This window comes from Malurus melanocephalus, unplaced genomic scaffold, assembly GCF_030028575.1.
Source record: "Malurus melanocephalus ecotype Western Australia unplaced genomic scaffold, MMel_1.1 scaffold_24, whole genome shotgun sequence".
Taxonomy (NCBI): domain Eukaryota; kingdom Metazoa; phylum Chordata; class Aves; order Passeriformes; family Maluridae; genus Malurus; species Malurus melanocephalus.
The window spans coordinates 3,254,004-3,398,182 of NW_026623256.1; the positions used below are offsets into that span (position 1 = coordinate 3,254,004).

The 144,179-nt window shown below is 38.3% G+C and overlaps 1 protein-coding gene across 1 annotated transcript; it reads right to left on the reverse strand.

The window, feature by feature from the left end:
• Nucleotides 1-15,350: 15,350 nt before the first annotated feature.
• CFAP20DC (CFAP20 domain containing) lies at nucleotides 15,351-76,538 on the reverse strand. Its single transcript, XM_057390367.1, has 18 exons — nucleotides 76,302-76,538; nucleotides 74,919-75,134; nucleotides 71,686-71,773; nucleotides 69,902-69,991; nucleotides 69,319-69,412; nucleotides 67,336-67,408; nucleotides 58,441-58,555; nucleotides 56,457-56,613; nucleotides 54,639-54,797; nucleotides 49,103-49,239; nucleotides 47,932-48,106; nucleotides 47,257-47,403; nucleotides 42,831-43,162; nucleotides 40,661-41,074; nucleotides 35,590-35,796; nucleotides 30,226-30,287; nucleotides 20,434-20,525; nucleotides 15,351-15,635 (listed from the first exon to the last, which is right to left on the reverse strand). Exons 3-18 carry the CDS (start codon nucleotides 71,719-71,721, stop codon nucleotides 15,523-15,525), a joined length of 2,403 nt encoding a protein of 800 aa, XP_057246350.1. The 5' UTR covers nucleotides 71,722-71,773; nucleotides 74,919-75,134; nucleotides 76,302-76,538; the 3' UTR covers nucleotides 15,351-15,522.
• Nucleotides 76,539-144,179: the final 67,641 nt, after the last annotated feature.

Consider the following 144,179-nt stretch of genomic DNA (forward strand, 5'->3'; position numbering starts at 1 on the left):
GCTGGGGAGCATCGGGACAGTGGAGCATCGGTGCCAAAAAGTGGCTGCAGGACTGTCCATCCCAGGASATGAACGTTCAGCCCTGGAGGCGGCTCCCCCCAAAGATCCCTTGTCAGGCTCTGCCGTGCCCAGCACACGTTGCTTTCCCGGAGTGTACTCACTGGAAAAAACTCAACAAATTCTCTCAGGAAAGGTTTGGCCCCTGATGAGCGCTGCGGGCCTATTTTTCCGATTGCTGCTAGCTACCGAGCTACTGCAGATATTAAGTGTAGCACCCCTGAAAGGAAACAACCTGTAACTCCTGTGTTTGTCTTATTAAACACCGCCGCACTCCCCGCACTCCGCTGGCGAGAGCTGTCCCCTGTGCTGCTGCGGGGATTATTCACCCTCCACTGAACCATCCTGCTCCTGTTCTCACCTCTCCACGCCCACTTTTGCAGAGYAATCAGCGCTTTCACCGGCCAAAGAGTGAATCATGCCAGCAAATTGATGACACATCCCAAAGGTTTTCACGGGTGGCGGAGCATCCGGGTGAGGCGCCGGCAGGGTTCCCTTGTGCCGGATGGGGAAGGATTGCGTGAGGACGAGGTTTTATAGAGGGATGATATAACAATATGGGATAGAAAGGTGAGGAAGCAGTTCTCGGAAGCAGGCGGGTGTCCTTTGGCCGGGAGGGGGTTGGGTTCCCCGGCAGGTCCCTGTGCCGGYTCCTTGGGGGTGCTGTTGTGCAGCGCATCCCGCCGAGCCCCGCGCACCGCCCGCCGCCGGCTCTGCTGCGGGAGAGAAAAACAAACAGGGCAAATCATCGCCGCTTTTACTGTCAAACGAGAAATTAGCTCGTGCAGTGCTAAGCCCCTGGTCTGTGGGCCCAGCGCAGCCAATCTGCTTTTATTGTTTTGCAGGACTCCTCTGCAACCGAACAATGACAAATACCAGGAATTAGCGCAGCGTAATTACTCCGTATTAGCTGAATTCACAGTATAGACACAGATCATAAACAGCCATTGATTATTCCTAATTTCACATTTTTACCATTCTGAATTGCAGCAATTATGCCTGTCCGAGGGAATTAGCTTCTCATTCAACCCTGCAGGTTCCCAGTCGCTGCCCTTCCTTTCAGAGACCCTTTTAGAGCTGAAAAAAAGACATTCAACGCAAATCCCTCCCTAGTCTACCAAAAAAAAGCCTTTCCCTTCCCCCCTCTCCTGAGTCCTTAAATCCCTCTGACTTTGCAGTCCAAAGGTTGCCCCTTTGGCTGTCAGCTACCTCAAGATGCAGGGCTGGGCTGCTGYAGRGGCATCRGTAGCCCCAGCTCTTGGTGTCAGTAACTAAGTGAGAAAGATGCCTGTGAGAAGGGGCCTGAACAGCACCAAGGCTCCTATTTCCACTTAGTCCAAGCAAGCAGCGGTTCTGTTTAAGCATTGTCTATTTTGAAATATGGTTGCAGGCCAGGACATGATTTCCAAAAGCTAATTTGCACCTYCAGTGAAATCGTGCTGGGGGCCTCTGTCTCCAGCTGGGTGAYGCCTGCGCCCTTCCCAGACAAGATCTGTGAGAGAGGCTGGTAGACCTCAGCATTTCCATGCTACAGACTGCGAGCGGTATTAAAAAAAATGTAGATATAAATTATTAATATTTGCATGGGAAATTTCTAACCCTATTAGTATCATATCGTTAAATTTGTTTCTTGCGCACAGCAGTGATTTCATTACRAAGGGTAGCAGAGCGTAATGCCAGCTCTGCGGGGCTGGTTCGGTCAATTAATGGTGAGAGGGGAAAGAATCCGTTGTTTATCGACGGCAGAGCCTTTGGGACTTTTTTTTGCTTTGCCCTGGCTGTATCCTGAGGGATGGGGGGTGGCTGCACTCAGAGATGTGCTGGGGTGTTGAGCTGGAGATGGGGGRCTCAGTCTGGAGGAAAGGAGATTCAGGGAGATTCTTACTGCTCTCTACAACTCCTGAAAGGAGGCTGTAGCCACGTGGGGGTTGGTCTCTTCTCCCAAATAAAAAGTGACAGGATGAGAGGAAGGGGACTCAAGCTGCACCAGAGGAGATTTAGATTGGATATGAGGAACAATTTCTTCAYCACAAGGGTTGTCAAGCACTGGAACAAACTGCCCAGGGAAGTGGCTGAGTCACCATCCCTGGAGGGGTTTAAAAATGTGTGGATGAGGTTCTTGGGTCGTGGTTTAGYGGTGAACTGGGCAGTGTTGGACGAACAGTTCGACCCGATGATCTTAGAGGTTTTGAGGTTTTTTTCCAACCTAAAGAACCCTATGATTATGAAGTTCTATAAAGGGATGAGGGTCTGAAAAGCCTCTGGTCCAAGGCACTTCCTGCTGCTGGCATTGGACAGGGAGTTATTTATTCCAGGCAGTGGCTGTGGCCATCGAGCAGCAGCAGCAGTTTTTTATTGCATCCATTCTAGGACACTGAAGAAAGATTATGCATGCTTGCACCATGCCAGCTTTTTATTAGATTGCAGGCAGGGGTTAAACTGATCCTTGTCAGCACAAATATAATGCCCAGGGTGATGGGAGCAGCATAAATTGAGGACAAGAGGTGGCTGCTTTTACCGCTGCTCTCAAGAATGCTCTGCTGTTTTACTGCATCGTTTGCTCTTTAATTGGGACATTTCCCTCTGGCCAGGGGATGTCTTTCCTTTTTTTGCCAATGAGGTGCAATAAATAAATGGGCTGAGACACAGAGTCTGAGGGGAGGTGAAGTGCAGAGGGCACATGAGTGACTGTACCAGAGCTCTTTGAATCTCCCCAGTTTGCCACAGTGGCCCCTATTCTGGGACATCTTCCCCAAGCTGGGGACATGGGCAGGGGCTGTAGTGGTGGCAGGGGGTCTGCAGGAGYACAAATCACACTTCATCTTTTTGTCACCTCCATTTTTTCCAGGTTACTCATGTCAAGAGGTGATGGACCTTGGTGCTGGGTCAATGGGGTTTTTATCTGTGGCCATCTCCGGTATGTCTGTGCCATCGAAAAGCGAATATTCAAAGGAGCACAGGGCAGTCSTGCACTCAGGGCTGGCCAGACCTGCTCATCCATTACAGCAGAGCAGGATATGGGGGTCTGGCACATGGCCACCCCAGCTTGGGGCTGCAGGGCATCTGGGGGTAAATAAGGTCCTCATTCAGCTGTCCTGTCATTATTTACCCACAATAGTACATTAATGAAGTGTCTTCCACACCCTCTCCCCACCCTCCCTGTGCTGGCAGCAGAGGAAATCCTGCTTTTGTGCTGCTAATGGACCTCATGGATCCAGTAAAAATGTCTTTTTAAAAGTGCAATAGAAATTCAAACCCTCCACTGAGAACAAAGCCAGTGGGGCTTTTTGCATCTCCTGTTTTTATTGTATTCTGTAACATTTGTAAAGTAGATCACTTTTATCGAGGGAGTCTATCTACTCTCCCAAGCTGTAATTCCTAGACTTCTTAAAGAAGATTTCTGCTCACAAAGGAAATAAAAGATAGAAATATGATGCTCTCTGACATTTGAACACACTACTGAGAATCTGAATTAAAAGGAAAAAAACTCAGAAAGTATCATTTATACAGCAATCAACTTTAAAAAGTCACCATCTGCTAAGAGTTACCACCCGGTGTAGCTGTGTCTTTATYGCCAGACAGAGAATAGGAAATAACTCAGGGAACTCTCTGCACCTGCTGGGTTTTTCCTGGCGCYGTGCACGCTCCGAGCCGCGGTGGCCGGGGAGCTGTGGGGTGCCTATTGCAGCTCTCCTTCTACTCCAGCTCACTACAGCATATAAATCTGAATACAGGGGCCTTTAGCAGGGATGATTTGGGGTTGTTCAAGTTAGAGCTTAGTATCAGCTTTTCAAAATGTCCAGAGGGCARGAGGAATGACCACAGCTGGATCAAGGGACCTGGAGGGGGTTTATATTTAGAAATCTGACTTCTTTTCTTGCTTGCTGCTCACCTTCTTGCTGTCCCCCACCCCAATGACATTTCCTGGTTTCTCATAACCCTTTCTAGTTTTGTCTTCCTATTTCATTGTAATTGATGATAACATTACCAAATTCTTTGCCCTGTACAACCTGTCTAGTGCTTGCCTTGCAGTTTTTGCTTCATTTTGGTCTTCCACTACTCATTGTCTCCTAAAAAGGTCGTGAACTTTTTGATATAAAAATTTTATGTCTTTCACCAAGACCACTCATTGTACAGGTGATTCTTAGCACAATTTAATCCTCTGTGCTGCCACTGCTCARCGTCACTCACTTTGTCTTGGTGATGGTGATGGTTTCCCTCTGACCTCTCCATGCACACGACTCAACTATTGGAATCACAACTGCTTGCACCACTTCAAGTCTTTGGGGTTTTTTTTTAAGGAACTGGGAACTGAACTACATTCGTGACATGCATCAGATGAAAAAGCATGGAAAAACTTGTGCAAGTTATTTCTGCTTTGGCTGCCTTGAGTTTCATAGAACAGCACCCAGTGCTGGGAAGCTGCCATGGCTTTTTCCCACCATGCTTCCCGTCACTGTCCAACATTTATCTGCTTGGTTCAGGGGCTAAGAAATAAGCCACAAGAAATTAATTAAGAAAAAAAAGTGTCCTTGCAAGTTTCCCTTGTGTCACTAAGCCCCATCAATGCCAGGGCTGCTGAGGGGGATCATCATTTTTGGAGCTGATGCACCAACACAGGAATTGCATTCCTCTCCCCTTTTAGGACTTTTAAGCCTCTCATCCCATCTCTCAGGAGGCCMCTCTATCCTGTCTCCTTTCCAAGGTCCTGTCCTGTTGCTGAGGCAGAGTAAGGGATTAYAGAAAGTCATGTTCCTTTGTGCCTGGTGGGGAAAAATGCTTTTGTCCTCACCCTCARTTATCCATTGCTGTGTGTGTTTGTAGCTTTATGCTGGGCTTTGGGAATGAGAGTGCCTGCAGCCCTTGTTGACTTGCTTTAAGGGTTTTAATTGCATTTAATCACAAAGGTCTAATTAAAGTTTGGAGGCTTTATTTGAGGGCAGTTAATAGATAAATTAGTTAAATTAATTGTGGTTTGTTGTATACAGAGATACCCTTGGTTTGGCAGAAGGGCAGCCAACACATGCTCTGATGACAAAYATTTCCAGCCTGGCCTGTGGGTCTGGAGTGCCCAAACCCCCAGGGCTTCATGGTCAGTGCTGCAGGATGTGGGGGACTATGAGTGTCTTCTGATGGCTTCCTATCATCATCTTAATCATCACTGATAAAACCTCAATTATTGCAAAATTAAATTACTCTTCAAAAGCTGGATAGGAAACTGGTGAGAAGCACATAAACCTGTACAGAGGCAATTGCCAAGTGCCAAAATGGTCTGATCAAGGTTAAGTTTTACATTTTTAAGCTTCTTTTAGGTGGAGGATAAACCTCAGGAAGATTCAGAAAGCAGTGTGAYGCTGCCTGAAGGACACTAAATAACATCTCTATATTTCCCTGTAAATCGGCTGCCTTGGGAACCCACACTACCATTTCATTGGTGACCTGCCTTGGATTTATCACCAGGAAAAATCAACATGCACTCAATTGTCTATAATCCTTYCTCAGATGGAGGGGCTTGAATAAGATGGGATTTTGTTGCTTTGTTGAGATGAAATGTAATTACCTTATGGGCTTTGCATGGTGTGTTAAATTCTGCCAGTATTAAAGTGAGATACAAACTATAGAACTCTGCTGGTTGCTGAAGATTTATGGAATAAAAGGTATAATTTCACACTTCACTGCATTTTATTTTGAAGTTGGATGTTGACGTGCTTTTCACTTGTTTAGATGGGCTTGTTTAGCCTTTACTCTTGGTTGAGACAAGCAGGCTGAGGGGTTTGATGAGCAAGAGGCTGGAGTTGCYTTCCTCACTTTGGAAAGGAGAGCATGAAGCCCTGTGCTGGAGCCCTGACACAGCGTCCCTTCCAGTGACWGTGCACCAACAGCTCAAGCATTACRGTTTTAGAGGGTAAAAAGTCTTTCTTATGTCTGCTGTGTTCCAGTATTTTATGTTTTCCTTTGCTGTACACGAGAGGATGTTCAGCAGTGACACAAAGCCAGTTTGGTCCTGGAGCGAATGGCTGATGCTACCAAAGGAAATGGTAAAATTTGCAAAAGTGCAAATTCCTCCAGAGTTTTTCAAGCCAGGCTGGTGAAACATGAGGGCCATTTGTGAAACATATCACAGATATTCCATCATGATTGAGTCAGTACATGATGCTCTTCTCACATCAATAAATGGCACTTCTGGAGCATCCAAAAACTCACTGCTGGTGAGAGYCCTTACAGCTGTGTTTGACTCAACAGAACTGATCACAGATCCAATGAATCCCTTTAATGAACACAAGTAGGAGCTGAGCCAAGCTGGGTGAAAACTCCCTGCACTTCTGTCTCTRCTTCCTTGAAAACTGAGTGGCTTTAGTACCCGTCAATTTTTACACAGGGCAGCATGGCAACCAATAATTTTTAGGAATGATTCCACATGCCATCTGATACCACTGGTTAATTGCCTGAAAAACTCTAYAAAGAATTTTTTCGTGCAGCTCCATAAGAAGAATCCCTCTATTTTTTTCCTCTTTTGTTCCCACCTCCAACAGCCCCAGAGGATCCATCCAGGAGCTGCATGGAGCAGTGGTGCAGTTCATGAGGTGAAGAGTCAGGGTGAAGGCAAGAGTAGGAGCCTTCGGGCTGTCAGGGGTCCCTCACCACATCTCTGCCATCCTTGGAAGGGGAAAGTRTTAATCCAGACTAAAGGCACTCACATTTCTCCAGCCCATGAAACCCAAGCAGTTTATGGTGCCTGCACTGTGGTGAGCTCTGTTCTGAGCGCCTCAGCGGTTCTTTCCCAAATAGCAGAAGGTTGAAGGCTGTCCATCTGCTGGTCAATAGCTGCTGCCCTGGCACACCAGAGATGTGTTCTGGGGAACAGAAAAGCCCTGTTTGCCCCAAGGCTGCAGGACACACAACATGAGGAGCACTGATTTCAGACCAAACCCTGGGCTCCTCAGCGCCTTTGTCCTTTGAGTGACTCTCCCAGATCCCGTGCTAATCCACTCTTCCAGGACGAGCCCCTATTTCAAGAAAGACTCTGCTCGTGGACAGGATTGACTAAAAATAGTCCAGATCCAAGCAGTTGTTGGTGAGTTTCCAGCGAGCCTCAGCTGTAAAGCTCCCACATGAGGCGACCGTTCCTGGAAGAGCCGTCTCATAACGCGGCCGGAGSAGAGTTACAGGAAAGGCCCCCCTTTTCCTGGCTCTGTGTCCACAGCAGCTTTAGGTGACAGTACGGAGCTCCCTGGCCCTGCAAAAGCCTTTGTAGGGCATTTGGGACTTTCTGCTGCCATTTGTCAGCTGCCACCAGGCCACCAACACCTCTCTGGTGCTGCACATGTGGCCGAGCAGATCCCAGAGCACCCCAGGGCTGTCCTGCACTCACCCCTGAGGACAGGGACACACATCTAGAGAGACTTTCTCCTGGTAGTAACTGCTGGATCTGCTGGAGAAGAGAAGTCCCTGACTGCATCCAGCCCTGAGTTAAACTGAACTGAAGCTGCTTTAGAGTCAGGAGAAGGGCTCCTGTGGAACAGGCYCTGCAGCCCTGTGAGCCCCATGATTCTGCACTGCCTCATTAGGGTGTTTGCTGTCTCGTTACAGGTTATAAATGACTATTATTAGTATAATTTTCATTTTCCCCCTACTAATTCCCTGAACTCATCAGCCTTTCCTGGTAATAAAACACCTCCCTTGTGCCCTGTTTCACCTGCTTTAATATTTCTTCATGGGAGTTGTTATCTCCTAGAAAACATTGCAGTGCACTGGAAAACTCTGGGATAGAGCTCTGTGGAGTGTGCACACACAGCTCACAGCCCCCTCCCAGCCAGCCCACACACAATGTGCTGATGTTGTGCTTCACAGCAGCATCTTGATTTTAACTATTTAATCAGGGCTCACAACTGCTTTTTTTGAGAACCTGCATCTATAATTATTTTCTTCATGAAGTAATTTTGGTTTCACAGGTAAACACCAATCTCAGCAATTTCCACTTTTAATATACAATCTGATTTAGGACTGAACATCCTCTGCCTGCTAAATAGGTATTTATTACAGCCAAGCTTGCCTGGCACCCTTCCTCACCACCCAGGTTTCCCCCCCTCCATACAATAATTATAGTTCTGGGGGGAAAAAATATGTTACAACACATGCCTGAGGGGGGCCTGAGCACTTTAACACGGTTTAATTACAACATTAGCAGTGTGGGTGAGGCRTACAAGTAAACAAGTCATAAATCAGCTCATAAAATGAGCAAAATAACCCCCTTCTACCCACACTGACTGCAGATTGCACTGAACAAATGGTGTYCTGGGTGTTGCATTTGGGATACATAGGAGGTTTGCAGATATGGGTGCCATCAGGCTGGTTACAGCCACAGATGTCCCCAAGTTCTGGGTGTCACCTCCTGTCCCCAGGACTGACTGACCCTTGTGGGGATGGGGTGTTGCTGTTCCCTCACCCCACAAGTCTGGAGCTTTTCCCCCAGACCAAGGGGCTCCTGYCTGCTGGGCCGGGGGCTGTTCCACTCCTCAACCCACTGCAAACCGTGTCACCTCCCCAGCCCGGATTCCCTGTGGAAGCAGAGATGCTCTGCAACACCTGGACCGGTTTTTCAAGAGGAACTTGGAGAATTTCCATGGTGATGTGGCAGCAGGTGGCACCCTGTTCTCAGGAGGGGATTGGCATCAGGTGCTCATCCAGAACCACTGTGGCCAATAAACCCTGAGTTAAGAAGGATTTACAGGACAGTGTGAGAGCTCTTAAGAGCTCTTAGAATGTGCTCAGTGATCCAGCTACAAAAATGTGCCAATGTGGTTGATAAAAGATTTTAACTGCTTTAAAATACAGTTACAGGCTATTGCATAAAGGAGAAACAGCATCTTAACTATTCACAGGCATTGAATGTGCTTTGCTTTATCATGTGTTACGGTGATTTATGCAAGATATAAAATACAATTGTCAAAAATGTGGAAGAAAAATTCAAAGCCAAAAGCACAGCCATTCGTTCTTATAACATCTGGTAACGTGTTAATGCAGGGGAAGAGAAACATCAGCTCTGCAAATGGAAAGGGAACATTCAGCAAACTAAACTCTTCATTGGGAAAGAAATTCCATCGAATAATAATTATCCATTAGCTTTACAATAACCTACAAGTTAATAGCTGTTTTCCCAGCATATCATGTTTCTCCAGAGAAAAAAAATCTATCACTAAGTAAATTTGTATTTCTTATGCTCTTTATTTTCATGATTGGGTCAAAGTAAAACCTTGCTGAAGACAAAAAAAAAGTGCCTTAGATGAATAAAGGGTTATAATTCAGTCAAGGTTTCATAATGGCACTGCATACCCACTGCAGTGGAAAGGGAGCCTTGAGACTGAATTAGTGCCTGAAAATTTTGTGCAAAATCCTTCATTGTTACAGGGCCTTGCCAGCTCATATTTATGTGGTTTATAAGGTGTCACGTAGTTGTACATTTTAATCTCCTGGCACTGAGTTTTATTGCTGAGAGGACTGCAGAGCTGGGGGTGTCAGAGGAGCTGGAAGGGAAAGCAAATTCATGAATTAGCACCCTTATCCTGATCTCACTGAGGGGCTCTGGATGCACTGCAGCYCTTTAGGGCCCTTCAAATGTCTGTGGCCAAGGTTTTCTGGGCTCTGGGGTGCACATGGATGGGATGTGAGCCTGCAGAGCCCGAGGAGGGGAACAGCACATCCAGGGAGTGGGGCTGGGCAGCAGCTCCCCTGGGCCACCAGCCACACCAGAGCTGGTGCATTCCCTGCCACAGCAGCAGCAGCAGYGCTGGGGCTCAGCACCAGGACTCTGCCTGGGATTCAGTGCACAATTCTGGCTGTAAATCTGACTGCAGATATCTCATTCCCATTTAAACAAYGCATCATTAACCTGTAACAGTGGCAAAGTGTTCCCATGATTACCTTCAATGTGATGAGTTCACAAAGTGGTACCAAGCTCCCTGTTTCACTTGGAGGAAGGAATGAATACCTTAAATACCTTCTATCTTGATGCTCTGGGGGATCTGTGTGGCACTGCAGAGGAGCAGCAGTTCCCTGGGGATGGCAGGAGCCTTTCATGGGTGTCCAGACTCTCCCACATGGTCCCTGTCTGTCCCTGCTTTCCTCTGCTCAATCCCAGCACCGTGATGGGTAGCCCCACACAAGGATGTGCCTGCAGACARTTGGAATCACTCAGTTTTACCCTTCCAACATTCCACAGCATCACCACAATGGTATTTCTCCTCAGAGGTCCCTCTCAAGCTCCAGTGAGAAAACAGCAGCCTAAAGTAGAGAAAATTCTTTTATGGGATGTTTCCTGAGCTTTACGTATTCATTAGAAAATTACTCAGTGCAGTAATAAATGTATCCAGAGCTTTGATATTTTGCACATCAGGTGGTAAAACAGTAGCTGTGAATAGATTGCCTGTATGAAGGTTTCTGCCTTGAGTGCTGCAGCAGCAGATGGCCTAATAAATACGCAGTGCTCTGAAACAACATCAGTAATTTCTGTGACCTCAGGTTTTTTGGTCTCCCACGCAGATAAAATGCACAATCATCCAATAATAAACTTCTTCATTGAAAAGCCCCTAAGCAGTGTAATGYAAACATCTTTTGAAGTACACCAGCTGTTTGTACTGGGAGCCTAGCTGGGTTTCTTCATGAAAAGTATTTTAGTGTGGCTCTGTGGGTCAGTGCAGAGGACCCAGAGCTGSCATGGCCTGAACCTCTTCTCTGGCAGTGGCCAGGGGATGATACYTGTGAGGAATGGGATGAGGACACTGTGTCAGTCCCCAGGAGTGCTCCAGCCACACTGCAAAAATAAAACAACTTTTTATTTTATGGGTCTTGCTAGCATTTTTCTTTTGCTGTTTTGTAACCATGTATCTTTCAAACCTGTCTGTTCTTCAAAACTCCCGGTGAAAGAACATGGTAACAAATGAAAACCCTGAGATCTGCTGGAGATGCCGCAGCTGCAGGGATGGATCACCAAATGCAGAATGTTTTGCCCCCAYGCTGGACCATCATGCCCGATGGTCAGGAGCCAACAGCAGCTGCTCAGGGGTTGACATCTCCTCTCTCTTCCAGTGCTGAGGGATTTCTGAGCAGGGATCTTGAAGGACATCAGTGCAGGGGMTGTGTAAGCAGAGGATCCTATCTGGGCCACATTTTGACAGAACTAGAACAGCAACGACCTTCATTACAAGCATCATTCTGTTGCCCTTAGAACGAGGAAAAGGTGAAACTGCTGGGAGCCGTGCTCAGCTGGACCACCTGGTGTTTGCACTGGCCTTGTGCTCACCTCCAAAAGTTTCTCAGCTCCTCAGCATCCCCAGCCCCAGTCCAGTCTCACCTGCAGACTGGATGGCACAAACTTGGAAAGGGATTAAAAGCATCACAAGGCTGTTGATTTACCACTGATTTACCACAGGAACCCTCATAATCATTCYTACCATGTAGTTTAATGCCCACAGATTATTTGCCTGCTTGAAAACTGTCAAACTTGGAAACAGAGCTGCTTTTAGAGTGGTGTGAAAAGAGCAAAATCCTGCTCAGGTCTTTGCATCCTGGGCTGCTGCAGGTGAGCCCTTGGGAGCTCACGGCTGTTCCTGGGTTTCATCCAGGACTTTTGCATTTGTGCTGGTGACGATGCCTGCAGCAGGATCCCCAAACATCACAGTCAGAAACACAGCACAGCTGCTAATGAGCAAGTTAAACACCAGATAAGAAGAAATTACAAATATTGTTGTTACACTTACATATTCCCATGGGTATTGTGAAGCYGAGCTTTTATCAGGGAACTTAATTTAAATAGTTTTTTTCCAAGGTGCCAAAAAAGGTGGCAGATAAGGGTGCCAAGTTTCTATAGTAACCATGAGAAAAGTGGTGATTATCAGCAATACCACATAGGAAAGACAGACCGGATTGTCTTTTCATTTTATACATAGCCCGTTGCTTAAAAAAATTAAGCCCTTTTCTGAAAAARAAAGAAATACCATGGAAAAGGAAATTGAATATGAAATGCATTATGCAAAATTATTTTCAAAGATTTTCCAGCCTGTGTATTCTTGCCACTTGACTCAGTGTTTAGAGGATGTGCCTCTGAACAGAACGCKTTATGGCTGAAGAATATGTGAATAATAAAGCATGACTTTTCATATTTTCTCATCAGRTAACCACGGCAGCAGAGGAGAAAAATCAATATTGATTTCTTACTGTAAGCTCCTCAGGACAGAGCGTGTTCTTTGTTTGGCATAATGAGGCTCAGAGGTACAGACAACACTTGGGTACAGCACTGCAGGATTATGAAGTCCTAGAGCTGCTTGGAGGAGTCCACGTGGGTCATCAAGGTACCAAGTTTTCAGTGACCTGCAACTCTGTGCTGCTGCTCTCCACAGACATTTGAAGGCTCTAAGCTGGTAATTTGYCTGGACTTTGGAGAAAATCCTGGCAGATGGACCAAAGACAAAAAGAATGAGAAATGGGGAGAATCGTTCCAGCAACACAGAAACACACTGCTCTGGGCTGTGGTTTAAAGCAGTAAAAAGTGCTCTAAAGATTTTTTTTTCCTTCTGAACTATGTGAAAGCTGCTTGTGTTTTTTAGCCAGTAGAAACAAAACAGAGATGTTATTTACATCTCACATGTGTAAAGAACACAGAAAGGCCTGAGCAACCAATTGATTGACTTGTGATCTGCTGACTCCAGCAGCTCTACCAAGCTAACTTCAATTCCTCTATTTTTAATGTAGATCCAAGAAACATTAATGAAGCCTTACTAAAATTTACTGSATTTCAAAAGTTCTGTTCCCAAAAATCCTAACTGATGCCGGGTTTGTAGAAATAAATCCCTGCAGTTTCGTTAACCTGAAACTCTATGCCCAGCCACAGGTCTTTTTACCTGTTGGAAAGCATCCTCTAGTGAGAACTGTGAGATTCTTGTGGGCTCAAACATTGCACATGACTGCTAAGAGCAAATCTCTGTGTTCCTCATCACTTGCCATAACTGCTGGCTTTGACAAATTGGCTCAACAAAAAGCCTGCTGCATGTCAGCAGTGCTTTAGTTCAAGGTTCACAGGAGGATGATTAAGAAAAACATTGTGAGCAAAACCCAGAGCCCTTGTGAGCCYCTCGTGCAGCTCAAGCCAGAGGTGTTGTTCACAGCACCACAGCAATCAATCCCCACGGATGCTGAAGACATAAAGCTGCTAACTAGAACACAAAGGGCAAGGATCCCAAACTGCTGATTTTTAAATGCAGGTTRCAGCTGCTTACCTATAAAATACTACTGCTCTAATGACAAGAAAACAGATTGTATTTGTGTTTGACTRTGAACTGGGAACAACAGACTCACCCTGAACCTACTGTCACTACTCACCTGACTCCTTATTTCATTAAAGAGTGTGGAGCCTCCAAGGACTCCCTTTTGCCCAGGCTTTGGATGCCTACTGGTGCACTTTTGTAAGTGACAGGTCAGTGAYTGTCTGCCATGAAGGAAGGGCAAGCACATCTACCCAGACAGMCGCTGGCAGACAATCCCTCTGACACCAGTTTGCAGCCAGTGTTTTGTTGGGTTCTTTTCTCCCATGAGAGGCTATCTCAGAAAAATCAGGGACCCAGTCTGGACTCACACTGGTGCCCTGGAACACTCCTCAGAGACATGTAGCTATGAAAAGAAAATTAACAATGTTTTAAATACTCTTACCACAGATGGAGTGTAGTCCTGCTCACTGAATGATGCTAAAATGCCTAGATATGCACAAGCATGTACCAGTCAGTGTTTGATTTCTGAAAGTCAAAATTATGATTTCATTGACGTTTTAAACTGATTGTGGCATTAGCAAGAACAGGTACAAATCTTACTGGCTAAGACGGGGTAAGTAAATTATCTCGGTGCAGTATCTGTCTTCCCGTGGATTTCAGTGCTCCTCTTCCTTGAATCAATTTGTGATGATATGTTTGTACCTGCCATAGAGCCAAATACACAATCTGATCTTATGCCAAGCCACTATTAAGAACTGCATTTTCAATTGATTCTAGGATATTCATTCACTGGGATCCACAATTACACAGAATTTACAGGCATATAATTTTAAATCACTTGCAGTGAGCTTACTAAGCTCACTTTATGACATTCAAATACATTATTCTTAAAAATTCACTGAGTAGTCAGCTCGAAAATAATTACTGTGGGATAGCACTGGATATAATCAAGTAGAAATGCAGAGTAAGAATCACCAGAAATGTCTATAGATCACTTTTGCCATGTGACTTTCTCATTCAGCTGTCTCCAGGAAAATGTCATGTACTGAACTGGTGGGCTCCAGAGATGTTCCACTGACTCAACTCCATTACAACACAACTCCTTGCATTCTCGTGTTTCATGGACAATCCTTGCTTGACACCTTTTCTCCTACAGCTGGCAGCTGATGCTGTAAGGTTTATTTACCCTTTGGGCAAGTGTCCTGCTGGTTGGGGGATGCTCTTGGCAAGCAGCATTGCTCTGGGGCTGGGAAAGTCAGGCACAGCTCGATCCAAGTAGCAGCCAGAAACATCAGKGTCAGGTTAACTGGATTTTAGAGCAAAGTACAGTACACAGCATCCATGCACAGCAATAAATCCATGAATAAATGAAACAAATAAAATACATGCGCAGTATTTGATTAATTTCATATAATGATTTCATTTTCAAATATTACATATGGTCTGATTTTTGTCTATAGTCTTTCTCTGTGATCAGTAGAGGTATTTTACAGACCATAAACCCAAAATGCACAGTGATGCAGATGATTTAAATCTCTGAGTTGTAACTTTAGGACTCTCACTGAAAACTGCACCGAAACCCAATCAGGGTCTGTTTTAACAGATGGGTTAAATGAATCGCATTATTTTATTGCATGGTGTAATTGAAAAACTCCTACAAACATGTTCCCTCTGAGCACACCCAGCCACACGAATCACATGCACACCTCCTTGCCTTACCTGAAACAAGGCTCCAGTTTTGAGTGTTGTGCCAATTCCTCACTGCTCTTCAGCTCTGTGTGGTCACAGCAGTGAAGGTGATGGCAGCTGATACCCTCAGCATCTCACACCCATTAGAAATGCACAGTAAGCAAGTAATTTTTTTTTTTTTTAATTTGAGTAAAACCATAATTTACAGATAAACACCACCAACCTTCTTGATTTAGCTTCATTAGTTTTTATATGAAARTGTGAATATTGGAAATAAATTACATTAACAAATAACTGTCTTGGACAAAAGGAACTTCTATGCTGTGTGATTTTCCACTACATCACAATTTAATACAAAACTATAAAAATAAGACAGTTTGCCAAAATCATTAATTTGGTCCCAAAACTATTGTTTAATTTAAGTTTTAAGTTATATAATAAATTAAATGGCTCAGTCAGATTTTGCAAGAAGTTTGAAGATACTATGAATTAAAAATGATATCCTCTGATGTTCTGACTATGCTAATTCATAGTATTTCCCAGATTTTGGGTCAAAGTAACAGTTCCGATAGGAATTGCACAAAAGAGTAAAATATTCCTCATCTTCTTCAGAACTGAGGTGATCCTCACCTGTGTGAAGTGGAAAAAGTAAGCACAAATTACTCTTATTCCCTCAAACAATACCATGGAAATATCTTTCTGTCAGATGTGAGATTTTTTCTTTCACAAAGTGAAAGAAATGTGACTTCTGAATTGTTGCCTTCAAGATAACAGCAATTCACATTTTTATTGTATTTCTGAAGACTTGTACTTAACCGAGGTGAAATGAGGTCAGCTGGAGTTTGCTTAACAACTGGACTTCTCAAAATCCAATGGAGCAGTTCACCAAAATTACCTTTACTAATGGTGGATCAGAGTATTCCTAAGTGGTATTTTCCTCMATAACCTTCTTAATAACAATAACCTTCTAATAACTTGAACAAAGRCAGTCAGTGTGTACATAAGGCCTGTAAGAATGAAAGAATTTGAATGTCTGGTGTCCAATATGCCACCTAAATATCCAGGATAGGTAAATCTTTACAAAAGAACTTTTAGTGTCAGAAAGGAAAAGAGATTCTTCCAGACAATAAAAATTTTAAATCTAGYTTGTCTAAAGTGATAAAAAAGGCAAGAAAGTTTTCAGGTAACAGAAATGAATCTTTAGTCTAAAATACACTGATAAAGCTCTACAGACTTACAGATGCTTTATATATTGCAGCTTCTTTTCTGATCCTGTCTTTCACATAAACTAAATCTAAATCATATGATCTATAGCTTTTTGATAGGAGATAAATCACAGTTGAATGCAATCTGTATCTTGAATTTCATTATAAATGTTCATCCCATCCTCAGCCTGCTAATACCAACTGAGTGCTTTGTATGCCCTAATGCTTCCAGAAAAGCAATGACCTGTTTTGCAAATAGCAATGGTTTCACAGTGCTCAGAATCTATTTACAGCCAAGATCACACAACAAAATATAGGYTACATTATCTGGAGACCAGAAAGTAGGTTGGTGCATTTGTTGCATACAGAAGTGTGCACTTTTCCAAGAGATTTCATTTTTGTTTCCTCAGTCGTATGTAACAAATACCATCAGAAAGAAACTGTCTTTTGCTGCAACCAAAGATAAGAAGGCAAAGCCAAATTGTTTTCCTCCCTGCTGTGGGTGCTTCATCAGGCCTAGGAAGCTAAATGAGGTTAACTGGGATATTTTGTTCGGACAGCTCTTGGGAGAAGTTGTGCASTGCAGAAAGAAGGTGAATAACAGAATGTCTTTTTCTCCACTTCAGATCACAGTASCCAAGCAAATGGTGTTCATGCTTCACTCCCTCACACAACGTTACAATTTCACCTGAAACCATGCTGTTATTTCCACTACATCCTTCCTTTTATTATTTAGCTTTTCCATGCCTATGCTTTACTTCAAAGTTATTCTCTTTTCTCCCCGAAGCTTAAATCTTCCCTCCCTCTTCAGCTTGGAACTGGCCACTCAATACACTCCCTGGTTTGAGGTAGGAACAAGAAATTCTTCAGACTCTTCAAGGGTATACCTCTTTCCCCGTCTGCCTTGAATTCATACCAAATCAGAATTATATTGCATCCAGGACAAGCTGGATTTAAACCTTTATATAAATATTTTCCTGCATGTATTTTCATGTGACCAAAAGGAGAACTTAGATTTCTAGATCTATCTTTTTTTTTTTATTATTTTTTTTTTATTTTAAAGTCAGGCTTCTTTCTTTTAGGATCTCAGACCCCTGAATGCATTATAAGGCATTTCTAGGYGTTGCAACAAATTTCCAGTGGCAGCATGGAGTTCTGTTCAATTCTGAGCAGACATTTGAAAACCTCACTGCTGTTCTTCCTAAATAGAATTGCTACTTAAATTAAGTGATATTCTTCTRAAAGACTCCAATAATGTGAAATAGTTGTGTTAGAAAGTGTCTTTTTTTGTTTCAAGTGGTACATTCTGTGCAASCTGACCATATGTAGAAATGAAGTGCCCACTGCCAAATTAACTGATAAACAGGTCCCTTTCAAAGAAAATTTCCATAGCTGCTCATGCTGCCACCACCCACACTTTTGGAGTTGAAGCTGCTCAGAATTGCATGGAAAAAGCCCCTTGGCAGTTTAATTTGCATCTCATGGTGAAAGCAAAATCAAAGCTTTTGTTCTTAAACCACAAAAAATTTAAACAATATTTTAGGTGAGAAAATGACTTGATTTTAAATGAACACTGTGGTCTGTGATATGCATTACAGAGGAATGAGAATTTTTTTGTTGAGCTGAAAGAAGACTGAAGGYAGCTAGTACCTGTAAATACCTGTTACATTAAATGAAATGCTGCCCCACTGAAATCAGGGGTGCTATTGTTTTTCTGGAAAAAGAATTGATCAAGATGTCTAAGATAAGAAAGATAACAAAGAACAGGGCAGGCATGTGGCAGGTTTTTCTGAACTCTGAAATAAATGTACAAATAACTGTTTTTATTTGGATTATGTCAACAGTGTTTACAYAGTCACCACGGTCTGGAGAAACTAAAATATATTGTGAAAGCTGTTGAATGGAAGAGTACTTCTCCTTGCATCTCACCATTTAACCAATGGATGCTGCAACTGTTAAGAAAGGAATTACAGACTGAAAAGCTTTCTTGGAAAGGAATCACTTTTGCCCTAAAGTTGTACCTCAACTTAAAAGATTTTTTTWAAATTTAAGAATTAACAAATCTTTATTAATTTACTAATGCTACACAATTTTTCTTAAAGGATACTTTCAGATAAAATTCATGTATTGAATACATTAGGACTCRTTGCAGATTTTCAGTACTGATAATGGGCTTTTGTCATCCTGTGATACCTGGAACACTGGAAAACTCTGCAGACAGAGAAAATAATCTTGGAACAATTCCAACATGAGAATTAAGTAATTTTCTAATGTGATATTRAAAAATCTAAAAAAAGGCGAGGGTGAGCAGGGCATCAGAAGTTTCTGGAATGGATTTGAGCATTCAGTTTATTGTTCAGATGTGGTACAGAGCTGTCAGTAATGAAGCAGCTCTTTTGTCACACAAATAAATGATCYTGAGTGAAGTGATTTAGGAAAAGGAAAATTTCCCCAAAGTCTTCGAGACATATCACAATTTATTTAGCACCTCTTTCAAAAATGACACTTCAAACCATCTAGTTACCATGGTCTATCAGGATTTTTTTTAAACCATGGTACCTAGGAAAACACCCAGCTTCTAATGTTTAATGAGGATGATCTAATCTGACAGCCTTTCTCACACAGCACTGCAGCTCCTCTGCTTTCACAGAGAGGGGAGTCCTGTAGTTCAGAAAAAATCCAAACTTGGGGAGGGAAGGTCATGGAATGGCTTCTCTCTTATTTCCTGGAGAAACAATCACTTCATTACAGCAGAGTTTTTTGAATTACCTGGAGATAAAAAAATTTCTGTATGAAGTTATCAAAATTACAAACATCCTACATGTACATATGCCAAAACTTGACTGAATGAAGGTGCAAAAATAAAAAGCTGAAACAAAAAGCTATGGAATACAGACAATTTCTCTTCTCCAAATGTGCAATCACAGGCAYATRATGTAAAATATTTCAKCTTAAAGGAAAATGAGTTTAGGAGYGATTCACAAAACAGTTTGGAAATTCCAGTGTGAATGACAGGAGAAATAGAAATTCCCAAATATACTTAATTTTTAAAGCTTTTTAAAGATAATGACACAATTTTTTTAATTTACAAAAAATATAGGTTTACTGCAACAATCCTTAGATCTCATAATACTAACACAAAAAATTCTCTGAGACCTTTCATGAATTTTTATCCAATGTGCCTATAGCCCAAGGATTACTGCCCAATTCTCTTTGGCTTATTTAGGACCCTTAACATAACATATTACCCAATTCTTCAAAGCAAGGTCCCTTCCTGACAGCAAAATTGTATTTTGCTGTCACAAACAATTACAAATCTACGTCTATGAAAATATTCCCAATTTGAGGGGCATAATTTATTTTAGACAGTAAATCACTGCGACATCTTTACCCTTTGGACAGCTAAAATACRGGGCTCAGATTTATGAGGGCTCCCAATGAATTCCTGAGAGTTGAAGAAAAATGGAAATGTCGACCCTGGAAGTGTCCTGGGGCAGGTTGGACAGGGCCTTGAGCAGCCTGGTGGAGTGGGAGGTGTCCCTGTCCATGGCAGGGGTGTTTTTTTTTTTTGGAACTGGACTCAAAGGTCCCTTTCAGCCCAAACTATTCTATGATACTCTATGGTGATGACTCTACCCTGTTTTCTAAGATAACTGATAAGAAAAAAGGGYATTTGAGGTAAACAAGGTATTTTCTTTATTCTGTTGTTGACTTTTCCAGTTTCAGTTAAGTTCTAAGCCATTCTCTAAGCAAACACCATTAATAAGCAAAAGCCTGCAAGTCTGGTGACAACAGTCCTCAGGAAATCACACTAAGATTTCATTTAAAGCTAAACCTGCAGTTTTTCTTCATAAGAGAAGTATCTCTTACGCAAGTATAATCGTGCCTCTGAATAAGAATGTTTAGTCTYTGTGTTCTTAGGTAGGTTTGCCATCCCTATTAGCATAAATCTCTTATTTTTAACAAATAAGATGTATTTTTTCATGAGTTAACTTGGATAGAGCCAGAACATTAGGAAACTGCTACTGCATGTTATTCTTCTAGCAGAGACAAATAACACTGCATGGAAAACTCTGCTACCTTGAGCTGAGAATAATAAACAAGGGAACTTGAAACCAAAAAGTAGTAGGAAAACTATGAGAAGGCAGTTTCAGCACTACAGAAAGAACATTTAGAAAGGTCTTTTTACCCAGGTTCTTTTCACTGACTTCATAAATTCCTACCTTGAGTACTCTGTTCTGTTGAAGATTTAGTGTACTCTTCCAGATGCTGGTTTCCAGGAATGATGGGGGGATTGAACACCTTCAACCAGTCCCTGAAAAATACAAACCAAAATATYATTCATAAAAGCAGTTTGTGTTCCTGTTTGTTATAATTCTTTTGATTATTTAAAAAGTCAAAAAGAATTGCAGGTCATCCAGTGTTCAGAAAAAAATCAAGCTGGATTTTATTATTCTAAAAATACACTTTACAGTTAATATAATTATTAAATATTAAGGCTTCCTTCCTTAGCCCTTTCACCTGTTCTGTTCACATTAAAATCTGTGGTTTAAGTCAGGTTTTCTTTTCAGATTTCAGCAGGTGTGGCTCTCTCAGCACAGGGTGTGCAGCTCATTTTGATAGAACCAGATCCATCCTTTTTGACCAACCTACACTGCAAGGCAAGAGGTATGGAAGAGGATAAATTCCCCGATGTTTGCTTCATGCTGATGGGAGCAGTGCATCTCTRAAGAGTAAATTTAACTTGGTTTGGGGTTGCTTCAACTCATGTCTGGCTGTTCCAACAGGTGGTTCCAACAGCTGGCACAGAAGCATGATACATGTGGAGTTGTACTAGAGATGAGGAAGATTAGCCAGACCTGTCAAGGTAACTTCAACATCCATGGCTTTGTCTAAAAGAGATAAATTTTTCCAAAGYTTGACAAATTTCTTTACATTCCAGGCTGTAATTGTCTCAACTTGACTGTCCAACACAAAGGAAACAGGTGATGCACTTCTGTTTTCTGAAAAGCGTTCATGATCTTATGAAGAAGTTGCTTCTATCAGAGAAATCTGGCAAGGCCCAGTTTTGTGTTACAATTGCTAAAATATGCAATTCCTTTTTTTCTTTTTTTTTATTAGTAGTTTTTCTGCTATTTCTGGACTTGTTATTGATTCTGCATCATCTCCTGTTGGCATGTGTGCATAATCTGGGTTGAATCTGGGGACAGCCACCTATCTGTTTGCAGTCAAAATGGAAAAAACTAATTTTCCGCCTCAGGAAACAGAACTGTTGGTGTAGAAATCCAGTAAGTAGTATAACAGATTTAAAGGAAGCAATATTGAATTTTTCATCATGTCAAAATGCAAAAAACATAATTTAAAAATTTCTTACACCATCATATTATTTTCACATATATGGCCAACTTCACAGCCAATCCTTCTCCTTTTCTGCTGTTCAGCTAAAGTCGGTCGCAGTTGGTACAATCCACACACCCAAATGTTTGCCTAAAATTCTCATTTTTAGCTGTCATTGCTCACCATATCTGCATTCCCTGAGTGCAGCCAAAAGCTCTTTGTTTTCACCAAAGCTTCCAAAGTTTTTAGGAATAACAACTAAATGCACGCTGATACCCGGTAGAATGGTAGAACATATTTTTCCTTCCTGTCCCTTGCATGTGTGGTTTGATCTGCCTCAAAATCAGCCACCATAAACACCAGARTCTGACCATGATGTGGTCTGATAGCAGAAAGCAGCAGCATGTGCCTGATTCTCCACAATCATCCTGAAAAATGTGTTAGACCTTGACAAAAGGTCAAGGCCCGGCATGGAGACCACGTGCAATATTCTGAGAAACACAGATTGTCACCTCTGTTCCTGTTTATTGTGGTTTTCTTCTGAGGATGTAAAGAATATATCTTTTTTTGGAGAACTTAATAAAGAAGMTAGTTTATCTCATTAAAACAGAAAAGCTAATCACACATTCTGACTAATTAAAGAAACTCTATTTATGCTATCAATGCCTCCAGCTGTAATCAATACAATCAATGTGCAATAAACTATCTAGAGCTTCCTGATAACAGTGTGGAATGCCAAATATTGTCTTTTGACATTGTGAGCTGCATTGTAGGAAGGCTCAGAATGGGTTCCACGCACACTCAACAGCAGCATGTACCTTTAGTGCTTGCACCGAAATTCTTTATTATTTTGATAGCTATTTTTCACACTAAAATATAATACAAAGCTCATATAATCTTGTTATACTTTTCTTAAAAAATATTACTTAAAAATTCTTAAAAAAATACCTTCAGATAATAATGRTCATATAGTGAAATATCACACAACAGCTGAACTGTGATGGAAAGGAARAGAACCTTTTAGACTTATGAAGATAATTTTCAGTTCTATGACAGTATGTTAAATTTTGCAGAAAAAAAGCCTCCATCAGCAAAGWCTGTTGAGAAAATTAGTGATGCTTTATTAGGTAGCACTTATCAATGACAATGTATAAAAATCACTACCATCAACAGAAATCCTTAGAATAAGAAGCTTTTTATTTAAATCTTAATCAACACCTTTGATACTTTGATTTTTTTACAAATACTTTTGCAGACTGGAGACTGAGAAAATGCCAAATCACTTAGTATAAAGATTTTTAATATTGCTGTGAATTTAGGTAACATACCTTAATGCATTTCTTTTGGATCACATTTAATTTGTACTGCTTAAATCAATGGGATCATTTAATCCACTTTATTAACAAAATTGAAATGCTTAAAAGTTTAGTATGGTTTTGTCCAACAATCTATACCAAAATTAAAAGGAATATTTGTTCAGCCTTGTCATATGCTTCAAAAGTGCAAGGCAAGGGCAYCATTATGCCAAATCAGGGAATCAAAGACCAGCATCAGTTTTGTATCATTAAGAACACATCAGATTGACAGTCTATTAAACACCTGAGGGGTACAACCACTAAAACCACAAAAGCTGGTATTTAACTGCATCTACTCATTGAATTTTTATGAACTCGAGAGCAGAAAGGACTTGTGCYTGAATGAAGTAAGAGGAGCACATTTACTGAACTGGTTTTTTACAGTGSATTATTTGACTAACTGTAGAGGGACAGAAAATGTTAATGTATGAAACAAGAGKGCAAAAATATTTTTACAAAAAAAGGAGCAATTATTGATATCTTGTGCAGCTATCAACTTAAATTTCAGTGCACACTTTTGTTGTATTAGAAATGTTTAATTCCACATGAAGCAAATCCTGCTGCAAATGCTCAAAGTGCATAAGTGACAGCTCACATCTAAAGTATACCCYAGTTCTGCTAAAATAAAGGCTTATTTTTCTCTTGTTTTTAATTTTAATTGTATCTATTTAAGAAAGTTTAGTAGAGACTACATCAGTTCTTAGATAAATTAATAAAAGGTCACCTGGCTTTATAAAACCCCTTACTTATTCCCCAGTACATCTCTTTTGAAGCATGAATTACTGGCTAGGCTCCTCTAGACTAAAATATCTGAATTTTCAATTATTCCCATGTCTGGTCAGCTTCAGGCACACACAACTTCATTAACTTAAGACAAATTACCTACACACACCTATTTTGTTTCTGCTTTGTCATATATTAATGCTGTATACGTAATGGGGCGTTTGGGTTTATTTTTTAATAGAAGTAATTCCACAGAAGTAAACTCTTCAATAATAGCTTCAGGAGTCAAGTGAGGAATTTTGTAGGMCATTAATAATGGGATTTGTTTGATTTACATACAAAATCCAAATATTATTTGAAAATATGTTTAAACTAACTTCAGGTCCTGCCACTACATATGACTGTAATAATTATGAAATCAACTGAACTTTATATTGTCTATTATTGTATCTAAAATGCTTTAAACAATTCAAATACTTGAAAATTTGTAAGTTTTTACCTCAAAATGTCATAAACTAAGACAAATTCAGTATTAATTTATATGTCACTAACTGTTCAGTGCTACTCAGTTCCAGGGGGAGAAACCAGCCCTTTTAAAAAGGAAAAAACGAGTGAGTTCACAGAAGCAGAAGAAGATATACTACCAAAAGAGTACAGGGTGTATTTATACATAAAAATCAAGGATTTTTGAATGCATACTTTAACAAAAATCTTGAAAAATAACATAAATACCTATCTCCATATGACTTTGCATGGATTGAATGTTCTATTTTGAAAAGCGTTTAAGGGCAATCTGGCAATACATTGATAATTTAAAAAAAAAAGCAAGCCATGAGCTACATTGTGTTTTTCTCCAGGAGTGCTACTGTAGTTTCAAGATATCATTAAATCAGCACAAACCAACACTTATCATTTCCTGCACATTTTTCACAGTGAGCTGCATTCTGACTATGAGTAATCTGTTAATCTGTTCTTTGCCTCACAATCCATCAAAATGACAGATTCATTCCATCCCTAATACATAATATCTTCATTTACTGTATGCCTTACTGGAAYTTTCTTTTTTTCCTAGCACTAAGATTGAGAAAATCACAAGCATATTTAGAAAATGCTTTTTCCCTTCCTCCAAACCACTTCAGCAAGTCCATTTTTGCCAAACGCTGCACTTCTAATGGAGGCAGGGATCTCCTTGAAAGCTAAATTTAATTGTCCATGAGTTAGTAACTAAACATGAGATCACAGAAAGTAAAATTGCAACTGTGCAGGGAACACCTGAATCTGCTCTGAGTCTTAAATCTCTAAATGAACTGTCTTAGGGGTGCTAGATTGGATTCAAGGATAACAAAGGAAATGTGAATTCTACTTATTAAACAACATTATTTAGATAATGTTAGCTGCTGGCCTGTGKCAGGATCAAAGGAATCTGTCATCCACAAACACTGGAGATCCCCTGGAAAAAGCCACAATGCTAAAGGGCCATAGGAACAGGTCAGCTGAGTATGGAAGGAGAGATTGTAACAGTCTGGGAACAGGGATCTCATCCTTTYAATCTGACATACCAGAATGAGCTAAAGTATTTTACTGCCTATTCTCCACTTTCAAATATAAGCAAGGCCAAACAACTTTGTTTGAATGGCCAGTGAATATCCAGAAAAGTGTGCAACTGGTAAAATTATTCTCAGTAAGTCCTGAAGCAAAGAAAAAAAAAAAAGGAAAAAAAGAAGAAAAAAGAAAAAAAACAGAGATCGATTGCCTTATATTACTATAGATGTAAGAGAGAGTTATTTGCCCTGTTTTATATTCAAACCCTTAGTGTACATGCTGTCATGTTTCCATGTTCTCAGATTCCCATACAAGAGAAAGCCATTTTTGGATTATTTTAACAAGCTTTTATGTGTTAGCCACTTGGTTCTCCACAATGTTTCTGCAGCTAAGCTTTTCCCATCATGATTAAAAAATGTAACCTGTTCAATTAGATAATTCCTGTGCCATTTGCTTCTTTTGTCATGTTCTTTTTCAGGCACATTATTGCCTGACAAATGCAGCAGAACTTCGCTAATTCAGATTAACGACTGGGAGATCTCCTACAAATTACTCTATTTTGTGGGTAAGTAACTGAACAAGTAGAATAAAAACTAAAGTACATTTTGTGATGCATGGCTCTTGTTCACTTACTTTGACAACTGTTGTGTAATTTTATACTACTTCATTACGTAATATTGTCTGTTTTGCAGRAGTAATGGGGTTTTACGACCTTGATCTTGTAATGAATCATAAGAATAAATACATTTCTYTGTTTGAAAAACTCAGTCTTTACATGTGCTTCTTAGCTAAGTTATTTTGCTATTCAAACCTTTGCTTGGAAATGCAGGAGACAAAGACCTCTTGTGCCTGAATTTCACACACTGCATGAGGGAGGAGTTCTGSTGCAGTGCAAATAAAAGTTATAGCTACAATCCTCCTTTTACTGCACCGTTTCGTAGGTGAGTCTAATTTTACAGAATTTCTTGATGATAGAATAACACAAGCACTAGCTATTGGAATATTTAGTTTTCATCTGGGATGGATAAGAATACTTGAATGGTAGTCTCAAAACCAAAGATACTTCTAATATTTGAGAGTTTACAATTGATGTAAATATATCATAATATATCTGGAATCAGTGATATTATGCAAATTATGCTAATTTCAGGTGCCATGATAAGGGCAATATATATGGTAACAATAGGTTCTAAAAAAATACTTTTCTAGAAGAATATTCAAAGAAAGAGAAAGAAGTAATTTATTTCCTAAAACCAATAGAGTGGTCAGAATGCACAGAAAGAGGTGTTCATTATATTCACATATAATTTATATTTATAAMTAACACACCTAAATTTTACCACTAATCAAGTTCAAATATAATTAAGAATGCATTTAGTTAAAGGTACATGTTTATGCATTTYGTGATTTATTATCTGAAGTGCTATGCATACATACCATTAAAAAAATAAGAAAACCACATTGTTTGATAAAGTAGAATGTGAGGATTTGGGTTCTGCTTTCTTATCCTTAAGGTAAAACCAACAACTTCTTTGAAAAAGTTATTTTCCTCCTCAAACATGCCACTTTCCACATCAATGAAATATTTTGCAGTGACAAATCTCAAATGCATAACATKTACCAAAAAAGGGATGAAAAGACTTTTTTATTTTCTTTGGGTCAATTTTGTTGTTTATTTTTTTTTTTTTGGTGTTTTTTGGATTGTAGAGGAAAGAATAATGATGGCATCCCAATCAGTCATATATAAAAAATGTAGGCTACAATGACAAGACAACCTGCTTTAGTCAGCTCATACCAAGCCCAGGTGAGGAGAGGTCAGCRGCTTTTAATCATTTGTCAGAGGCTGCGGGCCCTTATCAACCAATTTTAGACAAAAGAAACTGAAAACGAAACATCTGGGTAAAAACTAATTGAAAATTTYGCTGTGCTCGTTTGGCGTGAAATTGTTTAAGTAAAGTACACTTCTTGTGAAAGGATACTCAATTAAATGCTGAAATATTTGTGCTCTATTTTAGTGCAGTTTCTGGGAAAAACTGTTTGAACAAGAGGAACAAATTTTATTTGCTAAACTGGGAAGAGTTGAGCRGGATGCAATGTTTAAAAAGATAGGGTTTTCTAATAAGTTGAAATCTTTCTCTAAGGCAGAAAAATCAGCTTTTATTAGAAAYAAATTTTCTGGAGAGAATATGTAAAAGTTTTTAAAAGTCTATTAATAAATTAGGTTCAAGGGATCTTTTTCAGAGAGCAGCTCTGCATTTTGCAGTTCAGTATGGCTGAAATTCTAGATCACTTACTGTCTTCCAGCATTTCATTTAGTAAAACTTCCAAGCCTTCTATGACACACAAATAGTTTGGAGGACAAACTGACTGAGGAGATGCTGGTTGCACAGCAAATTGTAGTCCTTGAACTGGAGGAAGAATCAACATAGAYAGTTCCAGCTTCTATTTGGAGAGAAGAAAGCAATTCCCGAGTTCTGCCAGGACCACCAGCACATCCATCAGTGGGAATTGCACGGCAGGGCTGGAACACTGCACATCATCTCCCTCCTCTGGCTCTGCAGTCTCTGCACTCAGCTGCCTCCTCTCATTAACTGCTTCTCTGCCTTGCAGAGCACACCAGGTGGGGGATTTGTATGGCAGCAGCAATATTCTTGGCAGACTTATGACCTTTACCCAGTGGAACCAATGGACAATGAGTCGAGTTGAGTTTTTTTATTGACTGGATTTCCATTATGGTCATAGGCTTTCTTTCCTGACTTATCCTTTTATCTTATAATGGACAGAACCTATGTTTACTGGACAATAGCTTCCACAATGGTCTCTTTTCATTTTTCAGAAAATATGACTACTACACTTAAAAAAAATTACTCAAGACCTGTTATTTAGCACTCTTTAAAACAGTTTGTTCATCCAGTAAATGCACCATGAAATGGTCTTCATACCATAGCATTTACACCCACAGACCTAATAGGGGTATATCAATTTTTCAAATATTCTATGTGTTCCCTACAAAGCTGTAGTAGGATTACAAAGTTTTAGACATTTTCTAGTTGCTTATAGAGGTTTTGTTAAAATTGTCTTTAWAAATAATTTAGGAACTAATTTATAGAATTACCACTAATTTTACTTCCCTCTTATTTAAGTACACATCCTCTGTCCATTACAGAGTTTTCCATTATAAATGAAAGGTAACAATGTAAATAATGGTATTCAAGTCACATCCTCTCCAGTTTTTATATCATGATGCAAACTGACCTCATAATTTTGTCATCTTCTGTATTTACAGCCCAATAATGCTTTTCTGGCAGTTCGCAAGGGCTACTGAATTTATGATGCACTTGCAAGTCAGGTATTTTATGAATACCACCTGCATTTCTCGAAAATGATTTCTAGAGAAATTTAAGTCTACWGTGAGTACTGGATTAAAATAGCATAAGAGCCAAATCATAAATTATACTATTTTGTTTTAAATTTTATTATATGGAAATACAAGTTTTCATTGTTGGTTATATTAATTTGATATGATGAAATGCTTTGTTTTTACAGATAATGGTATTTATTTGTTTTCTTCAGTATATAAAATGTACCAAGTACCAAATTGCTTTAGCACTTGCATAAAAATAACTTAATAAAACCTGACTTAACCAAYGTATGGGCAAAAAGAAGACAAACAATGTAGCTTGCACTAAAATATAGGCAATTCTAATGTCATCAGAAATATAAAATTAATTTTGGAATAAAGAGTCCAAAGTTCTGTCTCAAGGTACCTCCTGTTGTACTCTGTGGACTACAGTAAGTTGTCTCTATCCACTTCATCAATTCAACAACTGCTAAGATCCTTCTGACAACCATCACCCCAGGCAGAGAGATCTTCTAGACAAACATAATTACCTTGATTAACATGTGAAAGGTAACAGGAATCCAGAATTACACTTTAACTCCAGTAATGCATTGTGTGCACTAGGAAACACATGGCCGTGTGCTGCAATAACTGATGCATCTGGGTGAAGTTGCACAGAAAGTTTCATATTGTTCACTTCATAAAATGCAATCAGAAGATTTTGAATCCATAAAAATGTGGATGGCAAGTGAGACAAGTGGCTGAAAACATCTGTGTGAGGAGAAACACATATTATCCTGCACAACTGAGTGGCATGAAACATTTCAGACTRCTGGTAAAATATAAAGAAGTTGTCTCTGAAATGGCCTCTCCTCCTACCCCTTCCCCACAATAGATACATCATCCAGTTAAAATTAGGACAAGCAAAATCCACATTAATGACACAAGTGAAAGTGAAATAGGACTGCTTTTAAAAGTTAGTACACCCCTTGTTCAGGCAGTTAAAAAATTGACAAAGTGATGTTAAGGTTTCACAGGTACAAGGCAGGCCTGAAACTGGACAATTAATCTTGATTGTCTCAATACTCTCAATTTGATTAATTTTCCCTAGCYACCTTCTCCCCTTGTCATCCCACCYTACATTAAAGTCACAGGGATTTTGCTGCTGATTCCAAACAAAACAGATCAAGCTAAAAACCTGAYAGACAAAATACACTGTAGACAGGATCCTTTTGCACTATCCCACGGTGCTGTAACCCCCTCTCCTAACTGGGCTATCTATTGAAAAAAACCCTTTCTTAATAAGGAACATTAAAATCTTTTGGAACCAATTGATTCCCTGACACCTACAGTCACACACAGAATTCTAGTTCTAAGCCTTCAAAGCAGAGGGGGAGAGAGGGAGAAAGAAATAGATGAGAGTGTATGTATGTGAGATGAGGACGATTTGCTGAATCACACATCAAAGCAGATGTAGGAGCAAGGCCTGTGTCAGACACTTTAAATACACAGTGGTACATCCAAAACATGCAGAATTCAGTTCTGTGCTCCCGGACAGCTCAGACATTCTGTAGACAATGACTAAAAYGAGCAATAAAGCCCTCTGAGAGGAGGCTGCAATCGAAAAGAGATTGAAGATTAAATCAGAAAGTGTCACATTTAATATTCAGAATACTCTAACTGAATCCTTACTGCCTGGGCTATAAATGGAATCTTACTGTGGGTTGGAATGAGAAAGTGGGCTCATTTCTTTCTGATAGTGATGCTCCTGACTGAYGGGCTATGGAAAACAAAAAATAATAGATTGTTTAGAAGAATGTCAGAGGTCTGGTATGAGCACATACATTTGCAGCTTCTGATATTAGAATTTTACAGTGTTTTTTCTTATCCGTGAAATTAAAAACAGATATTCAGGTCCTAACTGTGCAAAAGTACAACTTTAAAGATGATTCTTGTCTGGGTGGAAATACATATGAATTAAGGAGTCGATCACACAGTCATTTTTCTGCTGCCTGTGAGAGTGTTGGGACAGACCAGGAACTTCAGAGATGGAGGAAGGTAAAGTCTTATCTGACAGAAGAATCTGGACTGAACATGCATAGGCAGCATGATGAAGGAGCTCTTAGCAAGATCTGCACAGAGCCACCCAATTTAAGAGTGGAAAACACCAAGGAAGAGCTAAGAGGGCTGGCAGACCAGGTTTTTCTCTCCTCAGAAACACCATTAACAGTAATTTTAGCAGTCCCAAATGAAGGTTACTGAAGTACCAATGATTCTCCATGGCACTGCAGCTTTGAAGCCTGGATTAAGTTGTTCATGAGTAGCTAACAGTGGACTGCATGAATATTCATACAAAATATGGTAATTTTCCACAGCCTTCAAACCTTACCTACCCATTCTAAGTAGAAGCCCCAAAAGTTTCAAACGATATTTGGTTTATGGCATCAAAAAATTATTGGCAAGAAAGATCAATATTCATAAACGGATCTAAAAATTCAAGAACTCTAAAATCCACAAATACATTTTCTCCCAGAATATTTGCAGTTCTCCCAAAAGAGACTCCCCCTGCCATTAACACACACCACAAAAGAAGTTCTAAACAAAGCACTGAAGGAATTGCAAAAGAAGCAAAAATGTCAGCGTACATTAACAATAGTTGTACAATTTAGTACATGAAATGCTAAAATAATAGTAAATGTTATGAAAAGAGTTTTTTTTTTTTTTTTAAAAAAAAATCAATATAGAAATGAGTATGTTCTCATGGTTTCAGAAAATGGGAAGGGATGCTGTAAAATATATGTTCAGCATGAATGACATCCTAATTACTACCAAACATGACTCACTGCKTGGTGGTGGATTGTGCATTCCCAGATGATAGCTAGTGGAAGACTGAGGACAAGACAGAGAGTGAATTAGTCAGTCTATGAACCAGAATATCTGTCTAAATAATTTTTAGTCTCATTTCATAGTAAAGAATAATCTGCCTCAGTTTCGCAATTGGATTTGATGTGAGCAGATCCCTCCAGGGGTTGTCAGACTCAGCTCACAGTTGGAATAATTCTGGGTTTAAATAGCACTCCTCTTGTCTGTCAGACTTCACTTCTGCCAGACCATTTTTGTGTTAAGCGGCTTTGTTTTCTGAAAACTCATAAAGGAGGCCAGACGACCTTTCACAAATTAGGTATGAACCTGGAAGGACTCTTTCAAATATTTTTCAGGTCAAGATTTCTGCGACTTAATTTATATTTAGGAAGGTGCTTGTGGAACAAGTAATCTTTTGTCTCTCTGGGTATTCCTTATTCAAAAGACACATCTTAGTGGTGGRCATCAGTTGGATTCTGCTAATGCTGCATTATACTACTATTGTACCACTGCAAACTTCCAGGATTATCATGGAGCAATCTAGGAGAATCTTCCTCCTCATTTGCATTTCTGATTGGGAAACAGGGACCATATGCAGTAAGATATCCTGAATTCTCTTATAGATGATCTTTCTCCAGAATGTTTATGTTGTATCTGAATTGGTGTCTGAAGTGTAGGAAGAACTATCCAAGAAGCTGAATGGGCCAATTCTCTGACAGGACAAGAAAGTCTTRCAGGATCTCTAGAATAAAGCAAGGCATTTAAGCAGAAATGTTTTGTAAGCTTTGCAAATTTTCTTGGATAATGTGTATATGTGTGGGTATAAACTTCACATTAAACTCTGCAGTATACAGAACTGTGCCTTTCATAGTGCTGCAAAGCYAGCCAGGATTTTCATAGGCCTTAAGATTTAAGAAAACATTCAAGTAAGACATGGTCAAATAAAATTTTTWAAAATATTTAGCTCTACATACACATATTATTGAGTTAAAACTGTGCCRCACACACATTTTACAAGGGTTTACAGCTCTCCTTCAAAGTAAACCCATTTTAAAGTAGAAGTTTTTCATATTTACAACTGAAGCTATAGTGGGTAATGTATAATATTCAAAGTGATTTTATTCTTTTTTGACTGTCATAGTTTACAGTAGCTGCTAAACCACTTACATTTCAACATTTTCTCCTGACAGCATATATTCACTTCTTGGTAAACTATCACAGAATATAAAACTACAGTTTTAGTRTATCTGTTTTATAGTTTTTTGAGGACATCTGTTCTTACTGCAATTCAGTAATATGATTGATCTATGTGCCTTTATATTCACAAGGGTTTCTCAGATTCATTAAAGTCAGTAACATGACACTTTTCAATGACTCTGGAAATCAGGCTAAAAATGGTAAGTGATGAAAAAACTAAACTCACTTAGAATGTGGCTTATATACAAAATATTACTTTGATACATAAATTCACTATCTAAAATCATTATACCCTACCCTGCCTTGCAGAACATCAAAGGTATTTCAAAATCAAAGATACACAAAAAGCTGCCTTCTGGTGGTGCTGTTGCCATAGATTCCAACTAAAGGACACAAACATATAAAATGAAGAAAAATGTGGAAGAAAATACTCCTTATTTATCTTTGAAAAACATAAGAGAAAGCAATTGATACCACTGATTTAAAGAATCAGAAAAATACAACCTGGAAACACATGTAAGCATGAAAGTTTAATCATGACAAGAATTTTAAGCTGTTGTTAATTTCTCAAATTCCAATATAAGAACTATTTCTATTTCTTTCCTATATATACTGCACTGCTAAAATAATTTGCCTATGCAGCTGGAAGATGGCTACAGATCTATATCTATATGTATGTCTCTCTATAAACTTTTCTGCAGTTTGTACTTTTTGGAAGGATTGAGCATTTGAAAATTCTCTTGACTCAAATCAAATGATGGTGGTACTAAAGATCAGGGACATAAAAAATCTGCTTTTATTCTACACATATATTTTTTTCATAATAAATATAGATGAGGAATAAACATAAATATAAGATACACTTCTTTATAAAAACTGAAAGCTGAAGAAATGATGAGTTTACTKGTGTTGGGATGAAGGGATTGAGARGAGCCCTGTGGAGAAGGACTTGGGAGTATTGGTGGGTGAAAAGCTGGACATGACCTGTCAGACCAGAATGCTGATTGTGTCCTGGGCTGCATCCAAAGGAAGYGTTGGCAGCAGGATGAGGGAGGGAATTCTGCCCCTCTGCTCTACCCTTGTGAGACCTCACYCGGGGTGCTCTGTCCAGCTCTGGCCTCCTGTTGGGACAGGACAAAGGGCAGCAGTTTTAAACTAAAAGAGGGTAGATTTAGACTGGATGTAAGAAAGATTCTTTTTACAATGASGGTGKTGAGGCAGKGGAACAKGTTGCCCAGAGAAGCTGTGACTGCCCTTCCCTGCAAGTGTTCAAGGTGAGGTTGGATGGGGACCTGAGCAACCTGGTCTAGTGGAAGATGTCCTTGCCARRTGGTAGGAGGGATGGATTAGATGACCTTTAAAGGTCCCTTCCAAACCAAACTATTCTATAATTCTATCATTTTAGGTCTTACAGAAGAAAATGGATGACTGGTCTTTTTCATTTCAGCATTGCTACTCTCAAGTCCTCTGAAAAGCAGCCTTTTACACTTGAATTATGTAGAGAAAGATGGCCATAAAGAGCTGCTATGAAAAACTACAACTATATTAATATACAATTTATATTAATAACCTATTCTATCTAAACTTTTTTTTTAGATTGAAGCTACAGAAGTTGATCAAGGCAGTAAGATCAAAGAATTGTCTTTGCAATCACATTGTGCTTCACTGAATACTGCAGCAGTATATTCTGCTTTAAAAGTTCATTTTGTTTTAGTCATGTAATTTGTATTAACCAAACCCGACATGTCTAAATATTCTTATCAATTTCCTTATAATTAAACTACTAAAAAATAAATGAGTTGGCTATTCTCTGTATTTAATTGAGTTCCATTTTTCTGGTCTTGCAGATTTCTACCATGTTTGAGCCTATTTAATGAGTACAGAGAAAACACATTGGAAATATCATTAAATCAGCAAAATGTGTACTGGAGATGTATTGCAAACAGTTAACAACAATTAATGTTTCTCTGATGCCCTGCAAAATATTACTCTGTAARCCAAGTTCTTATTTGTACAATTACCCACTTACAAATACATCTCTTCTCATTTGAAACCTTCATGTAACAGGGTACTCCAAATTTCCAGCACTGTGTTGATCATTCACTGGAAGGTTGCTGCTACAGCCTCTGTTTTGGGCCCTGAAGATCCTTGAAGGTAATTTGCACCTAACATTTTAGAGCGTTTATTCTGCAATAGTTTCTATTTGGGGCAACACAGTGGTGTTTATTTTTCTAACATTGGATATGCCTCAGAGTTGTGCTGTGTGCTTTACTTAAGCCACCTTCATTGTTTATTATTGCTTCAACTGTAATAAAAATAACAACTATACTGCTGATATATAAATGGAGTATGAGGTTATCTAGTATTACAGCAGCTCCTGCAAGTACCTTTATATAGTTCCTGAAATGTTATTCTGTGCTTTCATACATTTAATACTTTTTGGTGGACTGTAACAAATAGTCTACTTCTTACAGTGGTACTGTCACATACTGCAGCTGTGTGTGATTTTGTACCACTTTGTACAGGATAAATAATGATCCAAGGTGTAAAATACATAATGATCACATACTAAGTGCTCAGAACTACTGCAGCTTTTTGCTGCTTTCTCCTGCTTCAGTTCTTTAAACATTTAGCTTTTCAGTAATGAGACTYTATCATTGTAAGAAGCAATTATTTTCCATTACTCACACTGTAATGCAGCTGCTGACTGGTATATCTGGGTTTCATTCATTTTAGAACTATTTTTAAGTACCATATCACACACCTGCAGGTTGTCAGCCACTATTGTGACAAACTGTACAGCCTACATGATTATTCAGGATTCTAGGAATGAATATATATAATAGATTTGCTCTTTTTTCATGGTGGTACTAGAGAACCTGCTGCAAGTGCATGTGTCTTGGTTACTTATTTTACTTGATAAGTTCTAAGAGCCTTTGGTAATGATATCTTAAATTTCCACACTACTCAARCAAAATTTAATATTCAAGACCCCTGAGAAAATACCGTGGGTTTAGACTTACAGGTGGGGAACAGGAGTTCCAGGTTTCTGTGTTATCATCACTGCTTGTGCTTATGCTGACATTGCAGCTATCGATCTGTGACGTGCTCAGCCCATGGGAGACCCCAGCATCCCGTAATTCTTCATTTTGTTGTATCTTCATGCTGGCCAGCATCTGTAGTTCAAATGAACTCAGTCTATTTGACTGGTACTTTTTCCTGTCATACTCCTGTGAAATAAAATGGAAAAGTCAACAATATAGACAGGATCACAGAACAGAATAGATGAAAGAAACCCACAGAGACCTTGGAGAATCTCTCAGAGAAACTTCAAGATGCTACAATACTGAAAAGAGAAACAAAATAATTGCTAGAAAAAAATCAGTTAACAGATTTCTGTTCAGCTATGAAGATCAAGCATATTTACACATAATTACAGGAAGGAARAACACCACAAACACTGTAATGAACTGCAGTTTTGATCCAGGGTGTTAGAAGTTGCTGTTCCACTGCAATTAAAAACAGAAGATAAAAGCAGGCTTTAACAAGTTCAAAAATCCATCAGCTATTAAATGCAAATCTTGAATTAAAACCAATCCCACAGTTATCACAACATGTATCATGGTATCATCAACACCATCAGCATAACATTTAGTAACTGGTCAAGCACAGCATAAAATTTCCSAGGAAAGCCACATCAACAGTAAATTTCAAGTTATTCAGGCAATTTGCTAGTGTATGAATTTTCAAGTAATTGTCAATGTCTTTTCACTTTTCTTCAGATCCACTGGTTTAATTGTTAATGCAACCCTAATTGTTATATTGAACTTGATCCACAGGCCAAAAGCTTCCTACACATACCAACCATTTTGCAGCTGTACCTAGGCCTCACACAAAACCTCAAGATAAGAAAAAAKTCACCCAACCTGCTGTGGGCCTCATCTTTGTTTAAAGAACTCCTTCTTTAAAAGCTTTCCCTTTTTTAAAGAGTCCAATTAGACTGGTTTTTCACAAAGGAATAGGTCTAATAGTTGAGGCATCCAGTTTTGGTTCTAATAGAACCTACAAAGCTTCTCTGCTTGAAAAGTGAATGCAAGCAGTGACCAGGACTTGAGAGGACTTAGACCACTGGAATATTGGCCAGTGGGCTGTGAGACTGTATGTAACAGTATCCCAAAGAGGGACAGTGCTTTGATTCTAGTGGAGAGAACGGAGCTTTTAGACAGAAGTGTATAATTTTCCTGGTGGAAGGGAGGATCTCTCAGTCTGCTTTGCTGTGAGATGGTATCGGGTAACTGAAGTCCTCAAGAACACACACAAGTCAGCAGTACAAGTGATATGAATACTGACAGCTTTTCCTGCTATGAAATACAGAGTACAATATTTTAGYGTGTCTTCTAGGGGTACAAAAGTCACCTTACCAGCAGAATTCATGCTGAAATTATGATTACATCTCCTTTTCTTTCTTCCTATGCAATACGAAGTGCAAGAAGATGGCAGAAAATACGAAGTATAAGATGACAGAAGCAGTTTGYACAGTGACCATTCCTTTTTTACCCCTGGCTTATAAGGTCCTGAATATTGTGATTACTACTACAATTTTTAATCCTAAAAYAATATGAGATGTTTTCTCTAGACTCTTTCTGAATGCCTGTTACTAGTTCAGTGACTGTCAGTCATTTATTCACCTCACCCAAAGCTTGCCTTGTTACACCTGGGGAACCAGCTTTGCTCTAATGTATCAATATTCTACCAGATCTGCAGCTGCTCTAACTCTTATTGATCTTCCTGAACATGCTGATTTCCTGTTAATTTTCCTATATATAAACCTTCTGCAGTTATTTGATTATTGTAAGAGAAGCTTTGGCTCATCTTTCTTCTCTCACGTAATTGGCATGCAGTCATTAAACTAACAGCACAAACTGGTGCTCTGCAGAATAAAAGCACKAACTACTGAAAGAACTTCTTTCTCATTCTCCTTTTAATAAAAGCAAAAAAATTGCCCAAACTTGCCGTCTTTTCCTTTACATCTATGAAGAAAGATTTTTGCATAGATTTTTGGAATTATTACAGCATAATACTAGACATCTGCTGTTTCCCTACCCCCTCCCCAGCTTATTTCAAATTGTCATTGTTTTATTTTCCTGCAATTTCACTCTGAAAATATCATACTCAGGAGGAAGAAGAGATGCTATGACCATTTTCTGGGTTAAACATCCTCTACAATAAATGAAGGAAAAATATTTGGGCTATTTATTCTTCAGCTTTAGAAGACAACTACCAAAAAGCCTCTTCACAAATTTCATTTTGTCTTTGTCGGTTTTCAAAGAGAGAATTTGAAAATTGAATTTGAAATTAAGTTAACTTTGTAATTTAGGAGATTCTTTTGATGTAAGAAGTAATTTTGCAATACTTGTAAATTTGTCTAAAATTAATATTTCATTTAGTAATTAAAAGCTTATCTTGTCTATTTGCATATCCTTCCCTTACAATAAAGTATTTTTATTAAGCACTTAAAACTTTTGCTAGATTGACAAAACCTGTTGTTTAAAGGAGTTTTTTTCATGTATAATGACATTTTCATTCTTCTAGGTTCAAATGATTTATTCAGGATTGTTTGAATGTAGTTATACGTGTGGAAAACTTTAATTACCAGCTATCTACATGCCTGCAATATTACCCAGAGGGCTATACTTCTTTCTTAATTAAAAATATTTGAACTTAATAATAGAGAACTCTATTAAAACATGAATAAAACATTGCAGGAAACCAGGTCCTTAAAGCATATTAAGCAGCTGGCAAATCAACTGCAGGATGAGTTGGTTAAGCAGTTTTTCTTTACTAGTCCTCTGTATGAGTACAAAAAGAAGTGTCAAAGATCTCCAAGGAAGGGCTTCTGGAAAATTTTAAGACTTSATGAAATCAAGTATAAGACCTAAAACTGCCAGAGACTTTAATCTTATGTTTTGTAGCAATAAAACAAAGTCTGTAGCTAATGATGAGTTTCTATACATTAATAACAGGATTTGTTATTGAGAAAAATACTTACAAACAACAAATCACATGTGCAATACATTTACAGCTACAAGTGCAGTATGGTAATAACATTATTGTCTAAGTTAGTAATCAACTATTGCAATCCACTGAGAGAACCTGCATTTAGCTGTGTTCTACGGGACAAAGTTGATGACTGCAGTAAACAACAATAATACCTTTYAGGAAGGTAATAAATGTATAATTTAATTTATTACAGACAAATAGATTGCAATTATGATAAGTAATAAACATATTTGAATTTTAAGTGGAACAATTTTCTAAAACTTGAAAAGATCAGGAAACAAGGAATACATTTAATCCCAAAGATGTAAATCTTTACTGGAAAACAGGAAAGTTAAATTCCTATAGACTATATTAGGAGGAAAAGGGAATAAASRRATTTTATCRTRCATRTTCACTGCATATTAACATYTCTAAGAAAAAGAGAATCAGATTAKCAACATCAGCTGGGGCTTTTCCTWTCAATGAAAATTACAGAAACATTATCTTCTTTCCAAGGAGAAATGAACCCATGCATTGCTTTCTTCCACATTTTCTACATCACKGATGGCAATTCTAATGTCTTTTCCAGATCATAAATACATAGAATATATGCTACTATTTGCAGGATTTTCTCTGCTGTTTAATACTTTTTCTTTTCATAGTCTTTAAAAAYATCAGCCACTGATATTTCCCATTATCATAAAATCTCAGCATTGTTTCTGATTTTCACTTGTACTATGGTATTTCATTCCCCTTGCTTCCCCCTAATCTACTTCCTTCCCAAAGGAAAGCAGTCTTCACTGAAAACAATGTTCTGTTTTTATCAGGAAAAGTAAAGGGTCCTTACCAATTTGATAAGATACTTGCAGAACATAGGAAAAGAATTCCAGAATGCCCAGTCTGAGATACAACCTGATAAACCCCAGCCCCTGCACCAATACCAAAAGAGACTCTTTCAAAATAAGCACTGAAGCATCAGTGGCATGGCAGGATGAACATTTTACCATCAAGGACACACGTTTTCCTAGACTCTAGTTTTTAATCTGGTGCCCAGTTTGGATTGCTCTCAGCCTGGATTTCCATACCCACAGTCTCTGCAGGGCTGTCCATCCTCAGCAGCTAAAGCAGCCCCAGGCAGGCAGGTAGAGCCATTCAGCAAGATGGCCCTGCCCCAGCAGCAGCAGCCTTGTCCCATGGAAGTCATCATTCCTGCTCCCTTTTCACAGAGCCTGTCAAATCAGGTAACTAAAATTGATTGTATCAACGGGTCACAGAAATGCTACAGATAAAATTCCCAAAGCAGAAGTCTCCTGATGGGAACAGTGACTGCAGTATCCTACAGCAGATGAGACAAGCAATGATAGATGTCCATTTTCTTAATGTAATTGATCAYACTCCAAGACATTAATGTAGAAAAATATTCCCAAACAATGCATAACTACTTCATAGAGCCCCACAGGAAGAGAAGTGTCTATTCTTTTGATCCCAGAGATGTGCAAAACCTGGTGACCAAAGATGTTATAAGAAATTCAAGATATATTCAAGATATTACAAAACAAACTCCACACTTACARTAAGAATCATGCAGTAGTTCAATTCAACATCCCTGGGTAAAAATATTTTTTAAAAAATCACAAAACAGCAATCCTGGGAATGATACCATAAAACTCCTCGACCTGTAAAAGAGATACCTGCAAGGCAGCATGATAGACAGCCATCAAGAAGGAAGAGGCACAGGTAAGAATATTAATTAAAAATATTATTAATTGTTTTTTATAACAAACAGAAGAATAAAAAGCAGCAGGAAAGAGGCAATGCATTCAAAACAAAACAAAACAAACAAACAAAAGACTGTGATTTCTATTTGGAGTATTATTCTGTGTGCCACAAAACCCTACAAAATCCACTTTCAACAGACTGAGCACAGTAAATGCTGTTACGATGAAGCCAGAATACATCTGAATGAAAGATGAACTATTAATCACTTCATGCAAATAWCTCACATAGCTTCTCTATACAATCTAGTAATTTAATTTCAAAGTAAAAATCACTTACACAAGTCTGTGCTGTCAGACACGAATTTTCTTTTGAGACTTTCTTTGGAGATGTTTTACTGACAAATCTTTCTAATTGATCTGAAACTCCTTCACATCTTTCAGTTTCTTCAGATACATTTCTAATTACTCTAAAGTATTTAGATTTACTTTGAATTGGAGAAAGAGAAAGGATTGGCTTTAAACTTCTCTGAAAGCTAATAGATTCTGCTTTCCTCATGGTGGAACTCTGTGATTTTGATAACTCAGTCTCTTCGAAGTTATGTTTGCTGTGTTCCTTATTCTTCCAGTATTCATTTCTCTGTGACATCTTATTTAATGGGATCTCTTTAAAAACTGCTGAATCAGATGTTCCTTGTCTACTGTGGCTGTTCTCAACACTCTCAGTGCCCTGGATGAGTTCACTGTTGTCATCCTAAATTTAGGAAACAAAGCAAGAGTGGTTGGTTCCGTCTCATCATCACACAATTCAGTTTTACATAACCAACACTTCAAAATMTCTCTTTAATCTCTGCTTCCTGTTTCTAAATTTACAAGGATTCTGAAAAACAGCTGTTTTTCCTGGCAAATATACTGACTGTACCATAAACATATTATTACATCTCAAGGTCATTACTCTTTCCAAAATGTCAGGAAAAGTTTTGAGTGCTGGTAACCTCCCAAACCTGTGTCTCACCTGACAATCATAATTTCAATAGAAATTATTACAACTGTTAAGCCAAAACTAATCAAAGAGTCCATGACAGTGATGTCTCTCCATTGAATTATTAATATTCCACATTTTCACACTGCATCTTCAAACTTAAATGTAGAATAAATAACTCCTGCTGAGATCTCTTTGCTCTGCTCTGGCAATCATATGGTACTGAAAATCATAGGCATTACCATTTGAATACAATTTAAGAATTTTAGAGGCTAATTTATTAACCTTACATCCATGCTTCTAATGTCTCTGCAAAATACCCCATSAATCAAGGGCATGATGCTCACTCATACCCCATCTCAACAACAATCAGCAGGACTGAACAGATGGAAAGAGAAATAATGGGGAAGTGCATCTAGTGTTTGCCTCAATGTTCTCATTTTCAAGGAAGAAAGGATGAGAGGAGCCTCATCTCCATCTCATGCTGCTGCTCCTGTGCCATATGTTCCCACACAGGACGGAAGGCAGGATCACCTGCAGTGTGCCTCTCACAGCTGAGGTGCAAACGTGCTGCACATCAAAGTGATCCAGATTGCTGCTGATTTCAGTGAGTCCAGGATTACACACCATGAAATGTACATTCACGAAGATAATCCCTCAGTTTTATTAATGGTACACATTTTYGAAATTTATAGTTTCATTCCCTCAGTTATTTTGTCGATCAGTTAAATTCAGTCCATCTTGCTACTATGCAACTCAGTTACATTTTATTTCTCTGCTGTGAGTTACAGATTCAAATCTGTAATCTGTAAGAAACAGATTTTATAGCTAAAAATGAAATATACTAGAATGTTCATAAAGGTAGGAACTTTAGCAGTTACTGTAATGACCATGAAATTATTGCATGCATTGACAAGTCAGCAAATTTCTGTTTAGTATCAGCTGATACTAGATAGATATACTAAAAAATGTTTCYTTTCTTTCATTAATTTAATTGCTGAGATTTCCACACTGCAAGAATTAAAGYTGGTGATGCTCAGACAGGATATAAAGCAGAAATACCAATAATCAAGTGACATTCAAAAGCTGGAATTTTGTAATTCACTTTCAACAATGTCAATGAGCAAAAYCAGTCTCCATTTACAGTTTTAAAAAGCACAATGAAATCTTATTTACTGAACTCTTGAGCAACCATTAAGGACTTGGATGTCACTCAAATCTACGGTGCAGGCTTTCCTAAAATCTTTTTTGTAGTAATGATGCACAGTTCTGGCATTTTTCTGTTAGCACAGGGGCTGACAGAGTTAGGTTTCTTTTGTCAACTTGTTACACAGGGTACACCTGCACTGAGTCCTGTATCCAGTTAGACACAGCAAACTGACAAAGACAAATCTGGTATAGATTTCCCCATAGGTATTTGGGGAAAAGATGATTTATCCTGTCTGTCTGGCTTGAAGACAGAATCTCATCTTAGGAGTTTTAGGATGAAGACTGTTTTATCAAGAGTTACATGTACAAAGTGGCTTACCTCCTCACTGCTGTCAATTCCTTCAAAACTATCTTCAGTTTCGGCTCCCTCATGCTCTCCGTTAATGTCTGCCTCCAAATCCAAAGGRAAAACACAACTTTCAGGTGACATATTTGGAGACTTTCCGTGAGGAGCTGATCGAGGTCTTGATGAAAATGTGAAAACCTCTTCTTTATTCCTGTGATGATCAGCTGTTTGCCTGCTGTGATGTTCAACAGAGGCACTCAGGGCTGAGGGTAAATTACAGTAGGCCGAATCTCCAGCATCTTCAAAGTGCTCCTCCCCATCCAACTGAATACTCTCAGTGAACCTCTGTGGAGACACCCAATTATCTGAAACATACAATTTCAATGCCAAATATGTAAATTGTGAGCTACTCTGATCATTCTTATTTTCTCAGAAAATTGTACAGCAGAGTAAGGTTTTCTAGTACAGAATCATTTTGCTTATCAAAGAAGAGTAAGAGTGATGAGGACACAATGAAAAAGATCAGGTTGCTTTCAAAGTGCAGCAAAGTTAATCAAAACACTTCTAATCTGAGTATACAGGCTTTGGTACATGACATACAAGCCTGCAATTTGCAAACCTCAAATTAGTTAGCTTTCAAGATTTGAAACCTGGAACTGAATTTTATTCTAGGAAAACATGATTYTATTAAATATGGCCATTGATCTTTTTCTACAGGCATTTTTTTGTGTCTGACATTTTAAAAATAATCACACATTGGTGGAAAGTTCATAACATTACAATCTGCTCCTTCTTTTATTGCTGAAATTCCACACTTTTACATTCAGAACTTGTGGTTTAAATCTCTAACTACTTTTCTGGTAAAAAAGTGCGACATGAAAAATGTATAAAGATACCTGTTTCACTGAGTTTCCCTGAATATAGCCACAACTAATCTGACAATTTTAAAACAAACAATAAACTACAGAAATGTGTTTAARGATTGAGTGCACCAGATACACATGAAAAGACTATTTTTATATTCTTAWTGTTAACTTATATTTTACTGTTTGGAATGATGGTATAGAAAAAAATGTCAATTTGATTGATTAAAACCAATCTCAAATAGCATCTAAGAAAAGGAGAATTGCTCAAGTATGCAATACTCCCTTATCTTCATTAAAGGTAGTGTGGTGTGGATTATTCACTAGATATTGAAACTTTCCAGCTCCATAAAACAAAGCTACCATCAACCATATTAAAAAAACCTCAACAAAAAATACTAAAAATGCAATAATAAAGTAGCATTGCAATAATAAAATGCTTGCCATCACAGAAGACAGTGCGTTCAGTGTGATATTTTGTGCTTTAATGTGGTATTTTAGTTTTGCTAGAATTACCACTTCAGGCACATTCAGCAGTTTGGGTGGGTAGGAGGAAGGCTGAATCACCATAAAKGAAGGCAAAAGAAAGAAAAATGAGATGCCAGGAGAAACAGCTGTCTTCTTACTGGGTTCTTGTGATTTTCCCAGTTAATATCAAGGAACCAGTGAAACGTAGGGACTTGACATACCTTGTATGATCATGGCTTGCATCTTCTTGTTCTAGAAAAGACCATTTTTCAATCTCTACAAGAAGACCATCTTCAAATACCTTCAAAACTTACCTAAATAACTCTTCATATTTTTTCTTATTCGGCATTTTGCAGTCTTCTGACCAGTCTGCTACCCACCCACAATTCTAGTCTAATCTAAACCTACATTTTACTAGGTTTCACTGGCGGTGTCTTGACTAAGACCGGAATACATAACATGCACTCTGTTAGTATTCAGAAGGTCTTTTCCCCATCATGAAATTAGATTTGACATGTCTCATGCTGCCTTCGTGGTTTACAAATATGCACTAATAGCTCAGACCACTGTAAAGAGCCCTCYAGGGTATGGTTACACACTTAGTGTACAACCCACTTCAGGAGAATTCACTAATTCTTATACACAAAGGACTGGCAGTGAGTAAAGAGGAGTGGCTTAATTTTTTGGCCTACTGATTTTAAAAACAACCCACTTCCCACACTGCAGTCTCACCTGTTCTATTCTCATTCTAGAARAACTTCCAATGCAGTAGTTACTGTTTAATTTGCAGAGGGCATTACAGGTACAATTTTGTAGTGAACTCTGAAGGAAACAAGGTGATGAATCTCTTGCTTTTCCAATAATTTTTGATTGAAGTATCAAAACATGGAAAGGAAATCTTAATAACAGTTTTTGTCAAGTGTTTTGAGAACGTGAGGCAATTAGAGCCTTAAACTCCTGACTTCTAGTCCTGGCTCTGCCTCAGATATCCAAAAATTTCTTACACTTTATTCACAATTGTAATGTCTTGCCCAGACCAAACGGAGTTCAGAAATATAAATAACTACTTTAAAAGACTTAGTATCTATATAATACAAGCCTGAATATTCTGCCTTTTCAGTCTAAGCCTCCCTGTAAAGAACTACACTCATTTCCATAGATGTTAAAGAAATATACTTGATTTAGGAGTAAGTCAAACCCAAATATTCCTTGCATAGCACTGTACTTAATGAAATATGCAGGGGGAAGACAGAAAAGTCTGTAAGCCTTGAAGATGACATTTTATGCTGGTTACAGAGTTCAGCAACTTCTGTAACCTGTAGTCAGTGCAGCACTTTTTTAATAGCCCACAAGTGAATCATACAGGGAGTTATGGAATAAGAAAAATCTCATTATCTCTCCAACAAAAGCTATATTAGAATTTCTTTTTAACTCATAATTTCCATGTCAATTGTAATGAATAATTTGGAGTACATTCTTAGCAAAATATGCAAACTACTATGTAATCACAATATTGCAGCAAACAACATAAATGCAAGAATGATCACCTTAACATCTAATTAGCTCATCTACACAGTCAGACTTATGCTAAAGCTTCTAATTGCAGCCTAACATTTAAATGAAGGTTTCAGCACTGAATAAATAAGATTGGCATAAACAAYGTTGACTCATTTCTTCTCTCATGTCAAGTTTATCCCACTTTGGAAGAAGTCCAGAACACAGCCTAGAAAAGGACTTTCCTTGATGAGGAAGTTGCTTATAGGAAGTTCCCCAAAACAAATAAACCCAGTACCAGTGGATAAACAAATCATTAAGTAATTTACATACAGTTAGATAACTTCATGTATTGCAAAGAAACTGGAATCTTCAGTCTGTCAATAAGTGACAAGCAATGATAATATGGGGAGAAAAGTTGGTAGAATTGTACCTTACAAACTCACATCGTGCATTTATCTGCCTGTACACACCATTAAGACTACAAAAAAAACCAGTTTTCACTCTTCCCAAATAGCAAAAGAGCAGAGTTTATACATAGCTCTCCTCCTCAGTTCTCTGTCTCTGAATTTACAAGAAGGCATTTAGGTAGGGCACTCTACTGCCCTAAGGCTTTCATATCACTTATATTTACATTAAATGACAAGTATTGATTAATTTTTCTAAAATTCTAGMACTAGATAGAGGCCCTGGTATTCTAGATGAACAATAACTTAAGACCGTGATTCCAGGCCCAGAGTTTTCAAAATCCAGGTAYGTAGGAAGGAACTGAAAAATTCTCCAGAAAATTTCTCTACTTGCCTGAACATCTCGCAACTCTKTCAGTCAAATTATGAAACCCATAATAGCAATTATGGATTACTGACATTACCTTATATATAATCACTTCTAAACATCCCCTAAGAATAAACACAATGGAAATCACTCCCAATATGAAGAAAAATCTTGTTGGTCAATTTTGAGCACATTTGAGTAGTCCAACCACTTTTCAATTTGGTGGCTATGCCTTTTAATAGAAAGTAACACTACTTTTTCATCGRGACAAAAGCTGGTTTTGCCACATTACCACATTACTTCCTGGACACACACARAGCAAGTTGATTGACACTGTATGACAAAAAATATTCACACCTTTTGGCAGACARGTGTGAAAAGGAAAAAAACCAAAATGTAAGCTGTCTTCCCATGAATAGGAAAATAAATAAGTCACCGCTGAACTTTATAAACAAAACATCCCCTCCCACCCTGATAATACATAGGTACTGTAGTTAATATTCTAAACTCTAATGTCGGACAAGTAAAATTTCTTGTACATTTCATATTTGGAGACTTCAGTGCTAAATTTACTAGGGATTTAAAGAATAAATTATTTTTAGTTCTTTTCCTTTAATCATGAGAGTATGGAATTTTTCTTTTTATATTCATTCACTGCTCTGGTACTCTGCTTAATCCTGCAAATCTTTATCAATGCTCAAAAGCAATTCTGTTGCAGGGTGCTTGATTTCCATAATCCCYCACAACACAGACATTTATTTTTTATTTGAACTGCTTTTGGGTCCTTTGAAATTTACAACAGATAGTCCCTCACACCACATAGAACTGAAATGTAAAATAACACAAAATGAGTACCATACCACTGGTTATCTCCCATGTGGGTTTAGCTGCATTTTTTAGAGATAATCTTCTAGGACTGTTCTTGTCTGGTGATGGCACTTGTGGTGAGGTGAGCTGAAAATCTGCTTCTCCACTCACAGATGTTTTCTGAATCTGAATTTCAGGGYCTGGAATGCAATGCAGAAATGAAATGCCTGTGAAGACTCATATTGTGTGCAYATGGAGCACAGTACTGGGATACAAACAGCTTCCAAACAGCACAGGAATCTTGTAGGGCAGCAGGAACATGGCAGCCACAAGGAATTAAAAATTTAACACTAGGTATGGAAGAAGGGCAAACCATAGTAATTATAAAAAACAGGCTTACAAAAGTCTGCAAAACAAYCAAGAACCACTGCAGCAGCCCAGTTATTTTCACAGCATGAGGAAAGAGGAGCATTTGTATAAAYTGTGGCTACTGCCAGCAGGTGCTGATCCCTGGCTCAATCACTCACAATACAAAYAGCTGCAGAGGGAATGASTATTTATTCACCCCTATACAGGAGWATAAATCATGATTTAATGAATATGTTTTCAGTAATTAAATAGGTAGATAAAGGATTAGAAAAACAAAGATTTAAATCTTAGATTAGGCACAATCATACAAAAGTTTTGGCAGTTGAGAACTCTACATATTCTTTGCTTTATGATCTTACCATTTCGACATACATTTGCAGTTGTTTGGAGAGTATTTCTCTTGCCTCCTTGAGCTGAAGTATCATTGCAAGGCCAGARTGATAGCTCCAGTTTCTCAGGATCTGGTGCGGATTCAGTTGGCATTACTGAATTTTGCAGCTGGCATGATGTTTTGCTACTTGAGGTCTTTGTTACCTTGAAAGACATAATTTCTTAGTSAAACACAAAAATGTAACAGCTTTCAAAATACTCAAAGGTAAACACACGTTTTGAATTACACTTCTTTTTTTAAAATATATATTTCAAAATAATTTTTAAACATTATCTTTTCAGGAAACTCCATGGTAGGCTCTATTCAGTGTGGTATCTTCAATCTTTACAGTCAAGTAGCAGGCAGTTTTGATTTTTTTCACTGAGTGAATGGAACAAGGCAAAGAAAMGGAAAAAAAATARAATTTACTATCAGAATAAAAAGTCKAAAACTTGTAGYTATTCTAGACCTCAAGAGTCYTTATTTCTGTGACTGCATCACATGAGCTACTGTAAGGCTGACTATCAGAGCATACTGAAATGTAATCTCTGCTCTTCATTGTAGCTCTCATCACAAGGAAAAATATTTACACATGCACACACATACACACACCTGGATATTTCAGCAGTCTAGAACAAAAAATTCAGAAAAATAAGAATGATAAGAAATCACAGATTAGTTTCAGTAGAAAGAGACATCTTTAGGTTTGATGCTGGAATTAGATCAGTCTGTTTCAGTCAAGTTTTGTCATCTTTGGAAGTTTTGAAATCCCCCAATCTCTCCATGACCATGTTGCTGTACTGAAACACTTCACTCCTATATTCAGGCAGAGCTTCCCTGCACCAGGGCCCGCTGCTCTTGGCCTTTCAGGGCACTTAGAAGAGGCCTGGCTTCTCTACAGCCCTGCATTCATTGAAAATGGCAACCAGACTCCCCCTTAACCTTCTCTCCTGCGGGCTCAACACACCCACGCTCTGCTGGAGCCACTAAAGCATTTTCCTTGCCCTCCACTGGATGTTAGAGGATCTGTCTCTGGAGGTCCACCACCTCCCCCAGTTCCTGGAAGCAGCCTCTGAAATAAACCTTCAGTGTAACTCCTGTCTTTGTCAATCCCTTCCTTTGCAATAGTGCCAACAGTTTTGGAATTTAACCCTTCTTACCTTTCCAGACACCTTTGCATTGGCTCTTCTGTTTGAAGATGGAGGTGGCCCAAGGATCTTTGACCCAAATGCGATATGTGATACATCTTGAGTTTTACTGCTCAATATGTTGCCTTGGCCTCTATTAACCAAACTACCTAAGTTAAGAAAAATAATTGTTAAAAAAAATACAGTAGTTACAAACAATAAAAGGTAGGGGTTTTTTAATCAACTAAAAGAAAATAATTTTGACTACTAAACATATGTAAAAATTAAGTCCCTTTAAATTGCAATCCCTAGAAATATAGGAATAGCAAATGCGTATTTTATAAAAGTGTGTCAGCACATCAGCAAGAAACTTTTGGTCTATTGCAGAGACATACTTTTAATCATCTTGCTTTAAAGATTTATTTAAAAGTGGGTTATTTATAAACAAAAAAAATGGGTTTGCAGGATTTCTTTAGAACTTCAATGAAAACCTAACTTCTGACAGGAAGAAAAAAGAACTCTAATTAATAAATAACGGAATAAATAAATAATAACACAAAAAGACTGAGGCAAGACTGTCAAGGTATCAGTCATAGCTCAGAGAACTATTTACATGTAGTTTGCTTTTTGAAATTACTGAATCTTCTGTATTACCAGGGCTGAGCCCTAATAATGMAAACACACTCTATTGCTGCTAAAATGTTCTACCCTTTTCATGATTTTTTTTTCTGTTTAAACTGTAGATTTATTCTTATAAATGTTTTAAAGCACAGAAATTGCCAGTCTTCAAGACGAACAAAATGTAAACATGGAATTCAGGTGAATGTTCTGAAAAAAATTTAAAAGGAAGGACAATAAAATGGTTACACATTAATTTGGCCATCATGGTTGCAGAGCTGCATGTACTATCTATTTTCCTCTTTTATAAATCTCCAAGACTGTCAGTGAATTCTCCTTTCCAGAGCTGATAAAAATGGTATCTTTACATTAAATTATATTTAATACTTACARTGTCCAAAGGTATTTTCTTGCTACAACTTCAGTGTTAAATTGCTATCTCACTTTGGAGATTTGACACCTTAATAAAGCAATAAAGTAGAAACAAAACATTTTGTCGATTCCCCCAAGCATTTTTTCATAACCTCATTTCAAGATCAGCTTTATTTACAGTGTCATCAAGGAAATGAAAAATAGATCATGCATTAGCCACCAGTATCATCATTTACTGTACTAATAAGCACAGAAGAAGCTAGTTGCTGCCTCCCTTTTTCCTGATGTGACATTTAGTCACTGCTAACAGCTGCCATTTCACAAGATCAGATGACCTGTCTTAGTTTAACATCAGTTTCTTTTTGCTGGCTACCTTGGGATGTTGTTAGCTCCAATTAGAAAAGACGCTTTCCATTAAAATCTTTCTTAATGACCACATTAAGTGACTGCAATTAATTACCTACATCTACACATAACAGTGTGTTGATGACATAATGAAATAATATGTGYAATTAAAATTGGATGATACTAAAAATAATTTGTGCTTTTGATTATGAAATAAACAAAAAGTTTAGTGGATTAAAAGAACATTTTCCAATTAAAATGTACTTAAACATACCAAAGCCTCCAATTTCCAGTAGGCCAACTGAAATTTGAAAAACATGTCAGGAGAAACACATGCTGCACTCATAAAATGGGATTAAAAAAAAAGATTAAACCTTAAACTGAAGACATTTCATCTTCATGCAGGTGAGGGATGTTATCATTAATTACTTTACTATATATTCCTAAGGGCTATATATCTTCCTAGTCCAGATGGTAAAACCTGAGTCTTGTTTTAAACGAACATTCAYTTCTTCTGCTTAGATGCATCATTCACAGTATTGTACTCATCTAAATTTTACAGTCCCTCATATTTTGACAATGCAGCCAAGAAGTATTTATTTTTGAATACAGTCACTGAGAAATTGGATTGCAGAGTTTCCACTGCTATTTCAAAGGCAAATTTATAATCCAACTTTACAACAGAATTTTGGCTTGACTACTTGTAGGGCAGTAATACTCTAAAAGTATTATTTTCCCTTTAATATTATAAAAATTGTACTTTCTTTAAAAAAAAAAAAGCTGAATGCAATTTAAATAAGTAAATACATGAAAGGTCTTACTCTGAACCAAAATTCAAACCCCCTAGTATTAATTTCAGCTGCTGTAAGAGACTGTCTTTGCTAATGTGGTATATTGAGAGAGAGCAAAAGCTGACCACTTGAAAAAGCACCAGCATTGGCAGCTCAGTGCGGATGATGAAATGTTTATGATTTGTTTTTTTCATATTCTGGGAAAAGCARAAGAAAAGAAGTTTAGAAAGTATTTAAAAAAAAAAACTTTTGATATTATCAAGGTTGTTTTCAAAGTTTCGTTTTCTTTGGAGCTTCATGAGATGGTATATTCTTAAACTTAACAAGCAGTTATCATTCTCTGCAATCTTGTGTCTTTGGTCAGYACTTTGCATGTGTATTTCTGGAGTATTTAAACAGAAATGGTGGAAACGATTATTCACTGAATTCAAATACTAAAGATAAGAATACTCAAAGCTGAGAAATTTTGTAAACCAAATGGAATAAAAATCTATCTTCCTTACCTACAGCACCACTTCTAACATTGCCTACACTGATGAAGATGTGCTGGARATGGATTCTTTATCTAATTTGCTTTCTCAGACCCACTTTGAAAGTACTTCAGTCCTACTTCCATCTCAAAAGATGTTCTACCACCCTGTTGTAGTATGATCATATGACTCATAAAAAGTGGTAGAGAGGAAGGGGAAAATAAAATACTTTAGGAAGAATTGCAACCATTATATGGGTTAAACCAACGCTTCAGATTTGTGGCTTATTCAGAAGCCAATAATAAAGGAACAAAAGAGTAGAGGAAAGAGGGTACCTAAAAAGAGAGATTTCACCTGCCTCTTTTTCTGAGTTCTAGCAATAAGGATTTTAGGTACTTCTCCAGATTAAGCTGAAAATAACAGTAAAACCAACATTTTAAGATGTGTGAAATTATCAGTTCACCATGAAGGACATGAATCAGAGCATCTCATTTTAAAATCCATTATAACTTATTTTTAAGAAGTGCTTGCACATATTTCAGGATGTTTACTATTGAAAATGGATTTACAGAATAATTTTTTTTTTTAAAAAAGGAGTACAGATCAATTATGTGTATCTGCAACTGAAATTACAAAACCAGTAATATCCTGGGCATAAGGAAATTACATTTTTTATATGCTCAGGATTCTAATCAATGAAATTTAGTGAGATATTAGTGAAAAATATCTGTTTCTTCTACATTGATTTATTTTCTCATTGGAATCATAGCTGATGTCCTCAAAACTCAAAAAACCGATTAAACTACCCCCAATTTTCTTCAACTACAAAAAAAAATTTGTCAATAGCTGAAGATTTCATTTCATTCTTTACACAGTTCTGTSAAGACCACTACTGTTTATGAATAATTTTACAACTGCAGATTTTCAATAATGAACATAAATAATCTATGTCTCTCTCTACTGCTGTTCTTTAATGATGATCTATCTCTCAACAAAATTGTTTTAAAGAGATAATCAGTATTTTGAATCAAGGCAATAAGGACTGTAAATATGTCTGCCTTRGTGAAATCCTGCTGTCGACTTCACTGCAGGTAGGAAGCAATACACAGTTTTAAAGAAAAACAGCAGCTTTAGTAAAAAGCTTTCAGCTGCCTGACCAAGTCTATTTAAGTGATTCCACATCTTGGCATCTGTATCCACAATTCAGTTTCTACTGATTCTTGGCTTAAAGATCTTATTCAAACAGACATGACAACTTAAACATAAAAACACAGGGAGTGCTAGTCTAGAACTGTCCAATCATCCCCCTAATATTCAGTTTCAAAGGCGAAACCCAAATGCTTCAGAAATAGAACAAGATAATTCAGTATGGATTTTTGGAATCATCTGCGTTCTTAGAGTAAGACTGGAAAAACTTGGAAGCACAAGATTAAATTTTCTCTTCACATKTTTACTGCTGCTAAATACATTACCCTTACTCATACAAATTGCCAATTGATTTTGGAATCATACCAATTTATTTACAAGCTTCTTTTAGCAGTAGATTCCATGTTTTAATCATATTCTGTGTAACATGGCATTTTCTGAGTTTTTAATTTTGAATTGCATCATCACATCAAATCATGTCTTGTTTTTGTGCCATGAGATAAGAAAAGCAGCTTTTATTGAACTTCCCTTGTATCACTGGTTACTTTAWAAATGCCTTTATATCAATTTTTAATGTTTTCAGCATATCTCAAGTGCAAGTTTTTCATTCATGCTGCTTYTCCCTGAATCACTTATTGGTAAGATATTTTCTGATATGGTTTAACTGATAATATAGAAAGTATTTCAGATTATAATGCAAAAATGATTTCAAGGTTTGATACCTTTTTRATTTCATAGGATATAGAATTTCCTGCTACTTAGTTTTTTAAAACATATTAAAATCTGAAATTCTACTGASCTCTATCTGTGGTGATGATAACCTTCCTTCTTTGAGTCATTTAATTTTGATACTTTAAAGCTTATCTGTAGTTATCATTCCTCCCCAATGTRCTATCCTTTCCATTTAGCAAAGCTAGATTTTACATGATGTCATGTTACACATTTACCCTGTACAGTGGTCCCTAGACCATAACTTTTCATCACAGTGGCCACAAGAAATAAAACCAGTAAACTGAAAACCTTGCTTTGAAAACTGTGATTTTTCCTGCATATTACCTGCTGTTTTTCAGGAAAAAGTAAATAYGGGATTGCCTATCTCACAAGCTTAAAACTCTCTGAAGTTTTACTCTTTATTAAACTAGAATCTGTATCATAACAGAATTTTGCTCCCCTGCTATTCACTTCTTTGTTGAAATTATTCATAACTATAATAAACAATACAGAGACTAGAACAAAAAACTTTTGAGGTCTCCTGCTGTTAGCCTTCATCTGTAACAATAATTTTAAATTTAATCCTCTCTTTGCTTTCTCTTAGCTTTTATCCAAGTCAATAGCTTGTATCGTAGCACRCAACTGCCCAGCTTCTTTAATAAATCCTTTCTATGCAATGCTCACAAAGTCTAAATTACATGGTTTATTATTTTGTAGCTTACAGGAACATTCAAATAGCTCCAAGACACCAGTAAGACAAGATTTTTCTCTTCAGAGTATAAACTCAGGACACTCATGGTCGTATTTTCAGAAGAGTTTCAGTGAACAYACTTCAAAAAGAAGTGTAACAACTTCACTGTAAAATGCTTCAATGTACATTCATAYGACATCTCAAATATTGTTATAAATCTCATGCTTGAATTGGAATTGTTCAGGCTGTACACWGATCTCAAACTATAGAACAGACATGTGTTTATGTGCTGTGCAGGAGTTGTCATGTTTCATTTTGAGACACTGGAAATGGACATGTCTGAACATGGACATCTACAAAACAATCAATTGTTTGTACACATACTGTATAGACCATATTCGCAGTATTTTAATACAACAGAATACCTGTTTCTTTTGCTGTATTTTCCCTACATTTTATTTCTGGCTTGTGAATTTTAGTTASATTCAGCAATTGTGTAACTTGTGGCACATCAGAATTGAGCTGRCAGTTTTGAGGAATAACATCTGCGGGCTCACATGGCCTAGATGGAACAACGCGAGTACCTAGAATCAAAAAACACGGGCTTTACTTCACTCATGACACTATGGAATTACATTTGATTTATATGATTTGGTAGATTACATACATTTTAGTTCATATGGCTATAGAAATGGAATAGATGGTGGTAATAACAAAAATGTGCTACAATTGGTCACAAGTTGTGCCAGAGGAGATTTAGATCAGATACTAGGAACAATTTCTTCATCATAGGGGTTGTCAAGCACTGGAACAGGCTGCCCAGAGAAGCAGTGAAGTCACCATTCCTGGCARTATTTAAAATCTGTGTGGATGTGGTTCTTRGGGTTAGTGGTGGCCTTGGGAGTGCTKGGTTAATAGCTGGACTCAATGACCTTAAAGGTCCTTTCCAACCTAAACAATTCCAYGTTTCTATRAATTGCCTAGATAAGGAAAATCATAAGCAYACCAAAAGTACTAATGCCCACCAGCTGTGTAATAATCATAGAATTGTTAATGAAGTAATTAAAAATGTAATATTTTACTACGCATATAGTTTATTAAAGCTGTTGACTCATTATGTTAACTATGTTTTAGAATTCTGGAACTCATTTAGAATATTTAAGCACATTTCAGGAACTGTTTAGAATGGAAGGRAGAAAACAATGCACCAATGGAATTAAATTAAATGAATGCCAGTGAGACCTCTAACTACAGATTCCTGCAGAGAATTTACCATATTCTCTCTGTAGATATYTTTTAATTAATTTTCTTTTTCCAATCATACCAACAAAAAAATCAGAGGAGCAATCACAACGTTTACTTGCTCTCCCCCATTGGTTTAGTGTTTCCAAATGGAAGATATATTTTGTTACACTTGCAATACTGCTAACTATCTGAAACCAGAATCCTTTTTTCAGGTATGTTTCTTAAAAGCCACAACATGAAAATGGGAATGAAATTGAAGCTGAGCTATTCCTAGGGTGCCTTTAAAATAAGAAAGTGCCAGCTGTGCTTTTGAAATTTCTCCTCTATTACTGCAAATACCAGTGAGGAATGAAGTTCTCTCCCTTGGAAAATCATGATTCAGGATTATGATGTGAGTCTGGAGACTGTTAAACTTGGACCAATATCCTGATCTATTACAAAAAAACCTCTCATTTTTCGCCTCACCACCAATATTACTTTCCCAATAAACAAGAATACATTAGGATAAATGGACATAAGATCTGAGGTGTTTATGATAGTTTCTCTCATCGCTCTGCTTCATATAATGTGTTGTTACAGTTTTGTCTATTTGAAAAAGAAATTGTTCCTCAGCTGCTAATGTCCAAAATTAAGAAAACAAACAGCAAATGTTGCTGCTTTAAGCATTTCTCTTTCCTTTCAGATACTCTGTTCTTGGTCAAAACTTGATTTCTATCACCATAAGACACCCTCATTAAAACACGAACTCTACTTGATAAATCCTTCCAGAATTTCTTCAATAAAATACTTCTAAGGAATTCAGTGTTTAAAACACAGGAGTACACACATATTTAATTAGTTGCCTTAGGTCCAACACCAGCAGTCTTAATATCCTGTACTACCACTTTAATTTTCATGAAATCATGTAATCATTCAAATTGCCAATCTGATGAATAAGAAGCTTTTGATTTTGTAATATGAACAGCTATGATTGAGACTACATAGTAATTAAAACACACCATCTCCCTCAGCTGTATCTTGCGGCTTGGATTTTAAAGTGAAGATCTTTCTTAGCTTACAGTTAGCTGAAATAATAATTCCATCCAAAGACCGGAACACAGCTCCTCTGAATATTTCACTGGTAAATGCTACCAAGTCAATACACATATTGCACCACTAGAAAAAAAGAAACAATACTCCTTAGTAAACCCCATGAACTGAGGCTAACACACCTTCGATATAAATAAACACAATGGTCTTGAGGAGAAATGCAGCAATTTTAATTCAATTTGCAATATATTGGTAGTATATTTGATATGACTTCTCATGYGTAAAATCCARCTGGCCAATGGTTGAAATTTTAAGRGAGAAAAATACTAAAACATAATGATTGTACATGCCTCATTTCATTATGRAGTTAAGGCAGAAATTTAGATTCTRACTGCCAAATACCAAATATTTGTGAGAAAACATGTAGGTGCATACATTACTGTTCAGCCCTTAAATCTGAAATTTTGGAAGGAGAGTAATACTTGTTTTGAAGACACCAAGCAATGGACTGAAAAAAATCAGTATTTAATTATAACTTATGTTTCTACTGCTGAGATCGAAAAATGTAATAATTTGTAGGAATACAATACAGAAAGCTAGCATGCGAAAATGGAAACTGTTCTGCTGATGGAATAAACAACGTATTATATCCTTATTCACAACCCATCATGCTGRTAATAATGATCAGCTTGTGTATACAGTAAGTTGAACTATCAGAGCCATGTATAGGATTATCTAATCACTTAAAGCAGCATGCTCCCTCCTTTAAGCAAAAGCAATTGATTAAAAAAGCAGATAGCCATTTAAGGGAGACAGATGTGTATGCAGACACAGTAAGAAATATAGATCTACTCTTTAAGGGTGGTCAAGCATTAAGGTTATTAAAATATTTTGTCATTATAACTGATCAGAGCATTTAAACAGATCTCTGATTCATGCTTTATTATCTAAATTAAAATACCTAACTGAAGTTCRTCTTCTGATTGAATTTAACTTGGTGTACATTAATGCAGACTTTAATCCTGAAATACTTGCACTAGTCTGACACCAACCAACTGAAATTACATTGAAGACAAAGAATTTAATTTCAGTGGACTTTGAATTAACAGCAACTTCAGGGATATGATCCGATACATATTCTTTTAAAAAAATCTAACCATTTCCCACAAAGCAGAAAACTCCTCAGTCTTTAATTATCACAGTGGCTTTCACTCAACCTATCTCAAAAAAAGTTATAAYTTCAGAGGTTTTCGTAAAATATTCTATCTAATGTTAAATTCACAGCTGCTTTGTATATTGTTATTTAGTTCTCCTGGTGCTAATGTGTATTTTAAAATATTTGAAATCTAACTATTCTCATATCAAATTTATTTTCTAAAGCAGTATCTGAGACTCCAGTCCTTACATGGTTATATGGTAACCATCAGGCTTTGTATCCTGTCAGCTATTACCATATGTTGTGTCATGGGAGAGGGGAACAATGGTTATTGTTTTGTTTTCAGCAGTTTAACATATAGATTGTTCTATATATGCCAGAATTTGGAAGAACCWGAAGAATGTGAAAGCAGCCATCAGCTACAGTCTACCTGCAGCTGCAGTGAATGTCAGCAAAGGTCACTACAGGAGAAGGGACATGAGAASAGGAGCACTATCATGAAGAAGTATCGGGGGCACAGAGAATTTCATAGAGGCTGGATCAACAGGAGAGATAAAGAAACATCACAAACAGAAATAATTTCTGAAAACGGGAATGAATTCCTAATATAAGAAGAAGGATAGATGAAGTGCAGCATTAAATATTTCTGCTGCCTTCTGGTAAAGGGGACATACAAATTGGTAGGAACTGAGTTCTAAACCAAACAATGATTACAAAAAGTCTATAATATACACAAAACATTTCTGATTAGAAAACATGCTCAATCTCAGTCCAAGGAATATTCCCAAGGTACCTACTATTTTGCGCTTGATCATAAACAGAGGAACTTTTGCATGCAGAGGGGTTACTGACAACTCCTTGTGGACCGTTGACAAATACAATCTTCTTTTAATATTGCCTAAATCAGTTATCCTATAAAAGAAAAGGCAGGAGAAAATGGAACAGATCTTTGTCAATTCAATAATCCAGTATCTTTGGGAAATCACAAAGAAACTATTCATGTGCAGAACCTTTATGTCTGTGATAGCAAATGTGGAATTTAAAAATTACTTCTTTTACAAGATGAGTAATGAGATTTCTTTCTCCAATTCAAACYTGGTGGCTATATCCCTGCATATATAAAATCACTTTACATGCTAATTTTATTTCAAAAGTCTATACTCTTTGCTAGATTTCCACAGCCCTTATGACTACGCACAAATTCAATTTGTATGAACTGAGAACCCAGTAGCCTTTAATAATCACACATGTTTTGGCCCCCTTAAGCTTGTATTATCTTGGGGCCTGCTAACTAGAAAAACATTATTTGCTTTCTTTTCCTAAAAATGCCTCTGTCACTTCATATAGATTCTTTTCAGCTTAAAGGTAAACACAATATATTGTCTGTCTGTTTTACTTCATGAGGACATACCTTCAAATGTGAATTATAATGCAGAACTTTATTGCTCATTATTCAGGTCATCTCACAATGACACCAAGGACACTGAATTTCAACATTTCTAATAAATTCAGACCAYAGCCATGGTCACAAAAAAATAATTTAAGTTTCCTTTAAGCTGATAAAGAGGGTAATTTTTATGTTCTGTTTTTTTTGATCTTGTGAGCAGCTGTACTGGTTTGGCTGGAACCCAGTCAAATATSTTCAGAGTAGCCTGAAGAGTGCTAWGGTTTGGTTTTGTGCTGGAAGAAGTGTTGGTAACTCAGGGATGTTTTCGTTGCTGCTGGGCATTGCTGAYACAGAGTCGAGGCCTCTTCTGCTCCTCACCTCAYCCCATCAGCCAKGAGGAGCTGGGAGGGGACACAGTCAGGACAGCTGATCCCARCTGGCCCAAGGGATGTCTCAGACAACACGGTTTCATTGTCAGCAGTAGGAACTGTGAGGAAGGAGAAGGAATGGGGGAAGTTCAGAGTTACGCTGTCTTCCCACATAGCCAATACACAGGATGAAGCCCTGAGCTCCTGGAGATGGCTGAACAGCTGCAGGCCCATKGGAAGGAGCTGATGCTTTATTGAGATTTGCATGAGCAGCTTTTGCTCTCCSTATTAAACKGCCTTTATCTCAGCACATGAGTTTTGCACTTTTACCCTTGGGTATTCTCTTCCCCATTCCCCGTCCCTCTGCTGTGGCTCAGTTGCATCCTGGGGTTAAATCACAACAGCAGAACAACCTTGACATTCCCCAACAGTTCTACCTAAACACTGCAGAGCACCAATATTACTTTAAAGGCTGCAATCTGGGACAACATGCTTAATGTATGGGGAAGCAATGATTAATTTACCTATTATTTTTGAACAGGACTATTTCTAACAGATGGGTATTTCTCTGTAATTAGCAGCCCCTCTGAGAAGATGACAAATAATTATAATAAACAACTTTTTCTCACTACTTAGTGTTGCTAAAAGTAATTACTCATAATCATTCAAATGCTGGGTTTTACTTTAAAATGGTGAGAGTGCCCTGTGGATTTTAAAAAAATATTACTGAAACCACTTTTTCACTAGCTAAYGACTATTTATAGCTTAACTAATGAAATTTCATCACCCCAAATTTGCAGACAAACACCCTAAAATATTCATWGGTCAGCTTAGAAGGGCATTAACTCTGGGGAAAATTACATACTTTAGCTATTTTTTAACAATTTAAAAGTTTAACCAAGGACAGTATAAAATATACTGCAAGTATGCAAAYATGAAGATTCTACCAGTACAGGCAACGAAAACACATAAGCCACTTGTTTCCCCATTGTCATTAAGACTATCATCCAAAGCAAACTGTTCACCAGCTTTCCAGAATTTGCTGATTCTTTCCTCTCCCTTGCAGATAACCAGATCTTTAATCTATTCATCCTTACAACATGGGTGGGCAAATCCAAACAAAGTGGAAGAGTATAATATGTGCTTCATTTTGAAAGACTGGCAATTCCTCTTATAAATCAATTGAAAAGTTTGAATTTCACTACTGTATCAAGAAAAAAAAATGTTATATCCTCACTGCTGCTATTGTTTGACATCAAAGATTCCAGGATGAGCTGCACATACATTTATGAATGGAAAAATTACACCAAGTCCTTGGAAAGTGATTTCATCAGAAGACCCCCAGGKGTCTTACAGTGTTGGTATGTGGGCTTGATCTTACTTTTGAAAAAATTTAAGCGAGATGTGAAATACTTCCCTTAAGATCACCAGCAAGCTGGCCACGTAACTAAGCCTTTGTCCCAGATCAAGGCTTAGTTTCACCCATCACATTGCTTCTGATATAGTCTTCGGTGGAAAACCTATGGATGTGGTTTCAGAAACTCTTCACTCTAGATCTTAGATGCTCAGAAGTGCTAAGAAATTGATGCACCAAAGAACTGCAAWGTATTGAAGCTTGAAGCTCCTTGGATTTTTTGGCTACAGGTAGAGTTGATCAACTGTGCCGAGCAACCAGGCAGTTGCAGTAACCTGAGTGCTGATAAACAAACATATTATCCCTGCTGAACCACAAACTGCATATTTCTCTATAGAGAATGTTATTTTAAATGAYGCTATAAGAGAGCAGTAGAAGCCTAGAATTAAGTCATGCATATCTCCAAACAATTGGCAATAGAAACATAAGTTGACTCTATAATATCAGTTCAATATGTTGAAATTTTAGTATTTATTTCTTATATGAATAGGTTTATCTCTCTCCCTCATGAAAATAATAGGTACCTTAGTTATAGGAAGGCCATTGGTAAATGTAAAACTCAGTTACATTCCAAAGTTCCAAAGGAACACATTCATTTAGAGAAAAATACATTTTTATATATATGAAAAATACATTTATATATATATATATTATCTTTATGTATAAAGATACATTTATATCAGACTCTGTCATGTAAGTCTTCTGGTGAAACACAACTTTTTTTCCCAGTTATCCGAAAGAACCTATGCTAAATCTACAATGGCAAGAAACATCTGCAGCACACATCTTGATTTTTAAAGATGCATTAAGAAAATCTATATAGGAGTTAATGTATTTTTATTATGTCTGTGCKTGAGTATTTATATCTAAGGGTCAGACATGTGATAGAAAAGTAATGAGACCATGTTGAGAAAAATGAGGTAGTCAACAAGAAAATCAACCTCATTTATAATAATATTCCTGTGATCAGCAGGTGCATAACTCTTCCAGCTATGGTCATTAACTGCATTCATTTCACACTTAACATCTACATTTGCAAACCATTTGAAAGTAAAATTACCTTCCAATTCAATTTTCAATTTTATTTTACATCTTCAACTTTGATTGACTATTCTCCTCACAACGGTAGCTATAGTGAGATTGSAAGCAAATGGTAGCAACTACCCAAGAGTACAGATCAACTCATCTGCTCAGATTACCTATTCACTTTCCTTCTGTATGGATAATAATTGATAACCATTTGTTAATGTTCAATTCAAGGCTAAAAATGAACTTAGAAAAAATGATACTGAAAAAAAAAGAAACTTAGAAAAAAGGAACTGTTGAAGGGATGCTTCATTTGTCAGGTTCACTTGGTCTTCAAATGAAAGTATTTTTCTCTTTATAAATGACTTAACCTGGAAGTTTACAAAACACAAAAGCAGGTATTTCATTGACATTGCTAAGCTAAGAGCAACTCCCAKGCAATTTAATACTAAGAGAAATCTCTTTATATTGTGGTCAAAATCCAGAGAGAATTCTCTGCTAATGSTTTACTATCAGTACATTAATATATTAGAATTCAACAACTGTAGTGCCATTTTCTCCACAAAAAGCATGACTCCTAAACATTCCTAAACATAACATCATCATCATCACGTTCCATTTTAAAGACAGAAAAACTAGGGAATTGTGAGCTAATTTGCCATGCTTTCAGATTCTCAAGTTTTCTTAGTCAGGAGCACCTTGTACTTCACGTATATTCTATTTTATGYACTACTTGTAAAGTGGTCTTGTAGGAGACAATAACTAACTGAAGAGGCTGTCTGATAATCTGAAATCCATGCCCTCATAGAAACGGATGTAGTTACACTGAAAATCACTCGAATCTCTACAAAATAAGAGATCTGGAAGACTGATATGTCACCCAGACCTAGAGAACAAGTTGTGTTGTGTACTGGAATTTCCTGTTGATAGTGTTTTTCTGGAGAGCATTATGAAAAAGCCCTACAAGTTACTTCTATAATGCAGTTATTTATGCCTGCAACAAGTTATGTTGGCTTTTTTTTTTAAAGTTTATTGGCTGTTATTTTTTCTGCTTTGTTATTCTTTCCAGATGAAGGAAAGTCTATGTTTGCACCTGCTAATGTAACAGTTCTCTTACGGCCATATTTCTCATCGAAAAACCATTTATTCTAATTACTAAGAATTGCTATGAAGTCTGACCTTTAAAAAGAAAAAATTAACTTTCTTGCTAACAGAATTTACTTTATTTGGCACATGAAAATCCTGGTTAACAAACCTTACCAACCAGATATAAACAGGATTCAGTTTACTCCATGTTACTTACATTGATCCACCAACCAAAACATACATAACTAGTACTTTTCTTCCATCTAAAAGTTCTAGAAGATATGATGACTRGGAGAGATATTAGAATTTTTTAACTTTGAAATGTATGAGTTAAAATCTGCTTTGTAAATTATGGAATTTAAAATACCCTAATGCTTCTAGGAATGTTTCTGTACTTGACTCTTGCTTTACAAAGAAATCATGGAACATGGCTCATGCTACTAAAAACCAGAATTGGAAATAATCTCTCAGCTAAATCTATTCAATAAAGTTTATTTCCAGTCTCTATCTCAAATCTTACAGTAATTTCAAATATACATGATAGAATCAGCATCTATGTCCTGTTTTGAATTTTAAGTGGTTGGTCTAAGTTTTGCAAGACTAACCAAGATTCATATTGTTCTGTATCTGAAAACATGCTGGGTGTTTAGGTTTAACATGAATATTTTATAATATCTCTGTCAGTAAAGCTAAAATGATGACTGATTATGATAGCATGTAATTGAAACTATTATGGTATCTATGAATAAATTAGCTATGCCTGTAAAACCTATTATGTTGTAGTTATTAAAAATCTCAAAGCAATAAAATTGTATTTATAGAAACAACTGTTTGAAAACAGGTAATATGGTACCAAAATATATATTCTACTGTACTGTTCACAGGCCTTGTAATAAGATTTCTTATCAACAAGCACACCTACTTCAGGAATAAAGAGATTTTTTAGCCCCTTTTCCCCTACAGATTCCTCTATACATAACTAGCTTCAACAGAAAACTTCTTAAACCTTCTTAGAGGTTTGTGTTTCAGAGTTTGAAACTCTCACAGAGTTTGCATTAATTCAGAATATAAGAAGAGCTTATGTCTTCTGGAGCTGGTGAAGGCTAGTGGCAAGCAAAGCTGATTTGATTATGAACAGTGGGATAGTAACTGAGCAAACCTGTGGATCCATGGCTTGCTAGCTGAGCAAAGGTTGAAACATCAGGAAGAATTAAGAAATTAAGAGACAYAGGTAGCATTAGAGTGAATGAACAATCATGCTGTGATCTTCAGCTGGAAAGATGATCCATAAAGTACTGAGTGATTCTAGAAATGGCAACACAGCAGAGCCCCATTGYAGTTAATACCAAGCACCAAGTCTGGCCTTCAGAGCAGGACTCGACAGAAGTTTTCACTAACAATGGGCATGTTTGCTCTGCTGGTTTTCATGTCAGAGGCAAGGGGATCTTGAAAGAGAACTCAGACCTCCCCAGCTTAGAAACATGTGATTTACAGCTGTTTACCAGGTGAAGATTTAAACAAGTAGTTTGGAGCATTGTGAGCTCAGAGAGGCCTTCAATGAGAGAGGCAGCATGACTTCAGAGCTGCAGCAATCGATYGGTGAATATCACACCTGAACTGGGGAAAAAAAGGTTGAGCAAACTACAAGGACTCACACAAGACCACAAAATATTTCAGTACATAACTACGTAACTAGAAATTGAGCATCTCACCCTTGTTCTCCTGTCAGACCACTCTACCTTTTTTTTTCCTTGAGGCTATGGCACAATTTCAAGATCTGTTTCCACACATCAACAGCTCTACTCATTTGCTGTAAAACTCACTGTAACAAGGTGTACTAATTGCATGTGATACCAAACACTGAGAAAAACCATATCAGAAACAGAGTATGACCATGACTGGCATTACAGCTCTTTAAGAAAAAATGGTTGAGTTCTTGTCAAAATGCCAAGCAGAAGTACTACATGTAGGTATACTGGGAATTAAAGCAAAAACGACAACACAAGCCAGATGTTGTTTTCTTTTACATGCAAATATTTTTTCGAACATTGAGTTACCTTTGCTTTTTCAGAAAAGTAGCAAAATCCATAATGCTGAAGATTTAACCACTGGCTACTGCATTTGCAGCAGACAGCTATATTCAGCATTACTAACAGCTTTGCTATTATTTGCTGCAAAGAAGCTGAATAATATACATGCTCTCTCCCTCAGTTGTGATTTTATTATGCTTCATCAGATTTTTCATCCACAATGTATTTCACACATTTTTATGCAGATCAATACATTGATTGTTAATGTGGGGATATTAATCTAATCATGCCACATAAAAAAGTATCTAAAATTCCACTTAAATTTCCTCCAAAGAAAAGATAAAACAGCTAATACAGACAGTAGTTTGCACATTTCAGTATTTATGACAGGAATCTTGCATGACTGGTTGATAGCAGCAAGTTAGAAGGTTTAGCTCAGCTGATGCCAGCAATGATGGATCACCTTGAAGAAATTCTTGTTTGCTGACCAGATCAATCACTGAGCAGAATGCAAAACAGGATGAGGCTCAAACTAAATTCCTATTTCCATCTCTCTGCAGAATGGGACAGCAAGAAATGTAACATAAAGCATCATGCCCAGCTATTACAAAACTTGTCAGTGTTTTTTACACAAAGTAAATTTCCTGGCTTGGTATGCTATCAATTTTCACTAGAAGCTGCTCAAAGATTCAGCACTAAGTAGTCAGGTTTTGCAAGAAACCATCTTTGAACATTAAACTTCAGGAGACAAGAACACAATCAACATTCTGTCCGCAAACAAGCAAGAGATTTCTTTCAAAACATCTGAAATGAAGGGAATTGAATGGCAGTCACATGAAACAAGAAGGACTTGTCTTTATTATTTACTGGATTATCTTAAGTGTGCTAGGATAAAATAATGCATTGTCTATTCTGCAAGTCTTGAAGGACTTTATGATTACAGCAGTAAGTTACAGTTGATTTCAAATACAAAATTTAGTATTAAAACTATTTTAAAAGAAGTTTTCTTAATTTTTTCATATAGTTGCACTAAGTGGGGAACAACTGAGGTTGTACTTTTAATACAAACACCTTCATTCAGAGAAACTGGGGCTACAGAGGAAATATATAGTCAATATGGTTTAGATTATACATATTATACAGYGATATAGTATATGTTACATAAAATATATACATAGCAAATTCAAAATACATGTATTTGAATCTATACAAGTACATAAGAATATTATAAGAACTTAGATTTACTTTTATAAGACGGACATAGTAATGATCTGAACAGGCAGTAGAGATAAAAGATGAAGAATATGTGAAGTCTAAATATAAGCTGGAAAGAAAAAAAGGCCAAGTAAGGGTGGGAGAGGCGATAGAAAATGTTTTTATCAAAAAAAGTAAGCAATGAGAAAAATAAAATTAGTAGAAGTGGAAAAGCGGTTCTTGTTAAGAAGGTGGCAAGTACCCAAAAGAATCAAACTCAGTATGGCATTACAGAAAAATCTGAATTCCTGTACCTGTCATTAAGTCTCTGCCCCTGCCTAAAGAATGTCCATGAGAAGCAAATCTTGGTTTTCATTTGGTASCTGGTATTTGGTCTCTGTTTACTACATGACACATCCTGTTTGTTTTGTCCCTTTACATGCAAACTTACAAAAAGACAAACAAAAATAAAATCCTTCTTTGACTTTACACAGTTTAAGTATATATAATTTAACTTATCTTTTCTTGCAAGGCATCTAATGGCCTAATATTTCTTTTGTTAATCCAAGTCTCACATTCCACTGGCTACAAAACTGAGTGAGTTGTGCTGGTTACACACAAACAGATGGTGTCACTAGGGGAGAAATGTTGTCCAAAGCCTGACAACTGCCCAAGTTTAAAACTCTATCAAATAATTTCACACCTAACCAACAAAAAAAGTCTGTTTCTGCTGTATTTCTCTTTACAGTGTGGAAATAATTATACCAATCAAGCACTCCATTTGTTGTTCAAAGTTTTTTAGCATTTGTTTGGTTGGGTTTTTCTCCCCCAATTATCAGAATATGTATTTCTTTTTGCCCTGGGCCAAAGGGCCCCCTCTTATGACTTATTCATAAATCTCTTATGAATTTTCAGGCAGTCCTCATGTGCCAGTATTTTCATAAGTTTGATAAATTTGTGTCCCATTTCTTCAGATTTTTTACCATCTTCATTCAGGATTTTTAGTTTGTTCTGTCTTCAAAGGAATGTCAGTATTTAAAACATCCAAGAAATAATGATCTCATTAGCTTAATTACTTTTTATTGACTTGACAAGTCACTATGCTTTAATGCAAAATATGCCATCACGATTAATGACTGCAATCAAGRATTCACTTTAAGTATTCAAGAAAATTTTATGCATCTTACAGCAACTCAGTGGAGAAGTCTTTTCCCAATGGCACAAAAATCTGAAGTGTCAGAAATTGCTGGATCAGTCCCACTAGAAASAGGAAAAAAAAATCAAATAYATGTGCTGTGTGCATGCAGATGCACGTTTCACTATACAGCATTTCAATTTTGTACCATACTGCTGTGTTCCTGCAACACTATTTCCCAAGGTTCACACAACATATGAACACGAGAAAAACCTGAAGAAATCCAATTCAAACTGCAATAAAAGTGTTGTTTYAAAAGTCCCATCTGTGGCTTTGATGGAATTCTCATGAAAGCAAGAGGAAAYTTTTTTTTAAGCTTACAATTTTTGTGTTCCAAGAGCATGAAGACAACAAATATCCCATAAGAATTATAAAACAAAGTAATACTTTCCTATCAAGATTATCTTACAGTCATATTAAACTTGCATTCATGTTGGTGACAATGTACACTTTTTTAAACAACTTAAACTCGTAAGAATGCAATTCAGATTATGACAACATTGCTCAGTGAAGGCTTCGGATTTTTAGAACAATAGCTAAGGAGCTTGACTGAGGGAACAAACAAAAAATTCAGGTAGCTCTCTATCAAGGGAAAACAGTACAAAGCTCTCTGAATTGAACCATATGTTGTTTTCTTAGATATTCCATCAGGGAGGATACAGGCTGCTTTTCACTGATTTCACAAGACTCAGTGGCAACATTGGCTGCTCTTCCAAAGAAAGACAAATCAGAACTTTCTTCTTTTGAGGACCAAATTACACCTTAAAACTTCAAATTAGATTTGCATATATAGTATCTTTTATTTTGGAAGAGTATACAAAGTTACAGTGCAAGTGGGAGATCACATACTTGATAAATTAAATATTTGAGGTACATACACCTCAAGAGAGGAAGATACCAAGGCAGAAGGAAACAGAATGGTAACAGATGGAAATCTGACTGCAGTATTGCAGCACCAGCGAAAGTAAATTTAAAAGCAAACTATTTTTAGCAGTGATTACCCACAACATTTATTCTTAATCCACATTTTCATGTTTAGCAACAGTTAGCAATTTTTTTCTTTCAATTGTTTACTGTTATTTGCTATAGTAGTTTATTGTACCATTGAAAAGAAATTAGTTTGATTTCTCAAAAATATACATTAGATTAGTATTTATTTTAATGAAGATAATAGCCAATTTCTTTTATGGAAATCAAATTAATCTTCAATGCCTTACTGCATGATAGCCCAAACAATTTTTTTTTTGGTGTTTATTGGAAAAAAGTATGTCTTATTGTACACCGTGCATGAGAAGTATACTGAAGATTCCCATTCCATTTGTTTAAAACCACCATATTATGTTTTCTTCAAAAACAAGCAGATAATTCTAAAGCAGCTCAACTCATTCCTCCAAGCCTTGTAAGGTGCAACACTCTGTCATGGAGTTTAAAGCATAAGAGGATTCCTGTACTGCAGACTGCTTGGATTCTGATTTATTGAGGTGCAATGGACAACCTGGGAAACCACTCCATACTACCCATAAAAGACTGATTACATACACATAGCTGAAATTTGGGTATAACTTTCTTGTACTGTCAGTGCCTATTTGATACACAAAAGTAAAAATTATTTAAAACTTAAAATGAGAAAGGGGACAGGAACCTATYTCAATTCATTAATGCTAGTAGAATTACTGATTTTAGTAAGTGCTGAATGGAGTCAGAGGTTATTTACCAGAGATTGGTCTATAGCAGGATCAGGTACAGAAATGAACCTGGCAGCACCAAAACATGCAAGACCTTCCTTACAGCACATACTCTACTATGGCTTTTCTGTAGGTTTCACCTTTTGTAACCAACTTGCTAAATAGTTAATGAAAAACCCACTTTTTCTATGCTGAATTATGCCTTAGCGAGAAAAATGTAAGTTTTACATTCCAGTATGACTGATGTAATAATCAGAACAACATCACAGACATTTAAKTCCTTGACTCACAAGTTTGTCTAGTTTCCTTTGGTAGCTTCATTTTGTTGATTAGACTGCTTCCTTGAAGTACAAAAACAAAGCCTTTTAGTTCATTGTCATATTCCTACAAAAAAAAGAACAACAAATAAACATACCCTGATAGAATTCTCATCCTGACAACCAACCATGCTATTAATATGAAAAGCTATTTTTTTTAAAATCAGAAAATACAGATGGCACTGCATGTATGACTGATTCAAATTTGATGGCAATAATATAATCCATACAAATACATCCTTTACTTAAGTATTTTATGAACTAATAATGCTGACAAACAGGACTCAGGACTTATGGAGCAAAGCTCAATTCATAAGTTACCAGAGTACCAAAGTTACTTCCTAAATATTTAAACTGTAAAATTACACTGTGACCAACTCAGTCTGCGAGCAGGCACATAGAACTAATTTAAGTAGTCATTTAGTCTGTCATAATGACAGAACTGCAAGTGAYAACTCCACTGTCAGGTCAAAGCCCTCATTACTTCTAATTTTAAGCTTCATTCACATTTTTCTGGTTTTTACTTTAGGTTTTATACATTTCTTTAAAAACTTACTTTTGATATAGCTGATGGACTGCCAAAAATCTTCCATTTTGCTCCTGGGTTTTTGCCTTGAGCACTGAATATTTCAACAAACTGACCACCCTATGATAAAATGGTTTAAGGATGGTSAAATGAGAGCACAAGAATCCCCGTCTGTATCATGCTGTTACCACAGTTACTATTACTGATCAGTCAGACAGCAGAATATCAATAACAGCTTCTAGACTACTATAACATAGAAATTCATGCAGTCAATACTTGGCTTTACTAGAGGATCGAAAGATAAAATTGAAGGAATACCATGGCATATTTAAAATTATTTTATTTATAATGTCCTTCCTAAAACGCAAAATAATTATAAATATTCTAAAACCATGCAGGAGATTACTAATTTAGATTTAGATATGATTTATTTCTATAATTCACCAAATGAAGTGAGTTTTAAAACATACTGCTAAAAAATAAAAGGTGTTGCATATTGGATGTTTTGTATGATTTCCAATTGAAATGAAGTTTACATCACTTGCCTACATATGTGAATGACTCTGCCTACATATTTCCCAGTAACTTTTCTACTAGTTACCAAATTCCAGCCTGACTGGAACAAAGAAAAATTTACTATCTTTTCTGCACCAGCTTAAGTGGACTGGTAGTAGATCTGCTCCAGCCAGTATCATCATGAAAGGGGCTGAAGCCTTCAGAGGCATAAGAGAATTATTATTGGAAAAAGATTATTATGTCAGAAAACTCCTGCCACAGAGCATGTGCCCTATTAGACATCAAGGAATTTACACAYAGGCTCTTGGGGAGGTTGCTTTTATCCCTTCTGCTTAGGGAATTACTAGCTTCTATACTTTTCCCGTTTGATGTTGTGTTTTTTTGTGACATCTGAGGTACTCAGCCTACAATTTGCTAAGCATTTTTCAGTAGCATGGTTGACCTAATCAATCATTACAACTCTGCCATTCCCTATTCATTTCTAGYTGCCTGCACTCTCTAATTCTCTTTATGCTCAGCTGCCCAAGCAATTGCACGCAAGTCAGAATGAGCAAGAGAGGCAAGCAAAAGAAATGCTCCTCAGATTAGTTTTTCAGAGAACATCAACTCTGCACTGTATGTGAATTAGATATTTTCCTCTGCCCACACACACCTGGCAGCTCCAGCCACATGGCTGATCCCRGGGACTGGACTTAGTTCTAAGAAGATTCAGAATGGCATTCCATAAACGGCACTCAAAATGTTTTTTAAACTTTTAATGAACAATCAGAAATACCAGTTTTGGGTACAGAAGTAGCATATCTGGGACCAGCGGTGAWAAAGTAGTTGGAGTGGGTTGTTCTCTTGGGATAGGAGAGAAAKTGAGGCAGAGAAAGGGAGGCAAACYCTGATGAAAAGRGAAGCCAGGAAAGAGTAAAAGGGATAATGAAGTTCCTAACGATGCGACTGCTGYTGTCACAACCTTGTGGTGTACTGAGAGAATAAACAGACCTCCTTTTCTGACTACACCTTAGAGTTGGGACTCCTTCTATAACTGTGCAGAAGCAGACGTGCCTTCTCTGGCTTGCAAGGGTAAGGAACAAAAGTCATTGGCAAACCCATATCGGTGCCCATTCTAGACCCGACAGCATCAGCAGCTACCCACTACTTCATAACTCTTCTATAAAAATACTGAATAATGAAACATTTCAAAACACTCTTGTAGCTGGACTTTTTGCCTCTCAGAATAAGATATTTTAATTAAGCTCTCTCAGAGGTGAAATGAAAATGGGTGAAATAAAAAATAATTTCTGTTTTACCTGATAGTGATTTTTGAACATTTTTCCAGCTTTCATAAGCAGAAAATAATTTTAGCTCCTCAATCAGTAAACACACTTGCAAGCTATGCTGAAAAACAAATAAATAAATTTATATAGGATTTAATGTTAAAAGAATCATATAATGACACTCCAGCCATATTTTAAAATMGGTGAATACTATTATAAAGTACTTTTCTGAGTACAAATGTGTATCAACTGCATCAGAGTGCTACTGCAAAAGAATTAAGACCAAAATAGTATTAWTATTGACACTGTCTTGRAAAATCTTCTCTTTGTGCACCAAGYATTCAKGGCTGCYTTTCTGTGTATTTCAAGTCCTTATTTTGAATCAATGAAGACTTTCTCATTCCTTAAGAATGCTGAAAAATCATCTTCAATATATATTTTTTTATTATTCTTTGTTATCAAATGCCACTGGAAAACATTAGAATCCATTAAATAGGAGCTTAACATTCAGTACAGAAAAAGAGAAACWTGGAACAGCTGCAATAGAAACCTCTCCATCTAGAGGTATTTGGCAGAGATGTCTGAGCCAAGTTATCTTCTTTCACATTCAGCATTCTTCTTTGAGGATGATTACTGTAASACTCAAACCAAGCACTCCAGTTATTCATGGGCTGCTCAAGTCACTGTGAATTAAGAGATGTCTGCAGTTATAGAATCAGGACAGTGGAAAGGGAAGGGACTACACTGGAAGCCTCCCGAGTTCCTCTTTGATCATGCTGAGTGTCTGCAGGCTCACCTGAAGTCAACAAAACGTGAAGAGACCCTGAACATGAAAAGAAGTTGTGACTCTCCAAAGACAGGGAGAATCAGCCACAGGAAATGCACCTTCACTAAGAACTGAAAGTGCTCCTCAACTCACAAAAAAACCTTTCACAAGGCTCTGCCTTGCTTTCACTTTATATACTTTCTTCTGTTCRTGTTCAGTTCAGGCAGAAACAACTTAACTAAATTATTTGTAATTACTTGATATTTTTTGAGACTGCAACCAGTTTTGTATCACAGAGAAACCATATGCTGAGCAGGTGATTATTAACACTGCTTCTCATAATGAAYAGTTCAGCTGTCACCACCAGGAAGTAACAAAATTTTAAAAAAATTATAAAAACATATATGACTCCAAATGAACTAGAAATTCAGTGACAATATGGAGGAGTTAACGAAGAATGAATCCATTTAAAGGATCAGAACAACATTCTATTTGAAAAGGTAAATAATAATTCATTTATGAAAACATGATAAAATCTATTGATATTTATCCACAATAATTTTACTCAGCAACAATTACATCCTAAAATTGACTGTAAATAAAATAAAAAAAATGGAAAAAACCCCACCAGATATTATAAAGTTATCCCATGCTGTTGCCAAAAATATTAGTTAATTTTAAACTTTTTGATTACAAGGAAAATTAAATTTAGCAACCACAGCATTTGTAACAGGCCTATCAAAACTTGTAATTAATATTTTGATTAAAGTTAACTAAAACTGTTACTGCACTGCTAAAAAACCATTTGCATTATTCTATGTTTCAGACTGTTTTCTTTATGAATTTTTCACTTGTTGGCATACTTTTTTTGAAATTACTACATTAATAATTGAACTATTTAATTAGACATTTTATAAATATCTTTTAAAGAATACACTTCTAAAACAAATGTGTTTCTTCCTCCTCTCTCTATATTCACTAAAGATCTTTTATTTCTGAAATCACTGTTCACTCTTCTGTCTGCAGCTCTCTCTCTGTTGTTATCTACAGCCTTCAAACAAGCCAGAACTACTCAAAATTGCATAATTCATGTCTTAGTGAGAAGCAGTGGCACCATGAAACTAATCTCYGTGACCTACTGTTTTGATTCCCTTTGCCAGAGCAAAATGTGAAGGACCTGAAGCGAATGAGAGGCAGGAGCCAAGTCCTCCTGCAGGACATATTTATGACGAGTGTATCCCTGTAACTCACACTCTGAGGCAGTTTTTATTTATTATTAATTTTAAGTGAAGGAGATGCAAAGGAAAACACTGCTTTTTCCCTGAGGCAAAGCATTTTCACTTACTTTTGCTTTAAAATTCAGTACCAGATTTGCCAAGCATCAAGCACCTAGCACAGCCCTCACACGTTTCATAGTTCTCTTATGCGTTATTACATCTCAGGGAAAAACATTAGGGCTAAAAAACGTGAGGAATTGATCTAAGAGTCACTGTATAAAAAGCTTTAAGTTCTAAGACTGAAAAGAATGACTCATCTGTTTCAGGGACTACTACTAACATTCTGGCTTAAAACATATCCTCGATGCAGTTGTGTTTTAACCTGCATACATATGGGCAAGTGAGGTTGTTTGCTAATTTGCAGAACACGCTTTATGCAGACTTAAAAAACTGRTAACTGTTGTAGGGATCAAATTCATAACCAGGTGGTTCTTCCTAACTTCAGGGAAAGGTGAACTAGACCCGAAGTTTATAAACATTTGTGTTTGGACAAGCCATTCATACTACACAGYTCACCACTGTAAACACATCCGTGAAACCAACAAAATTTCAGTTTGTTTTTCATAAAGGCAGAAAAAATACTGCAAGTGACATTGCAATACATCTTTGCTCATATATTGCTTAATTATAACTTATCAAATTTCATTACTACAAATGAAGACTAGAAATTACCTTTGCTATTAAGATTGGTAGCTACTAAAACCATTAAGTGAATGACATATTTGTCATGTAATTACTGAGGCAATGTTAAAGAGTGCTTTCATTATACATCAAGTATTATTGTCTCTTCTTATAGCAGGCTATTCCTAAAAGAGAGAACGGTCTGGAAAATTGATAGTTGCAGTATTTTTCCCCTTTTCATCTTTACTCTTCCCAGTCTCTCCAGAAATTCTGAAAATCAAGACTACTTAAAATGCAGAGGGACTATTCTAAAAAAATCAACAGCAATTAGAAATGCAAGTCCTCATTTTTTGGCATAGTTATTAAATAAATAGGTATTTTATGATATCTTTGTAGAATGCCATAAACGAGTAGTTTTCTTATTTTTCAGTCACAGATGAAGCTTATTTTTTTTTATTGCCCTGAACCATGTACTTTAGTATGTCTGTCCAACTGGAAATAYAGGCTTAAAGTGTCAGTCAATGGCAAACAAGAATGCAATTTCTAAAGTTAAGCAACAATGGCAGATATTTATCTTTGAATAGATTCCTATCAGGATTTACCTTGTGATGCCTTGGTTTGTGCGGTGACTTTGATTATTAGTTTCACCATGTTTCTTACATCAATAATAAAGTAGCAGTGTCCAAAGTGCCCCTTATTCCTTCCATTCACACAAGCCACTGAGGACTCTGCARAAATACCTTCATCCTGTGACAGCTTCTTATGTATATTTCAATAATATTTGGTGTTTAGGTAGCCCCGGATTCCAGCAACTGGTCCTTTGAAAGTAACAAGCAAAAAGACAATTTCACAAACAGCAAATGCAAACAGACCTTCATGCTTTCTTGATCTAATTAGTATTAAGCACTGTTCTAAATCCAGGAGAGASAGGGATGGACAGACTCACACAGTCCTAAAACCCTTCATAGTCATGGTTAGTCCCTTCTCTTAAAAGGCATTATTTACATAAGTATATGAATACATGTTTCTGATCAACATCCCAGCATTGAAAAAGCTGTATTTATTTAAGATTTTTTATTCCAAAGTCAAAACTGTGAAGCAAAATAAAGTGAATTTGCACATACCACTAATTTGCATTGAAAAATGACACGAATGCACTATTTTTGGCAGGGCACACAGGCTTAGACCCAAGACTGTTCATCCATATAACTCACCATCACGGGCCCAAAGCCAGAGCTGATTTATGGTGGCCGGGACATGCCAGGGAAAGCACTTCATCACTGATGAAGGGTTTTAGTATCTCCCAGACAAATGAATTCCACATATTAAATATTTAAAGCTGAGTTTGTAACACCGCTATATATTTTCTCAAAATACAAGTTAGCATAATAAATGGGCAGAAAGACCATTAATAAGCTATAGCAAGTCTACTGGCGCTCCAATGCGCGAAGCGGCACAGCCTTTATGCACAACGCGTAGAATTAAGGAGAAAAATAACTTAAAATCGAGACCTTTGCGTTATAAAAATTCGACTGCAAAACGCTTTGACACAAGAACCACGATCGCCGGCGGCCCCGCTTCCCGGCGCAGCTACAGCGGCATTGCTGCGGCACCCCCGGCCAGAGCCGGGACCGGGGKSGGGATCGGCGTCAGGGRCAGGGGCAGGGTCGGGATTGGGATCAGGATCGGGATTAGGATCGGGATCAGGATCGAGGACACGATCAGGATCGGGATCGGGGACAGGGGTAGGGTCGGGGTCAGGGTCGGGGTCGGGATCGGGGTCAGGGACAGGATCGGGTTTGGGAGCGGGGTCAGGGTCAGGGGCAGGGCCAGGGACAGGGGCAGGGACAGGATCGGGTTCGGGATCGGGGTCAGGGGCAGGGTCAGGGACAGGGGCAGGGTCGGGGTCAGGATCGGGGGCGGGATCGGGGTCGGGGTCGCGGTCGGGGCCGTGGCCGAGCGCGGCCGAGCCCGCCGGGTCTCACCTGTGTGAGGGCGGCGGGGCCGTTGAAGATGGCGGCGCGGGGCGGGGCGGCCCTGAGGGCCGGTACCAGCTCGGGGGCACCGGCGGCGCCCCTCAGGCGGGCGGGGGATGGCGGTGTCCGGCCGGGGCTGCGCTGKCCGCGGTTCCCCGTCCCCAGCCCCGCTCCGGCTCACTCGCACCTGGCCGGGGCTGTCGCAGAGCCTGTGCTGGCCCCTCACAGGTGCCCCAAGCGTGTGAAATGAAATGACGCCGTGTCACCCAGGGCCCGCTCAGGTGTCACAAGGTCAAATGTCGCAAAATACATTTGCCATTTACCCTTTAAGGCTTCATGCTCCAAAATGTTTTGTTTTGTTTAATTTCCGTTTTGCTTTTTTGGTTTTTTTTTATTTTTTTTTTTCCCTGTGAGAAGGATGAAGGATGACCTGCAGCAGTCACACCAAAGTCCTTGGTTTTTACAGAATTACAATGGCCTCGTAAGACTGGCATTTTTCTCTAAGAGAAGGAAGCGGGAAGGAGGGTCGCATTAGTTTAACATCACTGACAAGTACAAGCAAACACCTCCTGATGGTTTCAAAAACCTCTAGGAACCAGAATATAGGGGAACCAATATGATCTTGGGTTTTATAATGAGATATTAGTCAAAGAAGATCTTTCCTTGAAGTGACTACTTTTGATCACAGCATTTCTTTATGAAACTTTGTAGCCTTTTCACAGGAAGGTGCTGGAATACCATTTTCTTCCTCAAAGTGTGTCTTAATGTTTCTACGAAGAGCAATTATTAAGAACCTTGTAACCCATCTYCGCATAATAAAATGCATGAACTGAAAGCACCGAGCCTCTGGGACCAGCTGTACTCAGCCCACCATTGCTCTGCTCACCTTCTTCACTTTTCCTCCTGAAAGGTACTGTCCTGATTTTGCCAAGGAAGGGAATGAGTTAAATCAATTTTAGGATGTATTTAGCTTTCTTATTTTACCTTAGGATTTTCAAAGAAATCCAGTGTAGTTTTATCATACGCTGGATTACACTGATTAGAGTTCTTGGGTATTGGAGATAAGGAAAACAATAATACTAAAGCAGAGCTACAGGTTATTAAATAAAAGCAGTTAATAGAACAAGGACAGAAGACAGATGATGATAGGAAAAGGAAGGTTAAAAAACTATTGTGGAGTTCTGTAGCCAACAGAAACAACATAGTTCATTACATACGATTTAACCTGAAGTMATTTGAAATTAATTACACATAACAMTGTATCTAAAAACCCTGCATCCTTTATGACAGGAGTTATGCTAAGGCCCGAGTAGTTCAGAAATTCCAGTTAAAAATTGAGATTCAGGCTGAAGAACCTAAAATTGTAATGGTATGTGAAACAGCCATCTGTGAGTGTGAAGTGTAAGGAGCTACCTGCCTGCTTGGGGCAAAACAGGGCTGCCCAAGTCCCCTTTGCCAGCTGGCACAGGAAACTGGTTTTAGGCATAATCTGGTAAGAATTTCTCTATTCTGTTTCTTCCAGTTTTACAGAAAAAAATCCCATATCTTTTTACTCAAAAATTGCAGGTGATGTCAGATTAGCAAGGAATGTTGTGCCATTAAATTTGGTCCATGCATAGCCTGAGCATATTGTACTTCCTTGGTCTATTTTGGAATCATGATGATGTGGGATGCACTGTAAAACCAATGATGAGACAATCAAGGTGTTTGTTGTAATGACTTCTTTCAGATTGCATCTGTAGATTGGCTGGTGGGTTATACAGTTTTCTATACACCAAAGAAAAGTTCATCTCTAAAGCCCTGCAAACGCTGATGAGTGTTCAGCAAGTGCTTGAGTAATAATTTGGGAAAAACTGAGAACTCGCATGCTTTTATCTTCACCCTTACATGTTGGAACATATTTCAGTGAAGAGATTTCTACTGTGTCTCAGACTAGGAAAATGGAGCATATGAACATCCCTTCTTCTCATAAATGACCTAAGCATAAGGTGTGGTTAGGTCTCCTGTCTTAAATTAAATTACAGAGAAGTTACTAGCATCATGCTGGGAAATGAATTGATTTTATTTAGGAGAATATTCAATGTGCACTAGATATCTGATGTGTGATATTAAAYCCAGCCATTTTTAAAGGACCCCCACTGACATAGCTTGGGTTTGTATCCATAGGAATAGTTCTGTAATTTCCTTCATCCTTTCCTGACTTTGCCTTATTACCTACCATTGCTCACATGTGGAGCAGTCTGCCAGCTCAAATATGGCAAGTGGCCTCCCTTCCCTCTGTGTAAAGCTCCACTTCAGCTCCAATGACCATTTGTCAGTCTGTTCTATACAGTATTGTTCTGAATTGATCTGTGTTGTGCTTTTTTAGACTGTCAGTTCATGTAGTCTGGAGATCTCTTGTCTTCATATTTCATACTGTATTTTCTAAAATGCCATGTTAAGTCTTGAGATCTATATGTATTACGAATTAAGCTAAAAAAAGAAGCTATCCAGGCATCCCATGAATTTTTTTTTTTAGTTCCTTCTTGCCATTCTTGATGTGCAGAGAAGGGAGACTCAATGCGAGYTGCTGCCTGCTCAGCTTTCACTTGGTAACAGCTGCCATGGAGCCAAGGTACATTTGCCCCAGTGCCAGGCCACTCTCCATTTCCTTTAAGTTTTCCTCCTCAGCCAGAAACCTTCCCARAAGTATATTTGCCAAGATTGTATCATGCAGGGTAGTTTAACTRTGTGGTCACCATTGTATCCACTACKGTTTGTGGATCTCTGGACAATTTCCAGCAGAATGCTTTCTCCTCCTTARGCCATGTACACAAACTCTAAATTTTGTTTGATTTTTATTTGTACCTTGGCCTTTTGATCAAAATACTGTTCAAATAAATTAAAAAGGGGAATTCATTACTTAGCATGACTGTTTGATCTTCTAGAACAAAATAATTTCTGTGAGAGATGCATATAACCTCTATCAGCTTAAGGCTTTTTGTTTAGAAGGAGTAACACCTTTGATTAAGAAAACAGCCTTTGGAGAAGACTGTTCTTGAGTAAATATGTTAAAAWTGAGAATTGGTTCACAACCTATTTTCTAAAGCCCCACAAATGTTTSAATAGAGATTCCTTAAGAATCCTTGTTTGAGGATTGTGGGTAGTTATGACAAAACACTCTTGGGCCTATTTCAGTGGTGTTACTTCCGAGATTAGACTTTCACCAAGTTTCCTACCACTGATGGGTAGTCCTGATGCTCAAACATGGAAGGGGACTCCAGGAGTGTAAAGGTCAAAGCTATGCAGACACAGCTGCAGCAGGGATGGGAAAGCTGTGGAGGCATTCCTTCTGCATCTGTCTATCCTTTACACCACACTGGACAGTGTGGTGAGYTGAGAGCAAAGAAATCCGCTATCACCAGACTAATTCTGTTGACAAAGCATGAAAAACATCGTAGTCTTTCTGTAAAATAAATGTGTTACACCACTCYAGAAGGCATTGAGTTCTCAGACAGTAGTACTTGAAGCTGGAAAATTGTCTGCTTATGTCTGGTCAGGCTTTTTAGGAATCCACCCATGTGACCAGTTGGCCACTTTTCTGTTCAGAGTAGGCATTTCAACCCTTAAATCAGGATTATGTACTTAATGTGGATGCCTAACTAGTTTGCCATTCATGGATGTAGAAAGACAACCAGCACAGGGCTAACAAGATTATTAATTTGTTCATTTTTACTTTGGTTTAATTTGAGGCAACTGGAATCTGTTTGCAGTTAAAAATAAATGTGGTAACAGCTAAAGACAGGCAGTACATTTCTTTAACTGTAAGATCCATCAGCTTTATGCAGTMTATGTGCTAATGCCCTTCATTCCTTCAGGATTGTTCCTTAAAGCTATGTAATAACAGGGACAGTGTGCAGAAAAAGCAAAAATCTGCCATGGTTTGCTTCAGCATTGAAGAAACCTGAGCTTAGGTTTGGCAAGTTATGTTAGAGTGAAAAACATTCTCTTTCCACTTGCTATTGTGCTTTACAGGAGTTACAGACTTCAAACTCCYCAAACTATACCCCTCTCTTGGTTGTTTCATTTCAGCTTTGCAGTGTGGAAGGAGATTTTGTCTAATGCCTTTTATAGTTTGGTCATGCTTCTGTGATTCAGAGAATTTTTGAATAGGRTTAAAGAAAAGCAGCCTCTGGATGACGGTGGGAACTTTAAATAGCATAACCACTCTTCTCTGTCCAGTAAATCCATTAAATGATAAACTATTGATTTTTATAACACAATTAAGGTGCCAATGATTTCTTAAGAAATCGTTGTACATTTTCTGTATTATGCACTCAGCACATTATCTATTGTAAATCGGAGGAGAGTGTTCTCAGTCTGAATGAAACCATCTTGTTGCTGTTCTCAGAATGAAACCCTCCCCACACCAGTCCAATGCTGCAGAGAGTTTTACCTCTGAAATATCCCATTGATTGTCATGTGTATATACAAAAAAAATTTTACCACTGTAATTTACTATTATTGGGACATTCTTGAAGCTGGTAGTTTATAGTACCTAAAAATTTTTAGTAACTTGCACAGAGAAGAATAAAAAATGGATTTTCACAAGCAACCTKATGATTTGGCATTAAAATGGATGGCTATCTGGACACACAGAGGAATTTCTTCATCTCCCCATCATATAGTTTGTACAATCAATGAGAATGCCACSGAGTATTTCTTTTGAAGCAGCATGAAGTATTAGAAAGCAAGATATTGCTTGTGATGGGTCAAAATGCACTCTTCTATTTTGACATTTCTTGTGTTCTTTTGTGCTGAGACAGGCTAAACAGAGACTTYATTTGTTCTGATAACTGTGGGCCTTTTTTCCTTGCTTTCCACTTTTGATTTTATTTTTACTGGCAAGATAGAAAAAGAAGTCAATATATAGTTTGATGTTGCTCATCCAACTTGTCAGATTTTTGTTTAGTGTTGTGATACTGTTTTTTTTTCATTCAATTACTGTTCACATTATTAGGGTTTAAGGTTTGTCACAGTATGCACTGAATATAAATGTCTCTGTTGTGTTATCTTTTAAATTAATCTTATAAAATTAATGTTATTTTTTCAGAAATACAAGTACTTTTAAATAAAATTCTTTGCACATTTGGAATGCAAATAAACTTACAAACACAAATACAAATTTTGAGAAACAAAGAGCATCTGCAGTTTTCAATGAATTCATTTAGACTGTCACTGGATTCCATGCAGCATTCTTCATTTTGGCTCTTACAAAATTGTTCTCTGAAGGAAGTCTTCACAAAAAAAGATATAATGCAGCTTTGTCACTCCTGTCTAACAACCTCAACTTCTTCTGAYTCTCGTGACTCCCTTAAAACAACCYTACTTGTTTTTCCTTTTTCTWCCATATTTTCACATTTCTACATCCCTAGTCATTTATCTTGTATCTTGACTAGTTTCTGTTTTCCTAAAACTCTTCCTGCAATGCAGAGTTCCCAGATGTCCAAAGTCCTTTCTCTGCTTTTTCTGCTCAGCAGCCAGAAAAGAAAATCTGTGGTGTGGTGTGTCCAATGGTAGCTGTGCTGAGTGGGCAGCCAGGGAGTGCCTGTCAGCCTGGCTGCTGCCAAAGGAAATGAGTAGTGACTTAATTTCTTCCCACCTTTCACTAATGGCAGCATCAATAACATCTGTTCTTCACCCCACTGTTGATTCTCATAAACCTTTCAGGAGCTTTATATCTTAGGATATTCCATATGAAATAAGGCGAAAAAAAGTCGCCAATTTTGAGACAAAGATTTGGAGTACTTGACCTAATGTCTTAACATTTCTATGTAATGCAGTGTATTTGGAAGCTGACTGTCTATGGCCTTTTGTTCATATCTTTGATCTGAAAAGTAAATCAATATTTACTGTGTTATGACTGAGTAGTTTGTYAAAATCTCCAGTGCTGGTGGAGGCTAAAGCTGTGTTCCTCTTTCAGATGCAGTCAGCTTTCATTCTCTGCTGTGAGCAGAGTGAAAAGGACAGCAGCCATACCTTAGATAATTTCTTACTACATTTATTTTAAACAAGTTAAAACAAATGTTTCTATATATTTCTGAGAGGGAGCTGACAAATTCTTCTGTCATGAGGGGAGCATGAAAAAATTTAAATYTACTAAAATGAATATGATATTCCTTTTATACATTTATATGCTCACTTGCAAAGACTTTGTAGTTGGCAATGTGACATAAAAACACTGCTCCCTTCCAAAGCATGAATTCTATTTGACTTTAACTGATTCCTCTTAAAGGATAAAACTTGAATTACTCTAACTTTCATTTTAAATTAATGAAAAAAGTGCTGGGGGTTGCCTGTGGAACAGCAGCCACCCTCACAGAGAATAGTGTGTGGAGTGTAAATTTAGTTATTTTTTTCCTAGCAGGATGTGTTGCTAAGGTGAAAGCACAAAATGCTTTTGTATGCCCTGATGATCTCAGTTTTCACAGAACTCTACTAATACAGTTTGAATGCTTTCATCATTAGGTCTTATGAATAAAGCCAGAAGCATAGTAACTGTAGACTAATAGGCTTTAGGGAATGGCTAAAACAGAAAAAGTTTTTCAATCTCTTCAGTTTCTGTTGTGTTACCCTCAGCTTCTGTAGAAGTTTAGGACATGGATCCAACTGGCGTAGTTCAGGAGTCCTGCACACCAGGGCCATCGTTATGGTATGAATCTCTTTGTTTATTGGCTCAGTTTTTAATGAATGTCATGAACCTGGGAGATCACATTTATGCCTTGTCCCTTCCCTGACTGCACTTTCTGTCCTTTTTGGATCTTACTGCTAAAAGTGCAATTTTCTACCACAGGCTACTACAGATTATGCTTCACCTTGAATCTAAAGACAGGGAAGATGTGGAGGTTCTGTGCCCCTGGGTAGCTGCTGAGATAAATAGGGATACTCAGATCCAAGCGATGATGGAATTTGGTTCAGCCCTGAAGGGGCAAACATTGGCACTGGTGTCACATTAGCCACTAATAGAGGTTTGGGTTATGAGCACTGAAGGTGAACTGTGCTGGAAAAACATACAGCACCTGGCACTTTCGCAAACAATCTTTCATCAACTTGTCCTCTTGGCCACTGCTCAGCGCTGATTTGATGGAATACATTGAGGATAAATCCATAGGGACATCATTGATAAGATAACTCATTTTCTATATAGGAAAATGCAATTGGATTTCTCTAGCTGGACTGTAGTTGTGGATGTGATCTGGCATCTCCTAGGGAAATTACGGATAATGCTCATCAGAAAGAAAGTTGCAAAGCAAGCACAGGATCATGTGAAGGTTTGAGAATGCAGGAGACACTGGAAAATATTATTTGAAGGACTAGGTTACAGTACAATTTTTAAGGACTGGTCTTCTGACAAATTTTTTTACAAATTTTTGTTGCTATCATTTCCCAAAAGGAAATGTATATATGTGAAATATACAGATGAAAGAATTCTGAATAGGARCAGCCTGTCAGCTAGGAAGAAGTGGATGAACTTAAGGCCTGGAATAGTCAAAATCAGATGGAATTCACTGCTGTGTGGTGCAAGGTCATGCATTTGGATACTAATAAGTTGCAAGCTCATGTATGGGAAATGACTGAGGAAGCAAAAGAAGTGCTGAAGCTGAAAAGCAGCGTTGGCAAAAGAACAAATGAGTATAAARCAATTATAAATACAATTAAATTTGGAAGCTGGAAGGACATTTTTACTTGTTGATGAAGTRAAATTCTGGACCTGTTTTCCCATGAGAGGTGTAGGGGCAAAAAAAATAAATTAGAAGAGAGCAGATTTAGATAAGATGTTAGGAAGAAGTTGTTTACGCAGAGGGTGGTGAGACACTGGAACAGGTTGCCCAGAGAAATTGTGGTTACCCTATCCCTGGAAGTGTTCAAGGCCAGGTTGGATGGAGACCTGAGCAACCTGATCTGGTGGAAGGTGTCCATGTCCCCATGGCAGGGGTGTTGGAACAAGATGATTTTTAAGGTACCGACCAATCAAAACTGTTCTATGATTCTGTGATTCCCAGTTGTGCTTATTCCTCAAACCTTACATGTAGCTTCTACTGCTAATTCTTTATATAAGTAAAACCAACTAAATAACTTTTTTCACAAAGGCACCCTGAGACATGCAGTGACAAGTTTGTGGGACATCTGTTTGGTCTGAGGAGTAGTTGGATATTTGAGAGTAATTGATTAATGGATTCACAGTGTTTCTTGTAGTTGTGCCACCACTGCAAAATGAGACTGAAGGAACAAAAAATGCTTTGCATCTGTCAAGGCCAGCATGCCAATGTGCAGAGATCACAGCAGGGAGAGCAGGACTAGCCAGTACAAAATGCTTCTTTGCTCTTGTGTCCTTTTAAAAGATTCTTTTCATGTTTTAGTCCCTGTGCRAAGAGCCAGACCCTCATTTCTGGCTGCATATGAAGGTGACATAAAGGCCGCCTTTTATGCCACAAGTACCCTGAAGCCATCCAACTTCTGCTGCAATTCCTAGTGAAAGCTCACTTCCCTCCTTTCTCTGCCAGTGTCATCAGAGGCTGTGCTGACAGCTTGGGGCTGCAGCACATTTGGGATGCTTTGGAAATGTCCCATTTCTCACCAGGGAGTGGCAAATGGGCTTTAGGGCTGCTTGAAGCCATTAGAACAGTGAATGGCAGCTGGCAGCATAGTGGGATCAGGCTCAGTGGGGGAGAGGGTTTTTTTGTGTAGCCTTGGATGATTCAGAAGAGAATGAGGCCTCTGTCTCCTGTGGCTTCSGTGCAAGGTCCTGCAAATCCTGTCAACATTTTCCCCGAAGGATGAGTAGGAATGCTTTGAGGGAACACTCTGAGGTTCAGTCAACAAAGGCAATTGTCTTTCAGGCCATAATTTGCTTATGTGGGGCCATTGGCACTGAGCTGAAATGTGAAAGAGATCACCATATAGAGCTACAGAAATGAGGCATTTTGCACTGGCTTTTCCTGCTGTGATCCCTATACTCTGGCACTCCAGCTATGGCAGATGCATGGCATTTTTGTTCCCTCATTCTCACTCCATAGCTGTGATGTCCACTACATCAGACATTGAGCAGCTATTATGCACACTCTCTCAAATCCACTCAGTTCTTTCTCTTAGTAAATACGTTGTCCAAATTCTGGCTTCTTTGGGATATTTTTTTTTGTTTCTTGGTATATAAATTTATATTCAGGATATCTAGCTTTTCTTTGTTTAAATTACTGASAATTAGTCATGCTACTTTTATTCATGTCTGTGGTATATGTTGTATGTTCCATGGCATCCCCTGCAATCTGCTTATGGTGATTTTTTCAGAGATCTGTGACCTTCTGGATGTGCAGGGGTGGATCCTTCACACTCTGGTCCACAACAGAGAAGAACTCAAAGTAAATGGGAGTTTGTGAGGGTCTGCATATGTTGTGTGTCACTAGCTCCTGATTTGCTCACTGTATTTACCTAATTTTGCTCTCAGCAACACTTACAAGCTACATCATCATTTCAATATATGTCTGTACTATTCTTCTAGAGCTCATGCTGTAATTACATTCATGGTATATAGATGTTTGTTTTCTAGAGTCCAAAATAACTATTTTTCTTCCTATTTATACATGATAATGACTTTCAACAAACAAACAAACAAACAAACAAACAAACAAACAAACTTGACTTCTTTTCTAAGTATTATTTCCATTTTTGAACCTTAACTTAGGGAGGTAACAGGTAGATGCAGTGAGAATTTTTGTAAAAAAAGCACAGTCCACCTTTAGAGGATTGTTGCCATCGCCTGTTTTGCAGATGTATGCTGATGGTTTGCATATGCAGGTTTCATGGCTGCTACATCTGGCTGGGTATCATGATGTACATGAATTATACATTTTATGTAGTGGTGATGTATTAATTTCACACTAGAATCTGTAAAGGTATATTTACAGATAAAGCATAATTTCTCACCTTTCCAGAAATGAACATTAATTCTTTTCACATCAGAAAYAATTTGAAAGGACTTGTTACACTTCGTAAGAAGAAATATAAACCTGGCTCCTATTTTGAAGATGTAGTCCATTAACATACCAGTATAGCTGGCAATTTTTTTCATGATTCTATATTAATATAGAACTCTGCAATGTGAATTTTTTCTCTACACAAATACGGGATGTATTTACTTAAGGAAACCCTGCCCCAGAGCTCTCCGCTGCTTCACATCATCCCTTTAGACTGGGATCTTCCAGGTGAAAATAATTGCATAACATAAAATATTCAGATATTTTATCGTTTGTCTCAAGTTGAGACTGAACTGTAATTCATCTTGTTTGAGAAGCTTTATGAGAAGGATGCATTTACATAAATATACCATTGCTATTTTAATACTTCCTGCTAGGTTTTTCCTTTTCTTAGACAATGAGCTGAAGTGATAGAAGTGATATACATATTAAATAGCATCCCATGATAGCACATGACACATTTCTGACACTTGAATCATTCTTTATAAGCCACTCATCATGWAATCTGAGYRTATGACTGMGTACTGGTCAAATGACTTCCCCAGKGCTCTGCATCTTTAAATCCTTCAGATTTTGATTTCTGCTTTCAGGCAGCTCTGATCTMCAGTGTAATAAGTAGCACTGCATTGCCYCGTTTAGCTGGTATGGCTAATCAACTATTAACAAGAGTGATTTTAAATAATTTTGGTAGAGTAGAAGCTTTGAGTTTGATTTATATTAATATTTTGGGCATACAATTCCCAACGTGTGTTCTCTGAAAAGCTCCCGGAAGTGTCTAAATCTCCACCTTAATTGCAAATCTAAAAAGATTAATTTCACTACAAATTGCAAGTATCCAAATGTTCAGAATAGACCTGTTGGTTTGCTGTTTATCACTTTCCAGTTTGAACCATTTGTTTAGGGACCAGAACAGCAATGATACCTTGTGATTTTAGTGGTCAGTGACCCTCAGTGGATATCCATTAAAGGATTCCTGAAGTTGGCATATTGCAATGATCTAGACAAGAGATTGATTTTTTTTTGTAAACTGGTGACTATGGTAATGAGGATGGGTTTGTGAAAGAAAAGAGTCTGTGTTCATGGCCAAATTTATTTGTAAAAATACCTCCCTTGCAAAAATTCATCTCTGTCCTGGCTGGTTGTGATACTCCATTGYAGAAAGCATCCATCATATCTTTGCTACAGCCAGCAGTGTGTGCTTCTTTGAATGGTAGACTAAGCCCATTAGACCTTTATACTTTTTCTTTGGCTAATTTACCCAGCAAATTTCATTATCAAATATACATTGCAGTAATACCTCCTGGAAACTATTACCTCCTTGTCGCTTGTTGACACATTTATAAGTGCATAAAGACCTTTCAGTAAGTCAGAATCTTTTCAGGGAAATGGAATTTACTTAATGTGATGGTTATACGAGCATGGAGATAGAGAGCTCCATGTATTAATCAGTTCATTGCTGCTGTTGCTTCAAAAATAATTAATCTGTCAGATGAATGTTTTCTACTCATGAAATCAAATGCTCCTTTTTTTTTCCCCCTGAGCTATCTGTCCCTAATATAAACATAGATATAATTTTATACAATACTTGATGAGGAAACCTGTTCATGCATGTGTGGTATATCACTTATTAGATATTTGCATTTGCTTTTAGGTTTAACAAAGTCATACTCCTTAAACTTCATTCTCCTTAAATTTCATTTCCCTCAGCAAAAGCTTTAAGATAAAGGTCTACCCACATCTCTTACAAAGATGTTGCATTTTATGCAGAAAGCTGTTTCAAATACAGAACAACTTTCTTTGCCCTGCTGCTTTTAATGTAGTAATATGTGACTTTCCATACCAGAGAAGCTGTCCATATGGATTTCCATAAGCTTTAGTGGTGATTCTATAGTTAGGGTCTGCACTTGAGTTTAAATGAAGACTTCAGCATTTATCTTAGAAATGCAGTAAATCTTCAAGTGTGATAATTTATCTAGATACCCATTAAAATAAATCCATCATCATTTTGGGAATTAACATGAAATGAAAATGGATTTTAAATAAAATTTAGTGCCTAGTTTCAGACTTTTTTTTTGCCAGGCAGAGTACTCTGAACATCTCAAGCTGCATAAAGTTAATGAATCTTTACTTCTTGGATACATTTGAACTTTTGTTTAGAATAAATTATGATTTTCCTTCCACTTGTTGAAAAATAATTTGCACCCATGGCTGTCCCTTAAATTCAAGGAAAAAAATCCAGATAAAAATAGTTTGTCTTTTGTAGATGTGTGGTGTGGCGACCCTGGAAACATGGAGTACAACTTCKCCAGAAGAGGGGTACAGCTGAAAAAGAACTGAACAATCTGTTAATTGAGTAAGTGTTAAATACAGGACAGAACAGATATTTCTTCTCATATTTTCATGTTTCTAATGACAGAGAGAAAGTGATCTGCTGGAGGTCTGTCACAGTAAGAAAAACTACTCGCTATCAGAAAAGGTGGTGGATGAGTGAAGACATGCAGGTACAGAAGTAGGTAAAGGAAATGAAACTTATGTCTGCTGTTAGGGATTTACATTTTTACTGGAGGGATTTAACAATGGGATATTTTATAAACCATTCTCTACGTATGTGTCAAACTCTTGTAAATAAAAGATCACCTACATAAAATGAGACAAAATGACCTTTTTATAGCAACGAATTTTCTCTCATCATGTACTTTAAAAACACCTATGACCTAGAGCATGTATAATATTCAGTAGTGTTCTAATGCTCACTGGCATTAATTATTCTATCACTACTCTGTGTAAAATAATGTTAGGGTTCTCATTTAATTTATATTAATAACACTAATTGTACTAGTATAAATGTATATATTAAAATGATTCATGATTCTGTGTTGAGATGAGTAGGTTTTTGTTGGATTAAGTTAAAAAGGGCTATAGAATTAATTTCATTGGAGTCAGGTCATGGCACTGTCATCATAAAACTGCTTAAGAAAACTAATTGCTGGGCGATACCTAGATGAAGTTRTGAACCGTTTTGAGGAAAATGGTGTCCTGGAAATCTCACTGAGAGACCCAAGTTTTTACAGAACATAAGCCTTACAAAAGAAAGGACAATGCCTCTGATGGTGGGCAAAGCTTAGTTCACATTTTAGACTGATAAATTACATGTGCATGAATCCAGTCCCCCTAGCTCAGGAGTGCTGTTGCACACAGTGCAGTTCTCTGTGGGGTTTTCATTCTTCTCTGCTCAAAGCCCTGTCCCTCCACCTCAACACATCTTTACTTTGACTCATGACAGCTCTTTTATGTAGCTGAAAAACTGGTTCCACAGACCATTTATTAAACTGGCTTSGCTTACCCGACTGTGTTCCCTTCTTGAGTATTTAAGAAGACTTTGTAGCTTTTGAGGGGAGGAGGAGGGAGTCTGACATAACTGGTGGCTTTGCTGGCTGTGCATGATAAGAATGGCAATGCCTGTGTCTCCCTGGCATTGGCTCTTTGGTCACTGCATTCTCATGGCTGTTTGTGGGCATTTAGTCAAACAGAGCTTTGAGCAATTACTCAAATGAGGAATGAAAATGTTCTCTATAATTCAGGATTCAGTCTTGCTCCCATAACTATCAATGGGAAATTTTCTAGTGAAAGGAGTATAGCTGATTGAGTGTGAAACATTTCCTGTACTCTGGAAATGTTGAGCTTTATTGAGAAGTATTTTCTTAAATCCCAGTTGCTTCTTTCTATTAACTTGCAATTGTAGAAAATAGATACTTTTGCTTCACTTAGTCCAAAGAAGTGTGAGGATATGGAGAAATATTCTAAAACATACTTTCMACCAGTCTCATTTAGCACTAGTAGGGCTTAGCAATGCATTGTAATTTTAATTTTCCATTTTTATTCAATGTGTTTTATCTATATTTTAAAAAATCYTAAAGTGAATAAATAAATAAATCAGATCCTGTAATCCATTCCTGTGTGACTTCTATGTTGAGTGAAGGTCAGTGGCAAAATTGGATCATTTTATTCGTCATTCAATCCTTCATTAGATATTAGTAATGCCAGAATGTTTTACTCCCTTAAATTGTCCTCTTAGCAGGGTGTGTTTGGCATTCTCTCTCTTTTTGTGGTGTCACCAAAGCATGCACCTCTATGGTCCCATATTTGAAAATAATAGATTAGGATTTGCATTACAATGCAAAGGATTGTTTCTGTCAGTTATTATTTTTGCAGATTGGGCTGTCTGTAACCGTTTGCAGAACTTAATGATTTGTCTCCTTAAATTCTGCTCTTTGGACAATCCAACATAGAATATCCTTTTTCTTACAAATGTGATAATTTGCAGATTGCTTTATGAGAGATCTTCCTGCCTGCTCCATTGTCTCCTAACTGGTCCTCAAGTTGTTCCAAGCCTTTCTCTCTAAAAGATGGAAAGCTGAAATGAGTACAAGTGGGTCTGGCAGGGAGTCATATCGCATCTTGCCAGGGCAGGGCAATTCTCATAACAAAAATTTTGCATTTTTCATGTTGGTTAATTGACATATGGTACAGCTGCAGAGCTGTGGGGTCTACCTGGCTGTCAGAGAGAAGAAGAGGAGAGCAGCTGACACCTCTAGAGCTTCATTCAAGCTGTCCACRTGTACTGACAGCAGCAGTGACATATGCTTTTCTGCTGTCAAAATTCAGGCTTAGCTCTACAATCGTAATGCTAAAAAAATATCTATTATACATTCAGGTTCTGGATGCCAATTCTATGATTCAGTGTGGCGAATGCAAGGTGAAGATCARTAAGAGTTTGACTTTTGTTTATTATCATTTCTACAGGAGAAAATGATTTATTTAAATGTCAGAAACTCAAATTCTGCCTCCACAGATAATTTACGCAAGTCTTTAGAGATGAAAAATGGAACCAAACTACAYGTCCTCTTTGCTCTACTAGAAATTGATGAAATAAAATTGCAAAATAGCCCTCATCACCAGCRCAGAAATTATTAATAACAAGTTAGGCCGAGAGGAGAGATGTGATTGGATGGCAAGGAGTTCAAATTTTGTTCTCAGGCTCCAGAGTTAACATTAATTCATTAGGGTTGCATATTTTTACTGAAATTKGGGAGTTCTGACACTGCTAATGGTTTTTTACTCATTACTACTGTAATTTTAATATACTTTCATTAATTGAATTGCTAAATGCAATGGTACTAATTCCTCATGACACCTGTTCTGAAGAAACTGAAATTAAAGTTAACATCAGAAAAGTGTGAGTAGGTTTAATTCCTATTAAAGTTCCAGCCATAGAAATAGGGATGGATTGGGCTGAAATAAGGGGGTGTAGAGCTGGAAGTAAAGGATGGTAACACAAGATGACATTCTTAGCTGCTGTGGGGAGGCAAATGGTTCTGACTGAAAGCTTTCAAAAAGGGCATAAAGTTATTCCTGCTACCCAAACCTCGGTGCCTGTTCCATCAGGCTGCTGCTGGCACTCCCAAGCAGCTAAAGAAAATCTTRCTGCACTGAAACTTTTCCTGTCATTCTCTAGTCACAAGATCTGTGGTTACAATGCAGAGACAAAAAAAATTTGTTGTGGTTTCTCTGATTTTTTACTTAGAGGCCTCAGTCCCAGCTCAGGTGGTGTGAATGTGGCTGAGAGAGTGGCTCCTGGACTGTCAGACAGGAAAGTTTCCTTCACAGTAGTTGGCCACCTGTCAGTCAAAGCATTTATTGATTCAAGCTCTTCCAGTGCTCAGTGATCTACCTGCCAGTCTCTCATAGACAAAGCTGTAGATGCATGCAAGAAAACTTGAACTTAGTTCCTGAGACGTGGCTCTGATGATTTTTAATTTCATGCCTGATACACAGAGTGAAAAGCAAACTGTTTTGGCTGAAAATCACTTCTATGGCTGCTCTCCGTGCAAGGTCAGAGTGTTGTTCCATTTCATGTGTGCATTTACATCTCTCAGATTGAGAATGTCAGAATTGGAGAATATGCAGGAAATGCTGGTTAACTTTGGGTCAGATGGTGATACAATTCCATCAGTTCCTTTGGTTTGCCTCACACCTGTCCACCCATACAACACATAACAATGGTAGCCAGGAAAAGTGGACTTTTGAAATAACTCAAAGGGAGGGAAGATAAAGGAATGTGTGTGAGATACAGAGTGCAAGAAATAATTATTTTTGTGGTGAAATGTAAGTGCTGTGTTGACKACAATTAAGCTAGCACATACAGACATGCATTCTATGTATATCTATGTCAGCATATGTGTGTGTCTATATATAGTAATAAAAGGAGAAAAATAATGTGGCGCTTGCAAGTGAGTAAATAGATGGATGCAAGGATTTCAGCTTGGGTTTTAAGAAATTACATAGCACATGTTAACAGAGAAGTGGGAAAATCTAGATGGAGAGATACTAGAGGGTATAGGCAAGATTCTATTTCCTTAATACAAATTTCCTTCTGGCCAGTATTACTGTGCCCCTGCATACTTAATATTATAAAAATCATTATTTTAGTTATTTTCTGGCTAGCTCTCTGTTCTCTTCCCTCTTTGGAATTTGGCARAAATGAAACAGTCATCTGTGTTCCTGAAGACTGTGCATTTCAGACAAAAGTCCATGTTTTGCAAAGCCAGCCTTGGCAATAACATGTTCCTCAGCCAACCCCTTTTGCCTTGGGTAAGTTAACTTTACACCAAGATTACCCAGCTGTTTCCCTTAGCCAGCTGAGTTTCAATCATTGGTGCTACAAGGAAGCAGACCCTTCTCTGCTCCTGGCACTGTTCTGCTTTGGGCAGCTGGTGGTGATGTAGTGATATTTGGATATTTGTGAATAGCAACAAATATTGGAGAGGAGTTGAAAGTAGCAACGGTGCTCAACTCTAAAATCTTCCTTTGCTGTCATTAAGATGTAACTATGGTAACTTTTTGCTACAGTGCCTCTTCGTCTGGATGATAAAGATAGATGAATTTTGGGCACCTCATTCCTTCCATTTYAGCGATGATTTGCAGAGTCCAATGCAGAACCACTGAGTCATTAAAAAAATCATTGAGAGGGTGTTCTAGTTTTGTATCAGCAGCGGGCTTTCAGGCTGTAGCATTCAAGCTTGTCACTCTAGCTTCTAGTGCTGTTACTGATTGATCCCTGTATCATTTCTCCCTGTAGTTTCTGATTCACTTTTTAGTTACAGAGATTTTATTAAAGGCTATTTTTCTTGCTGAGGAGTTTTTATTAAAGGTTGTTTTTCTTGCCCCCTCTAAAGGAAAGTCCTTCCAAAGACAGAACTGTTGGCACATATGAATTGTCTAATGCTGAACTGATAGATGAGCTGTCATCAGGGTACAAACCTGTGACTGTTAGAACAAAGGTTGGCAAATTCAAATGGGAAATAAAGTCCATTTTTTTTAACAGCAAGGGAAATTAATAATTGAAACAACTCACCTATGGATCCAGTCAGGAGCAGATGTCTTTCTAAAAGCTGTGCCCCAGTTCAACAAGATGTTTTTGAGCTYCATGCAGGAATCCACTGGTGAAATCCTCTGGGCTACATTTGGCAGAAGCCAAGAGCAGAGGATCCAATGGTATCTGATGAATCAATAAAGCAAAACCAAACTGCCTCTGAAGGAGCAGCAAAGAGCTTWTCTCTGTAGATCAGGTGTCAAGGCAGGGAGATGTAGCATTTGACAAGTGTGCTCTATATGGTAATTAAATTGCTTCTGTGCTTATTTACAACTTTCTACTTCCTTTTCTCAACTGCATTTTTCATCCTATATTTTCTCCCTTCCTCTTCTCTTTTCTTTTATCACTTTCTGTTCCAAAACCTTCAAATTGGAGCTGAACTTTTGAACCATATATGGAGTTTCTTTATCTTTAATCACCAGCACACACTGTAGTGCTCCACTGCATGACAATTTTAGTGCAGACATCCCAAAATTACAATATAAGGAGGGAATGGACAACATTTCAGATTAAAATGGTTTAAAATGTCTCAGAAAAAGAAATTATGGCAACAAATCATAATGATTTAACTCATTTACTGGTGGCAGCCAAGGACAGGTGCTAGCAGTTGCAGCATCTGTGTCAAAGGCAGGTGGGCCTAGTTAAAACTGCTGGCAGCCAAGGACAGGTGCTAGCAATTGCAGCATTTGTGTCAAAGGCAGGTGGGCCTAGTTAAAACTGCTGGCAGCCAAGGACAGGTGCTAGCAATTGCAGCATTTGTGTCAAAGGCAGGTGGGCCTAGTTAAAACTGCTGGCAGCAGTCCAGATTACTTTCTATTTAAGAGGGAGGTCCTCCCTTGCCCTAGGGAATGAGACTTGCTATCTTCTGCTGCAGCTTTGGCTCCGCTGACCAAAATGCAGTTCAGCCTTCACAAATGGAGACTAATGCAGGTACTCAAGCAGTAGGACCTTATGCATGTTGCTGTTTTCTGGTGTGAACTTAGCAACAAACTTGGGGGGGGGGGCGGGTCTCTGCATGGCATCCTGCCGTGAGCTTTATGCATTGTCAGTGTGTATTTTCTCGTGCTTGTTTGTATCCATTCTTCTGTGGTCTCATATGACAAGCTAGTCTCTGTGGTCTCATATAACAACCCAGTCTGTAAGTTTATCACAGCAGGTACTGTCTTTCTTGTCTGTCTTTTTTTAATATACAGGACTCCTAATGCCTAACTTTGAGTTCTAAGTGTTATGATGGTAATTCTAGTGACACTTCAGTTACTTTGGCAGTGATTGACTGTGCCAGGCTRTTGATGCCAAGTTAACCATTTTTGCATTCTGAATCTTTCAAACAGCAAGGTGAAGTTTTCCCATCTGAAAAGATTTTATCGGCATTGAATTGATTTTCAGGCATAAATTCTTTTTCCATAATACCTAACTAGGAGTACCTGGAAATATTAGTAGCCTGGCTCSTAATGCTCTGGTAGCATCATCTCTTCTGCTTGTGTGCTCACAATACACACAGTGGAAGTGTCAGCACTTACCAGCAGCTCCACAAGAGCTGCTTCAAAGCTGGTACTGGTYATGATTCAGAAAGTCATGGAGGTACCTGACACAGGCACAGGCTTGTGAGAGTAATTAGCCYTGAGATGCAGTTGGTGGGTGTGTTTTCTAAATGAACTGTTCTTGGATGAGCAAGAGTATAATGATTTGGACAATGGCAAGGACCCARAGACCAGGGAGCCAGAAGAGCTTGCCTCCAACATCTGTTTCCAGTGCGTCTACCTAACTCTCAATTTATCAACCCTTCACATTGTCAAGTCAAAAAAATTGCATAAAATAATTGCATTATATATTGAGACTCTTGAGAGAGTTGCTTTTTGACCTTCTTCTAGTCCAATGAACTTAGCTGTGAAAAATCGGGTAAAAAGCAGGGCCTTGCTGAAAGAGAGATACTGCATTTGAGCAGTGCACTCTTGGATAAGCACAAATTACTGTGTAAATAACAAAATGTGAAGAATAAGATCCAAATTGAAGTGTGGAAATTGTGGACTGTAGAAGTGATTGCTTTTATAAATATTTTTAAATGCATATTTGCACTCTGAGTTTCACTATAAATTGTAATGAAGTGCCTTTAAGTTCTGATGCGAATAAGGCCAAATGTTATGTGGGGGAAAAAACGTTTGAAAAAACAGTTTTCCAAGTGAAAATAACTGTGTTTTACCTCCCTAAATATAGGAGGATTGGKTCTGAATATGACAGTATTCTGCTGTCTGTTTCTTGGGCTAAGCATTTGCTTTAACCTTCTGGACCTTCCTTGTCATTCATGTTTGATATAAACTATAGCTACACAAAAAATAGTGGATTTTAAAAATCTCATACATTCTGTCTGTAATTATCTTAGTGGCATGGTGTGACCTGCTGATTCAATTCTTATTGAGATGAATATGAGCTGTTAGTAGACCAAGGTTCAGTGAATACATTAAATCTTGAGGCTTCAATCAATTACCTGCTTCCTCATGGCAGTGTCTAGGATATCTGGAAAATAAGAAGTATCAGAGATGATTAGAAAATACCTCCTTGGATGTAAAATATCTCTGAAAATTCGAATGTAAATTTTTAGATGCACTTTTTCTGGTGACTTTCTAGGTTTGTCTTGTTTTTCTCTGCTACAARGGAAAGTAGGATGTTGCGCGCTCTTTTCCATTGTCAGTGTGCTAAGCAGGGATTGGCTAAGATGTGACACAGATACAACCTGCTTTGGTGGCTCTGCTGGGTTACTGACACACAGCAGCCCTGTCCAAATAGGAGCAGAACATTTTGTCTTTCTCCTGCCAGAATCTGCTTTGCAATTGGGGCCCAGGATGAGGGTGAGGAAGCTGTCACTTCTCAGCAAGCAGCTTCACAATAGAGAGATGGAAAAGGAAGAGCAGTTGCTTTGGTCTAAATTTAAAAGGCAAAACRTTAACCTTCCCTCAGAATTGGCCAAGCGGCTCCTGTGCTATTTCCTTTTCCAGCTGTCTGACCCAATGATTGGAAGGGTTTTCTTAGTATGTAMATATGTTCCCACCATGTACATGGCAATGACCATCATGGCTGATCCTATTGGGGAGCAAAGAAGCACATAGCAATCTGTGAGTGGTTCTCCTTGTACTTGCCTTGTTTCAGTCATTTGACTAATTTTTTCACATCAGCTTCTTCCTGTGTGCCTCTCTGTATGTGTACAGTACATGAAGTCTTTCTCACTCACACCCACTTTTCCTTCTTTCCTGGTGGGAGCTGTTCTGCTAATTATACAATCAGGGAATACTGTGGCAAGACAAAGGGTGAAATTTGCATAATCTGCTGAGTTRAAGTCTAAATATTCCATTTCATTAAATCTGTATGACTGTGCTGGAAGAGCAAAGGACTATTCCCATACCCAGGGACTTACTCACCTCCTATGAAGGTCTTTAGTTGCCATATACTGGGAAATTTCTAGTGCTAATGTGGATGCCAGCCTACAAATGCACATGGAGGTAGACCAGTTGGACTGAGAGTTGTGGTKTTATGTTTGTGAGTTTGTGTGTTTTGTTAACTGGAGTGTGTAATCATGTCTAACTATTTGGGCAGTTTACGAATTCTTTCACGTTTAAATAAGTGCCAAGGGTCCTTTAATTTTGTGATCTCACTTAATTTAGCAGATTTTTATGTCTTGTAGATTTTAAATGAAAGAAGTCATAGRCGTCTATTGTTATTGTAAAGACCATAGTATTGTAAAGGACAAGTGTCTTGTCTGGGATCACTTGGCAGAATTGGGAACAGAATTCCCCTTCTGCCTTTYAGCATGATGCTCCATCCATCACTGCCTCTGAAAGACCAGKGATCTGGACAGATGAGACCTGAATTCCTGCTTCTCAGGCCCAAACCCCAATGAACCTTCTGATCCAATRGGAATTTTCATAAACAGTCAAATAATTATCTGCTTTTATAAGAAAAARTAAAAATGTGTGCTGTAAGATAGGAGAAGCTACTCTTATAAGCTATGCTTTCATTAGAAATATTTACATTTTGGAAGTGACTTCTTGTTCAGTTTTCAGTGCATAATTTACCAAAATGCAACTAAACTGCCTTTCCTCTGGAAAACATTTTATCTGGCTGTACTATGATAATATGATCAGTCATATGCTGTACATCTCTTCTCCTTCTCTTCCTACACATAAATTATGCAGAACTATTATAGCTAAAACTGTGAGTAGATGATTTTATTTCTGTCTTCTGAAATGCTAGAAAGAATTTGGTATAAAATGAAAGGGATGACATCCTTGTGAGGTACTGGGAAAGCAGGAATCAATTGTGACTGGCAGGCTTWCTCCTGGAGAAATAGAAAAAATGGTTGAAACGATTCCTTTTAGTTAAAAATATTAGCACTTAATATAAAATATTTAAGCCTACACAGCTTAGTCTTTAGAACTTCACATCAAATATAACAATAGGCACATCAAAGTTTATGGAACCATTTCCTAAGATAACTCTATCTCAACTCCCTTACCTAAGCTGCTGCTAATTTGGTCTTGTAGGAGAAATCTAACCTCTTCCAATAACCCAAAGATTTAGGTCTTTTCACCTGAAAACACTTGATTTAATCTTTTGTGATCAAGGGATTAATGATTTCTCTTGCATGCAAATAAACACTTCTGTGAAATAACGGTCTGTAATTCCCCCAGATCCACAGGCTTTGTCACTTAACTACCTTGAACTGCACTTGCCAGGGGCTTCTGGGCTCATCCAAATGCCTTCAGTTGTTTTGTGGTTGCAGAAAAGCCAGGCTCTTGTGCTTCAGACTGATATTTGGAAGCTCTTGGTGTTGTGTTGCTTTGTTCAAGGATTCATTCATTTTTGTGCACACAAGGGTAGGTTTAGCCTTTTATTTGTGGTTTCTTCCAAACAATCTATAGCAGCCTTTACCATCTTTTACATGGAAAAACAGTTTGATTCTTTGACAAGTTAAATTTGTACACCCTTAGCCCCTATACAGATTTGCTTTCTGAGATTCTTTGCTTGCCTGAAGAGTAGAGCTCTGCAGGCCTATGGGCCATTTTATCTTGATTCAGCTGAATAATCTGGACTGCAAAACATAATTTTGTAGTGATCCTGAGGAAGTACAGTAACTGTAGAATGCTTCTGTTAAAATGTAACTGTAGAATGCTTCTGTTTGGTCCCAGGCACAAGCTTTGTTCTCTGTGAGGGACTATATTCTCTTAATGTGATTCATGGTGGTGTAGGCAGGGGTGATATTCCCAAATCCTACTCTAAATACCATATACCTAATGTTTTCTAGATAAACGATCTCTAAGGCCCCTTTCAACCCAAACCAYTYAAYAATTCTATGCCAAGTTTTTGTGCTTTATGCCAGTTGGATTTATAGGAAATGATGGTGATACTGTCAGAGAGMAATGAGATGAGGATGTTGTTTTGTAGTGCTGATTTAAGTGACATGAAATGTCTGAATTGACATTTGTCAAGCCACCAAGGAGCAGCCTGTGGACTTTAAGAAGAGTGTTCARTAAAATCTGGTAGCTCAGTTGAGTGGTCTGTGATATGGTAGGATGTCATCCTAACTAGTGATTGTCCTGGTCATAAAATTTGCTTTTGGATTCAATGCAGCCTGAGCTTCACAGTTGCTTCACTTTCATGTGAATTCATATCTTTGTGCCAACATGGGACACTTGCAGTATCATGTATAGGTGTAATTTTCTTTTTATTTTAGTTCTTTCAATTAATTTTCAATTTATTTTTGTTCTTTCTCTTAAAAGTCTGAATCCAAATCTTTTAGTATTTGCCTAATCTTTGTATGCACTTATGCTGAAAACAGAAGTGCTGTTTCTAGCAAAAATCACAAGTTTTTACAAAGTTGTATCTGYAAGAAGTTTCTTCCTGTTATTTTGTTTAGGGCAAAGAAAGAAATTAATTCTGTGGTGACATATAATTTGTCCTCATTAGCAGGAAACAGAATTTATATGATTCAAAAGCTATTTTTTAGTCTAACATACCAGCCTAAAATTTTAGCCACCACTGATTGTGCATTGTTGACTTGACAGCAGAAGTAACCATAACTTAGRCTTAATGAATGCTTTCATGCAGTATGCACAGTCCTCCAAGAGTCCTTATTTCATACTATTTAATGCTGTGCTGAACAGTTGAGTTTGAKAAAGGCTGAAACAGTGAGAATTATGCTTTCATTTGAATTTTAATTTTTAAAGGGGGAAGGCAGATGGTATTGTTTTACAGAGAGAATAGCCCAGCATGTCCTATCATATTAAAAGTCTCTTCGAGCCCATCTGATACTGGTCTCTGAGTTCTTTTCTCTGCTGGTTTCCCTAGCTTACACATTGCCTTCAAATTGCATATATTAGTTTCCTATCAGAATAACTTGCAGGCATGGAAATYGGCCATGTCCTGTGAAGGTCACTGAGAAATTCATTCCCAAATAGGCAGCTTTTGTATAGCTTCTTGGTGCCAAAGCCTTAACTTTACAAATGGACATGAGTTCAAAGGCAAATGCTAATTCAAAGCAGCAGCMTGTCTTTGGAAGTGCAGTCTCCTTGTCTAGTACCCAAGAAAAAATGTATTTAAATCATTCCCACTCCAGGCTGATAACTTGTCTGATCAAAAGTTAAAGCATGTGCCTGAGGCCATTGTYGAAATTCTCCTTAAACACTTTGGGACAACAGACACCTCTCTTGGTAACCTGTCCCAGTGTTTGACCATCCTCTTGGCAAAGAAATAAGCATGCTCACAWGTAAAATGCAATGATCTAACAATTTTCTTTCTCTTTGACAACATCCCCATTTTTTTCCCCACATGGCACCTGCCAGTAAGGCTCCTAGCTTCAGAGTCTGTAAAGGATACCAGTCTGCCTCTTATAGATCTTCTCTCCAGAGTTCCTTTAGCCTTCWTAACAAGATGCCATCTGACTCTTCCCACCTGTGGTTTTCTGGCTCAAACATCTGTTTTAAAATCTGTTGTAATCTCAGTATAGATTTACCTCAAAAGGGACAAAACTCCTCTCTCMTAAATCTTTCCTGATGCTTCCACATCCTTGCTTTTCCCCAAAACCTTAGGCACCAATATCTGTTATTTGCTCAGCTCAGCCTCCTAGATAAAGGTTCAAAGCTTTTGATGTTGGCACAAATCTGTTTAAATGGTATGATTAAAAAAAAAAAAAAAAAAGCAACCAAAAAGCAAACCCTCAAAAAAAAAATCACCAAGATAAAAGTACTTTTTTCATGTTTGGTGGATTCCATGCAACTAGATAGAAGAAAAACCCAAAGAAAACAAGCAATGCAACACTAAACCCTAGATCTGATTCAAAAGTGTTGGCTATCATCAAAAGTGTTGGCCATGCAGCAAAAATGCAGGGATTGAAATCTTATTCTTTGCAATGCTAGCAAAGGTGGTAAAGAATCAGGTCTTTGAAACTTAGGTCACATTTTAAAACTTGTTGTGAAGAGTTGATGGACAGCCAGAGGTAGACCTTGATGTGTTGTGAGAAGTGGAGAGGGAGCAGGCCTGTAACTCATTCTGTTATGACTGACACTGGAAGCAGGTGAGTGAGGAGAGCTAGGAAAACAAGGCTGGAGCCTAGAGAAAAGCTTTCTGCYGTCAAGATCAATTCATACACTGGAGCACACATTGCTGGGAGGTGCTTGGTGATCTTAAGAAGTAGACTAGRGAGTGATGGATATGCCAAAACAGTAGACAATTTGTTTTCTAGCTGCTAGAAGGATTCTCATGGTGCTTAACTCTTCCTTGGTGTGGAACTACAACCCAGTGCCTCTCATTTTGGAGTTTCTAGGGACGCGAATAGTTATAGAGGGCATCAAGTCAAGGACCTGGGCTGCAGTTAACCCAGAAAAATACAAGGGCAGGAGATGACAGAGGAGTTGAAGTATTATACCCAGGTTTCTTCCACTGTTAACCCCAGCACCCCTGCTCGCATAGAGGAGCTGACCAATTTTAGTACAATAAAGCAACATTCAGCATAAAAAAATATTAAGGACTTAATTTTTTTTTTTTTTTTTTTTTTTTGTAACTGCTGCTAAATATTGTGAGCATTCTTGATGTGAAGGTTTAGCCCCTCAGGAATTTTTGTGAATTGACTCCTTTTTGAAAGCTGAGTAATATGGGTGATAACTCTCTTCAGAGTGATGTGAGATTTATTTAAATGTTCACCTTTTTCCTGAAACAGAAAGGGTCTCAAAGGTAAATGTATCTRTGCTAGCATTTCCAACGCACACCTTGACTTGTGCTTCAACTACTGACTCCTGTGAGAGAGATTAAAGTGGAGAGAGAGCCTCTTACACTTTGGAAGAGCTGGCCTTCTTTCTTTCCTGCTCCCCAGAAAGAAACYTCACTGAAAAACCTAACAAAGGCATAATCCATTTCCAAATCAAAAAGTAGGCTTATCCTGTAAAAAAAGTGCTAAATTATGTGTAACAGTGCCACCTGCTGAATCCCAGCCTAAAACCTTTCTTCTCAAAGGTAATATGAGTCTTAATGAAATGGAGTTGGTTTTGATTAAGGCACAGGCACACACCCTGCCTGTTTCTCATGTAGAACACAGGGTACGACGTGGTTTAAAATATTTAATTAAATATTCATCTTTGGAGTATGAGATTGGTTTCATTAAGTGTATCTCAGTGTAAAACCCTTGGAAATTATACCAAGAATGAGTTTGCTGCAAAATTGGCCTAATGCATTTTTGACTATTATTAGTTCTGAGTTGTAAAAAAAATAAAATTTGAATTGCAGTACTAGTAGTAACTTGTCTAGAAGATGCTAGTGTTCTCAAGTTGCAGACAAAGAGAGATTCCCTGCTGAATTTCTAAATTTAGAAATATTTGATTCTAGCAAGAACACTGTCAAATGAGTCTAAACTGACTGAGACAGGCAGTCATTTTGTGGAAGTGAGCAAATGCCTTCGCTGCATTCAGCAGTTTGATAGAACAGCCCCCATGCTGCCTAAAACCACTTACCTTTTTTTAAAGCTGTTATAGGCTGAATTCTACCTACCTTATTAATAGTTAATATGCTTTAAACGTTCCTGTTTGTTTTAATGGGATGCTGATGTAGGACAGTGCTTTTGAGAGTCTATGTAGCTGAAATGAGCTCCTGCTCCCAAGGAACATCCTGGGTTATGTCAGTGCTGGTGAGTTTGAGTAACCTCAATGACACCACCCAGGTTAGGCTGGGATATGCAGTCCTGTGCCACTTGCATGTTATCAGGCTGGTTTTTGTATCATGTCACATATGGCATGACATTTCTGTTGTGTTTAAATCCTATACATGCCCTTGCCTTAACCCTTTGGTGCATGTTGCCCTGAAGGGGCTGGTTTGTTTGATGACCATGCTGCTCAGGTGACCATTCTCTGCTACAGGCACAGTAGCAAATGCCAAGACCAGTGTCCATTGTGGTCACAAGTGTAGCTCTGACACCTTTGGGGAACTGAAKCCAGTGTGTAAAACTGTAACATACTCTGTAATTCTGGCATTAGCTGGCAGGGAATGTTATGCCAGAGAGCTTGCTGTGAAACTGTCTTAATTGGCAAAGCAGARGAGAACATAATGTAGTGGACAGAACTCACGTGAGAGCATCTAGCAGTGAAATGCAGGATGTATGCTTCTCCTTTGCCACATCCCTATGTCAGTCGGAAGAACAATAAGAAAATAAAATAAATAAATTAAAAAAAAAATCTCTCAGCACATGGCAAATAGAGCTTTGTTTAATTAGAAAGCTAAACCTGCTTTATTTTGGGCATCAGATTCAGAAATGTGACTTTACCTGGCTGTCTTGGGTAAGATGCATGGATATTTTTCCTCTTGCTGCCTCTTGCTCTGACATTAGGGCTGTGAGTGTATAAATATACATTATACATGCATTCTTGTGTTTCCACTTCCAGTGTAAGCTCTGTGGTGTTTGCTTCAGTGTTTCTAGGTGAGGAAAAAGGGATGTTAACAGCCATGTAAATGAAACTGGACACATGCTTAACAAAATGCGACAGCAAAGTAAAGCCACTGACTTTGTTCCATCAAAAGATACAAATTTCCCATCCTCCAGCATAACATTCAAAGTGCCAGCATTCTCAGAGCTGTTTTTACTCTGTGATGTGCTCTAACAGTCAATTTGTTTAAAGGGGGAAAAGGATGGCATTGCAAATGCAGCAAATAAAGCCTAGCAATGCTGCAGATAWCCTACTGCTGGAGTCAGACTTCCAAAAAACAGCCATTCGTACTGGCTCTGGATGGCAGCAGTGGCACAGAACAGAGAACCTGTTTTCTTCCATCAAGGAGTGCAGACAGAGATGGAAGCACTCTTGTATTTTGTCACCTGTGCTCAATACCTGTGTGCTGAAATATCTGATAAAAGCTTCAGAGGCATCTTGAGAACMGTGTACCATGAAATAGATACTGCTGGCTTCAGCTTGGGCTCAGCTCAAAACCCTAGATGAACACAAAGGATTTCTATATATTTGTTATAATAAAGATGGTCTCTAGCAGCTCTGCATTCACAGCTGCAAGGAAACCATAAGCTTCTGTAAGTTTAATAGTCACATTGKCATGTTAAACTACTTTTTTAAACCCAGACTGATTCCAGTGAGTTCCTCAACCAAACCCTTTGCCTAAATATCTCCCAAAAGAGATATCTGGAGTCAGTACTGAGTAGTAACTGTGTTAATCAAACTGCTGACAGCAACACAAGAATCATTGCTTATCTAAAGAATAGGGCAACACAGTTTCTGTACCCTTTTTCAGCCTGATTGAGAATTGTAGAATAGGACTGAGTAGCAGCTTAGCACAGAATCCTCCAGATTTAATTTTAAGGAGAGGAATTTTCTAAGGTTGTTGTCAATGGAGGTTGTTAACCCTTGGCAGCTTCTGCCTGTTTGCTGTCAGTGARGGTGAAGAATTGTAGAAKGGTTTSAGTTGAGAGGTGCCTTCAAAATCTTTTYGTTCCAAGYCCCTGCCATGGGCAGGCACATCTTGCATTAGACCARCGTGCTCAAAGCTCCACCCAGCCTGGCTKTGAACACTGCCRGGYGTGGGGCATTCACAGATTCTCTGGGTAGCAARCTACTCCCTTGACAGGAGAAATGAGTGTTGCGAAGGTCTTGGATAAAGCCTGAGGAATAACAAACCAAAGACCCAGGTGATCTTGTTTCTGAGATACCAATAAAACCACACTCTGGGAAAAAGGTTAACACAAATATTTTTTAAGACATCATGATGTAAGGTAGTAGAGCTAAAGAAACTATTTACAATGATGAAACCGGTCCTCATCATATGAGCAAAAGCATTTGCGATGTTGCTGTTGCTTGGTAATTTCCATTGGAAGCAGGAAGAGCAAACCTGTCCTCTTTGATGAATTTGAAATGTTTGTGGTGAAGAATGAATGACTGGAATCCACTATAATCTTTCCGTAGTGCTGACGTTGAGTCCAAATTCACAGAGAGAATTTGGAATTCTTTCAAATCTCTTTTCTAGGCACTCTTTTCATGGGAACACTTATGGAAGAGGCAAATGCTGTACTTCTCTGAGTAAAAAGTTGAAATTCTTCCCTTTTTGCTGCTGAATTTTTCCTTCTGTCTCTGCTCAGTCATTAGGTGTTGGGTCTGAAATTTACCCTATCTCCTGAGAGGAAAAAGTATCCATGTTTTACAGAGAGAAGGACTTACCTCTTAGATTTATTTTAAAAAGGAATGAGGGAGAAACTTGCAACAGATTTAAAGTGTTAAAAATAGCCATGGACAGGATGTAGGTGATGTCAGTTATGTAGCTTTTCTTAATACAAGTACRGAGCTGAGAGGGATAACATGGCCCAGGAACAAGGTGCTGTGGAGGTGATCATGAAGCCGAGAGTGTTTTCAGGCTTCACCATTTGTTGAGCTATTTGACCTCTGGCTTGACCTTGAGTACTTTGTCTGCAAAGCTGATATCAGGTTTGGAATTGGACAATATTTTATGCACTTGGAAGGTGTACACGGTGAAATGGAACTTATGGTGAGAAAGGCTTTGGACTTGAAAATCTGCCAGCTTTTATTGAAAGGATGAATTTTTTCTTTAATGGGGAAAATTAAATGGACTTTTCTGTGGTTGTGAATATTTCCCTTACAATTAGAAAAATCTAATCTTTAAGCAAAATGCCAGGAAAAACAGTGGAAAATTACTATTACCACAATATAGAGAAAAATCCTCTATTGTGTCAAAAGCAATCACTGCTCATTTTGATTTTTAGATTCATTGCACAAGAATATGGAACAGAGGTCCCAGCTGAGCCCATGACCCCTGRGATGGAGTACTGGGGATGTTTGTGCTGGAGGACTGTTCCTTCCCAGGGTAATTCCTGATGATGCCAGTGTGGGTCTTTTTCAGCTATGTGGACCCAGACAGAGTGGGGCAGAGTTGTTGAATAGCCAAATACCTCAGAGGAACAGCTTGGCATGTTGTTGGGATAGAGAACAGGTTTGATGAACCTGGAGTGTTTTTCTGCCCTTTCTTGTGTGATTTTTAGGCTGGGGCTTTCAGGGCTTCCATAACACAGACTGTAGATGAGGCTGAAATTTTCTGTTGGTGTGTTGTGCTCATGTTGTTTAGCAGTTTCTGGGATTTTCATAATTGGGAGGGAAGCTTTCTAACAGCACCAGCAGTGCTGCCTGTGAGCTATTCTTGGCTGTTTGGACACAGGCTGTGATTTGTATTTGTTGTGTTCACAATCTATGGGGGTAAAAACCAGCAGCCACAGGGATGTGCCAGTCATTCACCTTTTTGATCTTTTGTCAAAATATATTTAGTGAGAACAGTGGGGWGTGARGAGAACCTTMGGGGTCTTCCAGAAGKTCAGTGTCAAAGGGGAGAGAGACCRTTGTTAAARCCYTCTATCAGAGTCAGTGCAAAAGAGAGAGAGCAGCCTACCAAGAAACCATCATGTTAGACCTCAAGAGATGAGCTCTGAGACTGCAAAATTCTCTCACTGAATTGATAAAATAGGAAATGAAAGGAGAAGCAAAATTTTATTGAAATTAACATGAAGTCCCTTTAATCATCAAGCTTAATCCTCAGTAGAAAAGGACTCCAAAATTGATTTAAAATCTCAGTACAACCATCCTCTCTAATATGAAACAGAGATTCAAGTAAATGAATGATTTGCTTAAAAAATTCTGACTAATCTTGAGAACATTAAAATTAATATAAATGTGTGATCTCAAGTTCTACCCATTTTTGGATCCCATTTCAGTAAGTGCATATAATTTGGAATGGGACCTAAGCCATTTTGTGTGTAAGTGTACAGGGAATGCATTCCAGTACCTTTAATCAGAATGTCAAAGGGAGATCACAGTATGGAAATACCACCTCAGATGAGCTGGAATAGAAAGAAAACACACTATAGAGTGGAAATGCAAAAACTTCTTTGAGGGTATGAGATAATTTAAGCAGCAGTTTCCATGAAGGAAACAAAGCATGTAAGGTTGGGAGAACTGGCCATATGTGTTCATGTTGTACAATTATTTCATACATGTCTGAAGTTCTATCAAGGAACCATGCTGTGGATTCCAGGGTCCTCTGGGATAAGAGAAGCCATCTCCCTGTATTCTTGGCTTTGTGAGGGAATGTCTTCTGCCTTCCTACCTCCAGTGAGTGGCTCTTTGSACAATTTATTGCTTCAGCAAAGGAATTTTGAGAAAGGCAATCCGAGCCATATACTTGAGTGTTATATAGCATTCAAAGTTCAATTTATTTTATATTCTGTGAGAAAAAGTGAATTAATTGCTCAGTTTAGAGATGACATGATATTTCCTGCTGAACCTYAAGTTCAGTCTGCTATGCGTACTTACTAAGATACAGTCATCATAGGGTTAAAGGTGACATGAGGGYGCTGTATCATCTTAAATATTAAGTAAATTTTGTGTAACAGAGACCATTACCTCTCACAGATGCCTGCACTGTCAACKCAGTGCTTTTGATTAGCCTGAAGTACTTAGCCTTTGGAAAAAGCAGATGTGTGTCACTGGCAGCGAAGTAGGGATATGCCTCCCACTTGTGCCTGCAGCACCCAGGAACACATGGGTACTCTGATGCTTTAGGACTGGAGGTGCAGAAATCTGAAGAACTCAAGTACATCTGCTCAACTGGGAGAAAAATAAATTTTTCGTTAGTTCTGGGAGATGAATAACACTGAAATGGAAGAGTTGATTACAAAAATTTTTCAAAATTGAGCTGAGTACTGAGGAAAATAAAGGGCTGCCTTGTGGCTAAAGGGCCTGCCTAGAGGCATTCCTGGACTTGCTCCTTCTCTTCCCTTCTGTTTCCAGGCTAAGTAATGGGTTCAAACCTTGTCCTTTAGTAATGACTCTGGTGTTTTATGATGCCAGCAATGGTGACTTTATTGCTTCTCTGGATGTTGGAGTTGTGCTGGTCCTGCCATGGATTCTCCTCTCTGCCTGCATCCTGATGGGCTTCTGACACCAGAACTKCCCTGGTACCTAGGAACTCATGTCACATGATGCAGATTTCCTGTAGCTGAAATTCTCCTGTGAATTTCTGTGCTTTGGGAGGTAGATGAAAAGCACAATGAATAAAGCAGGAAGTGCATCTTTTCACAGAATTAACGATTTCTCTTTGCATTTGTACTTTCTTGAAAACAACATACATACTAACATAAACTGCTGTCAGCTGAAGTGAAATCACTGCAGCTTGAAAGGGATTTTACACATCCTTCTGCAAGCCTAAGAATTAGACATCTGYTAGGATGAGGGTTAGAGAAAATGATACTAAATACAAAATCACAGAATTTTGGGAAAGCCTGGAAGATGATGGTGGGGGCTTCTGAATTCTGAGATTGCTCTGACTCAGATAAGCAGAGCGGGTATTTAAAAATTGTTGTTTTCTCTTCATTTGTCCAGGCTGCCAGATATGGGCAGGTTCCACTGAGGAAGACAAATGAGTGTTGGTCACAGACTTTCCAGTGGACACATGCAGATTGTAGTGAGTGAATATGTCATACTTGGAGAAAGTGCTAGACCAACAGTCTGGGGGAATGGAACGTCCTTTCTTTGTTGCACAGACACAGCAGAGTTGTTGCAATGCCAGCTTCCCCATAATACCCAGTGACCAATTATATTGCTGCTAAACCAAGCTACAGTAAAATCCGTGTCACGCTTAAATTGCTGTAACAAAAATGTGCGGTCAACTGTATCAGAAACCTTTGCTAGATCAATAAATAAGGCTTCATAAATGTGGAYAATATCCAGAGAAATCATAGTATCATTCCCAATGCATACAGCTATACTGCAGTAGTTAGTCTGAGCGTGGTCCTGCATCCAGAATGAACAGCAGTGGCTTAATTGGTGTGTAAATCTGCCGTGAACACATGGCTGTGTGGGGTGACCCTTAAATGAAGAATGGCCAGGGTAGATGTGATCTTTTGTGTAATTTTGTGAATCTGGAGGATAATTTTTTGTCATATAGCTTCTTTCTGATTCAGTCTGAGGGTAGAATTTGTGCTTTCATTTCTGATCAGATGCAGAGTGTGACTGTTACATATGAAGGGTTCATAAAGCAGCAGCTGCCTCTGTCAGGACCAACTCACCCATGCCTGACCAGCAAGGGTTTTCCAGTATTGTTTCTTCTCTGAATTGTTACTTCCTGCCCCATAAATTACTTCCTCTAATACTTCAGGTGATTTTGACTTACTTTTATTTTATTTTATTATTTTCATTACTGGATAACTTTTGAGGGGGGGAGAGAGTTTAGTGATTAGTCATTATTATGGAAAAATTATAAGTGATGTGTACCAATTGCAATTCTGTCTTCATAAAATCAGCTATGAGTACCAGACCAGGATGGTATCCTGTGGTAGGTAATGACAGTTGCATTTCCCCCACTGATTTTGTGAAATCTAGGCTCTGTTGAAGGGATCTCATCCAGTATTTTCTATATGTGTGAATTTGCAGCAGTGTATTCCCTCCCTTTCCTCATGCCTGATTCACATTGCACAGCRTTGGTCACAACTGCAGTTAAAACATGAATCTTCTCCATCAAAGTCTATGGATCTCTGCACCCAGATCTAATACTTTTGTTGGCCTGAATGACATGAGCTGTTTATTGAGCTGGGGATTCTGGAACTCCCCATGCTGACTGTTGGATCCTCCTCAGGGTGTRTAAGTTCCTGGTCACTGTGCACCTGATATAAACTGCAGCTCTCTGGGCATTGTGAAACAGCAAGGGGTATAGGTAAATTCCACAAAACACAAATATGATGTTATGTGAATTTTACACATCTGCATTGTTATTGTTGACACTTTCTACCTAGTAAAATGTATTTGGATCTGGGACAAACAGCATCTCACCTTGTATAATCTAGCTGCAGAACATGGGGCAAAGGGCAGGCAGAGTCAAGATCAACAGCTGGATCCGAGATTGTGTATGTGATATTTAACCTTCAAATGAGTGGCAAGAACTAGGGTATATGGTGACAGAAAATGGGTGAGTKGTAAATCCAGTAAATGGATTTATTATATATGTGGAAAGTGTTTGTATGGGTGAGTTAACACTACAGTTACCCAAATTTGTCCTGGCCAGGGSCTTGCCACTGAAGCAATTAATTGAATGAGATGGGCATGGTAACATGGATCCTTGCTGTTCTTAGCTAGGGCTGTGTATGTACATGTGACAAATAAATTGCTGGTGACTGGCAGGGATTGTAGTAAAAGGTGGCATGCCCCCTAGCCAGAGGCAGGCTTTGGAGGCAATTAATCAAATGAGCTGGGCAAAGATATGTGACACCTGTCGCAGATAGCACAGCAAATGCACAAGCAATTAATGATCTTGATGAAAGGAAGAAGAGATAATTTAAAGTAAGGTGTTCTCTAAAATGCTGGAAACTCTTAGCAGAAAATTTCTGCCTTRGCTGCAAAGGAGTCCCAGCATTTTCAAAGCATCTTGTTTCCAGATAATTCAGTGTAAGAACATATGAAAAGGGAAACAAAGAAATTTCAGTGTCCTAAAATTCCCTTGTCTTGAAAGCTGCTTGCACAAACAAYGGGCATGCACGTGTTCAAGTATTGTACCTCAACTGCCAAATTTAACATAATGATAGCAGGAATTCCCAAACATTKTACACTGCTCTTATAAACATTTTTGCATCAGGTACTAGGTAATGTAACCTAAGAATTTGCAAATGTACTTTGCTCTATTGACAGCAGGTATTTTAGAGCTTTTTAGGTCATGACACCTTTTTACAATCTAAAGGAATATTGATCTAACCATAGTCTTAACCAGATTTATGCTGTATTGCACCTTTGYATGGCAAGCTTTAGTTTCTAGTGGTGATCTTGAGATTTAAAGAGAAAAAGTAGAAATAATGTTTTTATTCCACAGAGATTTARCTCATTCCACAGAGATTTAATACTTTTTTCTTCTTGTTCCCTCTTGCCTTCTGCCCTTTTCCTACAGAAAATCACTCTTATTCCACCCTGAAACTGCTTTTCCACCATAAGAATATCCTTGAGTCACTACTGATTAACCCAAAGGCTTCTAATGTGAACAGTTAACTATGAAGGCTGATCATGTGTTGAGTTTTGCCTACATACCCTAACACAAGGTCAGGACTCTTCTTTTAGGAGTTTCACATAAAGATGATGACCCTTACACAGAAGACTGACAGTCTTCACTTGCTACATTTGTCTGCTTCTTTTTCATGCTGGAAAATTATTCTGTTCCTCTCGTGTAACTTTGTTCCACAGTGGATGCATCATTTGGGCTTTGATCCTGTCAAAATGAGTTATTTGGGAATGTTGTCCTTAGGTTTCTACTGCTGTAGCATCACAGGCATTGCTCACCAAGGAGGATATTATTCCTGATGCAAACTTCTGGAGACTTCCTTAGCTCTTCTTTTGTCACTGGATTTCGTGTGAACTCTGCAGAGCTCTTTTCTGAAATACCCCTACCTTGCTGAAATGGACAGGAATTGGTACTTAGCCTTTATTAACCCAAGTTTAACATGTCATCAATTATCTGAAGAAGCATTTAGGATTTTTTTTCCAGACTTGTCATGGTAACTCATGGACTTTTAAGATAAAGCAAAGAGATAATGTTAGCTTAAATGATGGGCAAACTGGTTGACAGGCACAATGGGAAAAGATCTTCAGTATGTACATTAACAGCTTGCCATTTCAGAGAACTCCTTTTAGTTGAATTGAGTGGCACTTTTGTTCTCTTTGCAGTTTCATTCCCACAGCAGGGAGAATATAAGWAAAGGAAGAGCAGGACCCTGCAGATGACAGTCTGATCAGTTAATTTCAACAGCAACTGAAAAGGAATCTTTTCATCTCCTCATAAGCCCCTGTCCATTGCTTGCAGGGTCCCAAAGAAAGAAAGAGAGCACGAGAGCAGGGTACCCTGGGGCCCCCACCACTCCCACAAGGTCAAACTCGTTACCTGCTCTATTGCCACTTCTAAACTGTGCCTGTCAAGAAAAGATGAACAGAGATCTGTTAATTTTTTTCTCCCCACTCTTAGTGAAACATAAAAGCAGCAATAGAAAAATCTTAAGAAGAAACAGGATGATGATACAGAGATTCCTTTGCACAGAAGAGAAACAGCCTGTATTTAATGTGTTCACAGACATAGAAATTATTTGCAGGCTGGTTATCAATCCTYCCAGTAGTCTGCTGGAACTTGGAGATATGAGGTAGCTGCTGGAGTTGTCAGTGTTTTGAGTTAAAGAGAATGAATGCATTGCTGTCAAATGATCCTTTATTTTTATTTTGTTTAAACCAGCTTTATTATTCATTTGCAAGCAAAAGAAGAGGACAACTGGATGGGAATGAGAAATTTAAAAAAATCAGCAGGCTGAAACAGAGACTTAGTCAATAGAGCAGGATTGTCTTTTTCCAGAGAGCAGCTTGACGAGAAGATTCAGATTGGAATCACATTTTGCATTTCTTGTAGGTTTCTCACCAGGCCTGTTCTGTATGTCTTTCAATATTCAGGTGTTAATTAAATCAGTTTAATTCCATTCATTACATCTCTATCGGAATTGGTCCAATATACTCTARTAACACTCAACCTGCTAATTGTTTCCCAGTGAAAATAGAGATGGGTCAGTCTGAACCTAGAGGACTTTATTATTGATTAACTGGAAGCTAGATTGATGGTCTTTGCTTAGTTCTTAATGAATTAATCTGCATTAGTGATGAGGAAAAGTAGAAATAGTTTTGATTTTAGTCCTACTGAAGCTGGGGWCATGTCTTAAATGTCTCAAACCAGCAACAGATAAATGAGAAGTCTCCAGCTCAGTAGAGTTCACCACAGGATTCAGAATACTAATTCTGTTCTTTGTTTCGCTTTTGCTTAGAATGGAGCCCAAGTCCAAAAGCATTTTTCTTTTTCTTTCATCTATAACCTTAAAATTGCTCAATATCAGTGTTGAAGCAAAGGGCAACTCAAAGCTGGAATTTGGGCTTCCCCCTTGTAAGCCGTATTTGAATTTGCTGTAAATCCACTCGACTACATGGTTGGTAATGAGGTAGGATTTTTGTACCAGCCTATTGTTCCYGACATCATAAATTGATGTAAATAAAATAGAGTTCTGAGAGAAGTACCTTTAGGCCAAAAATATTCCCCCTAAAATTGAGAAAACCCCTAATTTGACAATGCTGTTGTTTCAATTTTAAAAGGGACAATTTTTCCCAGCACGTATTCTGTACCAGAAATTCTAAGTACTAATCCTAAAAGACATTTCTTGGAGTGGACATATATGTGCACATGCACACATAAGTATATCTGTATGCACTAACAGCTAGATTTTGAATTTAGCTTTTAGAGATTTATTAAAGTGCGATGTGGTGTTGCCTCCTGCTTTGTAGGAGCCCTTGGTTAAAAAGATATGAGGGTAGGGATTGTAAAACCATCATGTTACAAACATTAGTTAATGCTTCTGTCAGTCAGTTCTCTCTGGTGTGCAGTAGTCTCACATCAGAAGGCATTAATCTTGCACTGGCTGATAGACAGAAATGCAGCATTGCTCTTCTGTTAAATCAAAACCTAGCCAGTCCTTTGCAGAAATGTGTTCCACCCCTGCCAGTAAGAGGCTCTGCTCTTTTGGCAACATGCTGTGCTCTTGCCTTCTCGTAAATTCTGACTTATCACTAATGTACATAAATCTTAGGCTTTCAACACTGGAAAATAATGCAGGTCACTCTAGCACCTATCAGGACCCAAAATCTCCTATAGTAGTCCCCTGAACCAAAAGGGCTTGAGGGAATCTAGTGTACTAAATATTAGCAAGCAACACTAAAAGCCAGAATTTTGGGCTGAAAGTCCAGTTCTATTCTTGTTTCCCCTTGCTGTCTTTGCCCACAGCCTCTGTGAGCTSACAGCTCTGCTTCAGTCTCCAGGAAAGTCTCATCCTTGGTGTCTGTTTATATATTTCAATATATACATGTATGTCTATGAATGCCTTATCTTCTGGTATATTCTAGTTCTTTAGAACTTTTCTTTACCTTCTTTTTGTAAGACTTTCTGAGGAGGTTTCTTTGGCTTGCTTATTGTCAACCTTGACTGCTTCCAAAGCTTCTCACTGACAGATTCTTGTTGATTAGTTTCCAATTTTTGTTTGTCTTTGTTCTCTGGACTGYTTTCACTGTGGATTCTTTAGCATGTTTGCTATTAGGCTTTTATCTTCTTGAAATGTCAAACCCACTGCATCATGTACTTTCTGTTTTGTAAGGCCTTTGAAGTGTGGGGTGGTATTTATTCTGTTTACATGGTTTCTTGTACAAAGGGTTACCAGCTTGATAGGCCTCTAAGCAGCATTATGTGATTATGTGATTCCCTGTGATATTTAATGCTAAAATACCATTGCATGTAAGTCACTGGCTTGCAAGTTACCTTTTTGTCTTTAAGTTTTATTAAGTTTTCTTGTGTAGTTTTTCCAGGATTGATAAAGGCGTGGGCGAGCCATGAATGTATAGGCAGGAAGTAAGTTCAGTTGCTTCCTCTACAGTGCTGTTGTGCCTTGTTTATTAATTGGGTTCCATACAAAGCCAGATAGCAACACAATTCACTTCTCCCTCTTTCCAAATTGAACCMATCTATCTCTAATCACTGACCTGAGGTGTAGCACTGAGCTTGTTTCCTCTCTATGAATTGTGCCACAATTGCTATACTTACTAACCTTTATATAGATTGTGTTGTATACACAACAYGACATGTTGTATCGTATGGTCTAAAAAGCTATACAAGGTCTATTCCTGGAMCTTGTATTTCCAGTATCTTGTATTTTCAGCTTCAGTCCCAAAAGCTCTTTACTGCTGTGCTCACAAAAGTTTTGCTGAGCATGACCTCCCCTTTAAAAGTCTTCTTGGACCATTTGCTACCCAGCCTTTCTGAACAGTCTTCTCTTCTTTGCCTTATCACTGAGCTTAGGATCTCTGCTGTGCTATAGCTCTGCAGTTTTCTAGTTTGGCCCTTAATTCTGTTTTAAGTGCGGGTGTGATGCAAGCTTTCCTCAAATGCTTAGCCYTATTGAAAAATAATTGCAGTTTTCTAGGGCGGTGTACAAACCAKTGCTGTTAAAATAGTGATGTTACAAAGGCTTTGAGCTATATAGTGCTATGTTTTTTTTCCAGAGTAGTTCTTTTCATTGAGGGTCCCACCCCAAGCTGAGTTTTCCGYAGTTCAGTGTGAGAGAAAAGCTTGCTGTTCTGTGAAATTCATAGAGATTTGAGCTACTGCTGGTTTTGAAAGAGAAAGTACCAAAAATGGGTGCAATAGAAACCCTAAAGCACAAAAACCTATGTCCACCGGTGTTTTTTTTTTTTTTTTTCAATCTTTCCTTGCTTTACAATTCTGGATACAGAATATCATTTGTGACTTCTCTTGGACTGAATTCTTTTTTGACTGCTCTGATACTACCTTCAGATACAAAAATAAGATATGTTGCCCCACCAGTATGTGTATATTTTCTTCCTGTGCAGTTTTCTCTTCCTCCCTGCTGTTCATGAGCATAAAGGAATAAGTTTTTAACTCTCACAATACTAATTACATCTCCTCAGTCTTTTTAAAAACTTCTCAAGGACAGTCCTGCCTYTAGGCAGACTCATATTGATGCTCCTATGTTTGGACCATTTAAAATCCTTACCTRAGCCATGTCTTGGTATCTTGGGGAAGCAAAAATCCCGCACAAGCCATTTGTATTGCCCTTGCACATTTGRCATATGCCTTTTTGCTTTAGGTTTCCTGGATGAGAAGTGTTCCAATAGCTGAAAACCATGGAAAAGTGGTACTTTAGGCCTTCTGTGAAAGGCTGATGTGGGAATATGGAGCAGGAGAATATTGAGAAAATACTTTATTAAATTCCAACCAAATTTTAAGTATCCCTTGTACTGATTTGGTGCYATTGGTGCTCTCTTTCCCTGCTGTGTTCTCTTGCTTCTTGTCCTCAGAGAGGTGGAATTTATCACCTTGCAGGCAGATGGGGCATTTGGCAGAAGCAGGATCCAGATGTAAAGCTTTGGAATGTTCCCAAYAGCAGCATCTGGGCTTGGCTCTGGCTTACTGCCTGAGTTCTTTGTGAACTCGGAACAGCTGGCCGTGSAACTGCCTCTGGGGTTATCTCGGGGGTGGTTGCTGCAGATCTGGCTGTGAAATCATATTCTCCTGACATACCTCTCCACTCGGAGGAARTGTACCCACACGTTTACATGCAGAAATCTTTTTGTAGCTCAAACTTCAAATGTACTGTATAAAATATGAGCATGTATCTCTTTGTACCCACAAGATGAGTAATCTGGAAACTGCATGAGGAATAAGCTTGTGTGTGTAGATTCATGTCAATGCCTTTTTTTGTCYGTGAATATGGATAATTGTTAGCAGATTCTGTCCTCCTCTGACTGCTTTGACTCCCAAGTCCATGGGCATATGCCAGCAGAATATTTGGCTAAATATCTTTTCATTTCATGTAGCAGCAGAACACTGTAGGTTTTGGGCATGTTGCCTTCTGTCCATTTTACTTAATACACAGCCTTGTGCAGTTGAATCGTGTTGCCTTGATTATATGAAACTTAGTTTTGTGCACAGGTCTGATAAAGACTAATTTTTCAGGCTTAAATGACTCCTAATTCAGTGTCAGACCCTCTTTGCAATGGGGATATTCACTACTAGATAGATTTCAGTGCAGTCAAAAGAAAACAAATGTGCAATGAGTCAGTATTTTATAATGTTCACCACAGCTGTCTTTATCATGAATAGGAAATTGTCTTTGATTTATTGTAAATAATTTATTAGAATACACTTAAAATATTCGGTCAAAAATACATATCATCTATGCAGATATATTTCAAATATTTATCCCTCTGTATATTGAGGCATATATTTATAATTAGATTTTCAGACTTGTAAATTTTGGTGCTTCAGGGTACAAAAAGAAATACCTTTTTTGACATGTTTTTTTTTCTATAAAGTTGTCATAAACACTTTTTTGGAATGACTTGCATTGGATTAACAACATTAATAAGTAAGGAAGAAAGGCTTATGTTGAATTTGACTACTTCAATGCATATCTTTGCATGAATCCATGTTGTTTTTATATGTGCTTACATGGAAAAGTAGAAGAATGGGATAAGTTTAGGGTGGAAAGTGTTTGAAAATGGTAAAATTTTTACCACTGATTTTACTAAGTCATTGACAGGTTCTTTTCATTRTTATCTCTACTGAAGATTTACTTTAATTAAGACTGGTTGAATCTTACAAGGTGATCTGGTCCATCTGTCTCATTCTGCATTCATAACCAACCAAGAATTTAGTCACTGTTTTCCTTTATGAAAAATTGACATATACAAGTGATAAAGGCAGCATAAGAAAATTTGCTTTTTGGCATGTTTTTCTTATTTCCTTGGATCAAATTTTGAATACAAGAATGGGGAGCAGTTTGATTTCTTGAGGTCATCTCTGCTAAAGYAGCTGCCTTGGTGTCTTAGTGCTGCAGGTGCTGGGTAAGTGCTGTTCACTGAGACATTCTGTCTTTGACATCATAGAGGAGTCTGCAGTTGCTGTAGTGCAGATTCCCTGCCATCATCTCCTTTCCATAGCTCAGCWGTTAGCAGAGAACTTTTGCATTTGGGGGAGCACATCTGTTCTTCTCTCTCCTTTTAACATTGAAGATGCTGCTCTCACCAACTCTCAGTGTTCTGGGGGAATTTGGTGGGGAAAGTCAGAGGCATCAGACAGCACTGGAGTTGTACCTTGTGCATGACCTCTGCCAGTCAGGTCAGGTTAGCAATTGCTGCATTACACACAGCAAGCAGTGATTCCCCTGTTGTGACTTTCTCTCTTCGTAATTACTGAGATCCATCTCTTTCCATTACCTAATATTGAAAGTGCAGTACGCATGGAAAGGTATTTCTGTCATGTGGAACAGAGATAATGGGGGAATCATGAAGGAGAACAGTATTTTCTCTATTTGAGGCTACTTTTCTGTGATTTTTATATTTCTTTAGGTGTAAAAAAGTAATAGTATTTACTCTTTTTTTTAGGACTGTAGCAGGTGGTGGGGGAAGACAGGATGATATAAGGCATTTTATTTCTCATGATGCAGTTTGGGGCCATACTATGTTCACTGCTCTCAAGTTTCTATGGCATGATTTACTCCCACAGAAGTACTGTCCCTGACAGGGTGAGTTCTGTGCAGATATGCCTAAATCTACAACTGCTTGCTTTAGTTTAGGGCAGGTGCTGAGTAGTAAGTCCTGCTATTGTGCTAATCAGCAATAACTTCCTAAAATCAGTTGGTAGTTGGAAAAATATGTTAAAATTTTAAAACCAGTAGTCTTACACTCGTGTTTACGTAGTCCTGGCTCATCAGATATAAGGTCTAAGAATTACAGAGCAGAAATTGCTTGAATGCATTTAAAAGCCAAAGTACTATCTGGACCTGCTTGGCTTCGCTCTCTGTTGCRGGAAAGGTGGATTTTCTGGAACTCTCTTGTGATGTGTTCTGGGGAAAATAGTAGAAACTATAGCAAAACCCTCTGCCTCTCAGGCTCAAGCAGTGACTCTGTTAACAAACATGATGTGTGAGCTGCTATCAGATAAACCTGCTACTACAATGGAATTTAAGCTAAAAAAGAATAGTTTTCATATTATAATGCCACTTAGTCTGTCACTTGCAATCTGCCTTTAAAGAGCAGTTTTAGGTCACTGAGTTGCTAACTTACAATTTTAGAATGACCATGGAATTTTGCACAAAACCCTCTTGAAAAAGAAGAGAGCTGTCTGTTCAGTTTCCTGGGTGCAGCAGGAACATATGATTATTAAAAAGATATTAAGAAAATTATAGAAAAAATACTTCTTTTTCTCATAGTGTAGTAGTGCTTTTAAGAGGAATTTTTTCCTTTAACACTCATTTGGTTTTGTGCACTCTGAATAATAGAAATTCACTTTTCCAGTGTCCCAAATTACAGGGAAAACTGTTTAATCAGCAATATACCTTCAAAATTGCRTTTAGCAAATAAAAGTGTGGTGGACTTTAAATATAAATAAAATTCATCCCTTGGATCTTCTTTTAACAGCAAACCTTCAAAGAAATTATATTTTTACTCCCAGCAAATTACCTAGGAGAAAAAAATGACAAGAGTAATCTATTTTTTTCACAGCTGGTCGGTTGGCCAGAGTTTCTCATCAAGGAGTACATGCTGTTTGCTCCCCAGATGGACAGGTTGGATGAGTAACAAATCCACAGAGCCTGGGACACAAGGTAGAAATTATACTGCCTGTGCTTTTAATCTTGCACAGCTCTACTCATTGGTAATTACAGGTGGCCCATATTCAAATGAGACTCCATTGGGACAATATCCTATATCTTGTCAAAACGAGCCCCATTAAAACCTCAACTGGAATTAGGCCAAAATATTGAAATAATTATGGGAAACTTATTTTTAAAAAGTTGAAGTCATATAATGGTGACAATTAGACATTTAAGCACCATGGACTGTAACTGCAARTTTAGTTTCTTCTGCTTGGTCCGTTTTGTCTGGCTCAGCACTACTATGAGAGGTACTGAGCAAAAATWACATGAGAATCTGACCATATAAGTGTGTCTCTTGTTCTGGGGCATCTGTATAGAGCTGGAGCAGCAGTGTTTGAACAGTGCCTGGTGAATTCCCTGAGGCTTGGACAAGAAATGCTGCTGGTACACTGGCACATGGATATTTGGGTCACATCTTGCTCATCTTGCTTTCCCTTTAATTTAAAGCATGTTTGCTGCTGTCCTCATTCTGCCCAGGGGTACTCCTACTTTATCAGTCAAAAGGCATGGAGATTTAGGAGCCTTTTTTGCGAGAGTCTTATTAAGAAGTCTGAATTACAAAGTGATTCCATACGTAAGCCCTGAACTGTTTCCTTGGGGACACCAACCTCCCCCTCTCCTCCTACAGTCTAGATGCTGAAGACCTGCATTTTCTTCTTCCTGTGCTTTTGAGATGACATACCAGAGCAGAAACATCTCAAAGGTATACTAAAATGCTATTGGGCATGTTTGAAAGTGATATGTCTAATTTCTAAAGAAAGCCTTGAGGCAAAATGCTTCTCTCTTACTCTGATGTAATCCTGCTGACTCCTAAATCATTATACTTTAAAACTAGGCATGTAAACAGCAGAATCCAGACTCATTAGTTYGAGACTTGGAGGGCTGCTGTCAGGGATGTCATGGTAACTGGAGTTCTTTGCTTTCCCCTCCATTTCATGGGAGCTGTGGGGCTGGAGCAGGGACCAGTCCAGTCTGGTGTTCATCTCCTCCAGGAATACTGCTGGGAGAGGTCTGGTCTTTCAGCACAGCTCAGTGTGCCTACTRGAAGCAGATGTGCTCTCTCTTGCTCCCTCTTTTTAAATCTCATATCTACAAATCAGGCTGGTGTGTAAACCTGGTACTGACTGTGTGGATTAGAAGTGAGATACTTCAAGCTTTTGTGGGTGAAACCTCCTCAGACCTCTTTGCTTCTGCTCTTCCTCYCTGGCTTGTCCTACCCTGATATGTGTGTGGACATGGGCAAGAAAAGATCAGGTGTGAAAAAATCAATCAAATTAATTAATTTAGTTTTAAAGTCTTCTACTTTAAATGGCAATATTGTGACATCTCCCTGTTTTACCCCGTGTCTGGAAATCTCTTGGTATGGATACCCACTGGGCTCATGCAATATCCTTGAGACACAGCGGGGGCCAGAAGTCTCTCTGCATTGCCCTTTATGGCCTCTCATAATGAGCAAAACCGAATTCCTGCTGTGACATACTTCAGGATCCCATATCCACTCCTGTCCTCTTTGCTCTTTTTAACTATCTTATGGAATTAAACAAGCTAAGGTGGATACAGCCCCTTTTCCTGTAAATAACAGGCCATTGGCAGCATTCCTCGGTGATATATCTCAGCATGTATTTTGAYAGAGCAGTTACCGAGTACACAAGGCCTGGGCCATAAGACTGCAATCTGTCTTGGAACAGTTTTGCTGATAGTTCCACAGCAGATGCGTGTGTGGGCTGATTTCTTGTAAGCCCTGTAGACTATTTTATCTTGAGCAACCTCCTCAAACCTCAAGGTAATTTAGATAAAGCATTTGTGCCCTTGCTCAACTTCATGGTCAATATTTAACTGCTTTGCTATTATAAAGATACCTTGCTAACGAGCACACGCCGTACACCGTCTGTTGGAGTGCAGACTTTGTTGGTAATTTTTCTCCTCCATAGGAAAGTAACATAAGATTGTATGCAAACAACAGAATCAATAAGCAGCATGTTTATATCAATGTGGGCAAAAAGGCTAAATCTGAACATGCTACATATAAAAAATAGTGTAATTCTTGCATAGCTGAAAAAGTAGTGAAAGATGGTTTGATTTTTCTTTTTCTGTATGTGTGTTGTTGTTTCTCTTTTTTTTCCCCTTTTTCTTTTCCCCCCACACTTTGGTGGGAGACTAGAAAAATCTTCCTAAACAAGTCATATTTGCCTGAAACAATACACTCTCTGCAGCACAGGCATAGCACCTGTGTGATTAAACTTTTAATCTGGAAAAATATTGTTGAAGATTAACAGCTTTTTGGTTGGTTAATGTCCTGACTTTGGCAGCCGCAAGTATAAGTGCTGTTAGTCCTTTGGAGTCTAGAATGACAAGGCCAGTTTGGAGTTCTGGAATGCCACGTGTTTCTCCTGTACTGTCTGTTTATCAAAAGGAARCTGAGAGCTAAGAATTTGGACGGTAATCATTCACGCTCCTTTATGCTGTAAGAAGGAGATGAGAAGAAGCCAAATAAAGTTACCTGAAGGTGCAGGTTTGTTACTGATCTCACTGAAYTCAGAGTAAAATATGTTCCAAAAGAGGTAGACTGCTATTTTTACTGTCATTCTTCTAAGCAGAGGAAAAGCTCAGCTGAAGCATCAAGAGCTGTTTGATGARCACCACGGCAGCTCAGTGTTCCCCAAGGCTGTGAATGAATGGCTTTAGCAGTCTTTCTACCTGCCATTAAAAAAATAGTAATTAACAAAAAAAAGGCTTTGGCCATTCTCTTTTTTCAGGCCAGTTTTGACCAGTGGTTTCTCATGGTTGTTCCAGCAGCCCTGAACACAGATCCACTCTCAGCGTTACCCAGCAGTCAGCTCCTAAAGGAAACTGTTCACAACAAACAGGTTTCAGAGCCTTGAATAGGATGTGACTCATAGGGATGTGGCACCTACCCCACAGACATCCTGATGAGCCTACAGCACGTCAGCATTTTCCCATTGTTCAGAACCACTTGCCAGCAARTGCCCAGAAAGATTTCTTCCACTGGGTCATTTCTTTTGTCATCCTTGGCTGCAGTAATCGGGTCAGACCAGGCTGAACTTTGTGCATTTGCGTGAGAGAGTCTTTACTGCTTCRTTTCAGTATTATTTCAGAGTTGATTTAATTAGCTCTTTTCATTTTTAGCTCATGCAGGAAGCATTCTTTTTTTCTTACCCACTTAGCCAGAAACATCATGGGCAGTTTTATGGGCTTGCTACAAAAAATATCTGAGCAGCAGCCTTGAACATTCTATGACAGCGGCGTCTGTGGCACTTSTATGTGGTTACACCTGCCAAGGCAGCCGTCTGTCTCCCAAGAGAATTAGGGTCAGACATTGCCCTCTCTTAATGGAGAGCAAATAGGGGTTTTAATGAGAGCATATTTGGGCTGAGATATAAAACAAGGAAACAAGCTGTTCATGTATTGGTTGTAGCRTATTCCAAAGGTGTGAGAAAAAGAATTGCAGCTTAATTCATTGAGAYGTTGATGCATCTGGTGGGGATAGCGAATAGCAGAGAATTGTTGCTGGTGTGTAATCAGCCACACCAGAAGCCAAATGCTGGTAAAGGCTCAAGTAAAATGTGGTAGAATCTAGAGTTGAATCTTGGATCCCATGGAAAAGACATGGCCTGATTCAGAATTCAATGCCAAACTTCTTTTGGCTTCAAGAAAGTTGGATTCTGAAGGCTGGAATTTAACAGAATATTTACATAAGGCTGGCCTTGAGTTTTCCATCAAAAATGCAGCATGAGGGAATTAGGAAGCTGATGAAAAGATGAATCATGAAGAGCAATACGTAGGTAGCACCTTGGCCATGGCAAAAATGTTTTCAATCTGTGAATATATGTGATTATATTTAAATCTGAATATATGTGAAAATRCGCATTGGACTCATCTCCAACACAGGAGAGCAATAGTAATTGCAACTTAGTTATGTAAATGCTGTTATTCATTGGACAGTGGTGCATTTTACCATAAGCAAGTCTCCTTTGCTCTCCTAAGGCAAGAAAGGGAGGTTGCTTCAACTGTCAAAAAGCTATAGGRAGAACAATTTCAGGACATATTGGACTCCGTAAACACAATGCTTTTCTTTGCAGGCTCAGTTTCTCCTGAGCTTAAGTTTATACTTTTCTTTCAAGAGYCTCGGCTTCCTTGAAAGCTTGTTCCACCTGAGGAGAGATGTCCCTGTCTTACTTAGTGTCAGCTTTGATTCAGATGGTAATTCTGCATGGATCCAGGAATCTGTGGCCTTTCCCACCAGTTGGCCATCTATCATTTCATTACAGTAAGGTTACCAAATTGATGTGTCCTGGCTAATTCTTCCAAAGCAGCTGCAGAGCTGTCCAGTGTCTCACCAGGCAACGGTGMACGCTGTCTCAATTGATAATACTCTGTGGTAGTATTAGCAGATGGCAGAACATGACCTACCTGTGAAATCTGACCCACAGGGATCTTCTAACAGTGCCTATTTTCTCAGGGAACTTCTTGAGGTATCATCTTACTTTGCTGGTCCAGCATGCAACAGTTTAATTTTTCATAGGAATAAAGGAAGGTATTCCACTGCTGGTWTCTGGCCTTGTAAAGGCTAGCGAATAGCTAAGAAATGAAGATTTGCTGTTAATATTAATTCTTACCATTTCTTCAAATGAGGCTGTAATGAAATTTGATATATAATTTTTTTAAGTAGCGRCACAGGAGCTATTTTAGATTTAACAACTGCGGTATCTTTGCTTCTTATATTTTTCATTAATCTTGATGTGCTTAATTAGTTGCTGTTACTCAGTGGAAATGTTTGACTAGAATAGAATGAGACTAATGAAATCTCTGGGGTTGCTGCTGCTGGAAAGGACTAAGTGCTAGAAGGACATAAAGCCTGGCTAAATACAGTGTTTGTTCGTAGGTCAGCCCCTTTGGCAACATTTGCATATGTAAAAAAATAAAAATGCTTGAAGATAAAAGCACAAAGCAATGTGCTTTTGTAATTTTCTGATATCCCATTCCACAGGAAATGGTTATTTGTGACCCCTACTTTTAGGACTTGTATAGGGAACCTTTTTTGCACACTGGAAGTCTCCACATAAAAAGAGCTAACGGGACAAGTTAATCTCTGTTTGAAAGCCCAACATGGAGCTTTGCAAATACCAGCATACCAAGACCAAAACRTGTAAATTCCAACCCTAGGATAAGCAATATAAGCTACAGTTTTGAAACTAGAGAAAAAGGGGTTCTGTTTGAGACATAACTCCACAACTGGATAAAGTCTGAACTCTGAGGAAAAAGCCCTCTGTTCCTAGCAGTGAGATCTTCCACATTTGTGTTGGGATTTGGACTAGGTCCTATGTTTCCATACTTTTAGCTGAGAACAGTATTTAAAATTTTTAATTTGCTTGTTCAGAAGTCTCCATCCGTGATTTTCATGTTTAGCCAGAGTACGGCGCTTATCATGGTACAGTGTAAGGGCTTACACTGAATATTGGCTTATTTGAGACCAGATTCAATCTCCCTGCTCATTGTTTCGAAGCAAGAAATAGCATTTATCTTCTTCCCAGCACTCAGCATTAGTGGTCACTATTGCAGAACTCCTTCCATGCTGTGATAACAGTATAACAGATAGTATCATCTGTATGTCTTCAGAAGAATAGGAAATAATGAGCCAGATTCGCTTCTGTTCCRGTTCCATTGAAGTTGGAGAAATTATATCAGCAGGAAGTTTGGCCTCCTGCATGTTAATTGAGCTCTTTTCAGTTCAGTGCTTTGTCTTAGTTTAATTTTTAAATTATAGCCATAAATTGTGCCTAACRATGCTATATCAAGACCCGCACTACTGCCAAGTGCAGCCTTTCAGATGTGGCTCTTGCTGCAGTAGTGCTGTTGYGAGGCATCCTTGGACTGTTTTTGGAATAAAACACACCATTTTCAACCAGCACAGTTACCTGCTACCTCTGTGCTCCATGTTTCAGTGCCTGATGAGACTTGTACCTCTTAAATTAAGAGTAATGTGGCAGAAGAACTGGGAGCATATGCSTGCCTAAGGAGGCCCAGGAGTTGTCACAGAGTGAAGGCTTTGTGTCCTCGGGCAGGTGTCTTCAAGTGAGATTCATTGCCACGAGGGACTCAGTAAACAGATGCGAGGAGGCTTTGGTTTGGATTGGTTTCTCCAGAGATGGCTGCCAACCTGGGCTGATCTGTCTTAGTCTGTTTTCCTTTCCTCACATGTGAGGAGAACAGCTGGGAAAGAAAAAGGGAGGTGGCATTGCTAGAGGCTCCCAGGTATGGAGCAGCTGCTGTGAGATGTTGGCAGTAATGGGGGAAAAGTGGTTCTCTGAATTAGATGTGAACTTTGGTGCCTAATGTTCAACCCAATGCTTATGAAATACTCCACAGTTCCTGGACTAATAAGCCTCTTTTTTTTGTGTGTGTGTGTGTTTGAGAAAGTGTCTGTTTATCTAATTTATCTAGTTTTAATTTTACCTGACTTCATCTAATCAATCTTACATTACTGTATTCTCTGCTTGTTAGTGATCTATCTTCTACCAGATTGCTCTCTGTTTTTACTGTATGTACAGCCTGAAAGCTAAATAGGTGATATCACAGTAATTGTTTTTTACGTTTGTAATAATTCATGAGAGTTGTCTACAGAACAGATTTTGCATGGTCTTTAGGGGTAAACGCATTAAAGCCAGGTGCTTGTAAACTCTTTTACAACATGCTAGCATAATAACATCCTGTAAAATAAGCATCTTCATAATCTAGGAACATCTAATGTTGGTCCATTAACTGCCTTCCTCTTTGGCTCAGACTSTCAGTGGTCTCCATATCCAGCCAACGTTTAGCATTATAGCTAAGGAATTTCTTGCTGTTTTACAGAAGTGACCAAGTTTAAATACTGTGCTAGGGGTTTAAATTATTTTCCTTTAGAAATACATTATGCCTYATGTCAGCGGGAAAACACCTTCAGAAATGTTCTTATATGCCAAAGYCTAAAAGAATTACATCCTGAAACCCTTAATTTTGTCATTAGCAATTGTTATTTGCTCTTATACCAAGTCATTAGGTAGTACATGACAAAAATGTAATTCTTCATTTTTCTATGAAAGTATCAAGGGTTACATTTGGAAATGGTATTATGGTACACATCTGTGTCTATTCAAATTAGGAAGGTTTTAATGATACCTCAAGAATTAGAAAAGCATTTGCTTAACTAAACTGAGGGAATTCCCACAGATGAAKGCATTATGTTTATACAAGATTTGTTTTATCTGTGAATTGTTGCATAATTAGTTACATTATGCAGAAAAAAATTAGATATCCTCGTTTCCAACTTTTTGTTGGTATGCTGTCATCAAGCTACAAAGAGCTGTGACCAACTGCTCTTCACTGAATATCATAATTGCTGTTTTGTAGGTRATGTCCAGCTCTGGCAATGTGTGAAATTACTGTCCTGAGAGAGTCTGAAAGTTTAAAGGTGCATCTGTTAAAAGGTCCAGACAAAGTATTYGTTTAAAATAGAGAGTTATTTAGGACTTCACTTTCCTATTCTGCTSTTCTAATTACTGATACATAAACCATGTTTTATGGCAATCTGACGGTTCCTAACTGCCTTTTTAAATTTTGTCTTGGTACAAGCTTACCTTGCTGGCTTTATTATATGGAAATACAATCATTACCTTATGAAGAGATGGTAGGTTCCCATGGGACTCATTTCCCTGTGCCTGACAATTGGTATTACATTCTGTGGATATAATCACATTTGTTGAGAAGGGTGAAGTGAGGGTTTCCGAAAGTCTTACTGTCTTCAGTGGTGGCTGTTCCCCACATTAGCCAGCCATGCTAAAAGAGAAGACAACCACAGCGCATGAAACCTGCTGTTGTAGTTCATGTGCGTGCCAGAACTATGATTCAGAAGAAGCTAAGGCAAAAATTCATCTTTCCAAAGCTATAAATTGTGGAATATTAGGTCATTAACCATCAAAATAAACTCATTCAAAATCATCAAAAAGTCAGTATTTGCACACTGTTTGAGATGACCCCATGGGAGTTTCCTGGACTTTAGATCTGCTGCTGCATTTGGGAGCTAATCCAGGATATTTTGATAAAGAAATAAAAGTGGTGTACACATGTGGATCCATGTTTTGGCTTCAAATTGTCTTCCATCTCAAAGACAGCAGGGAGATGTTAGGAGGCTTTTGGTTTTGGATTTTTTTGACACCTGTATGTGCCTTTTGGAAAAATGTTCAATCTCTACTTTAAGGAGAGCAAAACTGTCCTGAGAATTTGTGATGAGAGAGTTCAGGAAATGTGATTGCTGGGGAGAGAGCTGACCTGCAGAAATAGCTGCTCGCAAGAGGCTGGTGCTTTTCAAGTATGTTGACATCAGTGAATGTCTGGGTTCTTGGCAATGTAGACTCTTTGCCTTTAAGTAAATGCATTTGAGAATAGATTAGTTTGCAAGCACTTGAATTGATTTAATATGTGTTTACTCTTCAGATATTCACTGTGGCTGTTTACCTCTGCAAGATAAATATTTAAAATTGCATTTGAACCTCACATTAACATTTATGTTYGTGTCATTATAGTTTCCTTTTGTGAATGAGATTTACCTATCAGTCTTAAAGCTGTAATAAGAATGAGTCTATTTTTGTAATTTTCAGCTTCTCACGATAATCTGCCATAGGGTTGAATTAATTTTGTGGTATGTTTACTGCTCATTCATCATCAGAGCCACAGCAATGAAGCAGTCATCAGGGGAGAAAAGCATTGGTATTTTGTGAGCAGTACCAGGATGACAAGCCTTGCAGTGGGAATCCACCCACAGCACAGTGCAGCCACCTATTCCTAGGCAGTGAACACATATCAGGGAACAGAAGGAAGGGTCTCCAGGGCCAAAATCATGACAGCTGAACAAGAAACTGGATACAGGCATTTATTTTATTCTGGAACTTGTCACTAGAAGGCAGGGGACTCAGGTTATGGCCATAGCTTTCAGTTTCCAGTAACTCATTTCCTAGGGACAGAGTGCAGAATTTCTTTGTTTCACCCATGGCTGCCCAAGTAGTGGCTTTTTTGTGGCTGTTACATGTACCAGGTTTGTGTCAGTGACTTAGGAGTGAAGGGGGTTCTTTTGCCATCTCTGTGCTTGTTGATATCTGAAAATAGAGCCAATGACTAAAGTAGTAAAACAGCTTCTTTCCGAGAGGGGGTTATCTCCCATTTGCCATGTTTTTCAAAGTTGCATTTTATTCAGGAGTCCATCTGAGAGGAGCTGGGGTGCTGCAGTTTAGTTTTTTCCAGGTTCTCTTACTGAAGAAATCTGAAGTTCCCTTGTGTCCAAACTAGATTTTCCTTCCTCCATTCTCTAAGGGCTGATACAAAATTATATTTGGCTGGRCTTCGGAGTTTGTGGTAAAATTCCTAAATATAAATCTGAGTTTCTGTACTTTGTGGAGGGTTTTCACGAATATTCCAGAACTTTTCCACTGCATAAGCAGTTAATAGCATTATTGTAAACATTTTGGATTTTGCAGTTCATTTAGTGCTAAGTTATATCAAGTGAGCAGCAAGGTTGTGTAATGGCATGTGTTTCATTAGTGGGGGCTGTGTGCTTACAGAAATATTGTACCAAAAGTCAAATATCAAGGTATGCAGTCAAAGCCCTTCTGATTTTGTAAAGGATAAAGACTTTCATCTTTCTTCCTAATTTCCCATTTAATAATGGAAAATTATTTAATGGATAACTGCAAATACATTTTTCTCTCCCCTAAGAATTAAGAATGTAATTATGTAACTGAGAAAGTCTGAGCATATAAAGAAGAAGATTCCAGCTAGAACACGTTATGTGGTGGGCAGTGTCCTGGTATGGCTGGAAATCAATGCAGGATGGGGTCAACTTCTAAATATTCCTTATCTGGGTTTGCACACTTTGATACACAAAATAATAATATTCTGGGTTTTCTCCAGCACAGAGCACCTCTCTGGTATCTCATRAAGGATAGCGAGCAGTGATGGCAGAGATTTCTGAGCAAAGAACTTTTCGTGTTGAGCWTTGTATCACCTGTGTGATACAATCTAAATATGCCCTCGGGCCTCTTTACAGCATAGATCAAATAGTGTATCTYGAGAAGGGACAGATAATTGGTGCTCCTTCTTGGGAGGTAAAAATGGTTTAGGGCTGGACTTCTGGCATCAAAGAGATCATTTATATGACCAGGTTTTATTTTTTAGCACTCTTTTTCTAAGACTATGTAAATGATGCCCCTTGATCAGAAAGCTGATTGCCCACAGATCTCTCAGGTAGGTGATAAGCCCTCATTTCAGTGTAGGTTTCTTATTTCATAAAAGATGCAAGATATTCAGAACAGTAGAGAAGGATACATTTGCAAGAGATATTGCTTGACCAAGTAACATGATCTTGTTTGGTCTTTRTTTTGGAGTGTGTGATGAAGCCCTTGGATGTGGCTGCTTTTCCCAACCCTGACTGATGGACAGAACTGTCATTCCTCCCCTTGCTGCTGCTTCTGTGGGAAGGAGCTGCCTGTATGAGTGGAAACTTGTCAGTGTAGGTGGAGTTAGTAGGACAGGGCGGTGTGGCTGTCAGAAGTCTGGGCACTGTCCTACCCACAGTGTGCAGATGTCTCAGGTGACAATTTCCYCCCATCGACATTACTATGAAAGGGGTTTGGAGTTGGTCCATTAAATCCGTGCATATAAATCTTAACAACTGACATAAAGATATTATTCTGGAAAGTATCTGCGACCAGGTGACAATCAAGTTCAGAATGAGAGCAATGACATGATTAAAGTTAAGYATGTGCTTAGGATATTGCTGTGAACAAAGCCAGAGCTGCATGCTGCTGCACTGCTTTCCTGGGTTTGGACTAGAGCAAATAAACAGCAGATGAAGTGTCAGSCACCTTCCACTTCTGGGTTTTTAGTGGGTCATTAAATCCTACTTGTCCATGTTGTCCTGCTTTATATATGCAATTGTACTGGTCAGAGTTATCTCCTGTAACTGGTTTCCTTACAAGCTCAGGATCATTCTTCAGTGTAGGTTGATATTTTGGTGCTACTTGGAGAATGATGGGTAAAGTTTTGCAACTGCAGAACTGGCCAGGAGCACTCTTGTCTTCCATAGATAAGGAATAAGCCTGGTCAGATAAAAATTAATTGCAGTAGATAGAAGGGCAGCAAATATTACTATATCCATAACATCAGCACAGTAATAGGTGTTGTGACTCACAAAATCTGAATTATATTTAGTCCTCAATTTCTTGAAAATTTAAGGAAGAAATAATAAATGCCAATGTCTTGCACTGAATGAATAGTACTGAATTTTAATTCTCTACTGGGAATATTTATTAAAGTTTCCTGTAAGCCAAGTACCTTATAAAACAATTTTTTTTTATCTTATTGTTCTACTCCACAGATATATAACATTTTGGCTGTCTCCAAAACATGCTCAGAAGAGCTTACTATGTCTGGACTTAACTGTATTCATATTCTTTGCTCATCAGTCCTGCCGCAAAATGTACATAAAAGTTAATTTTAGAATAATACTATAATATTCATAGGGTTGCTGTAGAAACTTTGAATAATACAAACTATGCACACTCTAGTTGCAGAATAGAAATACAGAAACTTCATGCAGAATATAAAAGTAACTTTGAATATTGATTTTAGCTACAAAGACCTGCAATGTAATAATATGGTGGGCTGTTGTGAAAATGAATGTAAAATTGAGCCCAATTATTCAGATATACAGCACTRAATAATCTGGTTAAAGGTCTAAGAGAACAAATGGTAAAATTTATCTTGGAGTGTACCAACATRTAACATTAAAGAAGATATCTGTGTCAAATGGAGAAAGGCACTGACAAGTAAAATATTTTCATGACAGTGTGTATTGGAAAAGAATGTCAAATTAGATTGTGTTTTGWCTCCACTGGTAATACATTTAATGCTTTCTAGACCTTTGATTCCCAGCTGATACACCATGTTCAKTGAAATGCTCTTAGTACTGACCTTTCAACAAACACAATTCTGCTAAAAGTCTCATTTTATGTAATACAAACATGCATTTATTGCTATTAATTCTTAAAACAGTGCATAGAGAAGATGAAAAAKATTACTCTGGGTCAAATGAGAGATCACACAGACAAGGCTGGATGGTTGTTACTTTATATCACAAGATTTATTGTACAGTTCTCAAAACAGTGTATGTTAAACAAAATTAGTGTTAGTGAATCAGTGTGGCAGGAATATGTGGCGTAATTATGAACTGCAAATGGTAGCACAGTCCTTTGTTACTTATGCATTTAAGTCATTAATGATAAAAGTCATACACTGAGATGTGGGCGCYGAAAGTACTTTAGGAAATTATAGAACATAATTACATCTTCTCTCCTTTTGGGTACTTTTTTTTCCTGCCTGATTGGAATGTTCTATTAGTTTTAGCTCTTTGCAGACCCTAAATATTCRTAGTGCTTTGATCCTTAGCCAGCTCTCGTAAACTGCAGTGGGCTAGATCCTCCATTTGTGACAACTTGAGCAACTTCATGRATTTTCAGCATCTTCCCTTTCCTACAAGACTGTGTTGCTTTGTACCTRCTGAGTAGCTGCCAGAATATAAGGCTTGCCATTGAGCTGGACCTGGAAAAAACATTGGCCATTGTGGGTTTTGTCATTTCTATGGAGTCCGTGGTAGAAGTGACTGTATGGGAAATGTTAATACTCTAGGGGAGACACCACAGGGCAAGGGTTTGTCATTTTGCATTTTCATTTCTGAGCTGCAAATAGCAGAAGGTGACCTGGAGGGCTGCCTGGAGGAAGGTGTCCCTTGATTKAAGTCAACATGACAGACTGGGGTTACTCAGGCATATTCTGTTTCCTGCCCTATAATTTTTTGTTGGATTGTGCCCTTGCAGGGCAGGTAACAGCCACCTATGGTGGCACAGCCACTTCTGCTTTTCTTAGCCAGGTGACCATCCAGTGTGGAGGGGTTTTGAACTGTAGAGTGGGSAAGGGACTCTCAGCTGTGTGGGAGGAGAAGGTGCTGCAGAGAGGAGACTGAGTGAATGGTGGATGTGTAAACACAGGAACTGCCAGCTGTGGGAGGGGTGACCTGTGAGAGCTGTGTGCCCTCAGTGCATTATTGGGGAGGCAAAACTAATAAACAAATGTCCTGTTACTGTATGTGACAGCTGAACTTAGATGTAGGAAGGGAGTGAGGAGATGAATATAACCCTCAAGCTGTGCTAAACAGTAGCAAAGTGCATTACAAGGGCCAAAAATACTTGGATGAGATAGATATTACATAAAATAATGACACCCAATAGATGTGTTTGCTGCTGAGTTGATGTGTGACCCTGCAGGGTACTTACGACAGGGCCGGGTCAGCATGAGCAGTGTGTGAAGAGGGGGAAGTTGCTGATCTGCTTGAACAAATGCTCTCTTTGGCGTTCACTGGAGGTTCAGAATGACTTCTGACTGAAGGGCAATGTCCTCACCTTAGTGAAGCMAGTGGCAAAATTCCCATTTTCTCAGATGTCTCTCTAGATGACGACCAGTTTTTTTGCTGGAGCCACAAGTTATTTTGTGAAGATCATCTGGCACTGATATTATCTTCCTCCACCCGACATGCCCTTAAAGTCTACATRCCCTAAAATCTCCTGCTAGAGAGAAGTTGCTTCTGGTGCTGTGCAAAGGTCAGGTAGTTTCAGGCTGGTGATGTGGAGCATAAGAACAAAAGATGTTTTGATTTTTGGCTGAGTATTTGTGGCACATCCCTTTCATCCTGCTCATGCACAGTTGCACAACTGAAATGTACCCTCAGGAATGCAGTGAGGAACAGCTGCCATRTGAGAAAAACAGTAGCACTAAGACCCCCGTGCTTTTAATTCAATTTTAATATRTTTAAATTTTCAATGAAGACTTGACAGTAACAACATAACACTCAATTCCATGTAGCTCTTCTCCTTGGCTCCATGAGCTTTTTAGACTGAACAGCTTTGGCCATCGTGCAAAGCAATTGTCTTTTCTTCTGAGATCTGCTTTAAGTAAGGTTTATTTTGAACCAATTTAGCATTTCCTTACTGATTAGTTGACACAATTTTATTAACTTACATTRAATGGGTTTTAAATGCAAATTGAACGGTTTAGCAAAATTACCAAACAACCAAATTAAATCAGAATTAGGCCAGATAAATGAGAACATTAAATGGATGGGAAGATCATCACCTGTGAAATAATAAATGAACGGAGCATCAAAACCCACTTTGACTGTTGTATAACAATCAGATAATGATAGTTTATTGTTCAGGTAAAACCATTAGCTCATTCCAAAGTGCTTCTGCATGTTCTCCAATATAATATGTGAATTGCTAGCACGCAGAGCTGAAGACAGGACATGAATCTGTCAGGATACAAATGTGTGATAAAAGTTAATTTGTGCACAGAGACATTATTTACTATTTCCCTTCTTTCAGTTTTGAAACAGGTTAATTTTCCAGGAGCTCCCAACTAGAATAGACCCAAGAGTCTTCAAATCTTTAAACTGACCTTGGGAACTGGCACAAAATCCTACATGTCTAGGCCTTGATCCTGCTTTCATGTCTCTTTTTATTTGGATTACTGTCCAAGTATAGAGGTCWCTTGAATCTACAGGTCCCTTGTGCCTGTGAGGATTGGAACTAATATATCTCATCACAAGGCATAATTAGACATGAAAGGCTAATTTAGCTGTGTGGAGGTTAGTCTAGGTTAACCAATGTGGTTTAGGGAATACTCAGTATAATGGATGGGTACTAATGTCAAATAACATTTTTCAAATAACGCTAACACTGAAAAGTAATAATAAAGTTTAACTGGTAGGTAGTTTTAAGGAGTAACACTGTAACTATAGTGAGAAATATATACTGTGTGATGTGATCCCTCTGTGCAGAGAGATAAAGCAATACAGGTATTGACTAGAGCCTGCGGACAAATGGAGGCAGTGGTGCAACAATTTTCATTTGAAAATAAGGTATTGGATATATCCAAAAAGACTTCAATCTGCACCAAGAAAAAGTCTCTTATCTTCTAGCCAGAGATAATAGAATAGAATACTTTGAGGTACTATTAAAAAGAATAAATTAAAAAAAAATCCTAAAGCGCTAGCATAGCTAGAAGGTATTTTTACTAGTCGGGTTGTCCATTGGATGGATTGCATAGGCTGAGGATTAGCACAGTCATGTGTGTATTTATATAAATATATGCATATGCAGGTTTTTACCATATGATGCCAGAAGGACAGATTTTTAGAACTCTGGACTTGCTCTGGAAARCCAAAGTGTCCAGAAGTTTTAAAAGCACTTGATATGAGAACTTGTTGATACCTAATACCTGAATCACCAGACTGTAAAAAAGAGTCCTCTCAGTAAACTTTGGAGTTCAGAAAACTGGGGCRGTACTGATCTATTTTCAGACTTAACAGGAGATAGAGCAAGGACTGCTATAAGGAAGCATAATGATGAGATTAATATTTTGCCACATTTTACTTCATTTTAAAATACAGTATAATAAAAGCTGCTCCCTGTGAAAGAAGAATGCAAATGAGTTTGGAGTGCGCTMGCACACTGCTTTGCATACTAGGAGACTATATTATTTATATGGATTGAATTCACCCAAAGAATTTTTTGAATGTACATAGAAATTGAACTATAGCACAGCCCAATTAAATTGAAACCTAGGAGGGCAGTAACCYTGTTGGAAGATTACATTACCCTTCACTAAACCTCGAAGACCAAAACAAAGAAAYCCTTCCAAAGATATACTGGTCATAGGGATAAAGTGCTTAGCAAGGCATCCAGCATGCAAGCTTGAGATTAGCAGGTCTTTATCTTCTTCTGAAATTATTTCATAAAGGGAATCCCAGCCCAGAGTGAGRGTCGGAAGTGCTGTGTGCCAGCCTGGGGGCAGGATCGTCATTAGCTGTGGTCCTTATCTGTGCTCTGCTGGTGCTGGCCAAGTCCAGAGGTCAGCCTGCCCCTTGGAATTTAAAGATTCATTTTAATTAGGACTAATCTTTGGCTACTGTAGATCCAGCTGTATAAATTATTTAAAAGGAAGAAAGCTTTTCCTCAGTAATTAATGACACGTTTGTTAGCTACCGTAACAGCCCGAGGCTTCACTWTCCTTGCGTAGTTCTGTAACCGTCTCATGATTACCTAATATAACAACCAGACTCTGTGGCATTATAAAATTATAATCGATGGTTTGTACCAGCAGCACTTGAAGGGGTGATACAGCACTAGTGCTGGATGTATTTACTGTCACAGGGAAAATAGCCTGGGGAGGAAGGAGCAGCTGCCTGTTGAGTTTTCACTGCTCAGGAAATGTTGTGAGTTACTAAGATCATCGAGGCTAACCAATTTTATGTCCAGTATTACCCAGTGTTTCGCCACACCTGAGAGATCAGAGATAGTTCGAGTAGATAGAACACACAGGTGGTAGTGGTAATAATAAAGAGTCGTACACAAAAGCCTTTCACCTTCTTTCTTCCATTGTCTGCTTGGTAAGGGAATACTCTTCTATTAAGTGTCCTGTGGATGTTCCTGTGGAGGACTTGCTGTCCTCCTAAATCATCATAATACCAGAGGTCAGATCCTTAACCGAAGCCTTCTCCTCCATCAGGTGTTAGAGAGTCTCTTGCAGTGTCTAATCGAAGGATCTCAGGTTTCTGAAATGTTGGAGAAATGCCATTCATCTGTCAAAGCTCAGCAGTGAAAGTCATACTGCAGCAGCCCACATGTCTTTGAACATTGTACCAGGTATTTGATGTTTTTACACCTTGGTCTTAGTTTTTGATTGCGCCTAAACTAGAGCCTATTTACCAGAGCTTGAAGCCACTGCTCTCCACACTCACTGGCAATATTAAAACAATGCCCAGACTTCCAGGAGGCTGGAATAAACAGCCTTTTTGCTCGTTTCAAAATAAATCATAATGAATTCTTACATTTAAATATTTTACTTTGAGTAGTAAGAAAGTCAAAGCTCTTTTGTGCTTGTGTCCAAGCATACCATGCTAGAGGCAGCAGAAGGGCAATTTGTGACTATGTATTCTTAAGGCTTTTTGTAACCCTTTGTACAGAAGGGCTAAAGACCATGATTATCAAGGTAGGAGCTGTCATCCATGGAGATCAGAGATGGAGTATCAAGAAAGGAAAGGAGGGGGAATGGGCTGGCATCTCTCAAAGTTAATATAAAAAGCTCAGCCTGATGTGACATCAGTGAATTGTGTGGGGTTCTTTTTCTGTAGTGTTGCTCCTCATCCCATGTTGCACAGGAAGCTTTGGGAGGAAGCTGGGTAGGGTTTTGCCAAGATACTGCATTGTGTGGTGACAGAATCACACTTTCTGCTGGTCTTGTGAAGCCCTTGGTGATGGCTTTACATTTGAAAGGAAAAAAGAAGAGAAAAAATCTGCCAAGATTTCTTATATAAATAGATCCTTTAGGCTGAGTTTTTTTTTCTTTTTTATCTTCTCACTGGCAGTAGAGAGGTATCTGATCTTGTGTATGTTTGTGGATGTTTCATAAATGTGAAAAGCAAGAGAAAGTTAAAAGTGAAACCCAGTGTTAATACTGTGATTCTGCAGTGTGCCAGGAACATGTTCTAAGTGTCTTTGCCTACACAGTTGTAAAATTTGGGTTTAGAGATCTGGCTCTGGAGACTACCAAAGCTGTCAAGTAGTTTTCCACTATATATGGAGATCTGATGTATCAGTTCAACATTGCAAAGACACTGGAGACTTAAAAATGTATGGAATCCATAAAATGCTGTGATCTGTTGGTTACAATGGCAGAAGTTACAGTTTTGGCAGCCTGCTCTGCAGCCCCTGAGGCACCGGGGAACTGGAGTAGCTGCATATTCCTTCATGCCATTAGGGGAGTTAGAGACAAGGTTTGAAAAGGTGAAAATCCTGAGCCTCGGGAGCCTTTGCCATCTGCATTTTCCTGCTGCCCCTGCTGCATTTTCCTGCTGCCCCTGCTGCGTGCTGGGATGCAGGTTCACAGGCACGGCCAGTGGCCTGACCTTCCTTTGCTCACGGGCTCTGGAAATGAATGTGAATGACTCAGTGTCTGCCGGAGAGAATGAATCCCACTCCCATGGTTTCAGCTGAAAGTTATGCTTTTAAAAACTTGATGGCCCTTAAAGAGCAACTCTTTTCACATTTAAATTTTGCCACCCCATGCATCTTACTTTCAGGATGATTCAGGCTGCTTCAAGAGTAAATGAGGGGTGCGTGAGAACAAGCCATAAGAATTATGTTATCCTGATCTTTTGCTCCTGACAACCTTGCTGATGTGCAGTGAAATATAAAGGCTTTAGAGCATAATTCACTGTTAGACGTTAAAGAGAAAAAGTTCAGCTATTCATAAATTAATATTAAATCTGTTTTCTGCAGCCACTGTAAGGCTGGCGATGACTCACTTGCCTGTACTTAGTAAAGAGCAATGCTCTCTAAAGAATCACATCCCATCGTTTTTGCTGACAGCTATTAAGAAAAATATTTAAAATACCTCTTAAAATTGTATATGTAATTCTTGGTGAAGTGACATTACATTCTTTTCATTCAGTCATCACCCTGTGCTAGGACTGGAGTTTGTGACACCCTAATTAGCTCTGATTTAGCACAACCATTATTTTTGGAGTTAATGGTTAGCGAACGTTGTCTAATATTATTACACAACCATTAATATGACTAAGGTAAAAAATGAGTTAAGTAAAAATGGGAGGAAAGTTAACATGGCAGTTTGGAAATACAAATAGGATTTTGAGTTTCCCAGCACTAAGTCAAATAAAACATCTGCACCATCCATCTTTAGAAAGTAAAGCATGAAGATAGACAATTTCTGATGCATTTAAAGGTTCAGTTAAGGGTGAAATTCATTCCTTTACAAACAGACAGTTCCAGCATGCTGCATGTTTCCCATTCCCCTCATCCTGGGTATTATGTAGCACATAGGAGGGAATTTTTTCCAAAGAGTTTGAGCCCTGAAAGTCAAAGCTTTTAGGAATGGGAGGATCAGCCCTGCCCCCTCTGAGTGGGTCTGTCGTGCACTCTTCTGTCTTGGAACAGTTTAAGCAGTACTGGTTTCTCCAGCCTCCAGACTGGTGTGGAGAGGTGATGCTGAGTCCTGTCAGCRCTTCTGGCTGAAACAAAGGCCTGTTTGAGCTCATGGCTTTGCTTTTCTTTTTCCTTCTGCTGTGTTCCTGAGAGCTGCTGTGACAGTGTGTGGTTTCTGCCCTTCTGCCTGCCTGGCCCCCTCCTGGGACTGTAACAGGGAGAGGCAGAAGGTGACATTTACTGGCTGGGAGATATTCTAAGGACACTGGATYACCATGGGCAGAAGTGCCTACAGAGGCCAGAAGAAAAGGTCCTTACACAGAGCCAAAAGTCTGGTGCTGGGCAGGGACAGARTAGAGAAAATGCTAAAACCAAAATTGGTACTAAAAATTGAGTCAAGATCCCCCAAACTGGTTTTCTCATATTCTTTATATGGAGTGAATTGTCTGAGACCTGAAGCCAGGACATGGAACATTGTCTCTCTCCTATGTCCCTCGCCTCCACTGGCTGCAACTTAAAGAGTAGAAAAAATCAGCCAAAAAATGAGCCAAATACCCCCTGTCCCTCTCAGTTCACCACAGCAAAATAGGGCAGCGTGGAATAAAGGGGGCACTCCCACCAGAAAGATCCAATAATGCTTTGGGGAAAAAAGGATTTAAAATGTTCTTTTAATAATATGTTTTGGTGATTACTTTTTTCTCTATTTATGAGGGATATTTTGCCTGCAGGGAAGCTCTTTGCTTGTCTGAGTTCATCTAAGAAGATTAAGTTCCAAAAGTTCATGACTAAAAAGCTCATCTGTGTTCATCTGTATTCCTCACCTTGAACATGTAATCTGATGAGTGGTTTCAGTCTAAATATAGAGATGGGTTTTGACTTGGCTGAATTAAGCTCAAGACTTATCTCCAACTCGCAGGAGGTAGAAGTGCTGCTGGGATGGTGTGTTTGTCAGCAGGAGCTGTAAACTGTTTGTGTGCCAGCACAGTGACATTCTGTAGTGTTTGTCTCCCCAGTTTATGCAGAGTACAATGCTTGTGTAACAGGACCCACTGCAGGAAGATCTTTGGTGTAAACACCCATAGTTCAGTTCAAGAAGAAGGTGGCAAAGGGATTTCAGAGATCCACTGCCTCACTGCCTGCTGGCAGTTCCCTGCCCCACTGCTCTTGTGCTGTCTGGGCATGGAACAGGGAATGAGTTATTAGCAAGGAGGCACCGGCACTTGCTGGGCTGTGCCTCGGTGAGAGGCTGCAGGATTGTCCTTTTGGGGTGTCAGTCCAGTTCTGCTCCTGCAGTGCATCGCTCCTGATGCAGAGGGGAAGCAGGCAGTGGGTTAATTGAGCCTGGCCGTCTACCTCCATGTGGTCCAGCTGCTTTATTTTCCCTGTGGAATCCCTCATTCCTGGTCACAGAGTGCTCAGTTACCTTTCCCTGCACCTGCCTTTTGAGGACTTGCAAAAATGAGCAAAGAGAAGGAGAGAGGAAGTACCTTACATCTAAAATCTTGCTCTACCACCATGCAGGCTCTTCACTATGCAATGATACAAACCTGAAAACCTGTGAGGCACAATTAACTGCTTTAAAAAGTTACCCACATCAATTCCTAAAGGCTCTGTGATCTAAAAGGAATATGTGCATTCTGGGGTTTAGCAGTGGTCTAAATATTCCAGCAGTGTAAATATTCAAACAGGTTTATTACAAGAAATTTATCTTTAAAAATACTGGTAAAATTTTGATTACTATGAAGCTTTACAAGGGATTTTGAGTTAACCACCCAAACTAATTAAGTGAAATTATCCTAATTTGTTTATTATGTTAATGATCTGAATTAATTTATAGTAATTTAGCATGTATTACTAAAGATTTATTATGTTTCCCACCAAATGACTTAAGAGCTATAAATCCCATGGTTAACTGTAATTAGTAGAGACATATTTATCGAAAGGGATAATTACATCTGATAAAAGTTCTTCAGTTAGGCTTAATTAAAACAGATTATTCCCCCATAAATGAAAAGTAAATATGGTAATTACTGGATAGATATTCATTGCAAAAGTGAATATCTCAGCATTTTAATTTTCTAAAGGGGTGGGTAACTCARCTAAATAACTGATTGTTTCTCAATAAAATCTAATTAACAATCCGTAGGAAACAGACTTTTTTATAGGAGTAAACATTTTGCTAGTTAATGACTAAAGAGTAGACACTAGTCAGAAAAATCAACCGTTAACTTTTTTTTTTTTTTTGAGTGGACTGTTGCTGCTTTGAACTAATGAAGAGCATGCTAGGAAAATTATATTTTCTTACAATAAGACTGCTCCCAGTTTATTTAAGTAGAAGGACTGAGGAAAAAACCACAATTTTTTCTACTAATAATACAGACTATAGTTTCTTAGGCATAGACCAAATTTACAGTAGTTTCTGATGCTAACAATTTATTTAATACACATCACTGCACATGAGAAGATTAGATTKTAAATCTGTTTTTTCATAATTTATTAATACACAGTGTTAAAAGCACTTTCTGCAGGGCTGTCACTTGTAAATCAGATTGAAAAGAAGGGTCAGGGCTGAGAGCAGCAAAAATGTAAACAAGCAAAACCAGATCCTTTTCTTGGCTGRAATTACTTATTAAAAATATTTGGAGACATGGGGGAATAAATGGGCTCTAACTCCTTCATTCACAATTGCCTGGGTATAAATGAGTAGAAACAGACATTTAAACTCACATCATTGCCACAGAATATGGCTTTCTGTTGAAGAATTGGGACAGTGCTTTGGCTGCAGGAAGGGTGGGTTTTCCCCATAGTATTTAGATTTTCCAATATTATTAATATGCTACGTGAATTGTCCACAATTTGGCGTGTCAGTGAGAGCTACTGCTGTGTCTCCTGAGATTTGTAATTGTGGTGGTACACAATGAGGGATGTAAAATTYTGGGACTGCGTATATGAAGTTCTTCCAATTGTTGTAGCTTGCAAAAGGTTTTGTGGCTGGAAATATGTGGGCAAGCTCAGGCAGCTGACAACTGTGGTCACCCAAYYCCTCTGGGGSCACACTCCAAGGTCTGGCAGGGAARTGTCCCAGGAAAATGCTGATGAGCAGAGTGGCTGGGGAGGAGTGGGGGCTCACTGGGATGCAAAACTACAGAGTGAAAACTTGTTTCAGGTGTGCYTTGTTCATGTACACCAGAAGGAACTGGTGTATTTTGGTGGAGTGTATGCTAAAAAATGAGATTTTGGCAGTGTGGCACACGCTGTTTGCAAATTTAGATGGAGCTCTCTCAGTAACTCATACTAAAACACAGACAGAAACTTAGAATATGTCAGAGCTCTCTTTCACAGGGGCTGAAGCCCTCTCTCCTCCTGCAGGCACTGCCAAGCCCACGATGGGGGCTCAGACCTGTGATGTGGCAGGAGCCTCACCCCAGTGCAGCATCCCCATGTACTTTTCCCCACAGTAATCAAATGAAATATTTCACTTTAGCATCGCACAGCCAGACTGCAGCATGAAAAACTTTTCAACCTGTTGTTCCAAAGGAGCATTTCTCATGAAAAGGTGTGACCTGAATTTCAAGGTTAAACAGAAAAAAAAATAAATTAAATAATCCATATAGTGAAGCCAGTATTATTTTCTTTTGTTCAAATGAAATGCTCTGGATCAATYCAAAATGAATTTTGCAGAAATCCCCAGCAAGTACTTCAGCTTGAGCAAGACAAGTCCCTTCCATCTCCTTAACATGTTTTTCATTGATCACTTCMACACAGACAGCACAGGGTGAAAGTCAAGACTGGGGTCAAGAGRTGTGCCTTGAAGTCCTGGGAAGGAAAGAAACAAACAGGTTATGCTCATTTACTGAAAGGACCCAATTTCTACAGCTGCTATTTGAGAAGAGATTTTGCTTTTTGCAAAAACAATCCCTGTACACAGGAGGAGGACAGAAATCTTCAAAATCTCGGGGTAATAAAAGGGTTTTTTCCATTTTGAAATGAAATTAACTGAGGTAAAATTTTAAATTAGACTAATATGCCATATTCTTGGCAGATAAAATTGCACAGACCTTGTGTTTATCTGCTTTTTAGATAATTTGTGATGTACGTACCTGTAACAGTTTGACATATAGCTGACAGTAAGTGGTAAACTTAATTAATAGTAAAATATGAAGAGATATTTAATCCAAACTGAGTTAAAATTCATTATTACCTGCCACTCGAGCTAGGAGCATTTCAGCAGGTTTGTGTAATATAGCAGAACTTGYATAGCTTGAAAACCCTGAAAATGCAAATGGAAAGGTTAGTGCTTCTGCTTTTCCAGCTAGAAGAGAGTAAAAGGAAACAGTTTACCTGGACTGCTCCTCATTTTTCCTAACTTGTGGGCAATTATTTAAGAGGATATTTTTCAGGTAATATATCTTGGCTTTGCTATGGATTGCAGACCATTGCAAGGAATTCAGGACCTTTTGAAATGCTGGTTTTGAAGTTCCTTTTAGTGAATTGAGCTAGGGCACTCAAAATAATACTAAAATTCCACTTCTGTTGGAAAGGCTGTGATATGAATCTCAATACTGAGTTAGGCTTCTGTATTTTGGGTTTGCTGTGCAATTTGTTCATTGTCCTTAGACATCATCAAGATTAGCAGCTTTTCCAGCAGGGATGCACTGCACCCCTGCTCCTCCAGTGACATCTGTCCCAGTYCTTGGGAGCTCAGTAGACTTTGTTCCATGTTTTGACTCTCTGCTCATGTTAAGAGTCACTCTGGAAGTGATTTGTACAAAGTGAAGAAAAAATCACAAGATGACACCAAACCTGACTGTTTCAAACAGAGCCTGGGTTGAAACTGAAAGAGGCTGCACAATGGCAGCTGTGATTTCTTCAGAGCAAAGAGAGAGCTGGTGTCTACTGTATGAAGCAGCTGAAGAAACTGMTTGTCATAGTTCTGTGTTGGTGGATTCTTGGAGTTGAATTTGGACTAAACCATAATAGGATCTGGTTCACTTTAAATTGAAAGGAAGAGTTTGTATCTTTATTTTGACAGGACATTTTCTGTGTTTTCTCTGCTGTGTGACCTGCGTGATGAGCACAAACCAATGTTTTTTTGTTTTTTTTTTTTCAAAATCAGAAGAATTTTATTTATCATTCTTTCTTTTTTTTCCCATACTGAATGGCAAAGACAAGGCATTTCAGAATAATGATTTGGAGATAATCAATACGTGTGTATAGACATACTACATTTCCTCTTCAATGCTTTCCTTTCCTGACACTRAGTTTCATCTGCCATTTTATCACCCCATTGTTTTATATGTGAGATACTTAGAACCTAAATTGTGAGGTATCTGGACCAGTTTTGTATATTCAGTGAGATTTGTTGCTTGAGGATTCCCATCAGTTTCCTGTCACCTGTGAATGCAGTGAGCAGATCCCAGGGGACAGATGGTTCCTTCCTGTGCTGGGTTTGCTGCCTCTGGCCCTGATAGTGGGCTCAGGAATGTCACTGTGTCTTATCCCAGGACACCTGAAGCTCTT